Raw genomic sequence first — 144179 nt, 5'->3', positions numbered from 1 at the left:
TGACCCCAGATATATCCCACATCATCATCTGTAACTGCTTCATTAAGACACAGATTAAGATTTTTAATTGATGTGAGTTCATCTTGATCATCTTCAGCCTCGGATTCTGAGTCTTCTTCATCTTTCTCTTTTTTTGACCGTTTTTCATCCACATTATCTTTCTCTACAGTGGGACGATGTCTTTTCTTACTGCTTGGAACCGTGGCTCTTGCAGTACTAGCCTTTTGCATTTCACGTCGTGGCTTGCTAGCAAGAGCTTCTAGCATAACTGCAGTGGATCGACCTTGATCTTCTTCAATTTTTGCTAATTCCCGTGCACTCAAGGCTTGTTTTTCATCATCCTTAGTTACATTCACCATTTCTGGCTCTACAAGTTTGCGCTCATCTTCTACAGGTTTGTGACAGTGTGCCTGTTCTTCTTGTCCCTGCATTGAAGTCTGAGCTTTTTGATCTCCTTCATGTGATGATTCTTGCATATGGAGAGCATATTCTGCATCCTGAAAGTATTCAAGCATTATCTTTGCATGCATCCTTTTTGCCACCACACTAGGAAATTGCTCCCAAGTATATGAAAGAGTCTCCAATGCCCTTTGCAACTCTGGAAACTTTGATGGTTGAGGAGGAGGCATCACAAAGGTCTTTGCGTCTCTCCTTGACACAATAAAATGCATACCGCCAACTTCAGGATCTAAACTCTTTGTTAAAATATCCACAAAGGTGTCTTTTCGCTGAATTATTATGCCTACTACAAGGCTTGAAGTCATATCTTTTTTGAAGAAAGTAGCATCCCATGGATCTTCAACACCATTGAACTCCCTTTTTGACATAAGTAGAAAGAGTCTCTTTTCCTTTTGATGAAGAAACCAGGCTCTTCTACCCATGTGATATCGAGTCCACCTACCAAAGCCATTGGGGCTATATTCCTTTCCTTTGAAATTCAAAGTGACATCAGAAACCCATTCTCTGATCTCAGAGTCATCTAGCATAGCCATCACATTAGCTGATTGCTCCATAATCCTACAAGAAAAGATAATGAAGAATTTAGATACATACAAGTAAAGTACAATATACAACCCTTGATACAATAAATGTGGAAAATAGCCCAAAAGGCTTTACAAGGCTTCATATGGCAATAAATGTGGGAAATAGCCTAAAAGGCTTTACAAGGCTTAAATATTTGTACAAATGTAAAAGAATTAGCCAATAAAGCTTTACAAGTAATATAAAATGTCGTCTAGTGATAAAGCTTCAATCTTCGTGAAGATTCATGTAATCTGTCCATCCATTGATATCTGAGCACTGATACCCAACTGTTGCAATCTATCCACTAAAAACTGTTCCACTGATATCCACTTATGCAGCTCACATGATATCCACTTATGCATCCCACTGATACTCGTTAATTAGTGAATGGTCGGGATGGTCGGGTTTATTACAAGGCGCTTCATATGACAATAAATGTAAAAAATAGCATAAAAGGCTTTACAAGGATTTTTATGACAATAAATGAGCTTAAATATTTATACAAATGCAATAAAAATAACCAATAATCATCAAGCTCCAATATGTCCCATGACATGTAATCTGTCCACTGATATATGCAATCTGTCCACTGATATCTGCTCATGCAATCTGTCCACTGATATTTGCTCATGCAATCTGCCCACTGATAAACTTCTTGGTAAATGGTAAAAGGTCTTATTTAATAGCATGTTATGAGTGTTAAACCGCATGTGAGCGAAGGGACTGACAACGAATAGGAACTAGTTAGAAAAATTTGAGCATGGCTTCGATTGGCAACTTGGAGAATTGTCTCTCCTCTAAGGCAATCTAATCTATGCTAAACTATGCTAAACCAACCGTCGAAGCGAAGAAAAGCAATAAATAATTTCTTTTTCTGTGTTCATTTTAATGTGCTGGGGTTTAAGAGGCTTAAATATGCAAAAGAAGGGGTTGTGATGTAGAGGCTAAACCTGCATGTGATATAAATAAAGAACAAGTATCTAAAGAAAAGTTAACATTTTTCAATTTAAAAGATGAATATATATAAAAACATTATCTCACTTTCAAAATAAACCATAAATTCACTCTTTTATAATTTTTTAAAAGTATAATATAAAGTATGTAAATATATAAAACTCTCTTTACTTTCTCTCTCTCTCTCTCTCTCTCTCTCTCTCTCTACTCCTAAATCTCTTTGCAGCCATAGTCAAGACACCTCATTCTCTCTCTTAATCTCTCTCTCTCTCTCTATAACTCTTAAGTATTTTTCATTCCTCTCTCTCTCTCCCTCTCTCTCCCTCTCTCTCTTTCTCTCTCCCTCTCTCTCTTTCTCTCTCTCTCCCTCTCTCTCCCTACTCTCTCCCTCCCTCAAGGAGCCACGGTCCCCAAGAGAAGCCAAGGTCCCCAAGAGACCGGCTTCTCTCTCTTAATCTCTCTCCCTCTCTCTCCTCTCTCTTTCTTTCTCTCCCTACTCTTCTCTCTCATTTAAAAATATAATATAAAAGATGTAAATATATAAAACTCTCTTTACTTTCTCTCTCTCTCTCTCTCTCCTCCTAAATCTCCTTGTAGTCATAGTCAAGACACCTCATTCTCTCTCTTAATCTCTCTCTCTCTCTCTTTGACAACTCTTAAGTATTTTTCTCTCTATCCTCATCCCACTTATTCTCTCTCTCCCTCTCTCTCCCTCTAGCACAGAAGTTTCATTCCTCTCTCTCTCTCTCTCTCTCTCTCTCTCTCTCTCTCTCTCTCTCCCTAAGTCTCCCTCTTCTCTTCTCTCTCTCTCTCTCTTTTCCTCTCTCCTCTCGCCACGTTTCATTCCCATAAACTTTCTCTCTCTCTCCCTCTCTCTCTTTCTCTCTCTCCCTCTCTCTCTTTCTCTCTCCCTCTCTCTCCCTACTCTCTCCCTCCCTCAAGTAGCCACGGCCCCCAAGAGACCCGCTTCTCTCTCTTAATCTCTCTCCCCCTCTCTCCTCTCTCCTTACCAGCTTCTCTCTCTTAATCTCTCTCCGCCTCTCTCCTCTCTCTTTCTTTCCCTCCCTACTCTTCTCTCTCTTAATCTCTCTCCGCCTCTCTCCTCTCTCTTTCTTTCCCTCCCTACTCTTCTCTCTCATTTAAGGAGCCCCTATTCTCTGTGTGAATCTCTCTCTCTCTCTCTCCCTCTCTTAAGGAGCCCCTCTTCTCTCTCTTAATTTCTCTCTTTCCCTCCCTCCCTATTCTCCCATTTCTCAAATTTACAAACTCGAATATAAATAAAAAACTAATTAAAATAGAACTCAAAAACTCAAATAAGAAACTAATTTAAAAAGAATTGTAATGCCTTCTAAAAGACCACCCTCCTCAAAAACTTTAAGAATAAACTAATTGAAAAAGAATTATAAGTAAAGAAAAAGAATTACAATACGAATTTTAAGAAATAGAACTCAAAAACCTTAACAAGAAACTAATTGAAAAGAATTGTAAGTAAAGAAATAGAATTACAAGACGAATAAAAAAGAATGCAAGTACCTGGAAAAAGTGAAAAAAGTAAGGCTCGGCTTATCCTTTCTCTTCCGCTCTTGGTTGCTTCAATGAAACGAGGAGAGAGTTAAAACTAGTCCACTCCTACACATAAATTTGAATTTTCAAAAAAGAGAGGGAAATTTGAATTCATTATAAATTTGAATTCAAATTTGTGTTCAACATTCTTCTTATACTTTCTTCTTATACGTTCCTTTTGAATTCAAATTTATGTTCAACATTCTTCTTGATACTTTCTTCAACATTCTTCTCGATTCTTGTAAGTCCTTTTCATTCTCGTAAGTCCTTTTCATGTAAGTCCTTTTCATTCTCGTACGTCCTTTTCATTCTTCTCGTAAGTCAAATCTTATTTTTCGTTCTTGCTCATGATAGTAAGTCAAATCCTCCTCTCCCATCTCTCTCTCTCCTTCTCTATCTCTCCTCTCTCTCCTCTCCTTCCCTCCATCCATCCCTCGACCCAATCCTCTCCTCCAACCTCCTTCCCTCCCCTCCCCTTCCTCCGCCGCCAAAACTCCTCCCTTCCCTCCGCTCTCCCTCCTTCCCCAAAATCCCTCTCCCCTCTTGCTACCCTTCCCCTCTCCCGTCGCCTAATCTCTTCCTCCCCTACCCCTTTTTCCCCCTACCCCTTTTAACCTTCCTAAATTTTCCCCACCCCCCTTGGCGACCCCCCCAACCTTTCCACCCTCTTCCCCACTCTCCCTTTGGCCCCCCCTCCCTCCTTCCTTGGCGACCCCCCCCTCCTCTCACCCAGCTCCCCCTCCGCCCTCCCTGGGGCTGGCCGCCAGCCCCCCCCTCTCCTCACTCCCTGGGCTGGCGGCCGCGGCCGCCAGCCCCCCCCCCCTCCTCTCACCCACCCCCCCCCCCCTTCGCAACCCACCCATCCCCCCCTTCACCCTCCCAGCTGGCGGCCGCGGCCGCCAGCCCCCCCCCCCTCTCCTCTCTCCCCCCTCCTCTCACCCAGCCCCCCCCCTCTCCCTGGGCTGGCGGCCGCGGCCGCCAGCCCCCCCCCCTCCTCTGACCCAGCCCCTCCCCCTCTTCACCCTCCCCCCCTCTTCCCAACCCACCCATCCCGCTCCCTGGCTGGCGGCCGCGGCCGCCAGCCCCCCCCCCCCTCCTCTCACCCACCCCCCACCCCTCCCCCCCCTTCACCCTCCCTGGTTGGCGGCCGCGGCCGCCAGCCCCCCCCCCCTCTCCTCTCTCCCCCCTCCTCTCACCCAGCCCCCCCCCCCTCTCCTCTCTCCCTGGGCTGGCGGCCGCGGCCGCCAGCCCCCCCCCCCCTTCTCACCCACCCCCCACCCCTCCCCCCCCTCCTCTCACCCAGCCCCTCCCCCTCTTCACCCTCCCCCCCCCCTTCCCAACCCACCCCCCCCCTTCACGCTCCCTGGCTGGCGGCCGCGGCCGCCAGCCCCCCCCGTCTCACCCAGCCCCCCCCCCCTCTCCTTCCTCTCTCCCTAGGCTGGCGGCCGCGGCCGCCAGCCCCCCCCTCCTCTCACCCACCCCCCCCCTCACACTCCCGCCCCCCCTTCGCAACCCACCCATCCCCCCCCTTGACCCTCCCTGGCTGGCGACCGCGGCCGCCAGCCCCCTCCCCCCCTCTCACCCAGGGGGGGTCTTCACCCCCCCCCCCCCCTTCGCGACCCACCCGTCCTCTCACCCAGCCCCCCCCCCCTCTCCTCTCACCCAACCCCTTCGCAACCCCCTCTCCTCTCTCCCTGGGCTGGCGGCCGCGGCCGCCAGCCCCCCCCCTCCTCTCACCCAGTCCCCCTCTCTTCGCTCTCCCCCTCCTCTCACCCAGTCCCCCCCTCTTCACCCGCCCCCCCCCCCTTTCGCAACCCCTCCCCCACCCCCCCTTCCCCCCCTCAGCCGCTCCCCCACCCTCCCGGGCTGGCGGCCGCGGCCGCCAGCCCCCCCTCTTCACCGCGCCCCCCCCCTCCCCCTCTCAGCCGCGCCCCCCCTCCCTCCTCCCCCCCTTCAGCCGCTCCCTCACCCTCCCTGGCTGGCGGCCGCGGCCGCCAGCCCCCCCCCTCCCCCCCTCAGCCGCGCCCCTCTCCCTCCCCCTCTCCCCCCCTCTTCACCCGCCCCCCCCCTTTCGCAACCCCTCCCCCACCCCCCCTTCCCCCCCTCAGCCGCTCCCCCACCCTCCCGGGCTGGCGGCCGCGGCCGCCAGCCCCCCCTCTTCACCGCGCCCCCCCCCCCCACCCTCCCGGGCTGGCGGCTGCGGCCGCCAGCCCCCCCCTCTTCACCGCGCCCCCCCCCTCCCCCTCTCAGCCGCGCCCCCCCTCCCTCCTCCCCCCCTTCAGCCGCTCCCTCACCCTCCCTGGCTGGCGGCCGCGGCCGCCAGCCCCCCCCCTCCCCCCCTCAGCCGCGCCCCTCTCCCTCCCCCTCTCCCCCCCTCTTCACCCGCCCCCCCCCTTTCGCAACCCCTCCCCCACCCCCCCTTCCCCCCCTCAGCCGCTCCCCCACCCTCCCGGGCTGGCGGCCGCGGCCGCCAGCCCCCCCTCTTCACCGCGCCCCCCCTCTCCCCCTCCTCCCCCCTCCCCCCCTCCCTCCTCCCCCCCTTCAGCCGCTCCCTCACCCTCCTTGGCTGGCGGCCGCGGCCGCCAGCCCCCCCTCTTCACCCTCCCCCCCCCTCCCCCCCTCAGCCGCGGCCCCCTCCCTCCCCCTCTCAGCCGCTCCCCCCTCCTCTCGCTGCGCCCCCCCCTCCCCCTCTCAGCCGCTCCCCCCTCCTCCTCCCAGCCTCCCCTCTGCACCCACCCGCCGCGCCAGCCTCCCCTCCCACCCTCACACCCACCTCCCTCTTCGCCCCTTCTTCCCCTCCCTTCCTCCTCCCTCCCGTCCCACCCTCTTCCTCCCCTCCCTTCCTCCTCCCTCCCCTCCCCTGAACCTTTCTCTCTCTAATTTCTCTCTCTTCAAATTTTAAAAAAGAAACTAGAAAAAAAAGTTTGCAAGTACCTAGAAACAGTTTGTAAGTTTGCTCTTTCTTGCTTTCTTGCTCTTTCTTGCTTTCTTGCTCTTCCTTCCTTGCTCTCTTGATCGTCCTTGCTTTCTTGCTTGAATGAAATGAGGGGAGAAAGAATGAATGAAGGAAGACTATATATAAGAAAAATTAGGTTTTCCTCCTCCTCTCCTATTGGCTTTCCATTCCTCCCCTCTCTCCTATTGGCTTTTCATTTATCTCCTCTCCCATTGGCTCCCATTACTCCCCCTCTCCTATTGAACCCCCATCCCTCATCCATTAGCCCTCCTCCCATCCATCCATTTCTTCTTCCTCCCCATTGCCACCACTCCCATCCCACATTTCCACCACGTCCCATTTTCCAAAATCCCATATTTCCCCATCTCACCCTTCTCTTTTTCATCCCCTATTAACTTCCTCACTCATTTCACTCCCTTATTAGCCTACTCCCCTATTACTTTCCCCTCTCCCATTCCATTCTTCCCTCCCCACTCTCACTTCCACTTCCCATTACTCACTTGCCATTTAAAAACTATTAATATATTATTATACTATTTTTTATACTAATTATCATACACCCTTATTACTTCCCTATCCTATTCCACTCCTCCCTCCTCATTCCCACTTCCACTTCCCATTACTCACTTGCTATACACATTTGCAAACTATTAATATATTATTACATGATTTTTTATACTATTTGTAAACTTACATATGGGCAAAATCACAGGTGTCAAAGCGATCCTATTGTGGTCATACAACAACTGTGCTTTTATTCAAGGGTATATTTATCCTCATCAACAAGCTTATTTACTCAAGGTATGAAGTGCATAATTTGTGCACTAGGTGTTTACTTTGTGCCAAAATTGTTTGCCACACACACACACACATATACATATACCGAGAATTTTCTAATATTATCGCATCTACATTTCTCCAATGGGCATAAAACTTTGTACACTCCTCAACCTAGGTCTTATTGACTTGCATTCAAAGTGGTGCACCCATCTCATAAGTACTTGTTCAGATAACACACCTCCTATGTATTTTATGACGATTGTGCATAACACTAGGAACAAAATGGTGTATCATGTGAGACAGACTATGCAAAGCATATCCAATGGACACAAGACTTTACACGTTCCTCAACCTAGGCAGTATTGACTTGTGTGCAAAGTGGCATCCCCATCCGATAAGTACTTGTTCGAAAAATACACCTACGATCGTGTTTTTTGACGATTATGCATGACACTAAGGCAATAATGGTGTTTTATGCTTGATCGACAATGCAAAGCATATCCGATGGGCACAATACTTTGCACACACCTTCAACTAGGTAGAATCGACTTACATGCAAAGTGGCATGCCCATCCCATAAGTGCTTGATCCTATAACATACCTAGAAACGTGTTTTTTGACGGATGTGCATGACACTAGAGTAAAAATAGTATTTAATGCTCGATAGACCATGCAAAGGATATCCGATGGGCACAAAACTTTTCGTACGCCTCAACCTAGGTGGTATTGAAATGTTCTCAATGAGGCACACCCATCCGATAAGTACTTGGTCAGATAACACACCTAATGGCGTGTTTTTTTGTGAATGTGCATGTCATTAGGAAAAAAATGATGTATAATGCGTGATCGACCATGCAAATCATATCCGATGGTGACAATACTTTGCACGCACCTCAACCTAGTGGAAACGGACTTGCATGCAAAGTGGAGCCCCCATATGATAAATATTTATTTGAATAACACACCTATGGCCGTGTTTTTATATGGTTGTGCATGACACTAAGGCAAAAACGGTGTGTTATGCTTGATCGACAATGCAAAGCATATCCGATGGGCACGATACTTTGCACACACCTTCAACTAGGTGTAATTGACTTACATGCAAAGTGGCACGCTCATCGCATAAGTGCTTGATCAGATAACACACCTAGCAGTGTGTTTTTTTATGAATGTGCATGGCACTAAGGCAAAAATGGAATTTAATGCTCGATCGACCATGCAAAGCATATCCGATGGGCACGATACTTTGCACACACCTTCAACTAGGTGGAATTGACTTACATGCAAAGTGGCATTCCCATCGCATAAGTGCTTGATCGGATAACACACCTAGCAGCGTGTTTTTTTACGGATGTGCATGGCACTAAGGCAAAAATGGTATTTAATGCTCGATCGACCATGCAAAGCATATCCGATGGGCATAATACTTTTCCTATACCTCAACCTAATTGTTATTAAAATGTTGTCAAAGAGGCACATCCATCCGATAAGTACTTGGTCAGATAACATACCCAAGGGCGTGTTTTTTTGCGGATGTGCATACCACTAGGGAAAAAATGGTGTATAATGCGTGATCGACCATGCAAATCATATCCGATGGTGACAATACTTTGCACGCACCTCAATGTACTTAAAACGGACTTGCGTTCAAAGTGGAGCCCCCATCTGATAAGTACTTATTTGAATAACACACCTATGGCCGTGTTTTTATATGATTGTGCATGACACTAAGGCAAAAACGGTGTGTTATGCTTGATCAACCATGCAAATCATATCCGAAGGTGACAATACTTTGCACACACCTCAAACTAGTTGAAACGGACTTGCGTGCAAACTAGAGCCCCCATCCGATAAGTACTAGTTTGAATAACACATCTAGGACTGCGTTTTTTTACGAATGTGCATGACACTAAGATAAAAACGGTGTTTTATGCTTGATCGACAATGCAAATCATATCCGATGGGCACAATACTTTGCACACACCTTCAACTAGGTAGAATCGACTTACATGCAAAGTGGCATGCCCGTCCCATAAGTGCTTGATCCTATAACATACCTAGAAACGTGTTTTTTGACGGATGTGCATGACACTAGAGTAAAAATAGAATTTAATGCTCGATAGACCATGCAAAGGATATCCGATGGACACAAAACTTTTCGTACGCCTCAACCTAGGTGGTATTGAAATGTTCTCAATGAGGCACACCCATCCGATAAGTACTTGGTCAGATAACACACCTAATGGCGTGTTTTTTTGTGAATGTGCATGTCATTAGGAAAAAAATGATGTATAATGCGTGATCGACCATGCAAATCATATCTGATGGTGACAATACTTTGCACGCACCTCAACGTAGTTAAAACGGACTTGCGTGCAAAGTGGAGGCCCCATCTGATAAGTATTTATTTGAATAACACACCTATGGCCGTGTTTTTATATGGTTGTGCATGACACTAAGGCAAAAACAGTGTGTTATGCTCGATCGACAATGCAAAGCATATCCGATGGGCACAATACTTTGCACATACCTTTAACTAGGTGGAATTGACTTACATGCAAAGTGGCACGCCCATCGCATAAGTGCTTGATCAGATAACACACCTAGCAGCGTGTTTTTTTACGGATGTGCATGGCACTAAGGCAAAAATGGAATTTAATGCTCGATCGACCATGCAAAGCATATCCGATGGGCACGATACTTTGCACACACCTTCAACTAAGTGGAATTGACTTACATGCAAAGTGGCATTCCCATCGCATAAGTGCTTGATCAGATAACACACCTAGCAGCGTGTTTTTTTACGGATGTGCATGACACTAAGGCAAAAATTGAATTTAATGCTCGATCGACCATGCAAAGCATATCCGATGGGCACGATACTTTGCACACACCTTCAACTAAGTGGAATTGACTTACATGCAAAGTGGCATTCCCATCGCATAAGTGTTGATCGGATAACACACCTAGCAGCGTGTTTTTTTACGGATGTGCATGGCACTAAGGCAAAAATGGAATTTAATGCTCGATCGACCATGCAAAGCATATCCGATGGGCACGATACTTTGCACACACCTTCAACTAAGTGGAATTGACTTACATGCAAAGTGGCATTCCCATCGCATAAGTGCTTGATCGGATAACACACCTAGCAGCGTGTTTTTTTACGGATGTGCATGGCACTAAGGCAAAAATGGAATTTAATGCTCGATCGACCATGCAAAGCATATCCGATGGGCATAATACTTTACCTATACCTCAACTTAGGTTGTATTAAAATGTTGTCAAAGAGGCACACCCATCCGATAAGTACTTGGTCAGATAACATACCTAAGGGCGTGTTTTTTTGCGAATGTGCATACCACTAGGGAAAAAACGGTGTATAATGCGTGATCGACCATGTAAATCATATCCGATGGTGACAATACTTTGCACGCACCTCAACATAGTTAAAACGGACTTGCGTGCAAAGTGGAGGCCCCATCTGATAAGTATTTATTTGAATAACACACCTATGGCCGTGTTTTTATATGGTTGTGCATGACACTAAGGCAAAAACAGTGTGTTATGCTTGATCGACAATGCAAATCATATCCGATGGGCACAATACTTTGCACACACCTTCAACTAGGTGGAATTAACTTACATGCAAAGTGGCACGCCCATCGCATAAGTGCTTGATCAGATAACACACCTAGCAGCGTGTTTTTTTACGGATGTGCATGGCACTAAGGCAAAAATGGTATTTAATGCTTGATCCACCATGCAAAGCATATCCGATGGGCACAATACTTTGCACATACCTTTAACTAGGTGGAATTGACTTACATGCAAAGTGGCACGCCCATCGCATAAGTGCTTGATCAGATAACACACCTAGCAGCGTGTTTTTTTACGGATGTGCATGGCACTAAGGCAAAAATGGAATTTAATGCTCGATCGACCATGCAAAGCATATTAGATGGGCACGATACTTTGCACACACCTTCAACTAAGTGGAATTGACTTACATGCAAAGTGGCATTCCCATCGCATAAGTGCTTGATCGGATAACACACCTAGCAGCGTGTTTTTTTACGGATGTGCATGGCACTAAGGCAAAAATGGAATTTAATGCTCGATCGACCATGCAAAGCATATCTGATGGGCATAATACTTTACCTATACCTCAACTTAGGTTGTATTAAAATGTTGTCAAAGAGGCACACCCATCTGATAAGTACTTGGTCAGATAACATACCTAAGGGCGTGTTTTTTTGCGAATGTGCATGCCACTAGGGAAAAAACGGTGTATAATGCGTGATCGACCATGTAAATCATATCCGATGGTGACAATACTTTGCACGCACCTCAACGTAGTTAAAACGGACTTGCGTGCAAAGTGGAGGCCTCATCTGATAAGTATTTATTTGAATAACACACCTATGGCCGTGTTTTTATATGGTTGTGCATGACACTAAGGCAAAAACAGTGTGTTATGCTTGATCGACAATGCAAAGCATATCCGATGGGCACAATACTTTGCACACACCTTCAACTAGGTGGAATTAACTTACATGCAAAGTGGCACGCCCATCGCATAAGTGCTTGATCAGATAACACACCTAGCATCGTATTTTTTTACGGATGTGCATGGCACTAAGGCAAAAATGGTATTTAATGCTCGATCAACCATGCAAAGCATATCCGATGGGCACAATACTTTGCACATACCTTTAACTAGGTGGAATTGACTTACATGCAAAGTGGCACGCCCATCCCGTAAGTGCTTGATTGGATAACATACCTATCAGCGTGTTTTTTTACGGATGTGCATGAAACTAGAGCAAAAATAGTATTTAATGGTCGATCGACCATGCAAAGCATATCCGATGGGCACAATACTTTGCACACACCTTCAACTAGGTGGAATTGACTTACATGAAAAGTGGCACGCCCATCGCATAAGTGCTTGATCAGATAACAAACGTAGAAGTGTGTTTTTTAACGGATGTGCATGGCACTAAGGCAAAAATGGTATTTAATGCTCGATCGACCATGCAAAGCATATCCGCGATTGGCACGATCCTTCAACTAGGTGGAATTGACTTACATGCAAAGTGGCATTCCCATCGCATAAGTGCTTGATCGGATAACACACCTAGCAGCGTGTTTTTTTACGGATGTGCATGGCACTAAGGCAAAAATGGTATTTAATGCTCGATCGACCATGCAAAGCATATCCAATGGGTAAAATACTTTTCCTATACTTCAACTTAGGTCGTATTAAAATGTTGTCAAAGAGGCACACCCATCCGATAAGCACTTGGTCAGATAACATACCTAAGGGCGTGTTTTTTTGCGGATGTGCATACCACTAGGGAAAAAACAGTGTATAATGCGTGATCAACCATGCAAATCATATCCGATGGTGACAATACTTTACACCTCAACCTAGTGGAAACGGACTTGCATGCAAATTGGAGCCCTTATCCGATAAGTACTAGTTTGAATAATACACCTAGGACCGTGTTTTTTCATGGTTGTGCATGACACCAAGGCAAAAACGGTGTCTTATGCTTGATCGACAATGCAAAGCATATCCGATGGGCACAATACTTTGCACACACCTTCAACTAGGTGGAATCGACTTACATGCAAAGTGGCACACCCATCCCATAAGTGCTTGATTGCATAACATACCTAGCAGCGTGTTTTTTGACGGAAGTGCATGACACTAGAGTAAAAATAGTATTTAATACTCGATTGACCATGCAAAGGATATCTGATGGGCACAATACTTTTCACACACTTTCAACTAGGTGGAATTGACTTACATGCGAAGTGGCATTCCCATCGCATAAGTGCTTGATCGGATAACACACCTAGGAGCGTGTTTTTTTACGGATGTGCATGGCACTAAGGCAAAAATGGTATTTACTGCTCGATCGACCATGCAAAGCATATCCGATGGGCATAATACTTTTCTCATACCTCAACCTAGGTGGTATTAAAATGTTGTCAAAGAGGCACACCCATCCGATAAGTACTTGGTCAGATAACATACCTAAGGGCGTGTTTTTTTGCGGATGTGCATACCACTAGGAAAAAAACGGTGTATAATGCGTGATCAACCATGCAAATCATATCCGATGGTGACAATACTTTGCACACACCTCAACCTAGTGGAAACGGACTTGCATGCAAATTGGAACCCTTATCCGATAAGTACTAGTTTGAATAACACATCTAGGACTGCGTTTTTTTACGAATGTGCATGACACTAAGATAAAAACGGTGTTTTATGCTTGATCGACAATGCAAAGCATATCCGATGGACACAATACTTTGCACACACCTTCAACTAGGTGGAATCGACTTACATGCAAAGTGGCACGCCCATCCCATAAGTTCTTGATCGGATAACATACCTAGAAGCGTGTTTTTTGACGGATGTGCATGACACTAGAGCAAAAATAGTATTTAATGCTCGATCGACCATGCAAAGCATATCCGATGGGCACAAAACTTTTCGTATGCCTCAACCTAGGTGGTATTGAAATGTTTGCAATGAGGCACACCCATCCGATATGTAATTGGTCAGATAACACACCTAGTAGCGTGTTTTTTTACGGATGTGCATGGCACTAAGGCAAAAATGGTATTTAATGCTCGATCCACCATGCAAAGCATATCCGATGGGCACGATACTTTGCACACACCTTCAACTAGGTGGAATAGACTTATATGCAAAGCGGCACGCGCATCCTATAAGTGCTTGATTGGATTACATACCTAGCAACGTGTTTTTTGACGGATGTGCATGACACTAGAGCAAAAATAGTATTTAATGCTCGATCGACCATGCAAAGCATATCCGATGGACACAAAACGTTTCTTACGCCTTAACCTAGGTGGTATTGAAATGTTCTCAATGAGGCACACCCATTCGATAAGTACTTGGTCAGATAACACACCTAATGGCGTGTATTTTTGCGGATGTGCATATCATTAGGAAAAAAATGGTGTATAATGCGTGATCGACCATGCAAATCATATCCGATGGTGACAATACTTTGCACGCACCTCAATGTAGTTAAAACGGACTTGCGTACAAAGTGGAGCCCCCATCTGATAAGTACTTATTTGAATAACACACCTATGGCCGTGTTTTTATATGGTTGTGCATGACACTAAGGCAAAAACGGTGTGTTATGCTTGATCGACAATGCAAAGCATATCCGATGAATACAATACTTTGCACACACCTTCAACTAGGTGTAATTGACTTACATGCAAAGTGGCACGCCCATCGCATAAGTGCTTGATCAGATAACACACCTAGCAGCGTGTTTTTTTACGGATGTGCATGGCACTAAGGCAAAAGTGGTATTTAATGCTCGATCGACCATGCAAAGCATATCCGATGGGCACGATACTTTGCACACACCTTCAACTAGCTAGAATTGACTTACATGCAAAGTGGCATGCCCATCCCATAAGTGCTTGATCCTATAACATACCTAGAAACGTGTTTTTTGACGGATGTGCATGACACTAGAGTAAAAATAGTATTTAATGCTCGATAGACCATGCAAAGGATATCCGATGGGCACAAAACTTTTCGTACGCCTCAACCTAGGTGGTATTGAAATGTTCTCAATGAGGCACACCCATCCGATAAGTACTTGGTCAAATAACACACCTAATGGCGTGTTTTTTTGCGGATGTGCATATCATTAGGAAAAAAATGGTGTATAATGCGTGATCGACCATGCAAATCATATTCGATGGTGACAATACGTTGCATGCACCTCAACGTAGTTGAAACGAACTTGCGTGCAAAGTGGATCCCCCATCTGATAAGTACTTATTTGAATATCACACCTATGGCCGTATTTTTATATGGTTGTGCATGACACTAAGGCAGAAACGGTGTGTTATGCTCGATCGACAATACAAAGCATATCCGATGAACACAATACTTTGCACACACCTTCAACTAGGTGTAATTGACTTACATGCAAAGTGGCACACCCATCGCATAAGTGCTTGATCAGATAACACACCTAGCAGCGTGTTTTTTTACGGATGTGCATGGCACTAAGGCAAAAATGGTATTTAATGCTCAATCAGCCATGCAAATCATATCGGATGGCCACGATAATTTGCACACATCTTCAACTAGGTGTAATTGACTCACATGCAAAGTGGCATTCCCATTGCATAAGTTCTTGATCAGATAACACACCTAGCAGCGTGTTTTTTTACGAATGTGCATGGCACTAAGGCAAAAATGGTATTTAATGCTCGATCAACCATGCAAAGCATATCCGATGGGCATAATACTTTTCTTATACCTCAACCTAGGTGGTATTAAAATGTTGTCAAAGAGGTACACCCATCCGATAAGTACTTGGTCAGATAACATACCTAAGGGCGTGTTTTTTTGCGGATGTGCATACCACTAGGGAAAAACGGTGTATAATGCGTGATCGACCATGCAAATCATATCTGATGGTGACAATACTTTGCACACACCTCAACCTAGTTGAAACAGACTTGCGTGCAAACTGGAGCCCCCATCCGATAAGTACTAGTCTGAATAACACATCTAGGACTGCGTTTTTTGACGAATGTGCATGGCACTAAGGCAAAAATGGTATTTAATGCTCGATCGACCATGCAAAGGATATCCAATGGGCACAAAACTTTTTTTACGCCTCAACCTAGGTGGTATTGAAATGTTCTCAATGAGGCACACCCATCCGATAAGTACTTGGTCAGATAACACACCTAATGGCGTGTTTTTGTGCGAATGTGCATATCATTAGGGAAAAAATGGTGTATAATGCGTGATCGACCATGCAAATCATATCCGATGGTGACAATACTTTTCATGCACCTCAATGTAGTTAAAACGGACTTGCGTGCAAAGTGGAGCCCCCATCTGATAAGTACTTATTTGAATAACACACCTATGGCCATGTTTTTATATGGTTGTGCATGACAGTAAGGCAGAAATAGTGTGTTATGCTTGATCGACAATGCAAAGCATATTGGATGGGCACAATACTTTGCACACACCTTCAACTAGGTGGAATTGACTTACATGCAAAGTGGCATTCCCATCGCATAAGTACTTAATCGGATAACACACCTAGCAGCGTTTTTTTTAATGGATGTGCATGATAGGAGCAAAAATAGTATTTAATGCTCGATGGACCATGCAAAGCATATCCGATGGGCACGACACTTTTTGTACACCTCAACTAGGTGGAATTGACTTACATGCAAAGTGGCACCCGCATCCCATTAGTGTTTGATTGGATAACGTACCTAGTAGGCTCATGTTTTTTTACGGATGTGCATGACACTAGAGCAAAAATAGTATTTAATGCTTGATTGACCATGCAAAGGATAACTTGGCATGTCCATCTGATGAGTATTTGATCGCATAACTTCTCCCACTAATAAATTAAGTACTAATTAAAAATTATAATAAATAAGTAGATTATTAAAAAGAGACTAATATTTATGTAATTGTTGCCACTGCAGCTTGCTTGCGAAGGACTCTCACAAAGGAGATGGCTATAGATTTTGTTCCAGGGATGGATGTGATTTTATGTAGCAAAAGAGAAGTAGTTGCATTTGCTACAATCCATGATAGTGATCCCAATTCTCTTTGCCACTTTCGAAGACTTGGCGAAGATAAGGTAGCAGTTACTGTATCAAAGATTCTTAGCGCACATGTTGAGCTAAAGTATAAATGTGGAGATATGGAAACACTTGGAGATGTTATGCCCTACAATACATCCAACAAATCATTTATAGCATGGGACAAAGATGAGACTTATGCAACAGACATTATCAAGAATACAAAGTGCACCACCTTGGATTTTACTATAGGGGACATTCTACAAATGAGATCATTTGCAAATAAGATTGTAGCAGAAGGTGAAGTATTGGGATTTGAACAAGTGGAGCAATGGTCATTTGCGCAGATGAGGATTCTAAAAGTCACTGATGATGGTATGGTTGATAACATAACATCCTTATGTGATCCCTACTATGAGGTAGGCAAGAATATGAGATGGAGCATGCAATTTTTAAACATGAGAAAGAGGCACGTGGTTTTCAATGATAAAGACAACGCATACTACAATATCAAAGGACCTAAAAAGCGTGCCCATGTGCCATGCTCTATCACTTCAAATGTGGATGATTTCAATATACTCAATTATAGAAGTGACATCTTATCTGGAGTGGATGAGTTCATTGGTTCCAAGAAACAAAATGATTTTAGAAGCGAAGCCTTATCTGGGGTGGATGAATTCTTGCACAGTGAGAAGGGCAAAGGTTTCAATAGCGATGTCTTGTCAAGTGTGGATGAGTTCATGCATATTAACAAACCTGGTGTCAATCAAGGTTGTGGATTTGTGAAAGCCATGCAAGATGTCCCAATGAGTGATGTTCTCTCAGGAGTGGAAGAGTTTCAAGGTTCTCAATACTCTCGTAGAATATTGAATTCATTGAATGGTCCTAAGAGTATGTTAAAAATGAGGATGAGATCAACAGAGGATTATTCAGTATTTAACTTTGATTGTGATATGAACAAGGATGCAACGACCAATCATGGATGCTTGGTTACAAACAAATGTGAGGAGAAGAAGTGCATAAATACAGATAACAATGTGTACGAGGAACGAAAACGGTCATACATATGCATGAAGAGAAAGAGAATCCAGGCAGATCCACAAAAGCAACCAAAGAGGAAGAGAGTAATGAAGGAGGAGAACATGTTAAATGCATTGGGATATCTATGTTGCAAGCGAAGATGTATGCGCTTCATTGATCTTGCAGACATCAGGGAATGTAGAGGACACGTGTGGCAAAGAAGGGGAAGCGAAAGAAATGAATACCTTCTCACAAGTCTCTCTTGCTTTCTTCAGAATGGCAATAAAAGGCTAAGTTCAAGACAAAAGGTAAAACCTCTCGTAAATGGAAAAAGGATTTGCAATAAGGCATATCGCAATATTACTGGATTATCCCATGGTACATATTGGGATTTAGTCACCAAGGCAAAGGGCGGCAACAAATTTAGCATTCACGGTAATAGAGGAAGGTCCAAATCAAGAATCTCAACTGTCAGGGCAGCAGCAATTTTACAAGACTTCATACATGAAAATGCTTTGCCTCAACCCCATATATCTACCAAACTCCCTAACGGTGACGCGATCACTGAAATGCACCTTCCAATGGGCTTGACAAAGCTCGAAGTATTTGACTCTATTGCAGAAAAGCAAAGGCAAAGAGGGGATGCTGTAGCTTCTTCTCATACTTTGTATACTCTTTGGAAGAAGAACTTTGGATATGTTAAAATCCCAAGGAGGCAAAAAATGTCAAAGTGCAATGTCTGTGATGATTTAAAGCGAGCGATTGAGAGTGCAACATGTCCAAATCAAAGGGAATTATACAAAAAAAACCGAAAATCTCGTCATGACCTTATTCGACATTCCAGACAAAAATATGCATTTTGGAAGGAGCAAGCTATTTCGCATCCTGATGACTACATGTGTCTTATTGTAGATGGCATGGATCAGAATACAACAACATTGCCTCGTTTTGTTGCCACTCCACCTAAATTACAAGGAAAGCACTTTCTAAAGACACATCTATGTGGAGTGTTAGTGCATGGAATTAAGTTCTTTGCAGATATATGGATTGATTCCTTGCATCTACATGATAGCAATCAAGTTGTAACATCTATTATGAAGGCAATTCGCAATGTACATGCAGAAAAAGGTCGCCTGCCACCGACTTTGAGAATACAAGCTGATAATTGCTGGCGAGAAAATAAGAATGTACTTATGTTTGCCTTCTGCTCCATGCTAGTTGCTCATCGAATCTTCAATGAGGTCGAATGTGGATTTTTGTATGTTGGGCATACACATGAGGATATCGATCAGGTTTTTAGCACAGTCTCAAGGGAGCTTAAATGCAAGGATGTGGAGACAATAGATGACTTGGTAAGAAGATGTGGCAGGCAAGTTGGTGGTCGTAAGGAAAGTACAGTATGTGAGAGGCTCGAAAGAATGTATGATTGGAAGAGCTTCATTCTACCTTTCATACAAACGGGTGGTGATGCATTGACAGGTCATACCAATCCACACTACTTTCGTTTTTTTTTAAAAGATGAAAAACCCGTAATGCAATGGCAACAGTATTCTCATGATACAAAATGGGAACCTGAAGAACCTTACAGTCTCTTAACTTCAATTCCCAGCAAGGAAAGGTATCCAACATGGGCTCCTATACAAGAATTTAATGAGAGGTCTAATTGTGAAATAGATGGATTAAAAGCATTTATTACATACAAAGAGGAAATGCTCCAGAGATATCCTGATTCGAAGCCTGCTTGGAGAGAACACACTACCACTGTAATTAACAAGACACGAAATTTAATAAAGGACCTTGAGAGAATGCGAGGCTCAAAGGATGTCAAGGAAGAATGCAATATGTTTTGGCCAAATGTTCATAACGATTTGCGCCCAGCTCCAGTCTTTGAAAATGATTTTGTATCATTACTCCCACGTCCATATTGTGGACCGAAGAAGAGAGAGTTTATGCCACAAGTAGATATAGAGGTTGATTGTTTTGTTGTGGTTCGGCCATCGGATGATGAATATGAGAATGTGAAGTTTTGGGTTGCAAAAGTAGTTGATGTGCAAAGAGATGACCAAGGGAGAGCTACAACATTTACAGCGGTATGGTATGAGCCAAAGGGCAGGAAGGAGAATATGGATAACAACACATTATATACTAATTGTATAATGAAGGAGTGGGTCCCAAATGATGAAGCAGTCTCTCAAGTTTCGACAGAGACAATCATAGTGTCTTGGCATTCAAGGGCAAAGAAATCAAAGAAGCACATGGGATATGAGGTAGAAGGAAAAATAAAAATACCACAGCAAACTATTTTGCATATACACGAATTTTTAAGGATGCTCGCCATGGAGGAAGTAGAAGGAGATAGCGCAAATGAAGAATGTCCATGATTAAAGCTTTGTATTGAAGTCCATTGATTCAGAAGGATTTTATTTGGGTACTAGGCAAGGAGCCAATCCAAGACAATTATAATCAGAGTCATCACCTCGTATGTCAAATAAGAGTCAAAATATGCACTGGATGTCACCCAAGGGTCAAGGCTTGCCAAGACAATAGGGAGTTAATGCAGATGGCACCTGGCAAGGGACTATCACATTGAGCAATAAGACAATGGGGAGTCAATGCACCCAAGGGGCAAGGCTTGGCAAGATAACTTGTGGGAGTTAATGCAGATGGCACCTGTATTTTGCACTGGATGTCACCCAAGGGTCAAGGCTTGGCAAGACAACAGGGAGTTAATGCAGATGGCACCTGGCAAGGGACTATCGCATTGAGCAATAAGACAATGGGGAGTCAATGCACCCAAGGGGCAAGGCTTGGCAAGACAAGCCTAGGTCAAATTATGCAGATGGCAACTGGCAAGGGACTGTCGTGACATTGAGCAATAAGACAATGGGGTGTCAAATTATGCAGATGGCACGAATTGAGGCTCTTTAAGAGCAACAATTTAAATTGTAAACATATGTTCAATCTATATCATTTTGGATATAAAGACTGTAGCTAAGAGCAACGTCTCTCAATGTAATCATATACATAATTTAGCTACAATTGCTATTATCCCTCTTTGGTCTTATGGCATCATGTCTTCTTTCTATTTATTAAAAGTATTGTTAAATTTTGTGCATATTGCCGAGTGACAATGTTATTTTCATGAAATATTTAAGTCTCCTTTCATGGATTTATAAATTTATCATGTCAATGAAAAACGTCAAGGAAAAATATTTAAAATAATTAAATTAACAAATAACTTAGATATAGCTAGAATTTCTAATATAGGATTATTTCAAATTCTTGCATGTTGGTGTAAAAGTATAGATTGAAAAAACAATATTTGTATGTGAATATGATAGAGCCACAAAGTGAACTTTTGATTTGGGAAGGAAAAACGTCAAGGAAAAATATTAAAAATAATTAAATTAACAAATAACTTAGATATAGCTAGAATTTCTAATATAGGATTATTTCAAATTCTTGCATGTTGGTGCAAAAGTATAGATTGAAAAAACAATATTTTTATGTGAATATGACAGTGCCACAAAGTGAACTTTTGATTTGGGAAGAAACTTTTTAGAAAGTAAAATTTTGATTTGGAAAGGATATTTTCATAAAGTAAAGTTTTCATTTGGGAAGGATTTTTGGGCTTCGTCCAAAAACAACACAAAAAGTCCAAAATTAATGAAATAGGTGTTATATGCCTGTACTGAACTCGCTAGATAAGCAAGGGACTCCAGAAAACTCACTACAAACAAAATTTCAAAGGTTCTTCCCTTCAATTTTTATATGGCCACAATATGTATTTTTAAGCATCCAACAAAATATTTGATTGAGTCCGAAAGACGGAATTATGATATTTTTGCAAAATGTAAGATAACCTTGACATCAGAAATCCTAATGAAAGCGAGGTATCTATGGATGACACTTGGTTCTCCAGTAATACATTTGAAAAGAATTGCCACAAAAGTAGATGCAAACACATTACTCAATTTTTATACATGTTTAAGTGCAGTTGTACCAAGGGCAAGTCAAGAATGGAAAGAATCTCTCACAAGCTTCAAGGTAGCGAGAGATAGATATGCAGACTACACAAGTATAATTTTTTGACCTGTTGAGGTGTTTGAGCAAGTTGTGGCAGTTTTTCTGCATACGAGAAGGGTTAGATTACTTATAAATGTCCTTTGTTACTATGACAAAAGTCAAAGGTTGAGAAAAAAGAGGTGACAGCAAGAATGTGTAGGCCCGTAAAGTATTTTCCGGATAGCTATGTAACAATGGCAACAGAGAAACTCCTCAAGAAAGAATGGTTTTTTGGCAGGAAGGACAAAGATCATTGCATGGAGGAGTGCATCAACATACAGGTGAAGTGTGATGTAGTGGATAGTGTGATTAGATATTACAGAAAAAGATATCCCTATTGGTGTGGTCAATGCAATATTGACCCTAATATTGTGAAGCATATAGCCACTTTATCCATAGCTAAGGAAAAGGCATGGGCACATAAGTGGATGAAGAATCAAGAAGATGGGGCTGAAGTAGTCACCTCATTCATGAGAGCCATAATCCCACCATAGGTTATAATTTGCATATGTTGAGAAGCTTGTGAATGAGCATAAACTAAGAATAACAAGTGCAATCAACCATGACTTTCAATTCAATGTGAACATCATTTCAGAATATGGAAAGCGTGTAGCGTACAGGGGCATTTTAGATGAGGACTTTTTACTTGATGAAACAAGTTGGGATAAGCCCCAAGTATTCTTTATTGATGAGGTTTCTTCCAATGATATTCACCAATTCGTCAATAGAATACTATATACCACCATTAGTAGAGCTGGAATTTGCACTATTGTCATTGTTGTTAATAAAGAAAACCAAGAAGAGATACATAACACTTTGGAGAAAGTTTATGCTTGTGATTTCAAGATCTACAATGGTGTGTATGCATCCAAGGCAAGAAAGAGAGAATGTGGATTAAAGATCCAATGCCTCGAATCATTCCTCTTATGCATGTGGAGTCCATATCCTAACTAGTCCGTACAACATAACATAAGGGGGAATTCCAAGAGTTTGCATCTCATGCTAGAGGAAAAATAAATCCATAGGTCCTCTCCTCATCATCAAGTGCACTCCAAAATCTACAAATGTCCTGCAAAACGTGGGAGTCTCTTGATTACTATGCTGGAATACTTGCAACCGCATAATTGGGAGGTCACCTTATTACGGATGGGATATCTTTTCAAAGATCTTCTCAGAAAAGGATATTCCACTAATATTATTGAAAGAAAGGCTTGCATGGCACACTTCCACTTGCAAGCTGATCTAATTGTCGGCTACGAGAAAGAGGTGGAACATAAGAGAATTGGAGATGATGACATGGAAGATCTTGGTGACTCCCAAAATAAAGACGAAGGTGATGCACAGATGATTGCAGATGATGACATGGATGATCTTCCTTGCTCACAAGATTACGCAAAGAAATCATGGACATATATCCTGGTATGACCCTTTACTTTTCTTTTACAAGCATTACATTTAACTATAACTTATCAATCTCACAAGCTTTTGTATTTTTTATAGACAGCAGAGGGGAAGGAAGAAGAAATGAGTTCATGTGGATTTGAAGTCAGGAAGACCACAATATTTCCTTCAATTTTAATTGATATGGTGATTGTTGGAAAAACTGAAAGTGAAATATTTAAGACAATAAAAGGATCACCGAAAGACTTTCCTAACATAGAGAGTCAACTACATCGCTTATATGGGAACTCAGAGCATATGATGATGGTGTGGCTCACACAAAGAATTTTGAAGCTTTGTCTAAGCTACAAGAAATAGGAAGCAACTTTGATGTTCAGGTTGTGATTGGACAGCAACCTCAATATCTATCATTTGGTGCAGAAGAGTTTCAAATCCTAAGATATCCAGGGAAAGAGGTTAATGTCACAAAGTTATAATGGCTGCCCTTAGGTTTGATACAAACTTTATCTTGTCTTAGTATCTATATATTGATTAAATTTAATGAGCTAATGTTTGGTTATTTTTTGATGTAGTATAATGATATCTTGGTTTCCTCCAAATTCAGAAAGTGTGTATATGTTGTAAATTCCCTGCTTTCTACATAGCTCAATAATAATAAAAAGCCAATAGAAGATATATGCACCTGGCTGCAATCTCTCAATATGGACAATGTACGAGTTATTGTTTTTCCACATTATGAGGCATAAGTGACCGCAACCTCATATTTACTTTTGCGAGAGGTAAGATGAAGTCAAATAATAAAGATTCTTAATTGGCCATGCAGGAAACATTGGAGGTTGGTAGCTTTGGACCTACAAGCCAAGAAATGCTATTTTGCCAATTCAATGGCAAGATATCATGGCAATGTGTTAGCATAAGTATACTCTTAATGCATTGTAACTTTCATGGTACACTTACTCTTAATGCATTGTAACTTTTATGGTATGTATCTTTGCGATACACTTATTCATTCCCTTGTATGTTATGATGGATAGGTCTACATCAAGGTCAATAAGTGCAATTGAACAAGTCACAAAGGATGATGGTGACTTGCAAGAAGTAATGAACTTACAATGATGTGAGATTGTAGAGAAAAATGATCCATACAGTTGTGGGTGGAGAGTGTGCTATAGCTGCAAGTTGCTCCTCGATGAAATATTTGATGTGAAGGGCTCACAATCCTCAATGTCTACATATTTTGATGCAAAACTATATACATTTTTTGCTCATACCATTCGATACATAATTGCTCAATCTCCAATTAAAGTAATTGAGACACCCAAGTCTGCATCAAAGACTCTTGAGGAAGTAGAGACTCAATATACTCCCAATCCATCACAACCTTTAAAGGAGTCTACTCCCGAAGCATCACAATCGAGTCCAGTTGATACAAAAGTAGAGATTCAACATACGCCTGAGGAGTATAAATCAGAAGGGAGTCCACTCATGGAAGTAGAGACTCAATCTATAGCCAAAGCATCACACCATTTTTGGGAGTCTATGCCCAAAGCATCCCAGCAAAGTCCATGAGTGGAAGTAGAGATTCATTCATGCCGTGGGCATCACAACCTCCTGAGGAGTCTATGCCCAAGGAATCACCATGTACCTTACAATCAAAAGTAGAGATTCAATATATGCCTAGAGAATCACAACCTCCATTGGATTCTATGCCTAAACCATCACAACTGAGTCCACATTTGGAAGTAGACAAATTCTATGCCCGGAGGAAGAGTCCATATACACCTAAAGCATCAAAGCCTCGAGAGTTAGAGTCTACTTCCAAAGCCTGAGGGATGGAGACTTTTGGTTAGGATTTAGGGCTTTACAAGATGCTTTGTAGAATAAGAAATTAAAGGTGTATCTTTCTTTCATTAATATTCTCTCTTTTTCTTGCAAAAAAAGACAATTGATGCAATGTTCGTGTGTGACATGCATGGACCCCAAACACCATTTCTTGTTGCACTGTCCAATCAATTGTAAATCCTATAGACACTCATCCATGTACTATAAGTCCTCTTCCAACCTACAAGCCCAAGCTATTCTTTGTTTGGCACTATAATGGTTTGTGCACACGATGCCTAAAATGTGGCATGGTGGCAATTTGGAGGCTGGCACAAAATTCAAGAGCAATGTTAAGTGCCACTGATGTGCAAAAATTGGCATCGCAATTTTGGAGGATTCCATTTTGAGCACCAAAGAACCATTTCCTCACCAGTAAATAGGAAGCTAGCATCTAGTATTGGCATTGGGTTGAAGTGCCTCCGAACTAGTAAAGACAGAAACCAATAAAAAATGCCAAGCTCTCACAAGGAGCATCTGAGAGAGATCTCACAAGCTCTTAGAAATCTTCTTCTTCTCATCTTATCTTCTTATCTTATCTTACTATATGTAAAGGAGGATGCGATTTTCATGTGTCACATGGAGAGGAGGCTGAGACTGCCACATGTTTTGAGAAGAGGAGTCTGAGATTACCACTTGTAGCAACAAGAGGTGGAGTGGAGGTAGGCTGCTTTTCCACGTGGCATGAGAAGAGGATATTGAGATTTCTATGTGACAAGCGGAGACTTATCTTCTTACTATATATAAAGGAGGATGAGATTGCCATGTGTTACTTGGAGAGGATTTAAGACCACCATGTGTTGTGAGAAGAGGAGCCTAAGATTGGCGCATGGCAGCAAGAGGTGGAGTGGAGCTCCTGCAAAATGTGACGAAATTCAATTTCCTATGCGGATTTCGTGTGTTGGATCTCCATATCTAGGCCACCATTTGTAGTTCAGATACTCCCAGTGGATTCAGACTCCAGAGTGGTTCAAAACTTCTACCTGTGAAGCTGCTTCTGATTCCGTGAAGTTCTGAAGCTGTGGTGAAGCTCTGTCTACTCCAACGTCTTCATTTCATCATTTCCTATGTGAGTAGGATCTCAACATCTAGGCCTCCATTTGCAAAGCTGTCAGTCCTGTTGGATCTGCCTCAAACACATGTCTACAAAGCCACTTGCCATTCCATACAGAATTGAGGAAGCTGTGATTCTATGTTTTTTTTTGTTGTCTCTTTGCAAGAAATTTCTCAAAGTTTCCAAGACCTTCTCATTGATTGCCTAGCGGCAGTGGTAAGTAGAAACTTTTTTCCTCACACAACTATCAAATTGGGAGCTCTATATTTGGAACTCATGCTAGATATGGGAGAGAAAATGCCTCTACCATATCAAAGGCTTGTACTAGCTTGTGCTTAAAGCAAAAGGTGTTGTTCAAGAGGGCGAGCAACTCACCAACTTTGGGTTTGAATCCAACATACACACACATGCATCAGAATCATGGGGAAGGTTTTCAGTGAATGGCATACTTACTTGGGTTTCTTTATGTCAAGAATTATGGAGCTATCTATTGGTGGTGGTGATGGACCTATAATCCCTTACTACTCCTTGGTGTAGCAATGTGAAAGCTTGAAAAAGGAGCCGGGGGTGCACAAGAGGGAGGGATAGAGACATAGGAGGGAAGAAACAAGACCTCAGGCAAAGCCCAGGCACCTAAGCTAATTGAGCACCTTTGACAAAAGATGGGTGAATAGGGATGGATGGAGAATACACTCACACCATTGATTTACTACTATCTATCTATTCTATATATTAAGGAGAGGTTTCCTAGGATGATTGGAGAAATGTGGGCCCTTAGATTTAATTTAATCAATATGGAGTATTAGATGGAAATCGGTTATTTGATGGGGATTTCTATGTGGGAATTTGGGATTTACTTTTGATCATTCATAGGGACATAGATTTGCAACTACTACAATAGTTTGAGAATGCTTACAATGGAGCTTTCTGCCCAAGAATTTGGGATTTTAAAGCAATAATCTTTGATCATTTCTAGAGGCATAGATTTGCAACTACTATGATGGTCTGTAGGAGGGAAGGATGTTGGCATATTATATTGTCCCTCATGGACAAAAAAAAGAACAACCTTTTACAAAGATTTTGCAGCAAACATGTCATCTTTAAAGGGACTACCCATAATGTGAATCCGGTGATGGGGAGCACAAATTCCTAGGTGTTTTGGTCATGCACAAATTCTCAAAATGAGAGGTTCATTTTTTAGGGTGCAAAATGGAGCACTAGAGCACCATTGGTGCTTTAGCCAATCTCAGCTAATACTGCACACTGGTCTATAAACCTATAGCTCCCACTACACACTTGCACAGCACCTGAAACACCTACCAGGGATGCTCAAGAGTCAAACTATCAATGCCAACTAAGGCTTGTCAGAGGCTCTCTTCATCCTTACGTAATACACTCTACATTGAATGAGCTTGAATCTACTCTATTCAAAACAAGTTGAATGATATTCAAGAGGCCTTCTCGTTTAAAGTTTGAGGGTAGGTAGAAATGCTCAATGGCATAGGAGAAGCATTGGTGGTGTACACCAAGGAGTGATCAGACTAGTAGATGAAGCTTAAACCGCTTGTTGTTTTTGTGATGGTGCTTTGGCAAGCCCAAATGTAATCAAGGGTGGAGGCATGGATTGTTGTTGGTTCTCTTATTTAGTTATTGCATGTTATGAGCTTCCATGAAGTGTTTAAGTGTGTTGAGGCTATGGCTAGGTTTATTGTAGAAAATGTTGAAGTCGCCAACATGTAAGTACAAATGTTTTGTTTTACGTGAAGCATTAGTTGGTGTCGTCCTTTCACAAGAACATTAACATTGGCCTTAAGTGATTTGTAAACATTGATTGTTGCAATTTCATTGAAGTGCAAGTTGTTGAATGTAGTTAGAAAAAAGTCAACACCATGTTCATGGATGAATTCTTTTTGTTCAAGGACATTGTGCATTTTGTAGTACGTTCCCATGCCAAGGTTGTTAGAACAACATACATGCTAGAATCCTGCAATGGAAGTCGTGTTTGATGCTTTTTCATGGACCTATTGCAAGTAAAAATGTAGCAAGGATACTCCTACTGCCATTATGTCCACCTTGTGTCCATGGAATGATCTTGTGTTGAGTGACTGCAAGGAAAAGTGCTACTACTTAGTGAGCTGAAGTCTAGTTGTTGCGTAGACCATGAGCACATACTTTGCAAATTCTTGATCTCTTGCAAAATAGAGTGATCGGTTCCTCTACTCCAAATGATGCAAAATGTATAGCTTTGATGGATCACAGATGTGTGAGAGTGCTACATATACAAGACCATGGGTCTTTACTCCTAAAGGGTGAAATGCAAGAGAATCCTTTGAGAGACCTTGCACATGACATATTGTCCTCATTGCGGCTAGCTATATTGGAAATTGGTGCCTACAAACGATGTCCATGTGGTTTTTGCCTATTGAAAATTTGCATGCTATTTGCAAGCTTGGGGTCCATGACATCTGAATACCTTCTTTGTAGAGGAAAGAATGAGACTGGTGTGTGTTTTTTGCCTACTTCACGATTCACAAACTCAATCCATACAATTGGTGGATTGCAATTCATTTGTGCGTCCTTGAAGATAGTGTCCACTCCATTGACAAGTTTGTATGGGATATCTAGGTTTTGAGAACAAATTTCAACAATGGCAGTAGGCTTCAGTTGTAGTTTTGTGTGTAGGTCTCCCATTGATTTTTGATTGAGTGGAATTCGTATTATCTTGCTACAAGTCTTATTTTGTCTTTCACATGTATGTAGTGAGGCTTTGTAGTCAGTTCTTGGAAAACTTCGTAGTTGTTTATGTCTTTTGCTGCATGTGTGTAGAAAAGGTGAGGCACATTTTGCTTATCTCGTGATTGCCATGATGTCCCCCAAGGTGTTTGATCCTATGCACAAATGATTTAGTTGACCAAGTATAGCAATGTTTTATTGCCACATAGGCATCTCCATCTCGTAGTACATGACATTGTTCACCCAAATTGAAGGAGACATTTCCAATGCTGAAGGTTTACATGAAAAAATCAAATTGTCCTTCATTGGTCTTACTTGGCACAAGTCCCCATAGAGGAGCATGTCTAAGCCTCTGAACGAGTACAATTGGTTGTGTTTTATTTCACGCATGTGCATGCCACAATGAATGTGTTTTGCCCTACCAATGAAATCTCATAGAACACAATCAGTTGCATATCTTTGTTTAAGTGTGAAAGTGCTTGGAGCTTATCTGCAAATAGGTTTTTGTAGGTTGATGTTAGCAAAGGCAAATGAAGCACAAAGTGTATAGTTTCCCCACTTATGTTGTATGCGACGTTGCCAGTGTATGCTAGGATCAAAACCTTTTGTAGCTTTGTGCTTGCCCCATGTCCATATGCATAGTGGCATAGAAAGTCTTGCACCAACAGAAGCATGAAGGTTTTCCCTAACCCCACATTGCCAAATAGGAACAAGTAGAGAGGGGCACTCTCACCAAGATGCTTCTTAAGTAGCACGTCCTCAACTAGTAATTGTTGCATGGTGTTCAGTTTCAGGAAGTCATGGTGATACTAATTGTTAGGCATGAATGTGTAGGTGAAATTTATGGCTTCATGCTGTGGTATTAGCTTGCCTTATCTTTCCATTTCCAAGCAAAGGTTGAACTCATTACTATCAATAGGCAAGCTATCTCTTGTGTCCATCTATAGAGAGAGCGTTCTTGCATTGTTGGCATGGTCATGAGGTAGAATGTCTTTGTTGAATTTTCTTCTATTATTATTTATTATTTGGTGCTCATGGTTTCACATGTCATGCCATGTAGGGAAAGTGTCACGTATTATGTGCTCCATACGATGGAAAGGTAGGTACAACAAACACTATTCTTTGAAATGATTTTCAAAGTCCTTCACTTTGTTGTAGTTGTTGAACCACACAATCTTTGACTATTTTTGTTTCTTTGTTTTGTTGTTGAAAAAGTACAAGCTAGCATACTCAACCAAGCATATGTTGTGCAACTCAGTGCTCCTATTCTTGTGCTAGGCAATGATTTTAGAAAAGAAAATTTCAATGCTCTATGGATTCATTTTTTCTAGCTGTGTTCATCGCTTTAGTACTAGTTTCCAATCCTTAGTAGGGCTTGTGTTAATGTAACAAAACTCCCGTGGTGCTTGTCAGTGGCAATGATAGCTACAAGTCCATTGCTTGTTGTGAGTTAATGTGCTGCATGTTCAAGATTGTGTTTCCATTTTACGGACTCGTTTGTTTGCTGGTGCATTTATTAGTAGACAGTATTGTGTTAAAACTTGCGATACTACCTTACTTGTCACTCAATCTACTTTTGTGATGTAGGAAGTGTAGTAGGATGCAACACCACGAGGGTTCATAACAAATTGAACATCATTTTTTTTTCCACATAGCTTCGACATGTAGGAGCTAAAATTATTTGTGAAGATATCCTTGGGGTGTCTCTACAAGAATAGTGTCAGTCGATGAGATGCCACATCATAGTGCGTTGATGTATTCCTATTTGTTTAGTGACAACGCATTAATAAAGTCATCAAAGTCAAGGTTTTTTGCTTGATTTTTATTCCATGAAGTTGTTTATTCTTCTGTAGTCCTTCTTGTGAGTGTCTATGGACATGGGTTCTTTTAATGGCGCCAAATTTTTTGTTGAACACATAAGAGGATGTGGAAAGTGGAAGCATCAAGTCTTGCCTATTTTCTCTCATGTTTTTCTATGTCTAAGTGTTTGAATCTCAATATTCTCCAAGGAAAACATGGAGATGTCTATGCATATGTACTTGTCAGCGTGAATAATTCAATCCCAACGTTGTTGTGATGCCAAAAATTGATATTTTTTATTTGGCACTGGTATTGTTTTCTTCTATGATTGAATAAGAGTTTGAGTATCAAGTGATAGCCTAGCGGCTCTCACTTATTTCTATTTTTGAAGATATTGTATGGAATTGAGAGGATGAGTGGAATGGATCATTGTAAATACCATAGGTATGAATTATAAATACCTTGGTATGGGGTGAGAGTTATTTGTGTATGGAATATTATGGGGTTTTTAGAAAATAGAAAGAGTGAGTCATATAAAGAGGTGATCTCATGTCCATGTGTTCCAATAATATAAGAGAGGCCACATGCCAAGCATGTGGAAGGCATGTGGAGGAGTGTGGAGTCAAGAGGAATCCTTCTAGAATTCCCATGTGGAATAAGGAGGATGTGGACATATGGAAAAGAGAGGGTCCCTATGTTCAACATCTCTTCCACCATTACGCCTCATGTTGTCGTAGCTCTAGTCTCCTCAAGCCTCTTCGATGAGCCTTCTCTCCCTCTTGTAGATATTCTCTTATGTAGACTCTTGAGTCCATCTCTCTCTACTTCATTCTCTCTCTATGAGTAGTCTTGGAGATTCCGCTCCCTCTTGTACATATGAAACCTCTTCTTCTCCCTTGTGTTTGTAGTATTTTGAGTTGCATTGGAGTGGATTCTCACTCTATTGGTAATGAAGGTCACTTCAAGTTCTCCCTCTTGAGTGTCTCTTCCCTTTTTCCATTGTTCTCTCTTCCAAAGTGCTCAAAATTGTTGTCTATTCGGCCGCTCATTGTGCATACATGGTTTATCTATTTCCCAAGTCACAAAGGGAGCTCTTCCTTCCCTCCTAGGTGACATCTATGGGACTTGGATCGTTGATGAATTCTAATCATGGAGGTAGTATTCTCCCAAGTCATCGGCACCAGTAGAATGAGTAGGTGTTTATCATGATAGTTTGACCTCCTGACAGTAATTTGCTCATAACTTTTCGCTCGATGGTCCCATTTGAACAAAACTTATATCAGCGCAAAGCTCTCTTCAAGGAGCATCATCCTTGTGTTTAGTTATTGTATTAAATGCTAAACCAAAAATCTATGACTCTCTGTGTGTGACTATTTCTTTTTCAGACAGTTTCTACCCCTGCCTAGTAAACTACCCATATCTTTCCAACCACTTCTCTGTTTCTTAAAAACTTATATTGAAGCGAAGCCCATCTCAAGCTGTATCTTGATATGGATTTTAATATTTGATATCATGTCTCTACTGAAATTTATAGGCCTCTATGTCTAATGATAGTTTACAAAGTGTTTTGAGCTAATTGTAAAGGTATCTATGAAGGAGGTGCAATGTTTCCCCGAAACCTACCCATCCGCCCCAATCAAACCCTTCAAACTCCTTGATATATATCAGTTCATGTCATGTTGAGCTGCAAGATCTTCTTTCAATAATGTATCACTCTTCTCTTTAGTGCAGACCAGCTTGCTAAGATTATGGCCTCCGCTGATCCTTTCCTTCGCCCTATGCTTGAGTACAACATCACTTGGGATGTTACCATCTTCATTCTCATATAAGGGAGGATATTATGGTGTGGTCTCTTGGTATAAAAGCTTCTTTTTAATGTCTCTTTCCTAGTGATGAGTATCTCTATCACTCAGCTCAAAAGCAGTAGGAAGTGAAGAGGTGCATGAAATTTATTACCCCCCACTTCATGTCACATATTTTGGTGGAGATGCCGGGTACATTGACAAAATATGAAGAGGGGAGAGGAGAAGAGTGGAGATGAGGAGAGAGGGCACAGCAAGAGAGCACTCCACAAATGACTAACTATACACTAGATTTAGTTGAAAAAATAGAATATATACAAACCCTTTTAGGGTTAGGGTTAGGGGATCTAACCCTTTCCTTTATAGCACTCTATAAGGTTAGTGGTATGCACATATAATCACGTGATGGTGCTATGCACACATGATCACATGATGTTGAGTGTGAACTCTCAACACCTTCCCTCAAGATCAACATCATGAGGTAGGCCTTCCGTCAAGATGATGATTCTGGGGAATCGAAGAAGGACTAAGCATTACATTCCATCACACCCCTTTAATGGGAATTCCTTCCTCTGCGTCAAACCAAGAGCTAGTCAGTGTTTCTCGAATAGCTCTTTACTGAATGGTTTGGTTAAGATGTCTGCAACATTTTCTTTGCTATCACAATGCTGTAGTGTGATGTCACCAACACTCTTTCTCTGATGAAGTGCTCTCTGACATCAATGTGCTTTGTCTTGGAGTGATATACTGGACTTTTGGCCAATGCTTGCACCAATTGATTATCACAATATATTGTTGTTGGCTTTCTCATCAAAGTAATCTATTTTTGACAATAGTCTTCTGAGCCATATAGCCTCACATGCACCTATAGTGAGTGCTCTATATTCTACTTCAGTCGAAGACAAAGAAATAGTTGGCTGTTTGTTTGACAACCATGATATAGCACCTTGACCAAGGAAAAATGCATATCCCTATGTTGATCTTCTGGTCTCATGATCTCCGGCATAGTCACTATCACAGTATCCATGCAACTGTGGATGACTTCCTCTGTATTCTATCCCAAACTGTCTTGTTCCTCTGATGTATCGCAAGACACTTTTGGCTGCATTCCAGTGAGCCTGTTTTGGATTTTCCATAAATTGTGCCAGTGAGCTTACTGCATAACAAATATCTGGCCGTGTGATTGTCAGATATATAAGAGATTCGATGAGTTTCCTGTAGTATCTATCATTGATTGTAGGCTTTTCTGAATCTTTAGTAAGTTTCAAACTCTGTTCCATGGGAGTGGCTGCAATCTTGCAATCTGCCATATGAAACTTCTTCAGGAGACTGTCAACATACTTGAGCTAACTCATGAATGTGCTATTTGAATCTCTCCAGCACTCAATTCCAAGACAATAGTGCATAAGTCCAAGATCTTTCATGTCAAACTCTGTAGATAAGTCTTGTTTCAATTTTCTGATGAAGCTATCCTTGCTTCCTGTCACAATCAGATCATCTACATACAAAAGTGCAATGGTAATGTCTTCCCCTTGAACTTTGTAGTAGAGAGTATGATCTGCATTGGACTTCATGTATCCCAAATCAGCAAAATATTTGTCGATTCTGTTGTACTAACTTCTGGGTGCTTGTTTGAAGCCGTAGAACTTTTCTTGAGATGGCAAACCTATTCTCCTTTCCTGGTTCAACATAACCTACAGGTTGTTGCATGTAGATTTCCTCGTCTAGATAACCATTGAGAAATGCATTCTTGACATCGAGCTGATACACATTCCATCTACTGAGTGTCGCTAGTGATATCAAGAACCGTATGGAATCCATCTTTGCTACTGGAGCATAAGTCTCATCATAGTCTTGACCATATTCTTGTGCAAATCCTTTTGCAACTAGTCTGGCTTTATATCTCTGAATACTTCCATCTGGATTGTACTTCACTTTGTATACCCATTTGTTTTCTATGGCCTTCTTTCTTGGTGGAAGGTCGCATAATTCCCAAGTGTTATTTTTATACAAAGCATCCATTTCTTCATTCATAGCAGTTTGCCATTCTGGCTTGTCTACTGCATCTTCGAAGTACACTAGCTCTTCTGTAGCCATGATGGTAGTCATAAGAGCATAGTTGGTGGTTTCCACCTAAATTGCTTTTCCTTTTTGAGCATATGTCAATCTGGCTGGAGGTCTGCTTTCCCTAGTAGACCGTCTGAGCTGCTGTGGCTCTGCTTGGGGTGTTGCTAGCAATTCTTGCTCTTCTTCATCGATCTATTCTATAGATGACTGTGAAGTCGATGCTTCTATCTCCTGTGTATGTGAGGTTTTCCATTCTGATTCCTCATCAAAGATGACATCTCTGGAGATAATGACTTTGTGGTTGATGGGATCATACAATTTGTATGTTTTGCTTTCTTTATTGTAGCCAACCATGATGCATTTGCATGACTTCGCATCCAATTTCCTACGATGATCATCATGTATGTGAGCATATGCTATGCAACCAAATATGCGGAGATCCCAATGCGTGGCTTGTGTCCAGTGAATGCTTCATAAGGAGTCATACCTTGTATCGGTTCGGTAGGAAGCCGATTAAGCAAGTAGTTAGCTGTATCTATTGCTTCTGCCCAATACTGATTCGAAAGATGCTTTTCACTAAGCATTGCTCTAGCACTATCTGCTAAAGTCCCATTCTTCCTTTCAGCTATTGCATTCTACTGAGGAGTATCTGTACATGTGAATTGTCTTCAAATTCCATGACTTTTGCAAAAGTTCATGAATGCTGAAGACATGTATACACCTCCTCTGTCTGATCTCATGACCTTGATCTTTCTGCCTGTTTGGTTTTCTACCATGGCTTTGAATTCTTGAAATCTGGAAAACACTTCAGATTTCTATTTCAAAAAGTAGACCCAACAATATCTGATGTAGTCGTCGATGAACGTCAAGTAGTAAAGTGAACCATTGATGCTGCGGGTTTGGGAATAACCCCATACATCTGTATGTATCAAATCAAGAATACCTCATGCACGAGACGTACTTCTGACAAAGGAAAGAGGAAGAAGAGGAAAAGAGGAAGAAGAGGGAAAGGAAAAGCGATTGGAAGAGGGGAAAGAGAGAAGAAGAGGAAAAGAGGAAGAAGAGGGAAAAGAAGAGGGAAAGAAGAGGAAGAAGAGGGAAAAGAGGAGGAAGAGGAAAAGAGGAAGAAGAGGGAAAGGAAAAGAGATTGGAAGAGGGGAAAGAGAGAAGAAGAGGGAAAGGAAAGAGGGAAAGAAGAGAGAAGAAGAGGGAAAGAAGAGGGAAAGAAGAGGAAGATGGTTCGCTTTTGTTTGCCAAAGCAGCATGCTTCACAAACTTTTCCAAGAAACTGTAGCTTCGGAATCCCAATTGCCATATTCTAATTCCTGAGATCTAACAGGTACTTGAAGTTGACATGACCATATCTCTTGTGCCATTTGGCAGATAGTGGCATCTGTTGCATTTGAGCTGATATGGCATGCTTATCTGGTATTGTAGCTCTCAACGGAAGCAAGTACGGAAGAGGGAGAGAGAGAAACAGAGAGCCACACAAGTTTTGGTGGGTGCAGAACCACCCTAATCTTCTTTTTCATTCATTTATATATGTGTTTGAGTATTGTACATAGCCGGGGTAAAGGCACAATGACCTTTAACCCCCACAACCTCCCACTTAAAGGACAATGTGCCTTTCAGGGAGAACAACCAGTGAGCATACTATCCAACACCCATCAATACACGATAATACTCAAACCACTGACTAGGTAGACTCTTCATCAGCATATCTGCACGGTTATCATTTGTATGAACCTTGATAAGCTCTATGTGCTTGTCCTCAAGATGAAATGGTACCTAACCTCAATGTGTTTGGTCTTTGCATGAAAGATCAGATTTCGTGCTAGCTGAATAGCACTCATGGAATCACTATGCAATGTCGGTACACCTGTATGAATCCCCAAATCTCCCACTAGCCGATCAAGCCATATAGCCTCCTTGCAACCCTCTATGGCTGCAACATACTCAGCCTCTGTGGTAGACAAAGCAACACACTTCTGTGCATGAGACATCCACGACACTGCACCACCTGCAAAGGTGAACACATAACCAGAAGTGGATCTCCTACTATCCACATGCCCTGCATAGTCTGAATCTGTGTACCCAAGTACATGCATGTCTCCTCTACCAAAGAAGATGCACATCTCCTTGGTACCCTTCATGTACCTCATGATGCACTTAACTGCCTCCCAATGCCTCATTCCTAGATTAGCCATATACTGGCTAACAACTCCCACTGCAAATGCAATGTCTGGTCTAGTAGCTATCATAGCATACATAAGACTCCCAACTGCTGACGCATAAGGAACCTTGGCCATCATGGCCCTTTCCTCATCTGATTTGGGACTATCTGTATGACTCAATTTCACATATGGAGGCAATGGAGTACTCACTGCCTTCCCCCCCTCCATATTGAAATGCTACAATACTTTTGTAACATACTCCTTTTGTGAAAGCCAAAGGAGTTTCCTACTCCGATCACGCGTGATGCGCATACCAAGAATATGACCTGCAAGTCCCAAATCCTTCATATCAAAGGCCTCATGCAGCTTGGCCTTTAATGCATCTAGCTCATAAGTATTCTTGCTAGCCAATAGCATATCATCCACATATAGTGCTAGGATTATCAGGCTATTATCCTTAGCCCTTTTAGTGTAGAGGTAGTGATCAATTTCACTCCTTCTAAAACCTTGGGACCGAATGAAAGCATCAAACTTTTGATACCATTCTCTAGGCGCTTGCTTAAGTCCATAGAGACTCTTCTTTAGCTTGTAAATTAAATGCTCTTTGCCCTTTTCTTCAAAGCCTTCCGACTGCACCATGTAAATTTCCTCATGCAGATCCCCGTGCAAGAAAGCTGTCCTGACATCCATTTGCATAAGCTCCATATCCTCGGACGCCACTAGTCCAAGCATGCATCTAAGTGTGGTCATCTTCACAACCGGAGAGAATATCTCATCAAAGTCCACACCCTATTCTTGCTTGAACCCTTTAGCGACCAAACAGGCCTTGTACCTAGGCACATCATCACCTGTGACCTTCATCTTGTAGACCCATTTACATGGCAATGTTTTCTTTCCATGTGGTAAAGAAACCAAGTCCCAAGTCTTATTCTTCATAAGTGAAATCTCTGATTGCATAGCATACTCCCACTTGCGTTGATCCTCATGCATCATAGCCTCTTTGTAGCAAGAAGGCTCCCCGCAATCATTCATGAGGTAGTCAGGCACCACGAGAGGATACATCGATCACAGAGATACGAGCAGACCGCTCTCAAAGCTCTATCACGGAGTTCTTTCAGCCATACCACTTAGACTCCCCCGAGACGAGACCTCGACATGATTGGGGCTCAAAGCTAGTGACTCGACAGCTCAGACAAAGGACGGACATGCATATTACACTTGGGGATATCCCCTCCATGTTTCGCGTCGGAGCCCGGCCGACAAGGGTTACTATAGCCCTTGTTAGGCATAGAGCTATGACCAAGAGATGTCACAGGACTGCACCCTCAAGTGGTCGACAACACTATCGCTGATTTCATGCTTCTAGTGCCTCATTCATCACTGAAGTCTCTCAAGCGCGATAAGGTAGAGGTCTCAACTCTCGCAAAAGCAGTTCAACATGTCAAGAAGACAAGGAGATGTGCTACTTGAAAGTCCTCAACAGGGAGCCAAGGGGTTGCACTTTGGTTGCAACGTAGAGTTAGACAAGGGAGTCGTTGGGTCCTAAGAGAGCCCCAAATGTAAAATGTTTTGATGAATAAATTTAACACTATTTTGAGTGTTGCATTCTTTCCACTAAGACTCATTTGTACTCTACTTTAGGAATTTCATGGAGGACGTGATGGGAACAATGGAAATGGATGATAGTGATCCTTCATATGTTCTAAGAAGTTTAATAAAGCTAAGTGATGTCATGGAAGTGTTGAACGACCTAGACAAAAAAGGCTACGTAAACAAGTTGCTAGAGAAGTAATGAAGGATTTCAAGGGCCTTGTCCAAGCAAAGGAGGTGCTTGGAGCTTGTGATGCTACTAGTGTAAGTCGTGAGGCTTACAACTCTGTTTTTAAAATTTTCAAGTCTGCTATGGAGGAAAAGTGTAAGAGGATGCGTCAATTTTACGAGCAAAAACCTATGAGCAGGTTTATCCGAGCGTGTTTTTCAAGAGATTTTTAAAAATGTTTTTCTTTAGGAAACATGGTTTTTACACTTTTATTTTCACTAGAACTAGATCCCTTTATCATAAAAATATACAGACTAGTCACTCATTCATTTTTACACAACATAATTTTCTTATTTAGAGACATCCCTTTGTACCCCTGTTATTACCTTAAAAAAGTGTTGATTCCTTTAAGAAACATTTCTCATAATCACTCTCAGTGTAATAATACTATGCATATATAATTACTTATTAACACATTTATATCATATGGCAATATCTTTTTAGTGTTTTTATAGCATATTTATGGACATGTTTCTAAAGAAGTTTAAATTACTATAAATAAGTATTAACTTGAGCTTATATATCACTCTCATAAAATACATGTAATATTTAATACTATATATAGAAGATTTTCCAAAATATAACTTCGTAGATGTGCTCAAATGGGGTGTTCCGATCAATTTGAGTGGTTGAATGACTATATTTGGACATTGGATATGAAAGTTATGTCACTTTTAAAAGTGCTGTCCAAGGTAGTTTTGCCAGCGAAACTACCTTGGGAGACTTGCTTCAAAGTGGTTTCGCTGGCGAAACTACTTGGATGGCTTGCTTCAATGAGTTTTCTTTGAAGAAACTCTTTCATGAAGATAGGTTGAGAGAGGGTCTTCAATGTCACCCCCTATTAAGTAAAAGTTGTAAGAAGGATCATAAGGGAATTTTCATAGAGAAGTCTACTCTACATGTGGGTTTCTTCAAAAGCCATCCCATTATGCTCTCACCATTCCTACAGATTCACCTAAAGATTTTTGTATAAAATAGGCATTGCTATAATACTTTGCATATTTCTAAGTGAAACTATGTTTTCTTCTGATCGATTTTTGCCATATTTATGCATAGTTGGAAGCTTTTTTTTTCCTTCGCTCAGACGCTCGGAAGATTTCGCTCAGAAAATGCTCGTCCCCAGTGTAAGATATCTACAATGCCATTGCCAACACCATGGTTTCTAAGGCTTGCATATCAAGAAACAAACCAATGTGCTAGAGAAAAGCTTGGAGGATACCATTGTGTAAGTGGCACAATGACTTGGAAGACTAAAAAGAAATCTGGCATCCAAATGTTTGAGATGAATGCTTTCAATAATGTTTACGTGGATGTAGAGAATTTGCAGAGAGCCATGGTCAAATTCTATGGGATCAGAGAAGAAGGTAAGAGAAATTCCCTCTTCACATTCAACTTTATTTCTTCTAATTTCTATATCCTTACTAAATTTCTCTTTCATTGTACAGATGGCAAGCTAGTATTTGTTACAAAAATGGATGAAGCTCAGTTGGTAAAAGAGCACAAGCTAGAGAGGGTGAGCATTTGTATTATGAATAACGCCTTGCATTTTGCTCAAGGGGATGAGGAAGTTGAGCAGGGTTTCTCAGTCCAATCTGAGAAGGACATATGGTGGCTTGCAGCCTTTGAGACCACAAACGAGTGCCACGAGACATTGAAGTGGATTTTGGAGAGAACCGGCATCCCGTCGATTATTCGAACACAAGAGGCAGGGCAAACATTAATTGTGGATGGGCATGGAACGTTTCATTTTGAATGGCATCTAGCTGGTGATTTGAAGACCCTCAAGTGCTTATATGGTTGTGATAAAGGTGCATATGCAAAATGAACGTGCTTGTATTGCACCCACTCTTAGAAGATGCAAAAGCGAAGCCTACAACAGTGGAAAAATGGCATCCTTTCTTGCAACCAAAGTGCAGCCCCTGATCGTCACAAAAAGGATCCTAAGTGGGACCCCATTCTACCAATTCCATTGGAGCAGGTACATGTGTGTACTTTGCATGCTGAACTACATATACTTGATAAGTTACTCTATCTCCATCTAGTTTATGCTTGGAATTTGAGGCCACAGCAAGTATCTACACAATGCATTGCAAAAGTTGAAGAACTACTCTCACTAATGGCACTTCACGGAGGTAATGTGAAGCTTAAGTAGGACAATAAACAATCAGGAAAGACACAAAATCTTCCTCCTAAAGTATCCATGGATGGAGGAAAGGCAAGGAGGTTCTTGTCCAACCACAATGCTGATAAAGAAAAACATACATTGGCTCAAAGCACCCTAGGTTGGGAGTACTGGAAAGATCTCTGTGAGTGCACCACAAATCAAGCTTCACATCCGTAAATTGCTACTTTGAGAGAAAAACTATGGACAAAGCTTGATGCATTTATAAAGTTGTTTAGACAAGGTCAAACAAATGAGCTTTATTATGAGAGATTCAAGACAGCATTGGGAGAATTCATATCATTGATGGTAGAAGCATGGGGGGAGTCACATATTACACATTACATGGTAATCCTCCTTAGGTTGAAATTTTGTGCTTTAAACTTGAGTCAGTTTATGTTTCTAATACAATGTTTTTCTTTACAGCATATTCTTTATGCACATGCACCATGGTTTGTGGAGCAATGGGGCCCTCTGTCCATTTGGAATACTCAAGGAATGGAGAAATCACACTACAGAGCAAAGGCAGCATACTTCAAGAATACAAGGCATGTGGGAGGTATCGCACGAAGCAATGCACTACACGAAATATTCGAACATACAAAGATAGCACACAAAATAATAATGACTTGCATAGCAAATTTAGAGGCACACTTGACTTTGTAAATCATAAATAAACAATACAAATCACATCAAAATACTACAAACATTGTTAAACTATCAAATGCAAAACATATCAAACACTTAAATGAACAATACCTAATTCTTGAAATAGAGAACTTTGGAGAAAAATGTGATCAAACTTGTTCTCCACTGGACCCTCTTGTATTACAGGTGGTTGAAGTAGATGGATCTTACTCCAGAACATATGATATGCTACCAAACATCTCGAAATATATTTCAAAATAGAAAATTATACATAGTAAGAGTGTAGAGACTGCTCTTTTACTGTTGCACTATTCTTTCTTATAAGAAAGCCTCTATGAGCTCACTTTTCATGAAAATTCAAAAAAACAAAAACTTGTGAATGAATAGTACCTGATTCTTGAAAAAATGTGATCAAAATTGTTCTCCTTAATAGCCCCTCTTGTATTCCAAGAGGCTGAAGTTGATGGATCTTGCTCCAAAACAAATTATATGCTCCCAAACATCTCGAAATCTATTTCAAATAATCTTTTGTAAAAAGCTACACATAGTAAGAGTGCAGTGACTCCTATTATCTCTTGTAAGAAAGCCTCTATGAGCACACTTTTCATGAAATTTTTTTCAAAACAAACAAATCTTTCAGCATTTTCAAACAATGTAGTAAAAGAAAACAACACAACTACACAAAACGGGCTACAAACTAGTTGTTTCTTCAAAACTGCATCATTGAATCTAAAATCTCATCATTTCCATTGTCTTGCATTGTTCCAAAGGATATCTCACCTCAACATCCATGAAAGCTACTTGCATAGACCCCAAACTTCACAAGTTCTTTGAAATCATGCCCCCTTATAGACCAGTGTTGAGAGATGGGCAAAAGAAAGATTGATTTTCATGCACAAGCAAGTGCAATGCCTAAGAATCAATCTTCTTTCATCCTTTCTCAAAGAGTCTCATCCAGTATCTCCTTCTAAGCTCGAAACACATTGCATCATTCATGGTTCATCCAGAACATTAATTGCCTCGAGTTTCTGCATGAAAATGATTTGAGATCACAAGAGAATCTTTGATGAGAGAAGAAGTGGTGGGATTTGAAAGAAAAGCACCCAAGATAGAGCAAGAAGAAGGTAGGGTGAATCTCGTTCAAAAATCTTGAAAGTTTTAAAATAATGAAAGTGAAATGGGAGGGAAATGCAAGGAAAGAAAGGAAATGACGAGATTTTGGCATGAGATTCCATCCCATGATAGGGAGAACAGAGAAAAAGCCTTCCCGCTCAAAAGAAATGAACAGATTTGAAAAAAAGGTTGGAGCAAGAAAAGTTCGAAATGGATCTCAGAAATGAGGGAGAGGGAAGAGAAATGAGAGAGAATGACAGGAGTGTGGTAGTTGGATGGGAGGATTTGGTTTCAGGACAAATGGTGCCAGTTTGGTTAGGAAACTAGGTTTTTCAGTTTGGTTACAGTTCAAAAACGTGATGGGAGAGTTGAGGTAGTAAGTGGGAGGCCTACATCAAACTTTGGTCCATTTGAATAAAGAAATAAGAAAGTCGGGCCCTTTTCAATATTCTATTGCCCTCCACTAGCCCATATTATACTCAGTTTTATTTACCTCATCCTTCCATGTCACTAACCCAAGGGCTCTCTTACAGGGCACCTTTTTGAGTCCAATTTTTTTGTAATGCAAGGCATCTTTGCTATCTGTTCCATCTCTCCTCTATTGTTCCACTCTTGTGTGCCGGAAGTAGCACATGTGTTAATCATATAAGAGCACTAAATAGCGCTTGTGTTATCCTCATGCCTCTGAGTCCTAAGCCATTTGAGGCTCAAAACTTGTATGGTGAGGTTGATCTTGAGCCCCTTATAGCTCGAACCCCATGAGGCAAATAGCTGCTTGGGTTATTTGTGGCAATTTGTGGCTTGAACTTGTAACCACTTGGGCTATTTGTGGCTCAAACCTCCTAAGGCCTATAACTGCTTGAGTTATTTGTAGCTCAAAGCACGTGAAGCTTGCACTATACTCCTTCCATGGCTGCAACCGTTGAAGTAAATCATGAAGCCTAATCACCTCTAACCACTGATTACCCTGCATTCTACGACTGTGCCCTGTGGATGTTAACAGCAGATAGCATCAAGTGGGAAATCGTAGATCCATTTTGGAACTTTCTCCTCATATCCCACATCTCCTAATGTTTCTAGGATTTTATGATTGGCAACTAGCTTCTTAGCTCAAGCCTCTAGAAGTCTATGTCGTAAAGTACTTTGAATGTACTTATAATGACTCTAGTTTCTTTCTGAGCCTGAGTTTGAGCATGTTTGAGAAAGAACCCTCATTGGAATCAGGCATAAAATCTCACATGTGCCACCATTCATCGTCTACCATTTTCAAGTAGATGTAGTTTTTGCCAATGCCTGAACATTGCTCGATGCAAACAACCCCTCCTTGCATCAATACTTGGCTAACTCGTTACAATACTTTGAAAAGTTCAAACTCATGGTTTTGGGATTTCATGCATAACAATTGGGATCTCTTTGGGGTTCATATTCCACCACTCGAGGTCTACCAACACTACACATGGGATTGTGAGCTTGCTCCCATTGAGGCCTAAACAATTGCCACAATTCTTTGCATTTTGTAGCATTAAATGGTCTTCTCTCTCTCTCTCTTGGCCTGGGCGAGTAGGGGTATTCCTCGCAATAAGAGGTTGCTCAATACTCCAAAAGTGCATCCATGCTGTTGAGTCCATAGCCCTAAGTGCATATAATACAAGTTTCATAATATTATTAGCATCCTCAAACCATTTCCATAATGTAGGGGATCCCAATGTTTCTTTCAGGTCATGAATTTTCTCCTTTGTTGCCCCTATTGTTCAACTCTGACATGCATCATTCAAATGCACCACAATGAAATGTCTCTATAAGAAAACTCCTATTCTTTACCATGGATTGCAAAGTGTAGAAGTACATGGCAAATCTCATGGTTGCTGGCAATGGCAACATGGTAGAACCATCGCGAGACATAAATATTGCTTCGAGATGTTCCTTCGATCATATTAACTTCACGATGTCTCGATCCTCACAAACAATCTCTTTGAACCATGGCACTTGTTTATACCAATCTTTCAATGCAAGATTTAAAGTATGCATAGACACGTAGATGCATATAGATTGGTATACTCCCTTTGCAATATTCTACTTGTTTTTTTACAAATCTTGGCATTATCCACGACAACTTGCACAACCTTTTTAGGGCCAACTCTCTTATAACCTTTGATAATACACCATCTATATAGGTCCCCAACTTACATGTGAGGCATCAATTGACATGTGGAAGACCTTCCCATGCAGCAATATAACCATTACATTCAATAAAGCATGGTGTTTTATGCTTGTCCACACGTTTGACACAATTGTGCATCCGCTGTTATGCAGTCGCTAAAAAATGCTATGATTTATGTGATCTTTCTCTTTTGCATATGCCTTGTGTAACAATGTTGTACGCAATGTATGGTATGAACGAGGTTTGAAGCCCAGTCCATAGTTAGTAATGCAATTCCATGCAGCAATGGATTATCCTGACCCCCCCAAGATTGATCTACCAAGGACATACTGTGCATTCTCCAAATCTTGAATCTGGATGCTCTCAACTATCGTGGGTTGCCTGAAATTAGGAGTTGCAGTTGCTGATCTAGCTTCACGAGCCATAGGTGGAGATCTATCTTGCATGTTAGTATCCACACAAGGAGTTTTGGCATGAGAGCCTACAACACTTGTACTTCCGTCATTGTGTATCACCATTGGTAATGTACATATTACCGTCAGTTATGTGAATACCACTGACAGTAGTTTTACTCAGTTTCCCTATGATTTTTTTCTATAAACAACATGATCACGTTGTTTTCACACTACTTTAAAGCTTAATTAACAAATGCTAATAACCCATTAATGCAAATGTGAAAATGTGAATGTAATCCCAGGATTTGCACCACATAGCTAGGGATTTGTGGCGGTATTAAAACGTCAATTTTAAAACACTGTATTAAAATGCTTAAAATGTTTTTAAACTTGCTCTAGGGCATTTTAAAATGCCCTAGTAGTGATTTTTATTTGTAATCGGCTCCAGCCGGTTCCCGGCCGATATACCTATACACCAACCGGTATTCTCATACCATACCGATCGGTATTTTATAAAACTGACCGGTTTAGAATATACCGACCGATATACAATTTTACTGACCGGTATACATCTACACTGACCGATGTTTCTTGATACCAACAGATATAATTAGCAACACCGGCCGGTGTTTAGAGACACCGGCCAGTGTCTTTAATGTTATATATACTTGCACCGTGCTTGTACTATTCACAAAATTTGAGATTCCTAGGATATTGTGGAGTCTTGGGAAAGACAAGAAGCATAAGAAAGAGGATAAACAAAGCTACAAAGAAATTTGTAAGTTTTGTTAGTCCTTCAAGTATGAAAAAGTATCTAGTGCCGATGGTGGGCTCGCTTTTGCCGATCGGAATCCATTCGCAGTTAGATAGTAATTGGAAAATTAGAAATTGCATTACACATACTATTAGGTGAAGAGTAAGTTAGTTGCATGTGACATTGTACTTAGCTTTGAAAAAATAGATGATTTTGATTTTATGCATGAAGTATATAAGTTGTTACTTGTCTAGATTGGAAACTCTTTGAATGACTTGTCGCTTAGGACTAGGTAGTTTCATGGCTTGGAATTTTAGTTTAGTTTCATAACTTATAAATGAAGAGTAAGGTAGTTGCATATTGTACTTAGCTTTGAAAAAATAGGTGATTTTGATTTTATGCATGAAGTATAGAAGTTGTTACTTTTCTAGATTGTAAACTCTTTTGCATGACTTGTCACTTAGGACTAGTTAGTTGCATGGCTTAGAGTTTTAGTTTTGTTTCATAACTTATGATTTCATTCTAGATGCATGAAATATAGTACATAGATACTAGCAAAATTTAGGAAAATGGTAGAGTAGACATTAGTGAATGAAATGATTTACATTTGGAATAGTTTATGTTTGTGTGTATGATTTTCTTACTTTTAGCATATGTATTTATTTATAAGCATGTAACTATAGCTTGTTAACTATACCTAAAGAAAAAGTCAATGGGTCGGTTGGAGGTTCGCTTAAGCTGACCTCTAACAACTCATTCATTGATGAATAATATTATACCACGTGCCGGATGGAGGTTCGCTTAGGCCGACCTGGAACATCTCATATGTGGTTAAAATTCATACTATATATTACTAAAGCTCTACAAACTAGTATTTAAGAGTGATGGGGAAATATTTGTCTTTGAGCCAGTTGTGGGCTTGCTTATGTCAACCATTTTCATCTTGCTCGAAGTCTAGCCAGTTGTGGAGCTTGCAATTGTCGACTCATAGCAACTTGCAAAATTATGTTGCATATGTATGGAAAGATAGTGATATACATAGGTTCAATATCCTTATGTTTTATAGATTATTAGGTAAAACAAATCATGTATGAATATATTATATCTGTTTTAATTTGTAGCTTTTATTAGAATTGAAACTCCATAGTACAATATACATAGAAAAAAACAATATTGAGGACTGAGGATATTAGGTTAACAATTTCTCCTAGCTTAGAAAGTAGCAGTAAAACAATTTCTCATAGCTTAGAAAGTAGTAGTAAAATTATTTATAAGTACTTGTGTAACTGATGCTAGCTACTCACAGTGTGTGTAAAATACCGACATCCATCAATAGAGCATGATGTTGCGGATGATCATGGTGCAGATAGATGCTTACTTGAGAGAGGGTGGAACGTGGGAAAAGGCAATTTGCCGTCCCACGCCTATTTTGAGAGGTAGATTACCACGTTCACAATCATCCAATTACGTCGGGAGGGGACAAGACAGTTCGAGGATTTCTCTCTCTCGAGGTCTAGCAAGCTTGCATGGAGTATTCTAAGTCAGTATTCCAAATAGCCACATTGCTTTTGGATGTTGTACTGCAAATGATTCAAGAGAATGTGATGTGTCATAGATCCTAAATGATATGGTGCTATCCAGAACATGATTACTAATGTGAATATACATAGAACTTATTTAAGTTTTTGTATGTTTCTCTTACAACCTTTATTGAAAGCATGGCTCCAAAAAAACGAGGAAGGAATCCAACAAAGGCTCACGATGATTACGTTATGATGTTGCCTAACAAGAAGTGGAAATGCAACTTTTGTCATGAAGAGTACCTAGGCTCCGGCACAAAAATGCAAAAGAACTTCTTGGGTGATAGTAACAAACAGATTGGAAAATGCAAGGGACCAGGAGTTGAGAGAGTTATAGCCACTCTAGGCGGCCAAACACCTAAAAGTACAGACAACCAGGTAGATGATATAGTTGTACGTCACCAATCCCAACCTCAAGAACATACGCCTGATGATTTACTCACACCTCCAGCTAGTCAATCTGTAGATGTGCCACCTCAAAGTAGTGGTGTGGCCTCATTTACATAGATAGCAAGCTGCTCTATGAAGTGTATGGATAGTGGACAATGTAGTGACATTTCTCGCTCGCAATCGCATGCACATCCACATCAAAGATCTTTGGAATAGTCATTTAGACAACAACATATAGAGAAAGCGCAACAAGATGTTTTTGAGGCCATTTGTCACACTGGTTACCCACTAAGCATGGTTCAAAACCCACATTAGAAGAGAGCTATGGCATCTGTAGCAAAGGCAGGTCCAGGATTTATGTTTCCCAGTTACGATGTTCGCAACAACTACCTAGATGCATACTATGAGAGGATGAAACTAGAGATGGAGCAAGTAGTATACGATGGTATTGAGAGAACGGGATGTACCATTGTTAGTGATGGATGGAAAAATGTCACTAAGAGGCCTCTTACCAATATCATGGTAGTGACATTTAAGGGGGAGGCTTTTCGTCAATCCATCGACACAAGTGGGACATCCAAGATAGGTGAATACATTGCTAAACAATTGGAGGCTGCAATCCTAGATGTTGGGGAGCATAACATTGTTCAAATAATCACCGACAATGCAAAGAACTGTAGGAAAGCTGGAAAATTTATAAATCAGAAATACCCTACCATTTGGGCATCGCCGTGCTCTTGCCATTGCCTTGACCTTGTGCTTGAGGATTGGTGTAAATCAGCAGAAACTGTGTGGTTCAAAGCCACTGTAGAAAAAGATTAGTGTTATACTTCCTCAACCACGAGAGATTGTTGGGCATATTCAAAAACCACCAACCTACAGAACATCTACTAGAGTTTTTTAAAACCTAGCGAAACATGTTTCGGAACAAACTATATAATGTTGGACCATTTGCTCAAGCTACAAGGAGTAGTAATGGAGACATTATTCAGTGTAGAAGCTAGCAAGTGGATAGCTGAGTCAACCGTACAAATGGCTTGCACTGAATTCATAGAGATGATGCAAATGGCTCACACTACTAGCTTTTGGAAGAGAATAGCTGATGCAATGAGGCCGGTATGGTTTGCCATTCCGAAATTAGACATGAAAGGTCCAAGTTTGGGCAATGCTTACATGGTGTGGGTGGTTTGTCAAGTGAGACCTCTTAAAGGAAAATAGAAGATCCATAGGTGACAACGTTGGCTACAGCTCCGTTCATCTTGCCACTTTGCAAAAGATGTTTCGAAAGTGATGGAATCATGCTGACAATGACCTCCACTATGTTGGCCATATTTTAGATCCCCAATGGTGGGAGTATCATCCGGAAACATTGGAACACGTAATGCACCCTTGGCATAATCTCTTGGGATGATTTTTTGAGGATGGATTTGAATATGCTGCTACTCTCAAGGAATTATCCACTTTTCGAAATAGGGAAGGTTTGTTTGCATATACAAGAATACGAGACCTTGCAAAGGAGATGCCTGCATGGAGATGGTGGGAAGAGTGTGGAGCTTCGACACCTCATTTGCAAATGTTAGCATTGAAAGTGCTATCCTAGCCTTGTAGCAATTCGTCAAGTGAACGAAATTGGAGTAATTACAAGTTTGTTCATTCAATCACAAGAAATTGCTTGAAGACAGAAAGAGCAGAGAAATTGGTATATGTTCATGCAAGTGGTAGAGTTTTGAATGATGTTAAGGGAGAGCAATGATGGAGATTTAGCCAAGTGGTTACATTGTGATTCCGCATGATCCTCCCAATGTTGGACAATTGCAAGTCGCAGCAGCAGCCGAAACAAGCTCTAGCGATGAGGAGGATGAGGAAGAGGAAACTTTGTGATCACTCATGAGCAATCATTCCCAAGCTTGAAATACTATATACATTGTTGATCGTGCTTACATTTTGACTCATTAAATATTGTGCTAATTGATTGACATCATACCATGTGGAATTTATTCTAAAGCATTTTTTTGTTTGACTTCCACATAAATTTTGTTACTTGATGTCATATCAATTGGAAATTATGATATAGCATTTAGATGATATTACAATCGTGCTCACATTCTATTTAAAATAAAATTGACATACATTGACGTCATCAATTTTGTTGATGGATATCATACCAATTTGAAGTATTGCGATAGTATTCAGATGGTATTACAATTGTTTTACTTCAATGTTCAAACTTGGAACATATTATCCAATTGCTTGCAACCTTGATGTACTTGTGTAAGTGATGCTAGCTGCTGCTGCTACACTGATGTGTGTAAAATACCAACATCCAACAATAGAGCATGATGTTGCAGATGATCATAGTCCAGATAGATGCTTACTCAGGAGAGAGAAGGACGTGGGAAAAGGTGACTTGCCATCCCATGCCTGTTTTAACAGGTAGATTACCACGTTTATAATCATCAAACCACATCGGGAGGGGGCAAGACAGTTCGATGATTTCTCTCTCTCGAGGTCTAGCAAGCTTGCATGGAGTACTCACATGTTGGAAGTTTGGTTGAAAATGCATTTCAAAGGGATAAATTGTTTTTGATGATTATGAAAGCAATTGAATTAACTGAACTCCTTAATTTGATAGTATACAATGGCTCCAGAGAGGAATGGAGTTTCAACAGCAGCACGCAATTATGTTACAATGTTAGCAGGAAATCGTTGGAGATGTGATATCTGCCATCACGAATTTCGAGGCTCACCAGTGAGGATGTTATGGCACTTTGTGGGAGATGTTAATAAGACAATGCCACAGTGCAAAGGCGATGGTGCACAAAGAGTGGCCACCATCTTACAGCCACCTGCTAGTATTGACGTTGACATAACAACATAGTCTACAGATGCGGGTGAAGTTGTCGCAAACGTGGAGAATAATGTTACGATACTAGACGGTGGACAGTGGAGATGTAATATCTTTCATCAGACATACATTGGCTCTCACTTAAGAAGGAGGTTGCATTTCTTGGGTGATGTGCATGGAAGAATTTCAAAATGCAAGGGACTAAGAGATTAGGCCCTGCAAACTCTTGTTGCTACCGTTTTGGGACTTGTTGTCCAACATTACTATTTTGACACATTGTAAATCATCTTTTTAATTTTGAATTGACGTATGGTAAATTTGATTTTGCAAAGGGTGTATATGGTGAAAGTAACATTGAATTTTTGTTTCACTTCAAATTATGCTGATAATAATTCCTTCAGCAATTGCACTTATGCTGATAATAAGAATTCCTAGTTTTGACTGAAGGATGTTACAAAATTATCATTTGCAATGAAGGATGTAACTGTTACAAAATTATTATTTGTAAATTGTGATCTCGTATTAAAGTTCCTCGAGTGGACCCTCTTTAAGTGGAGTAGACAATGCATTATTTACAATTTCACTTCAAAGTATGACAATAACAATGCATCCACATTAATTACTTCAATAATTTTCAAAAATCAATGCATCTACGGTAATTAATTCAACAATTTTAAACAAACAAAGTATTTTTAACAATTCAAAATGGAGCACTCCAACCTTTTCACAATAATAATTAGACTTGGAGATTACGTGTTCGCCATTCGAAAATATTATTATTACAAAAAATGAGCTAGCAACATGGATATGCATTCATCAAAAAAATAGGCAATAACATGGAAATATTCATACAATAATGAGTATATGGCTATACTAATACAAAATTGCCTCAGCAAAAAACTAAGTCAACAGATGCCTGCACGCATAAAAGATTCTATCAAGATTGGCTATATTCATACATGACTTTATGAGGATCAAAATAAATGAACCAAAAAATGTTCTCTAGCCGACTTGTGCACCAGTGGTGGCTGGTACATGGGTTCCCTGAGCGCCCAATAGAATATGCAACCCGTGCCAATATAGCATGATGAAACAGCCGCAAACAATCATTATTCCGAGCACCATGCTAGCAGTGATAAGCATCAGTATTGCAAGGATGATCGCCATGGATGATGGAGATGATCGACTACTAAAGTATTACACTTATGAGAATAAGATACATTTCAATTATCATCGTAAATAAACTTATGAAAATTTGAGAATACACCGTTGTAACAGGAATATTAAATCAATACACCTTTGAAACAAACCTTCAAAACATTTATTGCAAATAGATAACAGTACATGCCCAAATTTTAATTTTATATTATAAATATGTTTGTATACAAAAATCTTCCTCTCCTTAGCATTTAAATTGAACGTAGCCTTGGATCGGTAGAGTATGTTGATGCCGAGCATGTCATACAACTCACATGCCACAGGAGCGTTGCATGTTGTACATGCACTTCTCACCTTTAAGGTATTTACCAAACAGACAAGGTGAAAGCGATGATCACAAGGGAGGGCATAGTATCTTGTGGCTCTGTCAAAACGATCTTGGCAGATTGGATAACATGGCCTGTCCACAATGTACTGTAATGTTCTAGTTATCGTGGATGGTTTGCGCACGACGAGGCCAACAAAATCACGACTGACTGCAGAGACTACGCCCCCATCTTCAATATGTTGTAAGGCAGCTTGTGCATCACGCGCTTGTTGAGAATAATTGCTTGCTATTATGCACATCTCTACGTATGCATTGTCGATATCAAGCCGCTGACCAATTTGGGATAATAGTGCATGCAATCTTTCATTGTCGCTTCTCACCTGCTCAAGTTCTTGCAGCACTTGTCGTTGCTCTGATGCCGTACAGTGGAAGCCATAAACGTGACATCTCGCTCGACACATGGTCCTTGTCTAGCTCCCTCTTCGACATTCATATAGAGATCTAAACTTGTGACAGAGGCTACACATTCAATAAAGTCACATACAAACTTATCAATTGATATTCGGTTGGAATTCTTCAAAAAAACCCGAAAGTAAATGATCGACATATTTAAATATTATATTTACCTGAGACTGGACTGCCAATGCTTTGTGGAGGTTCGACTACCACGGGTCTGGCGCCACTTGGTGTATGTGTATCCTCGCATGCTCGAGTGTTTGAGGCGAAGTCCACTTCACACCCAAGCACAAACTTTGCATATAGCATCTTTGCAAAGTATTTGGGAATTTTTAAGTGAAATTTCCTAGCAAAAATCATCTCCCAGATGCAGTGCATTGTCTTTCATGGCTTCATTATAACACCGCGTAAGGGACCATTGCCCATGTTTAGAGCATTTTTGCTACAATCCCATATGGTCTCTAAATCGTCATCCGAGACGAGGAGATATATAGCCGCATACTTCATGCCATTAGGGTTGTGGAGGTGGAAAATACTGGCTTGGGCAATCGCCTTTGTTTGCTCTTTTAGTGATAGATGTGTGGTAGCATCAGGCACGTCCATCATGAACTACATCGCTTGACTACCACGAGTGCATTCGTCTTGGGCTTCGTACTCGGCCTGTGTGGATGGTCGAGAGGGTGTTCCTGATAACGATGCCATTGTTTTAGTGAAGTGCTAAACCCTAAACATAATAGCAAATATACGAGTTTAGGACATGATACATACATACATTCAAACACATTTTCTTCTCATCCTATTGCAAAAGATTGTTTTCTCAAAATTTTAAAACATAAATCCTAAACAACCAATGAAAAGACATAAATTCATTTCAAAATACTACAAATTTTATTTTAGGAATATTTAAAAACTACAGGACTTGCAAATGGAAATATGATGAGTGGGAATGGAAATATGATGACTTGCAAATGAAAATTTTATAATAGATAAGTTTTCATATCGTCCATTGGATTCATTGCGTCATTTTCATCAACACAGTGTGCATGAAGTTTAGTTAGCAGCAATTCCATTGTCATCCGTTCCCGAGGCTCATTCTAGCACAAGTGGAGTTTACAATCCCACAACAGCTTGATTACATGCCCCAAGTATAGTTCATCATCTGACAATGCGGACCTGCACCCCACAAGGAAGTTGGCTATTTCGCCAAGTAACGAACAGACAGCATAGAAATCTAACATGTCTAACCATGCGCCATTTGATTGAGAAAAAACATCATTTCTTGCATAAATCTCTGGTGCAAATTAAGGAAATCTTAACTTTGGAGCATGCGCCTGAACCTGTTCGGGCTTGCTCTTAGTTCTGTGGAGACACCTTCCCCAATCAATAATGCTCACCTACATAGATTTCCCATCTAGTGTGAAATCCAGCACATAGTTTTTGGCACTCAAATTAGTGTGTCTGAACCCCCTCTCATGCACTGCATTTATTGCACTAGCAATAGCTGCGCAAATGGCAAGAGCATTCTTAAAAAATAGGCGTGCTTGCATCTGACTCCGTGTATCATGCCGCACATTGCGGGGTTGCTCGCGGGGATTGCCTCGCCTTGCCTAGTTCAAATAATCATGATACATGGAAGGTAGGCTCATGAGCATGTCATGAATACTACCTCCATTGAAGTATGGAGTGATTAACCAAAGATCGCTAACGTGTGTGTAACCAATTGTGTGACACATGGCCCTATGCATTATAGTCATTGCCAGCTCTGTCTTCAACTATCTATGTGCATGTGCAGTATCATGCCTCAACTTCTTGCCAGCATAAGATAGGGTTGGCTTGAAACCTGGCACACCCTCTATCTTAACCCGGTACACTTTTCCTTCCACCCCCCCCGCCTAATTCCTCAAGAATTGTTAATGCAACTAGTGGGAAGTGTACCATTGTAGAGCACATGTCAGCAAACTTCGTGCACAAGTCTATTTGTGCCTTGCCATCTTGACTTCTCGTGTCTATTTTTTCTGATGAGCCACTTGCAACTTGGGTATAATATTTCATGGCGACGTTCAATAGTCTACCGGCCACACCTTTTTCTTTTTTATTTTTCCTATGAATGGCAGTGCGGGATTCCTACCATTCTACAAGCCACCTATCCAACTTCGACCTTGCTGCGTCTATCAAGGGCTCTGACTACTTTACCATTTCCCATTGTGCAACTATATCACCCAGAAAACTTAGCACAGCCTCTTTCTCCTCTATCCACTCCACCTCTTTGTGCCTCCCAATCAAATTGAGCAAGTATGCGCTGATGCATTTCATCCAGCTTAGACTTGGTATGCGGAATGTCTCTTATTTTCTCCTTACTCAATGTTATAATATGTCGAACGCACACCCTACGGACAAGTTGTTGCAACTCAATTCTCCAACTGTCTCTCTCTCTCTTTTAAGGGGTGGCTGCCATGAGAAAGGCAGAGGTACCTATTGATCTAATTCGCACAACAATCATTTTGTAAGCACTCATGAGGTTCTACTACCACGATGAGTCACGACATGTACATGCAAAAACCAAAGAATATGATTTAAGTAATTGAGACATCTAGGTCCAATCGTAATGCATTACGTTAACACTCAACAGTCATTACAAAAACAAATGCGAAAAAATCAAGAAATAAAATTGAGATCTACACACATGCTAACATAAATTTTTAATAGATAATTATAATGTCCGCCCTAAAAGCAATAGTGTGCCTCATAGAAATTACTCCAACAAATCCTATCGGGCTATTGAAGAAGGATGGGCTATAAAAGATGAACAGGAAAACATATAACAGCAATCACAATGTAATGAACCAAGATCTAGATCAACATTGTGTGATCACACATCTTGAGCTCGTTGGGAAGGTCGTCCTCGAGATGAATCCAACCGGCCAAAGCGAGCCATCATCTTGACAATAACCGGCTCTATTGACACCAACATACAATATATATGAATATATGATAATAGACCAAAGCAAGGTGAATCTAGCCGGCTGAAGTGAGCCATCACCCGGCCTTGATCATAATACTACCTAATAGAACGCCACTCAAGGCGAGATGAATCCAACCAACTGAAGCCAGTCATCATCTGGCCCTAAGTGATAAACATCACACATTCAAACACATATAAGCATGCATAAATAAGCATCATACATATTCCTCTCTCTCTATTCCTTTCTCAATTGGGACGAGGTGAATCCAACCGATCGAAGCAAGCCATCACCCGGCCTTAATCTTGATAGTACTAGAACATCACTTGAGGCAAGATGAATCCAACCAACCGAAGCGAGTCATCATCCGGCCCCGAGTGAAACACATCATGCAATCACACACATAGAAGCAAGCAAGCACAATCATATGAAATATTTCTCTCAACTTATAAGGCAAGGGGAATCTAGCCGATCGAAGCGAGCCATCAACTAGTCCTAACTGAGAACAATAGCGAGGTTAGAATCTCAACAAAAGCTTGCAGGAGAGCGAAAAACAGCGAAGATGTGGAAAACTATAGAAAATTCCGGCGAATTTTAGTGAACTATAGAAAAAAATGACATGAAGGGGGCCTTTTATAAAATCCAATTCGACATACCGGCCAGTATGTCCACACACCGGTCGGTTTTCGTGGCCAATGCATGCATGCCATACGTTCAATCCGTGCACACCGATCGGTGTCACACTACACCGACCGGTATTTTCCCAAGTATACCGATCGGTGCGGTGATTCACCATCCGGTTTGTTGTATACCGGTCGGTGTGGTAATTCACTGACCGGTTATTTGCTCGAAAATACCGATTGGTGTTGGGATTTACCGGTCGGTATATAGCCGGTCAACCGATGCACATTGACCGGTTGTAAAAAATGCATTTTTTGCATTTTGAATTACCATATGCGTTTTGAATTCGAAAAACACGTTCTTTTCTTTTAAAAAACGTACTAAAAAAATCCTAGCACACAGCTATCATGAGGCCATTTGTCTTTCGCTATAGTCCTTTTTTCTTGTCGTACTTGAAAAACGTTTGGAACTAGTTCACTCCTAGTCTCAACATAACTAGTAGTCTAGCTAGACTGGGTCTCCTTGTATGTCGTACTCCTTGCTATATTATGCCATCATCCACTCTCGCTCTAGGCCCTCGGTCATCCATTCCCAATTTTGAGTTCACCTCTGGTCTTTGGTTCTACCATTTCATCCCACCTCATCTCAAGTGCTCCTCTCGTTGGACAACATACTTGTAATGGTGCTCAGACCTCACGGCTTCAAGTAGTCTAACAATTATTAGTCTCTACTCATCCACCATCTAGAGACCTATGGTTGCACATATTCTGAGAAGCCACATGTCCTCACTTGGTATCAGTATTACTCATGGCTTCAAGTACTCTGACAATTCCTTGTCTATACTCATTCATTCACATACCTATGGTTGCAAAAAAATTGAGAATCTGCACACCCTCACTTGATATCAATATTACTTTCTCTAACAACTCACCTTGATAGCATGAATTCTTGTACACTCAACTTACAGTTATATTCTTGTGGCTTGAGACTTCTAGTGCTCACTCAATTTACACTGCCCTTTTATAGCAAGCCCCACCATGGTTGCCAAATGTTGACTATGTTTTTTATCAGTCACTTGGGAGTTGGTACTTGGCTGTGTAACCTATTAATGGCTCTACATGCGATCATACTTCTATATCTCATATGACAAGTTTGGCATATTTCTCAGGTTCTTCTTCAATCATACATGGAGCTCCATGTAGGATAAAACGTAGATAGAATAATCACTGCTTATGTAGATGTTTTTTTAGTTGAAAAATTTGCTAGTTATTGACCCCCTTACCTTCCCTTCCCTATTCATATCAAAGGGCTTTAAAAATGTTCACATTTATGGTGTGATTTTTTACAATATAAATGCATATATGATCCTATTGTTATAGGTATCCACCAATAGGTAATTTGTGATAATTCTTCTAGAGTTTTTTTCTCATGGCTTTCTTTATTCTAGATGATGCATTTTATCATCCTCCATCACCTTCTTTTCAATTCACAACAAATGTTTTATTAAAAGTGCAATCCATGCTTATGTTATATTGTGGACACATTCTCCCCATTTGTATCTACACAGTAATAGTTTAAAAGAAACATAAATTCCCATGGGAAAAGTGGAGATGACAAAAGATACATGCATAACTTGAAAGTATGATTGATGTCTAATGAAGATAGGCAATGTCAGATTGAAATGAATGGGGATTGGATGCATCCCTTTGGTTGGACTGTCCAAGGTATAGGTATCCCAAAATATTTGGAACTGCCAAGGATAGGATAAAGGGAAACGAGTTTTGTACATGGACACATACTTACTGACACACCTACTTGCTTGTGCATGTGCATGTGCATGTGCATGTGCATGTGCGTGTGCAGCATGCATGCACGCTTGTGTGAACACACACACAACGAGTTTTGTGCATGGACACATACTTACTCACACACCTACTTGCATGTGCATGTGCATGTGCGTGTGCAACATGCATGCACGCTTGTGTGAACACACACACATAGAAAGATTATGCATGTGATATCTGTGCTAACCTTGACAAGATTGTAGTTATATGAGGCATACAATGACTCCACCAAAGTCTATGCTAGATTGCAACTTGCTAAAAAGATAGGTGTTTGTGTGTCTACGGAGGGAGGGTAAGTAATGAAAAGAAAATGTGATGAGAGGTTTAAGACATTGAGAGTGAAAAGAAGAGACTCTAATGGTCAAAGTGGTTGGGGAAAAGGAAAGCAAAGAGAGACCAAAGGTGAACTTTAAGGGCTCTGCCAACAACATATAATATTCCAAAGGGCACCACATTGTTGGGTGTGTCCTTTGGGCAAGGACGACTAGGACGGGAGAATTAGTCCTAATGAAGAGAGATTAAGCTAATCAGATTAAGAAGTCGGCTAATTTTGGACATTGTATTTCTTTCTTTCTATATATATATTTACCTCTTCTTCCTCGTTGATATCTAGTTTGAGCTTCTGCAGCTATGGCTATGGCTTCTTTTGCTTTCCTCACCTTCTTTCTTCTCTTTGTCTTCTCCTCCTTAACTCCTTCCTCTCATTCTGCTCGCCTTCCCAGCAGCTTCGCTTCACCCGGTAACTCACTGCTATTCTCTTACTTGCCGTCCATCGTTTAATTATCGCCCTCTGCTTGTCTCGTCGGGCTCTTTGGATGGCCAGCTTGGAGCAGTAGTTGTTTTTGGTAGCCCTCGGGGTAACTCTATCGACTGAGTTGGTCATTTGAACGGGCATATATTTCTCTTTTTCACAGTAGAAAGATGAAGCAAATCGAATCACAGACTTTGGATTCAGTTGTGCGAAATGAAGGTGTCGTGGGTTTGTGTTTTCATTGTAATCTGTTTTACGGCTGCTCTAAAATTTCGACCAATGGAACAAGCCAATTCAAGAGGCAGAGAGCGAGAAGATAACGTCTATGCGTCAGCTTGATGCGGAAATTCTAACGCGTTTCATGTCGGCCACATTCCTATGACCATTTTGCATACAATCCAAATTTCCTGAGCTCTGGATTTCTTATTGTGGCAGATCATGCGACCCTTCCAGACGTCTCCCGGTCCAACCCAGCGGTCGAGGAGTTGGGCCTGCCGAATTCCGATGGACAGGTGCTCCTCACGAATGCTAGAATACATTTTTTGTTATCAAGCGTTTACGGAATAAAACTGGCGTTTGTCTCCGCCTTTTTTTAATCGCATGCCTTACAACTATGGTTTTCTGAAGATTCAGGTGCGTCCCACATTTGCTTAAGGAGATAGCTTGGTTGTGCTCTTTGTGCAGAAATTAAGAGCGAATCAAGAGCCAGCTATCACCCATTCTACAACCACAGAAATGACGGACTGCACAGGAGAAGATTGCATGCTTCACCAACGAGAGCTGGTGGCAGAGACGCCCGTCGTTGCGCATCCGGATTATATCTGCGCTGATTCATGCTAGGCTTATATGCTCCTACTACTATGTAACTCGCCGTAGATAGAACAGATTCAAATTTACGGGAAAACGGTAGCGTCCTCGATGGTTAAATTACACCCTCTAGCATGCTTAGCTTGAGCAGATCATGGTAATGATGCAGCTGCTGCAAAAGAGCGAGCTAGATCTTGTAACATATATAGCTTACATTTTGATAAATAGCAACAGTTCTTTTAAGAAAAGCTTGTCGGCCGCGTTTGACTCGCACAAATTTTGTTTCTGTACATTGGTGAAAAGAATTGCCGTCTGAGTGGCACGGGTACACTGTAGCCTACACTTTACCGTAATGTTTCCAACACATGCGAGACAGAAGCGAATTCCCCGATGGTTGAGCGAGCCGGCCAATTAGAGGGTGCTGGCTTGCCCTTTGCCGGTTTTGTTTTTTTGAGTGGGAAACAGGGTGCTTGCAGGAGGATATGGTTTTTGTTGGGTCTCTCCACAAGCCTTGTCTCGGTAGAAAAGACCCCTTGACAGGCCGGTGCGTTCTGGAGTCAAATCTCAGCCGATCGAGGCTGGCAGAGGAAAAAAGCATGCGCCGTCCTGCGTCTGGACTCTGAAATCATGATTCCCAGCATCGGCACAACGCCTTGTATTAGCCTGCTCCAACGTTGAATATGGGAGATCGATTTTTATTTGGGCGCCGGCCAAGAGAGAACTGTGGATAGCAGTGTTTGGATGAGGGCGTGTCGGGGCAGAGCGTTGACTAGAGGAGGAGGTGGGGTGGGGAGAATGGGGAGGCCGTATTCTTACAACTTACAAGCTCGTAGCAGAAGGTGACAGCCTACAGTCCATGCAGTTCTCGAAATATCCCTCCCGTTTTGCACTACTGTGCAGCATCAGAAGAGAATCAGAAGGGGGTAAGGGGGACTCTGGAGAGATACTTTAAACGTGTGGGGAAAGCATAATTTATGTAGTGCCTATGCTGACAGCTCCTCTGAGATAAGTTGACCAAAACGATTGAGCTCCGAGTCTGGGTCATATCGCATCAGACGTTTGATTTTTGATCAGATCTACCTCTGCACGAGCTTTTGATTAACGTTGATTGCGAAAGTGTGAGTCTATGTGGTATTTACTATGTACAGTATATTGAGATATGTACATACTACAGTATATGGAGAGTGTGAATGTGTAGAAAGACCAGCAACGTGCCTGATGTATCCATAATCGATAGCTTTGATCACCAGCAGGATTCTACCCTATTCTTCAACGTTACACACTTATTATCCTACCCTTCACGCGCTCTTTCATGCTAAGGGCCGCATTAAGTACACTTATTATCCTACCCTGCACGAGCTCTTTCATGTTAATGACCATTGACCCTCATTATGTGCTTGTGTATGTACAGAAAGAGAGAGGCCCAGAGAGCTTCTTTCCCCATTTTTTGTTCTCTAGGTTGACATACTAGTCTTCACCTCCATATATATTAAGCAATTTGAGTTGCTTCTTTCCACCTGTGTCACCTATGGTACCCACATTTCCACGTCACTGAATCCCAGCTGAATTGAAGGTTGCCTTTAATTTTAAGGGAGGATTTACATATTTTAGTTATAAATCCCGGTATTAGTATAATCCTCCATATACGTATTGATCAATTTGAGCTGCCTTCTCCCAGTCAATTTTCAACCCATTCACACCCTTGTCACTGATTTTCCACAACTTCCGATCGTCACAATCCACTCAGAGTGCAATCAGGACTGCAATTTTGTCCAAAGGCCACGAGGCTCTTTTCCCACTCATTACCACACGGTCTTCCTTGCTCGTGAGTGTGGGCGAATGTACAAGAACGAAAAAGCTATCATTTGAAATTTTGGGGCTATTATTATCTATACTGTTGAGTGACTGTACAAGAACGAAAAAGGTATCATTTGATACCCTGCATATATGCGTAGTTGAAGTCGTTCGAGACGTTCTCCATCCACAACAGTAATGTTCCAAGCTTCAAAGTTCAAACTTCGAAAACTTTGAGCTTCAAATTCCAAATTCCACACTGCACGAGCTCGTGAATGCTAACCGCCAGGGTGTTTGCGCCCCCGCAGAATATGAGGAAAGCGAAGGCTTGGACTATTCTCTATAACGTCGACCCAGATCCTCATCTGAGATCTGCCGCTGCACGGGTCCTTGCCTTATTGATGGCCTTGGCCCTTCCCGAATCCCGTGTGCGAGTTTGTGCACACCAATAACCATCAATGGATCCGGTTGACAGTGAATTCGCCATGTGTGTGTACCTATGTGTAGAAGCTTGGAAGTTAGATACTCGACTATATCATCATGATTCATTGCTAACGCGAGAGTTTTCAGTGTGCGCTTCAAAGTTCATATCTTTCTGTTTGCAGTTCCTTGCACGAGGCAATTCTATCGTCTTCCTTACCTCTGCATCGATTACCGCGTACACCCATTTCAATTTTATTCACGGCAGCTGGGGCGCTTCTGGCGAATGACGGACGTCGGAAGGCTCGGAACAGTTTTGCGTGGTTGTTCCTCACCCAGGACAACTTGATTTCCCCTTGTTCGTCCCTCATCTTGATTTCCCCTTGTTCTCTCACATAGACGGTGGTCCGTCTCCATTACATTTTGCCTATTATCTTGCATCGATTTAGCGCGTAAACGATCATTGCGAGGCTCCAACGAATGGACTCTTATTCGTACAGTCTCCATTACCAGTACCACAATCTTCGATCTTGAGTGATTCTTGACGTGTTGATTCTCATGGCGCACTTTGATACCCCTAGTCTATATGAGTTGCCCTTTTCTCACCGATCCCGGCATACAAACCGCAACGAAACAATGATTCAGCCTCGATTTCGGACTCTGGGAGTATGATTCGGGCACATTTCGATGCCTGGAGACTACGAATTTTCCTCTTTGTCACCGATCCCAACATACATCGCCAACCTATGATCAATCGTACCAGCATCTCAACAGCGCACATCTTTCATTCTGCAACATTGAAAATGAATTTCACCTTTCTCAAGGATCCCAGCACAAACCCAATACCACTCTCCGAGTCAAACCCCGGACTCGTCGACAAAGGGCAATGACAGGGCATTTCGAATTTGGGCCTAATGTGTAGAGTCTTGGAAAACTTCAGTTAGAGCCTATTCACTCGTTTACAATTTTTGGAGATTCACGGGTAGTGGAATTTTTGTAGTGATTGGATTTGATTAGAAAATAGCTTTTTTTACGGACCCACCTAGGGTGAAATTTCGGCCATCGGATGCGCCACCCTTCATAATGGTGATCTGAGATAGAGGTGTTAATCGGATAAATTCTCAAAAGAACAGTTCACGGCAACGGGGCAACATGTCTAGCATGGCAGCATAAGGCGGCAATTGCTAAGAGTAATAAAGGCCCCCTTTAATGTTCCAGCTAGGGAGCCACATGGACCGCGGACTATGACATTGTCTTGGCTGTGCAGTTTGCCTAGTTACCACGTGCACGAGACTATGACAAGTGGGACGGTCAAACTGTCACCTTCGCTTGAAGCGCCACCATTTCCACAAATCTTGCATTGACACATGTCTCATTGGGCACCGCCTCCGCCATCTGTTGAGGGCCGATAATTTTCAGTCAACAATTCCAATCGAAAACTGGCTGAACCGGCTTCCAGCCTATCGGCCAATCACCAGTCCAACCAGTTTCCTCCCGGGAGCGATTCCCTACTTCAAAGGAGAGGCTCAAAGAAAAACCGGGTTTCCCTATTGACAAATTGAATTTTTTGAGCTGCATAGTCTAAATAACTGCGAAGAACTTCATCTAAATTCCTCTGCATGAGCCAAAATCCTTATTTTTGGCTGGTTTGCTCTTTAAAATACGTAACCAAAAAAAAAAAGAAACCCATAGGATGTAGGTTCACCATAAGGGGGGCAGAGAAAGTGTTTCTCAATTCACGAAATCGCGAATTTACATCACATGGAAGTAGCATTTCAAATAGTAGAAATCATGTTTTCCTCGTGACAAATGGCCAAATGAGTTTTCGACCACAAACTATGAGCAGGGATCATTTCTCAGATGCGTTTACTAAGTCATGTATGAGGTCTTTTTTCTGTTGTTGATCCACCCTCGAGTCAGCTGTGCTAGAGGAGGTGTGTGGTGAGGACTGCTGTCTATAGGACTGCATAGCGGTCCAACTGTCGTGGAGTGAGGTGAGTGAGGTACGAGAGATACTTCCAAAAATGGGTGGTGTGCATATCCTCATACGTGCGGATGTGATGTCCGTGGAGATTGCAGGGACGCGAAGGTAGGCGGAGGTCCTAGAATTGTGTAGGACCGAGATCGGGATTGAAGACAATCTATTGTGTCAGATTGTGCAAGCGATCATCAATGGGGCGACTGTGGGGGGAGAGATCGCGGAGGAGTAAGAGGAGGAAGCGCACTGTCCAGAAGCTCTTGAAATGACAAGAAGTCGGGGCACCATTGGACATCTTTAGGGGGGAGCCAGGAGGAGCTAGTGGAGCCTCGTCATCTGCAATGGGATGGGTTCCAGCTCTACTGTGCCTATTGGCATTGTCTCTTTGGCTTCCTGGACAAAATTGGATGCTTTGCGCAGCATGTTTAAGGCCTTGTTAGGAAGGTCGACCGAAGCTGTAGAGGAGATGGAAGGGGAGGTCCCGTGCTGTGCGGTGGTGGTGTTAGAGGCATTAAAAGAATACTCAGGCAGTGTTGTTCGAGGGAGGGGAGGTTGGCTAGCTTGTTGGGTGGGATCCAGAGGAGGTGGTGGTCGATTTTTGGCAGGAGGGGCAGTAGAATTAAAGAGGGCGATGGCTTCTTGGCCTTCTTCCTCGGTGAATTCCTTGAGGTATGCTACATGAATTGTTTCAAAATTGCTCACCAAGGACTCAAGTGAGTCTTGGAGAGCTTGTAGCACCTTGTTGAAGAGGATTACTATGCCAAGGGGGTTGTAGGTGGTGGACATGAATGCCGCAAGGTGCCCTTGAGATTGGATTGCAGAGGCTCAGCCGTAGGTCTGCATCCAATTAATGTCTACTTGCAAACTTTTGGGGGTGCAGACCCACGGCGTGAGTTCCTTGAGCTTTGCGATTTGCATCACTTCATCGTCCATTGGGACTCCGTGATGATAGGCCCCATGCCTGGAAATTGAGAAGGATAGGATGGGCGACTAGAGTCTGGAGGTCAGAGGGGCGAAGGAGAGAGAGAGAGAAGTGGGTTGGAGATCTAACGAAAATAATGACATGGCTAGGATGGGATGACAGTGGTCGGGGTTACAGTAGAGGATGGTTTGGAGGGCGTTAGGAGGAAGTGGAGCTATGAGGTCTAAGTGGAAGATGAATTTTTGTGGGCGGAGTGCGTCAAAGTGCATTTGGAGTGTTTGGGGGATCGTGCATGGTGCAAGTGTGTATGTGGCAAACTGCGCGGAGACCTCCCTGTACATAGGAAAATCCTGTTGCTCCCGATCTTCCAAACCTGAGTCTTGTAATTGGCCGGAGGTGTGTTGTCATTCATTCTCTACTTGGAGGGACACTGTAAGTGCCCTTTCCTGTGCTAGGAAATCTTGTAGAGATTGGATCTATCGTTCTTGGTGCTCCTATGTTCTGGCGTACTGTGCCTCTGCTTACGCCTTTTGCTCCAATGTGGTTCGCAGGCCAGATTCCGCCTTATCCTCGGGGAGGTCACTATGTCAAAACACTATATATCATGTGTGTTCAATGCCTATTTATAAAACCCCTTATCTGTGAATGTTTCATTAATAAAATGCACCCTTTACCTATTCAATCTGTAAATGTTTTTGCAAAATCCATTTTACAACACCCTTCTGTTTGTGAAAATGTGAGAAAGAATGAAATTAAGTATGCCCTTATGCTGAACTCACGTGATAGTCACATATATTATTGAGTGAACCCCCTGAGGCCTTATCGACCTGGTCCATGAGGGTTTGGACCAGGGATTTGCTTGTGGTGGCAAGGTCATCTTTGAGCTTCGTTAGGGCCAGCTCGAGCTCTTCAGCTTTTGCATGGTACTCCTCTGCTCTATCTATGGCTGCTTGGCCCATGGCTTGGTCGACAACCATTATCATGTGACTATCGTGTGTAGAGAGCTGTGCTTGAAGGAGACTTGTTGAGAGCTATGAGGCATGTTCTTGCCTCCTCTGCAAGATTGTTCGTGCGACGTGTGGAAGCTGTGCCATGGCTTCAAATAGGTGTTGTTCCATTAGGTCCGCACTCAATAGTTACTCGGCCAACATGTGGCTATAGCCACCTGGTGCCCTGTATTAGAGCGCGTTGCAAAATTATAGAGCCTTTACTAGGCTTTCCCATGGAGAGGAGGAGTTGCCATTGCTCTATACTAGGCTTTCCCATGGAGAGGAGGAGGTGCCAATGGCAACGGATGTGGTCTCCTAGGCTGTTGTGGAGATTAAGACATAGGGTGCAGCGGGAGTGGCCGGTGTGGCTTTGGCTCCTAGATGGAGGCCAATGGTGACTGTTTCATCACCTGGGAGGTCTTCAATTAGGATGGGCTCCTACTAAACCCATTTTCCCCTATTCAAAGGTTTCGCCTGTTGGAGTCACAGTTATCGACTCATGATTTCTTGCATCTTGTGGTCCTCGTATTGCGCAAGCAATTGGCTTGGGTCTAGTTGTGCATGGCTGGTTGGAGTGGCACTGGGCATTGTCCTTGCTCCCTTGGGCTCACCTTTGTCTCTTCTGGCTCTATCTGCACTGGCCTTGTGGTAGAGAATCGGCATGTAGAGCATTGGGTTGCTGATTACTTCCCCGTGCGTCTTGAGGTCATCCCTCATCTCGCTACATAAATAGTTTGCCGAATTTGTAGGCTGGGGCTCCACCAAGCACAGCAAGATATTGGGCATGACGGATTGATGGTGGTCCGTGTGCTTGACTTGTGTTAGCCATTGCAAGGCTCTTGCTGGTCTTTCCACCTTGGGCTTGTGAATGGCGGCGAAGTGGATTCGGCCCTTGCTCTTCTGTCTATCATAGTGACAAACCTTGCTGAGGGCTTCCAAGTTCTTCTTTGTGGAGTACTTTTTGCCGATGACTGGCAAGCCAAAGGTGGCATGTACCACGTCCTGATTGATTTGGTAGTGGTGGGGAGTGCCTGTTGCATCTCGCAAGATGCCAACGTTGGTGTTGCTACTGCTGTTGATGTTGCTGTTGTACGCCTAGAGGAACTTTGCCAAAAGTTTCACGTCTAGGTGGCATGGGAGGTAGTCTGCCACTCTGCTCAAGCCAGCAACTCGGAGTGCATCTGGCTCCTTAAGTGATGTATAGGCTGCCATTGTATGGTAATGGAGGGTGTAGTCATGACCCTTGTAGGCGAAGCACGAGTGCACGACGCATGCATCCGATTCCTAGAGCCAGGCTTCTCCAAGTGGTGAGTGCGATTGGGAGCACACAATCTTATATTCGCCTCTTGTGGGAGCCGGGGTGTGCTTTATTGATCTTGAGGGGGTTGTACCAGCTGCTATTGTACCCTCCTGGGTGGCTTGTCTGTTGGACACTTCTTCCTCCCCTTGCAACTCTTCTATGGGGAACTCGTAAGGCATACGACTTGTCGCAGAAGGGGTGCTTTGGGAATCTGAGGGGCCAGTGGCTTGTGGAATAGGGCAGGGGTGGAGTCACAACTCAGTTTTGAATTCAAAGAATTTGTGTTCAAGATCCATAGGGAAGAGTGATGGCAGTTGAGTGATGAGGGAGTCGATGGATGAGGAAGAGTGAGGACATAAACAGGCTGTTATGGATGGCAATGGAAGAGGGCAGGAGGCTGTAAGAATTTTGAGGAAATTTTGCAAGAGTCTACGGGAAACTGCTATGGCAACGACCCGATGGGATAAGGCCTATTTATATAGATTTTGCATCCCCACAGTCGACAGGGTCTTATGATGGCAATGGTCGGTGGGGTAAGTCGATGGTGACAGTCGATGGGGTACCGTTTTGACGATGGCCGATGTGATATGAAAAGGGCCATGACCAACGTGATCCTTGATGGTGCTACCCAGCGGGATACAGGATGGTGACGATCGGCGTGATCCGACAATGGTGACGATCGGTGTGATTTGACGATGGCAACAGCCTATGTGATCCAGTGATCCGGGATCGCGACGGTCAGCGTGATACTTTTATAGCAACGATCAATGGAATACTGACTGTGTAGAGAAGTAAAAGAGGGGAAGTGTGAAGGAGTGGGAAGGTGAGTGGGAGAGAGAGCGGGTGAAGTGCATTTGTGCGGTGTAAGATTGATTGTGAGGCCAGCATGCAAGATGGTGAAAAAATGCAAAAATGGATGTACTGACCCTAATCACCTAATGCTGACCATGGATGTGTGTGTGTGTGTGTGTGTTTGGTAGTGACTTGTGGACGGCGGGTGCATCGGGTGAGATGCCTACCATACTGACTCACCTAGACCTGGACTTGATGATTATGAGGAATGCAGTGTGGACGGATGCCGAGCTGCTGCATAGTGTTAAAAACCACGTAGAGTAAGTGTCCAGCTTGTGTTTTACCTCGGATGCCAAAGGCACATTGGCGTTGGGCCTAGTTGTTGCAGCATGGTCCATTTTCTTGGGGGAAGCGGGTTCTTGTGTGATCACCCTTGGTGCAGACCCTTGCTTTTGGGAGTAGGTCGGTCCCGTCAAAGATTGTACGATCGCAATTACTTTCAAGGGTTTGCCTTCGAAATTGGAGGTCAGTTCTTGTGTAACTCCCTATAGTGGAGGGGTCAATCCTTGTGTTGCTTCTTGGCTACCCTTGGTGATATTTGTATCGAGTTGGACTATTCATGGCAAGAGAGCATATTCGGGACTTTGAGGCTGGTCTGCCGCATTTGGTTCATCGGTAAGTTCTTGTGGTTCTGCATCTCGGGTTGACACAGGTTCTTGTGTTATGCCTTCGGAACCTTTGTAACTTGTACCATCATCTTCGGCACCCAGGCGACCTTCTTGCCTCAGCCACCCAAGTGTTTGGTGCTGACATGGCTATTGGGGGTTGTGGTGGTGGAGGAGGTGGAGGTGGATTGGAGCTTGAAGCTCATGAGCTGGCGGTGTGGTCTCCTTCTTATGGTTTCGGAAGAGACGTTCCTAGGGCGACTGGGGTCTTCTGTGCTACTTGGACTTCCTCTGGGCATTGGGTCGATTGAAGTGACGTTGGGCATAAGTCCAAGATCTTTCATGCCGAACTCTGTAGATAAGTCTTGTTTTAGTTTTTTGATGAAGCTATCCTTGCTTCCTATCACAATCAGATCATCTACATACAAAAGTGCAATAGTAATATCTTCCCCTTGAACTTTGTAGTAGAGAGCATGATCTGCATTGGATTTCATGTAACCCAGATCAGCAAAATACTTGTCAATTCTCTTGTACCAACTTCTGGGTGCTTGCTTTAAGCCGTAGAGACTTTTCTTGAGATGGCAAACCTTATTCTCCTTTCCTGGTTCAACATAACCTACTAGTTGTTGCATGTAGACTTCCTCGTCTAGGTAACCATTGAGAAATGCATTCTTCACATCGAGCTGGTACACATTTCATCTACTGAGTGTCACTAGTGATATCAAGAACCGTATGGAATCCATCTGTGCTACTGGAGCATAAGTCTCATCATAGTCCTGACCATATTGCTATGCAAATCCTTTTGCAACTAGTCTAGCTTTGTATCTTTGAATACTGCCATCTGGATTATACTTCACTTTGTATACCCATTTGTTTGCTATGGCCTTCTTTCCTAGTGGAAGGTCGCATAATTCCCAAGTATTATTCTTATACAAAGCATCCATTTCTTCATTCATAGCAGTTTGCCATTTTGGCTTGTCTACTACATCTTCGAAGTACACTGGCTCTTTTGTAGCCATGATGGTAGTCATAAGAGCATAGTTGGTCGTTTCAACCTAAATTGCTTTGCCTTTTTTAGCATATCTCAATCTAGCTGGTGGTCTGCTTTTCCTAGTAGACCATCTGAGCTACTGTGGCTCTGCCTGGGGGTGCTTCTAGCAATTCTTGCTCTTCTTCATCAACCTGTTCTGTAGATGACTGTGAAGTCGATGCTTCCATCTCCTGTGTATTTGAGGTTTTCCATTGTGATTCCCCATCACATATTACATCTCTGGAGATAATGACCTTGTAGTTGATGGGATCATACAACTTGTATGCTTTGCTTTCTTCACTGTAGCCAACCATGATGCATTTGCATGACTTCGCATCCAATTTCCTGCAATGATCATCATGTATGTGGGCACATGCTATGCAACCAAATATGCGGAGATGCCCAATGTGTGGCTTATGTCCAGTGAATGCTTCATAAGGAGTCATACCCTATATCGGCTCGGTCAGAAGTCGATTAAGCAAGTAGTTTGCTAAGTGGCTATTTCTTCTGCCAAATACTGATTCGAAAGATGCTTTTCACTAAGCATTGCTCTAGCACTGTCTGCTAAAGTCCCATTCTTCCTTTCAGATCTTGCATTCTGCTAAGGAGTATCTGCACAAGTGAATTGTCTTCGAATGCCGTGATTTCTGCAAAAGTTCATGAATGCTAAAGACATGTATTCACCTCCTCTGTTTGATCTTATGACTTTGATCTTTCCGCCTGTCTAGTTTTCTACCATGGCTTTGAATTCTTGAAATCTGAAAAACACTGCAGATTTCTCTTTCGAAAAGTAGACTGGGCAACAATATCTGCTATAGTCATCGATGAAAGTCAAGTAGTAAAGTGAACCATTGATGTTGCAGGTCTAGGCATAACCCCATACATCTGTATGAATCAAATCAAGAATACCTCATGCACAAGAGGTACTTCTACCAAAGTTGTTTTGCTTTTGTTTGCCGAAGCAGCATGCTTCGCAAACTTTTCCAAGAAACTGTAGCTTCGGAATCCCAATTGCCATACTTTGATTCTTGAGATCTAACAAGTACTTGAAATTGACATGACCATATCTCTTATGGCATTTTGCAGATAGTGTCATCTATTATGGTTGAACTAACATGGCATGCTTATCTGGTATTGTGGCTAGCATTCTGTACAAGCATCCTTCCTTGACACCTTTTGCTACTAGTTGACATCTTTTGGATTTATCTCTGATAGTGACATCTTTTGGATTTATCTCTGATAGTGCATTCATCTCCGTCAAAGATGACTTGATAATTGTGTTCAGTCATTTGACCTACTGACAAAAGGTTCTTGCTGAGCTTCAGAACATAGAGCACATCTTTCACCAATCCTTTCGTACCAGTGAAATTGTTCATAGGGATAACACCTGTCCCTTGAACTAGATTTGGTGTATTGTCTACTGTGTAGATGGCATTTTTCTGACCTTCTAATGGTTTCATCTCTATGAACCATTCCTGATGATTTGTCGTGTGAGATGATGCACCACTATCGAAATACCAAGGATCCTATTCCGCTTGGTCAACTTGATAGCTGAAATCCTCTTTGGGATTGCAATGAGTGTCTAGGTACACTGTATCAGTTTACTGCATTTCCTCGCTTGCAAGAAACATATTCCCATGTTCATTTGCAAAATGACTATGACTAGAATGTCCACCACGATGATTTCCTCTACCTCAAAAATTTCCTTGATTATTGTTGGATTGACCGCCTTGGTCGTATTGCTTCTTGCGGCAATCTCTTTCATAGTGTCCAAACTTATGACAGTAGTTGCACTGGATGTTTGACATGGTGGATGCATTCCCTCGTCCTTAGAATCTTCCTCGGTTGGAATGATTTCCTCTTGCTGATTCTGATGTTGCTGATGCTGATGCTGATGCTGATGCTGACTTTGCTAATGATGACCTTGTTGTTGCTAATGATTACCACTTCGTTGGAATGATCTGCCTCTACCTTTGCTTTTGTCTGAAGCTATGAATGCCTGATCATTAGAATGACCTTTTTGTGCTTGTATGGCTTGAGTCTTGAGTTCTTCACCAAGTAACACTGACTGAAGTTCTTCCAGTGTTGGAATTTGCCATTGGATGGCAATACTCTAGACTAGATTCTTGTATCCCTCTCCTAGTCCATTCAGGATGACTTTAACCATTTCTGCAAGGTTCATAGTCTCTCCTATTGCTGCAAGTTGATTGTTGTAGTCTTTTATCCGGAGTACATAAGCATGACCAGTTTCATTACTGTTGCAAAAACTCTGGTTGATCTAGTTTCTTAGTGTGAGAATCCTAGATATGTTCTTGGACTCGTAGAGAGCTGCAAACATATCCCATGCTTCTTTCGATGTCTTGACTGTGTTGAGCTCTCCTAGCATGACATCTTGCACATTCTACTTGATCAAATGATAGGCATACTTGTCTTTCTTATCCCATTCTGGCAATGGTAGGATCTGCTACAGGTCCAAAATTTGTTTGTGTAGCTATAGATCCCACTGTTGGTGTTGTGACAATAGGTGGAGTAGAGCTACTGGTGGCTGGATCATCCAATGGTCTAGGTGTAGACCCATCAACATACTCCCATTTGTCTTGAAGTACAAGAATGGTCTCCATTCGGTATTTCCATGTACCGTAATTGGAGTTGTCTAGCTTGGAAGATTCCTCCATATTGAGGTTGGTAGTCGTAGACATGGTGCAACAAATGTACTCAAAGTGTCATGAAAATCACTGTATAAATCAACTGCAAAGACACTACTTGTGGCAAGTGAAATCTCTAAACTATCGGTGAAGAATTGCACAATATATAAAATCTAATCTGTGTTACAAGGCTTGAGGAAAATGATGTTGGGAATAGCCAAGTGGCTTTACAAGGCTAAAATGATGTGCACAATACCGTCAAATAGCCGTATAGGATTTACAATGGTGGCATGTGTGTGTGAAATTAAATCTGGTGCTATCTACCCACTGAACAATCGGCAATGCCTCTCAAAAACTCTAAAGTCGGCTCACTGAATTGATGAATGTCAAGTTTTAGGTAATGTGATGATGTGAAACTATATGTGAGCATGTGGACTGACTCTAAGTAGGTACTAGTCGGGGGCATGGCTTAGATTGGAAACTTGGGGAAATTCAAAGTGTCCCCTCTATGGTGATGTAGTCTACTCTGATCTAGATCTATACCAACCATCGATCAAAGAAAGAACAGCAAATAATTCCTTTTCTTTTGTTCTTTTTAAGTGCTGGGTCATATGCGTCGATCTAGAGGCAAATGTGCATGTAGGAAGTGGATTTGTCGCAAATAGGCTCAAAAGTGAGTGTAACTTGCGCCAAAATGTATGCTTGATGTGACGAATGCATAGAGCATGAAAAATTGAGCGACTTTCCTTTTCAGAGCGCCCTCAAATTCTTCCTGGATCAAGAGATACGACTTGATCTAGGTAGAGGGGCAAAAGGAGTGCAAATGGTGCTCAATGATGATGTGTCACTGTGGGTCACATGCAGTGATGATGTGGCATTGTGCCTAGTAAGAGGTGTGCCTGTGGATCCGTGTGCTAAGGTGGCAGGAGAGATCACATGTAGTGACTATGGAGCACTGTGTGTGCCTGCAAAGGGTCAGTGTGCCACGTGGCACTGATGAGGTGGCACAAGTGACGTGGTAAATGACATGGCACTGATGATGTGTCACTGATGATGTGGTAGATGATATGGCACAAATGATGTTGCATATGATGTGGCATAGATGACATGGCAAGGGTGACATGGTAGTAGCTGAGGTGGCCTAGTGATGTGGACTGCCACTGTGGTAGATGATGTGGCAGATGCTATAAGATAGGTACACGTGGTACATCTGAGGTGCCTGATGATGTGGCGATTGGATAAGACTCCATGTGGGAGCCTGTGATGGAATCTTAACAAGATGCACCAAAATTTTTACAAGATTTTGTTCGTGCTAGTTGTTTGCAGCGAGGCTGAGTCATCGTTTTTGCTGATGGGTGCTGGTCGCTAGGCACTAGAGTGTTGACGGGAGCTCTCGGAGCTCGTTGGTCCCGATAGTTATGCAGAGTTGGCTGTCAGGTGGCCTTACCTTTGGAGGTGCTTAGAGGCTAGGTTGTCATGGATGTTGCATGCCGAGAGCTGCTGTTGGGATGAGGCTAGATAGCGAAGCTTTGGATCAAAGACTTAGTTGGAGCCTTTCGTCATGGACTCTATCGAGGAGGTCTGCTAGTTGCGTAGGCTTTTATTGTAGGGGCTTCGTGCATTGCGAGTCACTTGGGCCCTGGAGGCAGTGTAGAGTTGAGGCAGGCGCTAGCCGTGAGTCTGGTTGGAGTAGCCGCGATCATGTGTAGCATTGGATGACTTGGAGAGGCCCATGAGCCTTTTCGATGTGGCTGAGTGTTGGAAACGGTTGCAGCAGGGGATGTTGGCTTGGGTTTTGGAGTCTATCGAGTTGTTAGGCGAAGGAGCTATCGTGTGGCTCAGAAGAGCTACGTAGAAGGCTGGCGAGTCATAGCCTCGATTGGAGACTTCCGGGGCTTCTACTATAGGAGCCGCTTGTTGGAAGGAGGCCCGTCTCAACCGCCGTAGCTGCTATTTTGCCCAAGCTGGAGTCACATTGTAGGAGTGCTATTAATGAGCCGAGACCTTAGAAGCTTTGGCTAGGAGGTCAAGCTAAGAGCTGTTGAAGCTTTCCAACCTTGACCTTGAGTCACAGGTGTCCCAAAAGCCAAGTGCCTGTTGATGTCATCTGGAAGGGCTTGTGTGCTTGCTGGAGAGGAGGCTAAGCATGCACCATGCTAGGATGTGCTGGATCTACAATCAGCTGAAGCATTGGACTGCTTGCCTGTTGCTAACCTCAGAGAGCTTAGTCGTTGGAGGGCTTGCCTATGCTCAGAGGCCACAAAGAGTTTGCCTTAGAGCCTTGTAGATGGTAGTAGAAGCCATTCTCTCCAAAGGCATTGTAGGAGCCTACATTGCTTGTGCATCAGAGATAGGAGTCGACTCCTTATCTCTCTGTTTCTCACTTGAAACTATCATAAGCACTCAAGCAATGAACGAAATATGGACGGAAACTTTTCCTCACAGTGAATGGAAATTTTATCTCAACCGAAGAGAATGGAACACTCAATCTCTCTCGATCTCTCAATCTCTCAATCACTCTCACAAGAAGGATGGCGCCTCAGCGGAAGGCAAAACCATGCTCTGATACCATGACAAAATATGAAGAGGGGAGAGGAGAAGAGTGGAGATGAGGAGAGAGGGCACAACTAAAGAGCACACCACAAATGACTAACTGTACATTAGATTTAGTTGAAAAAATAGAATATATACAAACCCATTTAGGGTTAGGGTTAGGGGATCTAACCCTTTCCTTTATAGCACTCTGTTGGGTTAGTGCTATTCACATATGATCACGGTGCTATGCACACATGATCACATGATGTTGAGCATGAACTCTCAACAACACATTCTCTGTAAGTCTTTCCTTAACGGTAAGATGAAGGCTAGGCACGACATACTCCATCGGCATCACTGCCTCCACCCTGAAAGGCTAGGCTGAAGGGGGTACAGTGTGTGGTCACTTTGTAGGAGGTATTCTAGGCCCATAACGGCGGCTATGAGCTTATGCTCCCAGTCGGTACGACTAGCTTCCACTATACAAGTGATGATCTTACAGCACGTTTTATTGGAGCTCTTAGCCAAGCCATTTGCCCTAGGGTAGTATGGTGTTGACTTCTGATGTATGATCATAAACTCACTAGTCAGGATTGCTATCGTTTGTTGAGGAAGTGAGTCCCTCGGCCACTGACTAACTCCAAGGGACATCTGAACCACGTGATGGCTTCTTCAGATAAGAATTTGGTAGTGGATCTCGGATCGGCTTTCACGGTGGCTCTCCCTTCTACTTGGTGAAGTAATCGGTGGCGAGGATGATGTATCTGGCCTTGATTCCCTTGGCTGCTAGGCTTATGGGTCCAATTCCTAAAGGGTTGATTGGTCAGGATTCCGGTCAAGGGCATCATGCCCACCTTGTGTGGGATTTGGATACACTGGCAGGGGTTGCATTGTTTGATGAATTCGGCTGCATCTGCGAAGAGAGTCGGCCACCAAAGACCATCTTGCAGCACCTTACGTGCTATAACATCAATGGCAAAATTACCTCCTGCGATGCCCGAGTGGGCTTCTTCAAGCACATTGATGTATTCGTGTTCGCACACACATCTTCGTAGGTTGCCATCCTTGCCCTTGTGGTATAGCTGGCCTACTATCAGTTGATATGGCATTGCATCCTTAGTGAGTTTTGCAGGCTCTATCCTTTAAAAGGGCTTGGCCCAGGGGGAATCCTTTTGTCAGGTAGTGGCCGATCTCGGTGGCCCATTTAGGGATGATGTCAAGGAAGAATAGAGAAGCGTCTAGGAGATCATTTTTGACCCCATTGGGGCTTCACCATTTGGGATTCTCGATAGGTGGTCGGCCAGGACATGGGTTTTTCCCTTACGTACAACTACTGTGAAGTCAAACTCCTTTGATGCCATTTGCCAAACCAATTTAATAACAAAGGTACATGATTATGCTAATCAAAGCTGATCTAGATTAACTTCTTTGCATGAGATTCATTTATGCTATTGACCACAATGATTGGTTATTTACATTGTGGCGGTGCCAAAGAAAAATGGTAAAGTCTAAGTATGTGTGGACTACTGGAAGCTGAATGCACAAAGTGTTTCTGACCCATTTCCAATACCTATCATATATGGAAATCTTGGGTCAAGTTGTAGGACATGAAATGTATTCATTTATGGATGGTTGCAATGGCTACAATCAAATCACTGTCACTTCAGAAGATCAACCTGAAATTGCCTTCATTATAGAATGGGGTGCTTATACAGCCCAAGTGATGCCTTTGGTTTGAGAAATACACCCTCACCTTTTCATAAGTTTATGGTAGACTTTCGGAGACTATCTAACTGAATTCATACCATTTATTTGGATGATTTTCATGTATTCTACACACACTAATCATCTCTACTTTCTCAAAAATGTCTTATAGATATATAGGCAAGTAGGAATTTCCTTAAATCCCACCAAGAGTGTATTTTGTGCCTGATTTGGTATCTTGCTCAGGCATGTCCTTTCGCAAGATGGTATTTGCACCGAGCCATGTAAGATTCATGCTATTTAGTGTATACATTAGAATAGTGGTTTCAATGTGGGGTTCTTTTCACTCAATTTATAGATGGCGGCACAAAAAATCTCAGTTCAGAGGATTCAGTGGAATTTTGACAATATCATTTGCTAATACACAACTCAAGTTATTCAAGAGAGAAGGAAGGCTTGGGTGGACTGAAACATTAAGTTTAAAATCATAAGGAAGAAAATTTGGCTTGATGTATAATTCTAGACTAGAAATATTTTCATGCACACTAAATCTTTGATACAAAGAGCTATTTTGGATAACCCAAGATTTGGGACTGGTAACATTTTAGATCATGGATCTTCATGGAAATGTGTTAGAGGCACTAAAATCATATGTCAAGATCCGAAGAGAGATGATCCAGTTAATTATAATAGTTAGATGTGTGTTCGAATTAACCAGGGTGATTCTCACCAAATTTTGATGAACCACCACTCACAGGTGTCGATATTCCAATAAGACACATTAGTTTGCATGTCACTCAAAACTATCACCAGCTTTGATTTTTTGAACATCCTTGCCTTGAATGTCCTTGCCTCTGAAGTTCCTACGGGATCTTTTGCTTCTACTTTCCTCCAATCCAACATGAGTGGAGTGATCAAACTAGTAGTCAAGGAGAACTTTGGAGAGGGGACTGGTAAAAGCACTTGTCCTAGTCTCCAAGTTGATTCTGACTCCACAACACAGTCTATCGACATGGGAAAGTGAAAGAGAAATATCTCCTTATCTATTTGCAAGAGTCTCCATAATCTAATTGATTACGTGTAGAAAAATGATGCTAAACCAGTGGAGTGATCATCTAAAAGGTAAACATATCAAATTTCTACTCAATTTTAAGACTTTCAACATCACTCGGATGAGTCTGTACACGGAACATTTTTGGCCTAGAAAGATTGGGTCTTTACGAGTACAACAAGTTGCCTTGGTGGACATGGGCTATGAAATATGCATGCAATGGAATAATTCTATTATTTGCAAGTGAACAAAGGTTTTTTTATATCAAAGATGCTATTATAATTCAACTAGTATTGCAAGTGTTTAAACTACCTTTACTATCTAATTCTCCAATTAGAGCCCTAGCCGATTGCCCTAATGAGCTCATGCTTCGGGAGTTTGGAAATCCACTGCACATAAAATGGCATTTTATGATAAAAAACATTGCAAGAAGGAAATTGCCATAATCAGTTTCTTTGGTTTTTGGAGAGAGTATTATTCTTAATGAAATCTGACTATATGTCCAAAGGTAGTTATTCACTCTTGTATTTTGTAGAGCAAACGGGGAAGTGAATTAGGCAAGTGTTATACATGACAAAATCATGGGTGAAATTTTAGGCAAAGATAAAATAGTACTGACCATTTAGAAGACATCTATTGTCTCTGTCTTATTTTCTTTAGTACAAACTGTCCATCGACCAAAGAAAGGGTACACAGCCAAAAAGTTGGACATGCTCATTTCCTTTATTGAGCATATTAAAAGCAGCCAAGAAGACCCTCATGAACGTGGTCAAATATGGTATAAACAGATATTGAATTCACAATTGAAACATAGGGGGTGTGTTCTTCAATCTGAATGTCATTACGTTCCTTTCAAAAACTCCCCACTCCGTGACAAAGGCTATCTTGTCTTTCATTATCTTTAACATCTTGATCCTCTAAAATTATCAACAAGTATAGCAAAGTTGAAACTGTAAAAGCACTTATGGAATACAGTGACTCTAAAGAAAATATTTTTTTTTATTTACAAGAGAGTAAGAAGGGTGTCAATGAACCATTACCAATGGAAACAGATGCACAACATACCAAGTCTACTCCTAAGAACACTAAAAAGGTAAAGATTACAATGCATGTCACATTGAAACAAAGGTTGATTTGGAATATTACGCAAATCCTATGCAGGCTCAGAAACAATAAAAGTATATCGTGAACATGAACTACACATTAAGATAGAGAAACTTGAAACAAAGCAGGCTAAAACACAGCATGTATCATAGTCAATGAAACTGAGAGGATATTTATTTCTCAAATGTTGCTAGAGCTATATAGTTACTTAGAAAATTTAAGGATCATCAAAAGTTTAGGCAGTCAGCATTGCAACAAATTTATAAGGAGTGGCAAGTATTGAGATAGGACATTTTTTTCTCAGCTATTGCTAGAGCTATACAATCACTCAGAAAAAGGATCATCAAAAGGTTAGGTAGTCAGCAATGCAACAAATTTGTATGGAGTGGCAAGTATTGAAATGGGAGAATAAGCAAGTGCTAGCTGAAAAATAATCACTTAAGCAAGAGTTAGAATTAAAGATGCAGGAAGTCGGAGTTATAGTAAAACAATTGGAAGCGTAAAAGCAAGAAATAGGATCCCATGTCTTGAAACAAAAGAGATACTTAAACAAAGGACAAGTATGAAATCATAGATTATTGCATGGTTGTATGCAATGAAGATAAAGTTCTTTAGTGAACTGGAAGAGATTGCACTGACAAACCAAAAAATATTTGTGAAAAATGCTTTGTTAAAAGAGAAAGTGGAAACTTTTCAAAAGTTGAAGAGTATATTAGATCCATGGAGGATGAGGGTATAGTTGACATTGTTGGAAGTTTTGTCAACTACAGAGTTAGTTGAGATGCACAATCAATTGTCTAAAAATATGCAGGAACTGTGGCATAAATTACAGGCCAAGCTCTTACATTTAGAAAACAATCCCATGTGAGAGAGGAGGAAAATTCACAAAAGCATTTACTAAAAAATCATGTGGAATAGCTTCAGAAGGAACTTATGAATTGAGATCTTGTATCTAGGTTATGTCTAAATTTAATACTTTGAAGTAGACAGATTCTCCCAGTGAAGAACCTAGTGGTTCCCACCATACAATTTTTTTTAAGTGAGAGAATAACAATGGGAGGAACTCAGTTTTGAGCAAAATATTTGTTCAAAGTATGTTCTTTAGTGTGTAAAACTTAGGCTCTAATTGGATACATTTGGGCTTGATGTGGCTATATTATGACATTTTAAAATAAAGGTAAAAAGCAGAGAAAAATGACTTTTGGCATTTAAGGACATGTGTGAATGGCCCTTTGCTTCAAGGAATATTCTAATGGCATATTCCTTATCGAGTTGGCAACTTGACCATTGGTATTTTTAATTGTGGTTGAAGTATGACTAAAGATTATGGTACTGCCACATGTTAAGATGATATGACTTATTTGCCACATGGCATGTCTACGTGGATTACCTTATCTACCAGCTGGATGGTTGCAAAAATAAGTGATGTAGCAAGACATGTTTTAGAGAGAATCTATATCTTTAGGTTTACAAGAGAAAAGGGAGAATATCCTTGTGTGACCTCTCCTCTTAGAGTATGGATTCTCAATAATAACTCAGATGATGTAGCAAGATGCAAGAAGCTTCGTGCGCTCTATTTTCTAGTTGTCAAGCCTCTGGACCCAATTTTAATCACCTTTCATTGATTCATGCTCATATTGATCTTTGTAAACAACCTTGTGAATGTTCTCATCCTTCATCATGGCTCAAAATGTAGAGCTTCTACAACCAAAAATGTTCAATGCGACTCCCTCTATAGCTTGGGTGCAAATAACTTTGCATGGTCAATGAAACATGAAGCTGTAGGTCAGGTAACATCAATGGAATAAATATGGAAAATGGTGCACATGCATGTGTCATGTAGGCAAATACATAGCAAGATGGAGGGGAAAACAAACCTCCTATGGATGGCAACACATACATTGGCTTAACACCTTTGAAAGTCATCAACAATACCATAGGAATCTACAATCTACAACTCTATAAAAAATGAAGGAATACACACTTGATACAATAAGGGAATAGGGTTAGGGTTGCTCCCTATATGTTTTAATATGGTCCTTAGCCTATACCACTCTACCCTTGCACATACACCTGCGCCCCCCCCCCCTCCTTTGAAAAAACCCAAACCTAAGCACTAAAACCAACAAAATGGCCCTTGACTTAATGTTCATCCATCACTTTGTTGTAAGAAAGGTCATCATTAAGCTCCCTTGTGGCTTGATTCCAATGCCCCCAAACCATTCTTACCTTCCTTTAATCCTCCTTTATTTCCTTATGTGCAATCGTAATAATAAGGTTCAATTTAATCAAGTTCGAGAGAAGCAAAAAGTTGCATCATCAATGGGTGGGAAAGGTGCACATTTAATGTGTCAATTAGCAATATTTAACATGTCAAGGGGTTGTTTTAGGGGTTGTAGGTGCCCAATGTCTTGATTTCTCCTCAATTCACTACAAGCCTAAACTGCTAACTGATTCTCTTGTCCTCAACTAAGCATAAGGGTTATAAAGTTAAGAAACTCAATTAAATATTGTCACCTTAGTGCTCTCATAACAAGTAGTTTATGTATTAATGTACAAAATCAATGAGTACAATCTCGATGACCAATGTGTAAGCTCATCCAATCATACTGTGGAGCCATCCTATGCATCATCCTCTAATTTTCATGTTTTGCATCTTTCGCTAACTTTCATGCTGTGCCACCTCTTAAATTTCCAAACCTCCAACCCTTGGTGTTTTGTTGTCTCATCCATGTCACTACTTATCCTCTTTTTTGCTCTTGCCATGTCATTGGACCTGAATTCTTTTTCATGGAATGATGTTTAGCACTCAATTTAATGGCTGCATTTGCAAAACCTATTTGTATTTTTGTGTAGAATGGAAAATAATCACATTTCCACAAAGTAGAAACCATCAAGGGATGGGACCAACTGCAAAAATGACACTAATATCACATTAGCTCCACAATAGATTAGTGGATGCTTACAAATAAAGTGAGGGGAGTCCTTTTTTATGACATACTCCTAACCAATTGTTCAAAAGGCCTAATGGGCTTCCCTTACAATCAAAGGGGGCACCAAATGCCAAAGTTTTGTGTTTTGCACCAATCTCAATACAAGCAGCACCAAACATGTCACGGGCTACAAATATTAACCAACCTAGATGACTAACACACCAACGTTAAGTACATCAATGTTTGCATTAATGCCCTACTGTGTGCCTACAACAACCTTATGGTTTCATACTACCCTTGACAAGATTCTAGATTTCCACAAATGGAATTCCATTATAAGGCACCACAAGACTTATATAACTGAAGTAAAATGATCCCACAAGATCAGCGTCATATAAAGGCCTTGGCAATTAGAGTCTGAATATGTCACAAGCAACTAGCCATGAGTCATGAGTTACGAGTCACACAAATAATGTATCAAACAGAAAAATAAATAGTGGATGCTGGCAAGTATCAACATGACGCAAAAAGTCATGACTTATGACTCAAGGCTAATCCTTATCCTCATCAGATGAGCCACTAGCTTTGAAATCCCCATATGTGATAGTTTACCTTCACTATCATATTGTGGCTCCAATGCAAGCACCCTCAGTGTCCTCTTTCTTTGAGTCGACATGTTTGGTGGATTAGTCATCTAGGTTAGTCATGTGTCCTCCAATGCAAGCACCAATCTCCTTCTCATGTGACACAAGCAGTATGCAATACTATCCCTCTGGTCCTACCTACACAAAAATAATCATCAATCCTCCTTGTGATCGTCTAAATTCGCATCATATAAAATATCCACATCTCTATCCATGACCTTTTCCTTTGCCTTTACTCTTAATGCTAAAACTGCATTTCTTTGACGTGAACCAATGATGAGCGTACCAATGGTTTCAAGCTCAGTCTAAAGCTCCTTATTTATCCCTTTGAAGTGAACCAATGATGACACTATCAAAGGTTTCAAGCTCCTCATTTATCTTGCAATGAGATGTACATATATCCACTCATCATCATCTTGTAATGGAACATAAGTATAATCAAGACTTGGCAATTGCATGGATGTCCCTTCGCATCTATGTCCATTTAATCTCCACAAGGTCCCTTGCTTCTTGCAACATTCATTTATCATCGAGCATTGACAGATCAATATGATAAAATTATCATGATTCACATCTGTTAACACTAGTTCGATAGCATAACAAGACATAAAAGTGTCCTTTTGATTTTTTGGCAAAAAATTCACAACTTATAAATGCATTTTTTGGTGATTTCATCTCTTGAGCTTAAGGTAGACTCATAGGACTACTTTTTAAAAATATAAGGAGCACAAAAAACTATTATGATTACAAAATGCTCACAAATGCATCGTAACACAGCATTTCACCAAGAGAGTACTCAGATTTGAAACTTTATCTAGCATGCTTGAAGATAAAAATGATTTCAATGAGCTAGTATTTTTTACAAAGTGTTTATAAGTATATGAAACACCTGAGAGTGACAAAACTTTGTTAAAAGTTTGATTTTGCAATTAACAAGAATGGTTAGCCTGGCGATTAGCATTGTAAGTTACAGTTCACAAATAAGCATCTTTATATACTACACATAATAGCCACAAAGTGTCATATCTTAACTATAACAATATTATATCATAAGGGAAAGTCACCAAAACACAATAAAGGCTAAAACTAAAAGAGATTAAATGATCCTAATCTCAACCTACCAAAATAGGTTCTGCATTAAATCTCACTTTTCTATTTTTGAATTATCCCGTGTATAGGTATTTTGCATATTAATTGTTTTAATTGTATCAATTAGAGGCACTCGATAAGTATGATTTAAATGTTTTAAGGCTCTTATGATATCCTTTAACCCTTGTATCTTGAATTTAGCATGAATTACAACATAATGGACAATCAAAATACCGTTTGAATTTGGTGTTCTGCACTATATTAGGACCCCTAAAAACTCATGCTACCCCATAATATCGTATTTAAGACATATACAAAGTATTCTCTTTTTCTTTTTTTGTCAGTACTAATCTCTTAAACCTCTATTAAAAACAGTTCAAGGCTTGATCAACATCAACATTTTAATACAGTTCTTCCTTGATACAACACATTTATCTACACCATTCAAGAACAATGCACTCCCTTAGCTAAACATTGTTTCCTTCATTAAGGGACTATTTTCTGCCATCAAAGCCACTCTAGAATCAATTATCCTATATACGTTTAGCATTAATGCCACATCATGAACACGTCAGCTCAGTCTTGACTCTTGCCTGTATGACGTTTTTGCTGGGATCTTATAGTTGTATAAGACATGTTGCATGCCAGAACTCTTCATTTGTTGAATGCAGTGGTTTTTTTTCATAAAGGCACCTTTTTCATGATTATATGTATTGATAGAGGAAAGTGCAGAATCATTAGGCCCAAAAGACACTCCCTTTCTTTCATTAAACTGACAATTAATACTCACAGGAAAAGAGCACAATGTTCCGAACTCTATCTGCACATGAATCACACGATAATGTCTGCCTAGCATACAACAGGCTTTCTTCATGGTTTTTTTTTTTTTTTAAATGAATCTTTATGTCAACTCAAGCATACAATCGTAGCAGCAAGCCAACTTTAATCCCTCGCTGGACACAAAACACACACTAGATAGGCCAAGAAGAGTCACTCAAGTATATTTAATAATACACAAAGCAGAAAACAAATGCAAAATGCTACATAGAGACGGACCTGAACAAAACAATCAAGTCATCCACCAAGAAATAGCATAATTAGCATTGCCATTTTACTAAGATTAATTGTATGAGTTCTGCATATTTTTGACGACTCAGCTTCCAGTTGATTTGCATAAACTTGACATTCTACTTCATACCAAGAAATTCCAAGCCACTAGCAGTTGGAGTGAGATTCAGCCTGTCAAGATACTCCATATTATAGAACTTGCTCAGGTACCTAATTCCACTATCACAAAGTATTGTCACAATCGTGTGCCCTGGTCCAAGCATCTCAGCAACACGTACTGCACCAACACAATTCATTGCAGAAGAGCTCCCAAGAAACAGCCCTTCCTTTCTCACTAAATACCTGAAATTTTCGGCAAAAAATGTCAATTCACAGCGATCAACTAAAAGGAGCAGTTATAGATGGTAAAATAATTATCTTCTGTAAAGGGAAAATTAACCATCCTTTCTTAGCCAGGCCCTTCAAGACTACTCCCTGATTCTAGAGGAACTTTTGGTCTCCTGCTCATTGTGCGTTTCCAACAGTATAAAGAAATCAATGGGAACAGGAGTGACGTTAGAATATCTAAACATAAACTTTGCCTGTTGACCTGAATTTAGTGTACAACCATGTCAACTTCCCTAAGATTCAGTAAAAGCTTGGAATCAATAAATTATTGAGCATAGTGGATGCCAATACACTACCCGGATGATAAAAAGACAACCTTCTTGTCAACCTCTGAATACAATAGATAGGTGCCCAAATCATCATTTTAAAAGGCCTGTGAACACACTCCATGGTCCAGCAAAGCACTCTTCCAAGAAATAGAACTTATCTTATAAGCATGCGGAAAATGAAAAACAATAGCAGAAAAAGAAAAGGGGAAGCGATACATTTTGAGAAAGGGATAGAACAGAAAAAGGAAGAAATTAAATAAATATCGTCCATGGGACCATGCAATCTATACAAAACAATAACAGAGACTCTCTCCTTTCTCAAGGGAAAAAGGTACTAGTACAAGATGCAATAACATCAACGATGATGCAGCACTATGATTGAAGTCTCATCTAGATGAGGACCATGATGCATCCTGAGCTGCTGATAGTTGTCAGAAGTGGTGGCGATGAGAGAGAGAGAGAGAGAGAGAGAGAGAACAGATGAGAGTGGAAGGAGGGAGCTTTAGGTTAGATAGAAGAGGTCAACATCTAAATGTGTCTATACTAGTGGGGAGGTGAGATTTGTATAGTCCTCCCACTTTCTCCTTTAGAGCCTTCTCAAAGTCTTCTTTACAGTAGGCAGCCTGGTTTTCTTTTTGTGAGCTCTCCCTGAACCACGTGTACAATTGTTAACCTTTGATCTTCGATTGATCTGACAGAAGATTTCTATGACGAGGAGACTTGATAATTTGCAGATTTGCGACAGCTGGGCTACATCTACGTCAACATCTTGCTTTAGGATCTATCCGAAAAAATTGCAATTTGATTCAAAGACACCATCAGATGTCCTCTGGCCAGGTTAAGAATTTTGGGGTCGTTCTTGTTTATTGTTTCGTAGCTCCCAAACTATGATTCTTGCTTCTACTATTGATTTGGATTGGTTGGGAGTGGTTTCCTGTAGCATGTTGATGCTACTGATGCTATCGATAGTAGGTGACTGTGGCAGTGCCTATATTGCAGTTGACGCTTTTTCATATCAGTCCCTACTATTGGCTGTTTTTTGGCAATTAGGTCATGATTTTGAGGAGACATTCATTCTTAGACATCAGCAGGTTCATACCAGAGGATTCTACAGAGTTCTCAGAGTCCTACTATTGTAAATAGCAAGCTGTTATAAGTTTAGAATAGAATTCTCATTGTAGGGGTTGGCCCTCGCTCATATCCCAACACAACATCAATGCTTCTTAATTTCCTTTTCTTTCTTTCGCGAGAGCCTGAACTAAAATACTCTGGTCTTCATAGCGTTGTCGTAGCTTGAAGGAAGAGAAAGTGGGGTATCACATGATTGGCCTTCTCCTTTAGAGCTAGCCTTCATCAAGGCCCTTCACATATGGAGTGCTAGCAGAATCTCAGTATGAGAACTTTGTATACATGAATGATACAAGTGTTTGTGAGTATGTGGATACATATGTGTGAGAAAATGTGTTTATACTATGGTCTACTCCGCACCATTCTACACCGATGACATCAGTCGGGGTATTGCCTTGCCCTATGTGTGATCAAGTTTATCGGTTTCAACATTGTACTTGACTACCATGAGATTTAAATACACTATTTGCTTGGTTGTTATTGGATGAGTCTCAGCATGTTCCTTGATTCATACAGTTGTATATAATGTCTCGCTCTCTCTTTATCTATCTATAGGCCCAAGGTGTTTGATAGTGCATTTAGGTTTGATTTCATGTTCGTATATCAGACCCGTTAACTCAAATCACGAGCTGATTTGTACTCGTACCTTTAGTGGTAGCCTTTCTCACGGTTTAGGCAGGCCTTTAGCTCTGGAGGTTGATATGAACTCAATACAAAGGCCTTTGCATGGATGGACGGTCAAGTTTGTGGGGGGTACATGGATGCATGTGTGTGAGAGCATATGTCTATAACTATGCTCTACACCCAAGCTTTGGCACTGATGATGTTAGTGGCGATGTTGTAGTAACTAGCCATGCATGATGGAGTTTATGGTTTTCAACCTTGGGCATGTTGTTGGATTCACTAGATATATGTTTTGGCAGACACCCAAATTCATCCATACAAGAAGTTCCTTATCATCTCTTAGCAAGCATTTCTACAGAAACAACTAAGAAATGATAGTGGATTTGGCAATACAACCAAGTCAAATGGAAACAATTTATCAAAATATCAATAGGCCCCAGCATGGAAGAAAACTTGACAAGGTGAAATTTTCATGTATGTTGATATAGCCAAAACATATATTTAGATGTATCCATAAACATGCCTAAACTCGTATTGTAAAAAACCAACAAATCCTGTAGTCTCAATCTCATGAAAGTCACCCACAAGGTTGCAAACTCCATTACGCATAGCAAAGACTAGTTAATATGACATCTCCACCGACTTCATCAACACCCAACAATGAGTGTAGACCATAGATAAACATACATTCTCAAACATATGTATCCATGCACGCTCGCGCGCACACTCTTTTAAATAAAGGCATTTTTCTCTGCAATAATCCTAACTTTCTTCATTCAAGCTACAACCACTAGGACTAGATTATTTCATTTTAGTATCCCCAAACAAGCACTTCTAAGCAAAAAGATAGGTGATAGGACACTACTCTGCCATCCCAACATGGATTATTAAACTTTCACAAGATGAAAGTATGCCTTCTGATTTGCGGCGAAAATGTATGACATGCCCAAACACATCCTATGAAAACACAATAGACTTGCTGCTACTAGATGAATCTAAGAACATGCCCAAATACATCCTCTGAAAACACAACAGATTTGCTACTACGACATTACCACAGATGTCATCAACATCCAACAGTGGGTGTAGATTATAGTATGAGCATGTGCTCTCAGCACTCCAGGGAAGACCCAACTATAAGAAAGGCTAGCACTGAAAGAGAAGGCTAATCAAAAGGTAGTCAACCTTGTCTTCATTCAAGCTACGAAGTCCTATGAAGATGAGTGTTTTATTTTAGTCTCTCCCAAACAAGCATGTCCAAACAAAAAGCTGGAAATCTCACACGGTAAAATTTGCATGCCAACACTCCAAAGTGGAATGGCAGACCCAGAGGCTAGCACTACAAGAAAAAGATTATCAAAAAGCAGCAAAGACGAGTGTTTTATTTTAATCTCTCCCGAACAAGCATTTCCAAGCAAAAAATCTTAGAAAAGATAGCTGATAGGGCAAGGTACCGCTTCAAATAAAAGGAATCTGTCAAAAAATCAACAAGCCACAACATGGATTAGAATTTAGCACTAAAGGAAAAGGCTAATAAAAAAGAAGTCCACATTGTCTTCAGTCAAGCTAAGACACCTATTAAGACTAGTGTTTTATTTCAGTCTCTCTCAAACAAGCATTTCTAAGCAAAAAAGCTTAGAAAGATAGCTGATAGGGTAACGTACCGGTTCAAATAAAAGGAATTTATCACAATATCAGCAAGCCTCAACACATGGATGAAAACTTCATAAGGTGAAATATGCATGTCTGCTAATGCTATAAAAAACATATATCTAGATTAATCCAAGAACATGCCCAAACTCTTCCCATGAGATCCCAAATTTGCATGTCTGCTAATGCTATAAAAAACATATATCTAGATTAATCCAAGAACATACCCAAACTCTTCCCATGAGATCCCAACCAACAGTATAGTTTCAAACTCATGACAACACTTCATCACGCATGACAGGGACTAGCTACTATGATATTTCCACTGATGTCATCAGTGCCCAACGGTCAACTTTTCTTAAATGTTCTCCATGCTCAGCAATACTTCTGCTGTAAACAAGAATGTCGTCAATAAAATGTACTACAAACTTCCCGATGAACATGCATAGTACGTCATTCATAAGCATGATGAATGTAGCTGGAGCATTGGTAAGCACAAATGGCATAACCAAAAACTCATAATGTCCAAATCTGCTTCAGACATGGACCATAGTATAAAAATATACTCTCACACATGTGTATCCACACAACCACACACTTGAGCATCCATTCATAAAAGGTCTTTGTATTGAGTTTCAATTAGCACTTTAAAGGTGCACTTTGCAGGTGAAGGGAAGACTCATCCATGCTCAGAGCTCCGAAGATGAAGGGTAGACTCATCCGTGACAAAGGCTAGCACTAAGGGAGAAGACTAATCATTCTCTCCAACCAAGCTATGACAACCCAATCAAGACTAGGATATTTCATTTCAGTCCCTCCCAACCTTACACAAGACTAAATATTACGATCACTATCTTCAACTCGCTTCACATCATCAGTTTTAACAGTCTCTCACGGGGCAGACGCACAGAATTTCCTCCCAGCCAACCTTGGTGGTAGCAAAACTCTTAGAATCGCCCACATACGTGAAGGCTCCAGCTTGTAGATTCCACCAAGCCCCAATTCCCTAGATGGATCTAGTATGCGACATGTCTACAATTGAGGGCATCTCCTCAATGCATCATTTACCCCTCTTGGGATAGCATTGAAATCATTTGCCCCTTGGCACATTTAATGCATTTAGGCCCCTTAGCCTTAGATCCACCTAGTCTTGTGCCATGTCACCCTCACCAAGGACCTTGACCTTGATTCCTTTCTTTATCATTTACGTGAAGCCCAAATAAATATAATACAAACCTTGATCCTTTAAAGGAAAATGTCGACTGACCCTTTCGAGGTCATGTTGCCTCAACTTGCGCGTACCATTTCTTCCCTCTTCAGGCATCAACGTCCTCGATGATAAAGTCTGAAAACACTCTCCATAACTGGTATACGGATTCCCAAGTAGCTTCTGATAGAGGTAAACCATGCCATGCAACCAACACCGTGGGTATCTTCCGATTGTGTACTTGCATTGTTCCTCGGTCCAAGGTTCTTGTTGGTTTGCATCCTGCATTATCCCCTATCTCCTGAAACAAAACAACACCCTCGATTAGTGAGTCACCTGTATGCAAAAATTTCTTTAAACAAGAAACATGAAACACTGGGTGCACCTTACAACCCTGTGGTAATTCGAATTTATAGGCTACCTTGCCTATTCTTTTTAGAATTAACCACGGCCCACAATATCGGGGTGATAACTTAGCACACTCTCCTGCAGTCAAAGACTTAGAGTGCCAAGGAACTCTGAGAAAAACTTTTTCTCCTTCCTTAAATTCTCTAACGGATCTCTTTTCATCCGCATATGCCTTAGCTCTATCCATAGCTTGGCGGATGTTAGCTCTCGCAAGTGCTAGCATCTACCGCATCTGAACCACAAAGTTGGCGGCACTATGCACTTTCTGAGATACTTCAACTGTAGTTGGATTTGCTAGTCTATAACCATAGTTCAGCTCAAAAGGACTGAACCCTGTAGAGGAATGTTTTCTATCATTGTAGGCAGATTCTAACAATGGCAACCACTTGCCCCCTGTATGTTGCCTCAATGACACATATGCTCTAAGCATATCCTCTAAAATTTGGTTGATTGTTTCCGTCTGACCATCCGTTTCTAGATGATTCCCACTACTCATTCCCAACTCAGTCCTTAGTGTCTCAAACACTGCAATCCAAAATTGACTGGTAAATTTGACATCCATGTCTAACACTATAGATTTGGTTAATCCATGCAAACAAAATATATGTTTAATAAACAAATCCGCCACTTGCGGGCACTAACAGACTCTCTAGTTGGAATGAAGTGAGCCATCTTGGTAAGACGATCAACTACCACAAGGATAGAATCATATCCACCTTGTGTCGTAGGCAGACCTACAATAAAGTCCATGGAAATGCTCTCTCACCTACCTAGTGGTATTTTCAAAGGTTGTAGAAGTCCAAGTGGCTTCACCCGCTCTGCCTTACTTACCTGGTAAAAACAACGTGTCACATATTCATGAATATGTTTTTTCATTTTTGGCCAAAAGAAATCTCACTTCACGAGATCATACGTTTTCTCGACTCCTGGATGTCCCGCATGGGCTATCATGGCATTGTTGAATGACTCTCTGCCTGAGATCATTCTGATTAGGTACTACTATCTTGTCATTTCTTTTCAGCATACCATCTCTTATGGTATATCTTGCATAAGTTTTGCCTTTTCTGGATGCCAGTTCACCTTTTTTCCTGGGTTTGAATACATGAGCCTTGGGCCAAAGGCTCTGAACGAACTCGTCTACCTTTTATGTTTCTCTAATCTCGGTCATTAGAGCACTCTCTAATACTGTGAAGCTCATATTATGCATAATGCGTGACAACGCATCTGCAACTTTATTATCCTTCCCTCTTCGGTACCGAACCGTCAAGTTAAACTCCTACATGACTTCTGCCTACCTAGCTTGGCGGTCTCTCAAGTCAGGTTGTTTACAAAAATGTTTCAAAGTATCATGATCAACATCAACATAAAACTCTGATCCATATAAATAATGTCTCCATGTTTTCAGAGCATGGACAACAACATACAACTCTAATTCATGAGCTGGCCAATTTCGTTGGGAGGTTTCCAGGAAAAACGGTTTCTGGGGATCAACTATTTTTAATACCGGTCCTAAGACCACAGCTTGTTTTATGGTATTAAAACTCTCCTATTGATTTTGTCCCCATATAAAAGGTACTTTATCTGAGGTCAGATCAGTCAATGGCGATACTATTTCGGAATATCCTTTGATATGCCTTCGATAAAATTGGACAAATCCCAAGAATAATCGCAAAGCGGTCAAACTCTGAGGGATAGGCCAAGTCAGTCGCAGCCACTTTCTTTGGATCCATTTCTATCCCCCTCGGGAGTAATAATGAATCCTAAATATTGAAGTCTTACCATATACAGTATAGTTTTCTTTTTATTTACATAAAGACTGGCTTTCCTCAAAGAATTGAACACTATTCTTAAGTGTTCATGATGCTTAGCAATACTTTTGCTAAACACAAGAATATCGTCAATAAAATGCACTACAAACTTCCCGATATACGGACGTAAATCATTCATAAGCATGACGAATGTCGCTGGAGCATTGATAAGTCCAAACGGCATTACCAAAAACTCATAATGTCCAAACCTGCTTCTAAAAGCGGTTTTATGCACATCCTCGGCTCTAATACGGATCTGATGGTAGCCACATTTAAGATCTATCTTACTGAAAATTACGGCCCCATGTAACACATCTAGCAAATCATCGATCCGAGCCATTGGATACCTGTGCTTAGTAGTGATATTATTCAATGCTCGGTAATCTATACAGAGGCAAAAAGTATCATCTTTCTTTTTTTTTAATATCACTGGCGAAGCAAAAGGTGAGAAACTGGGTTGAATCTGCCTCAGCTTTAGGTATTCTTCCAGTTGTCTTTGCACCTCCGTTTCTTCGATAAAACTTAATCTATAGGAAGGTCTATTTACAGGTTCTGCCCCCGGGATTCGTTCAATCTTATGTTGAACATTCCGCTCTAAAGGTAACCCATAAGGTAACTCATCCCTAAAATAATCAGAGAACTCCTCTGCTATTTGATCAGCCAACTTGGCCATCTCTCCATTTTGGGTAACATTAGTGCTAGCTGAAGGACCATCAATCGGTTGTACAAAGAAACAAAAACTCTTCTTGAGCTTTTCGATCTTCCATTACGGAAACCAGCAGTCCTTGAGGTATATCTTTTTCACCTCGTACGACATACAACACATCCTTCATCTTGAATTGATAAATGTGCTTTTTCCAATCTATGGCTAGATTCTTCCTAGAATGCCACGCCTTACCTAAGACTATATCTACGTGAGCAAGCTTTGTCATTTCAAAATCAAGCTTCTCTGTATAGTCCTGAATTCGAAGTTCCAACTAGGTAACCCTATGGTCCCATACTTCAGTTGAACTTCCGTTTGCCATTCTGACTGTATATGCATAGTCAGATGGGCTAATCTCTAATTTCAGCCTCTTTACAAGCTTGGAGTTAATTACATTGTGTGTTGGCACTGAGTCAAACAACACAATGACATCATGATTAGCTACTTGCCCCTTCATCTTAATTAACTCCGTATCATTAAAGGCTGTATACCCCGTTCCTGCGGGCTTTGATCGGACATTATCAGGTGCACTAGTTACTAGCTTAGCAACAGACACACATAACAAAACAGGTGCTGACCTTTGAGAAGATCCCGCTAGCTGAACCTACATCTGTTCTGCTTTGGGACTTCCCTCCATTTCCATGTCGCATTCTGAGATCACCATCTCAGCCATCCGACGACCTTTGTTTCGTGGACAATCTTTCCACTGATGAGGCTGAAGGCATCCAAAACACAAGCCTTCTCTCCTCGCTTTTTCTCTTTGCTCTGGGTTCAAAGAAGATTTCGACCAAGCCCGGGCTGCCATTGGTGTTACTTTTCTTTTCATTCCAATGGTGGTACTTGGTTTAGGAGTCTCAACTGGCTTCGCCTGCTAGGCTGTGAGACACTTCCTTTACTAATCCACTTCTTCTTAAACCCAGTTTTCTTCGGATACTCATACCGACCTGCACAAACCCACTTGGTCTATTCCCTTCGGCATCCTCATAGTTTAGGGCTATGACAATTGCTTCATCTAGCGTGTTCGCATACTTAACCCGAACTTCCATTTTGATCCGATCATTCAATCCAAAGATAAAATCTTTTACCTGGATTGACTGAGGTAGAGATTCATAAACTTCCGAATAAAAAGAACTTGTCATAATATCTGTAGGCCACAACATGGACAACTTCACAACATGGAATTTGCATGTTCACTAAAATGAGGAAAACACATATCTAGATGAATCCAAAAGCATGCCCAAAACCATCTTGTAAAACGGTAAACCCAACAGATAGTGCAGTTTTCAATGTCATAATAACCACCCACAAGGTTGAAACCATAAAGTCCATCATGTACAGCACAGTTTTGCTACTATGACACGCCCATCAACATCATAAGGCCAAACGGTGGGTGTAGAGATAATATAAACATATGCTCTCGCATATCTGTATTCACATACCCACACACACACTTGAGCATTCATTTATGTAAAGGTATTCATATTGAGTTTCGGTTAGCACTTCAGAGCTAAAGGGTCTAGTCGGCTGTGACAAAGGCTAGCACTAAAGGAGAAGGTGGACCAAAAGTAGTCCATATTCTCTTCATTAAAGCTATAATTGTATATGAAGACTAGAGTATTTCATTTTAGTCTCTTCCAAATAAGCATTTCTAAGCAAAAAGCTTAGAAGAGACAGCTGACAGGGCAATACACTGCTTCAAAGAGAAAACTATTAATAACTAAGCTGACCACTTTAGACACAATTTTTTATTTTTTTAGAATTCCGAATCCATGCACACATGAAAGAAGGAAGAGTTCATAATCCCCAAAAAACTGTTCACACAGCCTCCTTGTTCCACCCCAAGATCTCCCTCGTCAAAACAACCCATCCATCCAAAAACTCCCCTATCTACATCCACCCTTCTTTCTTTCACGACTCTCCTGCCCCTCTCTCTAGAACTCTCCCTCCCAACTTCAGCTCTAGAAGTCTCCTTTTTTTTCCCTTTACACTCCACCTTAGCCTTTTAAAATTTCCTGATGCTTCTCATACTACTTATCTTGTGCATAGATGTAGATTCTCATCAAAGTGTATAGTGTAAAGCCTTTGCATATGTCCGGCAACCATGCTAAAAATCCTTACTTGCCAATTCAGCAAAACAAAGCATCCATATTGAAGCCAATCATGCACCGCATCCAATATAGCCAATCATGCACCGCATCCACACTATCAGGCATTGCGGTAGGAGCAGTTCTCCTCCAAGAGGGAAGGCCAGTAGTCTTTGAAAGCAATCATGCACCGCATCCACACTATCAAAGAGGTTAGCATAGTCAAACCAAGCATCTCTATATCTCAACTGAAAGTCAGCTATCAATCCCCTATCTCATTGTCTGATATCCATAAGCTTTTCCAAAGCTTCCTATCTCCTTTCATCCATGAAAAATCTTCAAATCAAGGCTCTAGGCAGCAACCTCCAATTATCCTGCACATCATCCAGCAAAGTGCGGAACCAAAGAGCTACAAAACTTGTGAGTTCTTGTGCAAGAAAGACTCCTTAAGCATATCATCTATGATCCCTGCACGTCTCCTTCCCCGCCTAGCATGGCGAACAAATGAATGAACATCCTCAAATTTATATCCATAAAAGAATTGTGGCTCCTCCATCAGTATAGCAAGACACACACTGAGGGTGCCCCTTTTCTGCTTCACACCAATGCACCGCCCAAACACCTCAGGAGAACACACAGTTAGCATGTTGTCTACGCAGTCAATTTTGAATAGAGCATTCCATCACCAAACATCTCTGTCCCCCTATGAACGCCTTGCAAAACTCATCGCCAAAGCAATCCATCAAGGTACATAACAGAAAAAAAAAACCACGCGATTCCCGTGTCGCTGAACAACCCACTGCCTCCATCCCATGTTCCATTCATCCTCCCGACACAAACCTGGCCATCAACTAAAGGGTTGGGACAATCTTCACGCCAAGCTTGAACATGGAGCCTACATAAGTATCTATGCTTGTCACACCTCCTGCGCCGCCGACTCGAATATTATTTCCCAAAGAACCCAGGCATCACCTATTTCACCCCCCCCTTGCTCTCAGCCATTCTTCTTCCTTTACATTGTAGTCCACCGTCTTTCGACATGACCAATTTGCCATCCGGGCAAAGACACCAAAATGTAGATGTAAATTTTCTATTTTTCAGAACTCTGGATCCAAGCATAGGTGAGTGAAGGAAGAGAGTGACTGAAATTGAGCTTCATAAACCCAAAAAAAAAGTCCACACGCAAGATCTTCCTGGTCAAAACAAAAACTCCCCTGTCTACGTCCACACCTCCTTTGTTTCACGACATCCTTTGTCTCTGTCCCACCTTTTCTCTAGATGTTTCCTTTTTTTCCCTTTTACACTACACCTTATCCTTTTTTTAAATCTACCACTTTATCCACACACAAGACCTCCTTGGTCAAAAAAGAAATTCCCTTGTCTATGTCCACACCTCCTTTGTTTCACGACATCCTCTCTCTATCCCACCTTTTCTCTAGATGTTTCCTTTTTTTTCCCTTTTACACTACACCTTATCCTTTTTTAAATCTACCACTTTACCCCCCTTCAAGGGAACACAACCACACCTAACTGCTTAATCACATATCTTGGGTCCCAGTGACCCGATTGGCATGGAAAGAGTCACAACCAAAAGCCCCCACCAATCCCCACCCAAATATGGACTCCATAATGGAGGTGGCATGGAAAGAGTCACAACCAGAAGCCCCCACCAATCCCCACCCAAATATGGACTCCATAATGGAGGTGGTCTTTTTTTTTTTTTACTAGTACAACCTCCGCACTAGTGCCCCTCAAACCCACAAAATGCCTCATATGGCCCTCATATGGCCATTAACTAATCATGACACCACAAAATTTGCATCTTTGCTAACATGGCAAGAAGCATATATCAAGATGAACCACAGGCAGGCCAAAACTCATCCACTTCAGCATCCAAACTTTCCATCAGCATTATGTAGGTGAAGGGAAAACTCAGTAGAGACGAGGGCTAGCACTAAAGGAGAAGGCTAACGAAAAAGCAGTCCACATACTCTTCATTCAAGTTATGACAAGAATCTAGAAAGCCATGACAAATCATCTAATTGAAGAGAGAGGATTTTACTACCATGGATGCCAAAGATTCAGCTTTTAGCCTTTTGCACCTTTCTTAAGTCCTTCAAGCTTTTTATGCTCTGGTGCAATTTGATAGCATGGAAAATGAAACATGACAGAGGGATGATGGGTTGAAATTAGGAGGGATTCTTCAATATGCAGGTTTCCCCTTGGCTAGGGGGCAACTTGCCTTGATCCTCCCTAGGATGTGCATTATGTTCTAAATCCCTTACTTTCTAGTTTATTCCCTACAAGGGTAAGGGAGAATTAACGGGAGTCACAAAAGGCTGCTGAGATGTCATAACTTAGCCTTATGCTTTTTCTCTTTATCTTCCTCTTGAATTCTTCCCCTTTCTCATGGCCATTTTGGGGTTGGGATTTTGGCCAAAGCAGAGCAAGCCAAGGGGAGTGATGCTTTGCTATCATTCTCGTGTCTCTATTAATCTTTCCTCCCATGGGTTGTTTTGCCTTTAGGATTTCAAGAGGAAGGCAAAACGAGGTAAGGGGAAATTTTCGGAGAAGGGGGTTAGCAGAGTGCCTAGGGGATGATTCCTACACCATCCTCATGTGCATAGTCATTCTACCTCTCTTAGGTTGTTTTGTCGGTAGTGTCTTAGGAGGAGGAAGGGGGATGGAGGAAATGGGGTTTTTTTCCTTGAAGGGAGAGGGGAGAAGAAGGAAGCGCATGAGGTGGGGTTTGGGGGGGCAGGGGTGAGAGGTAGTCTGACTATACTCAACTGAGCAATTGTTGCCATGTGGATGACACATTAGTTGGGCACAGAGCCCATAGCAACCTAATAGAGGAAATACAAAGACCAAAGACTTGATCTACTGGTTGCACAAGTTTTGGTTTGAAGACCAAAGCAACCTAGTAGAAGACAAAATTTTGGACAATAAAATGGAAAAGATAGCATCCTAGAAGCATGTGAAAAGCATTGTGTAAAAAAGATCCTCAACAAGTTCTTTCAAAGTGTGGGAGCTGCTTTGTGTCTCTTGAACTCTATGGATCTTGTTCTTGCCTTCTCATGAATTAGTAAGAGAGCTGCTGTAAAAAAACCTAAAATGGCTGCTCACAGCATCTTCATCACCACTGTAACATGTGCTCTATCAAGAGCTATGTTGCATCACATCAGCAAGCGCATCAGCAAGCAACAGAATGATGACGAAGCATCAAATTATAATTTAGAGGTAACCTTGCCATCTCCACAGCCTCCCTGTCCGTGCCTCGAAATGCTCCATCAAGTCGTACCAGCTTAAAATTTTGTGTTAGACGGTTGATTCCAATGCCCTCTGTTATTGTGTCGAATGGGTTCTTCAGTCTTCTCCCCTCTGCCTCTTCGCGTGTATACATAACACCTCTTGTAACCCAGTTGAACAATGCAGAGCCAGGTACATCAATCAAGAAACATTTTACATCATTATTTTGTTCCTGTACAAACAGAGTCACTTGAACTTTAGATGCCTTTGAAATTCAACTGTCGGAGAACATAGTGATACGTAATGGCAGGAGAATGACGAATGTGACTACCTTCAAAAACTGTGAGATGCCTGCAATCGTACCCCCTGTACCGGCAGCAGCAACAAATGCATGCAATCTGCCACCTATCTGAGCCCAAATTTCGGGACCAGTACCATGATAGTGTGCTCTGAAATTTGCAAGATTCTCAAACTGATCAGCAAAAAAACCCCCTTTGCATTCATCTTCACATGCTGTAGGCACGATATTATCACCCCTTTGATAAATATCTGCCTGTTTCCTGTACAATTTGGTTTGTCCCACATGTTTATAGGTGCTTTCCATTCCAATAGCCTGCTCACAACCATTGCCTTCAATAGAAGTCCACACATTTACAGCAGCAGAGCCTGGAAAAAAGGAAACCTCTTCGTTTATTTGTCCATTTCTAGACTTTCCATCAAAACTGTCAAGCAACACTGTTCTTTCTATGTAGGAAGCTTCAGCTGCTGCTGCTTTGCGTCTTGCAATGTTCACAAAATGATCTTTATGAGATATGGAAACAGGTCGAACTCTTTCTACAGTTGCACCAAGAGCCTCCAGCATCTGTGCCTAAGTGGCCATGTGAGCAAACAGCAATTAGTAGTCTAAGAAAAGAATTAAGGAAAGCACTATATACCATCAAATACATGGTCAACTTGAGACAAACTCTACTATCAATGCTCCAAATTATCAACAGAAGTTTCTATTTTTTAAATGTCCTGCACAGTCAAAAGCTCAAAATTATCAACCCACGTTACTAATCTCATTGAGATAGTCAGCCACAACTAGGCTTCAAATTCATTTTTATGGAAGAGGGGAAGGAGGGTATCAACGTGTATTTTTATATAAACAGAAGCTTGAAACCAGTTCACAGCAACCTAAGCAAAGACCAGGAGACAATCACTCAAGAAATTTATCGTCTTAGTTACTCAGAAGCCCATTTAGTAGTTCTAAGACACACTTATGAAACAAGACTAAAAACGAAGCTATGAGCAACCTTAAGACATCTTATACATTTGACATGCAGTACTTAACATGTGCTTGTTTGATGCCCAGGAGATGATGAATCCACTGCTATACATACCTTCATAAAACTAGTTGCAAATTGGAATAAGCTAAAGAACAAAGGGAAGAAGGGAGTTCGTAAGCGACTTTAGACAAAATTATGAGTAAATGAGAGAAGATTGGGCTGCTATGGTTGCAAATGAGAAAAGATTGGGCATACTAAACTGTGTTAATTGCACCAGGTGGCCAATCAGTTAGTGAGAAGCACAATTTGACACAATCAGCTGCCCAATGAACCAGAGACAGGAACCATTGGCTGCTGTCCAACCAGGACACTGGCCAACCAGTCTGAGCGCCAAAAGGCAGGGGGCAGACATCAGATATCAGAAGATGAGAGGATATGATGGTTGCAGCGATATGACTGGGTCAGTGCATGGCTGAGCCTCTGTGAAAGGACTGAATCCAGCCTTGGAGAATTATCTTGGTAGCAAGAAAAGGTTGTACATACTTCATGCCTAGACAAATGGATTTATTCTGGAAGAAAGGAAAGAGTAAATGAAACACATATCCCAAATTTCCAGGACTGAATATACCTTGTCATCAAGTTTTCCTTTCCTCAAATTACTCCCAGCATGGGCCAGGCCTTCATTCAATACATGGAGCAGGAAGCTTCAGACCAACTTACCAAACTGACACTTGATCAAAGGAGAGGATTCAGATTGGAAGGAAGAACTTTCAGTAACACAGACGGTCAATGGCGGTCTAACACTCGGGTGTACGCCTATCATTAATATCATGATCTCATGCATTTTTGGCTCAGCCTTCTTTAAGTCTGTGGATACTAGTGGGCAGTACAAATCAGGGAGTAAATTTTTGGGATATCGAAAGATGCCATTCTTGATGTTGGGCCTAATAATGTGGTGCAAGTGTGCATGGACAATGCATCTAAGCGGGTGCGAGCAGGAGAATTGATAGAGGAAGAGTGGCCCCATATTTTCTATACTAGATGCACATAGCTCCTTCTTCGACCAACAGTATGCCACCTTTATTTGGAATTGCACCTTTGGACTGCATGAACCCACTCCTACAACCTTATTGCCCATAGTCTTGTCATCACTACAAGGTCTCCTTCTATAATCCAGTAATAGGTATGGGATTCCTACAATGAGCTGAGCATACACTATGACCTTCAAGCCATTACATGGAACTATTCACATACGACACTCTCTTCATTCAAGGACCCACAAAGTCAAAGCCTCTCCACCTTCATCCTTGTAGATTACTCTGTGCTCATATGAAGACTAACCAGCCTAGCACGTTGTTGCACTCCCTTTATCTGATATTGGCCTTCACGCAATGATCCTCCTACTCACACGGAGCTCCTATTGAAATCCTATCGCCCAAGGTTCACCCCGCTAATTCATTGCACTGCCCTCTCGGAAACTCCCAGCATTTGGCTCTTTCTTGCTCGTGGAGCACTCACGGACCCCTGGCCTTCACAGTTCTCCTCCCCTCCACTACGACACCCAAGGTATTCTTCCCAAGCCTCCATAGTGGCAACGCTATGCCACATCAAAGTTACAACCAAGTCATTGCCTTGACCTCTTGTTTGAGGACATTGGACAGCCTGGATAGGTGAAGCCAGTATTAACACATGCCAACGTGATTAAGATGGATGTCATAGAGCGGTACACAAAGTATGATGTTGAGAGGCAGGGCATCTTAATTGATGAGTTAGATATTTAAAAGTCCATGTCAGGCACACTTGCTCGGGCAATTGTGAAGGATGATAAGAGAATACATCAAGGGGTGAAGTGGTGGGAGACATTTGGGGCTCACACTCCAAATTTGCAGCAGTTGGCTATTCGAGTGCTCTCGCAAGGCACACGTGCTTCTCCTTGTCAGAGGAATTGGAGCACGTTCACTCTTATCCATACCAAAAGAAGGAATAGGCTGCTTCCAAAGAATACAGGAAAATTTGTATACATCCATACTAATTTGCGACTCATCTCCAAAATGAAGGAAAGAGGATTTGAGAAGATAGAAGTGACCTTGGAAATGATCAACAAGGAGAAGGATGATGAGAGGCTGCTTGCTTTGCAAGAGACTACAGAGGGAGAAGAGGAGATTCCAGCCCCTCTTGCTACAGGAAGGATGGATGTTGCTAGAGCTTCAACCAGCTCTAGTATTTTGGAGTCCCATGGCGAGGCAGATGAGAATGATAGTGATGAGGAGGAGGATGAGAAGGAGGAGGATGGCACTGATGCTGATGAGGATGAGGATGAGGATGCAACTTGAGGCTTGAGCCTCAACAGTTGTGATGCATTTCCAAGATGTAGAAGCTTGGCAGGCTTTTCTTATATGATGTTTTGCAGCCTGCCTTTGATGTTTTGGTGTAGTACCTACAGGCTACTTTAAATTTTCTAGTATCTACTACCTGCTACCTTTGATCATGATGTTTTGGTGTAGTATCGATCTATCACTATGTATCAAAATCCACATGACTCTGTCCCTGGACTCTTCCATGAATCACGACTTTAAATTAATGCAAGTTTGAAGTTGAAAGTTTTGTAGCTCTCTATCAATTCAATGTGTGCAATGTATATTTTCCTAGCTTTTTTTTTAAAAAAATTAGGGTCGCTATACTCCAATCATCCTTCCATACCCGTATGATGTATGCGTATAGTAACATATGGAAAAAACTATGGTGCCAACCTCAGTAGTCTCCAACTAGGCAAAGCCCAAACCCTGATTTTGCATTCAACTCTTGGGCTGCCTAGGAGCACAGAGGATTTGATGGGTGCCCTCCGGATTGTGGTGGACACGTAGGGATGCAACGGGACTTCAATTGGGGGATGGTTGCATGGCTGATGGAGGTAGGTCATGCCTTCGCCACTAATCCAGTCTCTCCGACGTACAGGATCCAAGGCAAGGAGGTATTCAAGATAGAGACACAAGATGCGATGACACCTTCCTAGTCACGGCCTTTGCCTTTGCCACAAGATAGTGTTTCGAAGACAATGTCCAGCAACACTACCTAGAACATCTGGGTTACCAGATGCAATTTTTTGTGATAGGAGGCCTTCAGGTTTCCCTAGCAACAACCCTTGTCGCCATCTAGTAGGATATCATTTACTCCCTACATGCCATCTAGGAGTGCGAGACATCAAGTTCTGAGAGTGTTTCTACAAAGATTCCCTAGGCACTGAATTGGGTTCTCTAGAAACAGACTGGGGCTTATCTAATAGCCAATAGTTTCTCCTTTTCCCCACAATTAACGCCTTTCAAATCATAGTTACTAGGGAACGTGAACGGCAACGGAACGTCGACCCCCTGGGGAACGGGAACGCCCAAATCCTAGGGAACGTGAACGGGAAGGGAATGCCACATCACCATACCCATAAACAAACATACTATTCTATACATTGGAAAGCTTAAACTTAGAATCCAAGACTCAAAAACGTTGCAATTGCTTTTGGAGTAAGGACTCAAGACTCGGGACATAAAGTCGAATCTTATAATGAATCATGATTCATGCATAATCATTGATAATAGAATCTAGATAAACCTGTTGAAAATGGGGAGAGGGTGAGAGACACTCATCACATGATTGGAGACAAGAGCTGAGGCACAATAGCCGATGTTGATAGATGGTTGAATCGTAGCAAGTACATGGCCTCATTTATAGGCTGGGCAAGCCTTATCTTCCCACACTGACACCTCATAGATGAGGTCACACACAAGAGATCCGATAGTTCCAACAAACCCCCCTTCGGAGCTAGGGTGAGAAACTATGACATCATCCAGACTATGCATCCCAGGCAATCTCAGAGGCTAACAGCTGAGCATAATTCAGAGGTTGAACCAAGCACTCTCATGGCTTAGGTGTCAACGTGATCAGAGACTCAAATCTGAGCATGAATGCATGACCAACTCATAGGTCTAGGGAGTACACCAACATCCTGGAACTCGGCCAAGCCTGATAAAGGAAAGACATCACAACCCCCCTGTCTCCTAACTGGGTACATGGAAATAAGTGGAGCCTTTTATAGGACAAGGCACACAAAATGACAAATTATTACATCATTTTAGGGGGACTACCCAAGGCAGAGTACCTAACACACACACGATTCTAGAAAGCCCACTCTTCATCTATCACCTCATGGAGGGAAAGACCAGAAACAACAACAGTGCAAGCTTGTTCCTCAGGTCCAGAAGGTGTAGCTTCATTGTCTTCATCCTCGCTCTGCTCCGCAACCAGATTGGCATGTTCGTTGGCTTGTACCTTTGCCATCTTCTTGAAGCAACGATCCTCTGGATGACCAAGCTTCTGACAGTAATTACATTTAAGAGGTTTTCCTTTCTTCTTGGGCTTATTCTTGAGAAAGAATGCTTTGTCAGGTTCAAAAGAAGATTCTGCTTTCTCTATAAGCCTACGGTCCTCATCAATGAGATGAGCTACCATATCCTTAAAGCTCACATTGCGGCTGACTCTTAGGACAACAAGGATCTCACTGTACTTCGAAATGTCTTCAATACTTGAGAGAAGTACAGCAACTTGATCATCATCTTCAACAATGGCTCGGATGGCAGATAATTGTTGGAGAATTGACCCAAGATTGCTCAAGTGTTCATTGAGGGTTTCAGTTTCCTTCATCTTGAGCTTGAAGAGTTTTTGTTTGAGAAAGACTTTGGAATTATTGATCTTATTTCCAAACAAATTCTCTAATTTTTCCCAAACGTCATTTGCAGTCTTATCAAAATCCACATGGTGGATAAGGTTGTCAGCTAAAGCTAGGCCAATGATAGCCATTGCTTTATCATTTTGGTTCTCCCACCAACTCATTCTAGCATCATCACTTTGGGTTTTTGGCTCCTTGCCATTGGTGATATTCCATATGCCTTCTCGCATAAGAAGAAGCCGGAGTTTCGTCTGCCAAGTTGGGAAATTGTTCCCTGAGAATTTCTCGATGAACGAGGAGATTTTTATGCTATCCATTGGTGGGAAGGTCTTAGCTGTTATTACAGCCAGTGTCTAAATCCCTTACAATGTTTACTCAAAAAAAAAAGGCACAGAGGAGACCTCAGATTATCAAGAAAGAATGCTGATTTCAGCCTTCAGAAGCATAACTTCAGGAATGGAATTGGAAGACATGGAGCTATACTAGATACATGCTTCGACAGTAGCTTAAAAACAGCAATTTTCATGTCATACCATGTGAGCCATCTTGTCCGGACTGAAACTTGCAGCAGCACCTTCTTCAATTCACGGTCAGCTGTTGGAAACAGTGCGCCCCTTTGCTGAATTAAAGGCGATGAAGAGGGCTGGAGAAGACGAACAGGAGCAGATTTGACCGGGTGAGACGGTGACGTGCGAGTCGATGGCCACGGCCCTCACAAGGCCGTCAGTCGCCGGTGCATGCGAGACGCCGCCAAATCATCGCACTTATTACAAGACACGGATCACGACACCTTCGCAGGAGCTGTCGCAGGTCATTACATCCCGCAAGCAGCACACAGTTTGATCTAGACCACGAGTGAACCCACGAACTGAAAGAACAAATCTGCAATTTCTGCCTTCGTGCTGTTGCCTGAGAGAGATCTCAGATCGTGGACATAGATCCCAAAAGAATAAGCAAAATGTTGTTGGCGAACTGGTGGCAAGTCACATCACGATCATCCTGGCGAGTTTGCATAGTGAGGGGGCATCCGCTCGTCAAGCAGCAAACAGCATCAGACCATCACGCCATCCTCTTCGAGTATGGTGTCCAGATTAGTTCAGGTCGGCAAGGAATGGCAGGCTGTATTGCTGATCATGAGCAAAAAATTGAGGACGGGTAGAGCAAAGGCTTTCAGGCGATTCCTTATACGATGTTGATAGTAGAGATTAGTGCAGGTAAGTTCTGACGAATGGGTAGCGGCAAACAGGGCAGCGCAGATGATCAGTGCAGGACCATATCAACACACAGCGCAGGTAGAGTTTCGGGCAGCAGCAAAGTCACGATCAGCATCAGGTCGTCAGTCGAACAGTAGATGTCGAGTAGCAAATGGCAGACATCTTAGATTGTCAAAGTAGCGCTTGTTGATGACGACCCAAAGACAGCAACTGTAGGTGATGGTGGCAGCTACAGCTCAAGGAGAGGGAATGGAGGAGCTAGCCTCTCCATAGCTCTGATACCATTTGTTGAAAATGGGGAGAGGGTGAGAGACACTCATCACATGATTGGAGACAAGAGCTGAGGCACAATAGCCGATGTTGATAGATGGTTGAATCGTAGCAAGTACATGGCCTCATTTATAGGCTGGGCAAGCCTTATCTTCCCACACTAACACCTCATAGATGAGGTCACACACAAGAGAATCTAGATCCTATAATCTAGGGGAGGAATCACACCTACCACATGAGGTGGCACAAGTGGCCTCAAGACTCTTCACACTCACACAACTGTAGGACACTCCTAGGACTCTAGGACCACACACACTAGGACTCCGATAGTTCCAACAAAATCATTGTAGCTTACCAATGGCATACAAAAGCAAAGTCCATCAGAGACAAGGCACAAGCATATGAGATTATGTTGAGTCTTGGAATCTTGAATCTGGATACAAGAAAAGGAGAGAGAGACCTCCTACTACCTAGAACTTAAAAAACTAGCTGCTACATGCATGATCCACTCAACACTGTCAACATCAATGATCAATCTAAATCTGCAGCATTGTGGTTGGTGCCCTCTTCATCCTCTTCATCATCTCCATCATCTGGATGATCTGCATGCAGGGAACGGCTTAGGGAACGTTCCCTAGACGTTCCACAAGGGATGTGGAACGTTCCATAGCCGTTCCATAGACCAGACGTTCCATGCCCAAGTATCTGTATGGACGAACTACCTCCCATTCTACCCTTTAAATGGGATGGAGTTTTGTTCACCTAGAGTGCCAGTGTCTTAGGGATGTGTACATGCATGCTAGAGAGTCCACAAAATCTACCTAAGACATCTACTTGTCTACTACATCGTTGGAGGGATCCCGCCCTCTCGAGTGTAAAAGGAATCACTCTTTCCCAAAGAAAAGAACCATCTTTTTTTTTTTTTGAAAAAATGATACAGATCGGCAATCCATGGGACCCAGGAACAGATGTCAACAACGAGGGTGGAGGGTTATACAACCAACGGATTCCTTGATCCCTGAGAGAATTAAAAATGGCTTGTAGAACTGCTCAGCCTTTTGGCAATCTTCCGAGATCCCTTAGTACCCTGCTCTGAAGTGGCCCGCACGGTATAAACGATATCATGCCATATGTTCACAAGAGTGGCTTGTTGTCAAACATATGAACACAGCAGGGAGAAGTATAGTGTCCATGCCTTGATACCTTAGTCATTTTACACATGTAGCCAAACCAGTAGGCACCTATCTAAAGTAGTTGTGGACCATCAAAAACAGGTCCTTGGCACGGCACACAATCTGGTTGACTAAAAACACATATCCATGTCCATTTCTCTAGTAGATATCCTAGATAGATCCTATACAACTGCATTTTGTGAGATGATGATGTTGGATCATGACTTCTCTACCATACATCTGCTGGGTCTCCGGACTTTAGTAAACCTGCAAATTTTCTACATAACATATGGCTTAATCCGATGTCAACTTATCGAAGACAGCAGTCTTCCACAAAACGTAGCTTAATCCGATGTCAACTTATGGAAGACAATAGTGTCTTCATGGCAACACCTTAGTCTTCAAATATGCAAACCAAGAACCAGCTCTCGTAAGCTTGAAGTGGAAACAAGAAGATGGAAGGATGTACAGAGAGAAATTATTGTTTGTAATACTACCAATCCCACTTTGGTGCCTAATGCATATGCATGCAATCTTTACCAATGGTTCAATTATCCACTAGGACCATAAGGTACAATGCCAATCTAAATCTCCTAAGAATACATTATAACCTAAATGCTCACCACACCGGTGTTTCAGTGATCCATCAAGACCATAAGGTCTCCATCAAAAAAAACCTTAGTCAAGATATGACTTTAAAATAGTCCCTCTTGACAATGTCGATCTACATGTCTTAAACATACAAAAAATAACAATTGATGGTTAAAACTCGGTGGTTCAGTGATCCATCGGGACCATAAGGTCTTTATTTTGCAAAAATAGTAGTCAAGATATGGACGCAATATGCCATCTTGACAATGTCAATAATCTATATGTCTCTACTCATCACATTGGTGGTTCAGTGATCCCAACAAGACCATAAGGTCTCCATCAAAAAACTTTGTCAAGATATAGACATAAGATAGGCCATCTTGACGATATCAATCTATATGTCCTAAAAATACAAATAATAACAACTAACGGTTATAGCCTAACAGTTTACAATTCTCCTATGCTCCATTTGAGCCAAAAAACGAGGGGGCTGAAGACCATTATTATATGAGAGTTTTAGTGAATATGATTTCCAAGACGCTTGACAAAGTGAATCATAGACTCATGCCACACTAGGCCCACATTTATGGTCTAGAACAATAACACGCAAGGAAATTTTGGTTAACTCTAAGACTTGTAGAATATCATTTGAGTCTTAGAAAATCTAGGTCAACCCTACAATTTACTTTTAAAAATAACGATAGAGGGGTCATGGATCAAAATTTTGGCTAATTTAACTCAACCCCAAGCTAAGAGCTTAGATTTAGAAATAAAATCTCACCTCACCACAACAAAACTAGATTGCCACATGTCAACATGTGCAGAGTTTGCTTTCTATATCTTTCAGCTTTCTAAACTTATTTTATGTGAACTTGCAAGTGCCGCCTACTTTTGCCAATCTTCCTGCTACTCTCCTACTCCCACACTTGCACCCTTGGACAGCCAGACAAATGAAAACGTTTTTGCTCATAGCTCCCACTCTAGGAATCCAAATCCCAATATGTCAGCTTCCACATATGCACCACATCTTTCTAGTTCTCCCAACTACTCAATTGCTGCAAATATTCTTATCCTTGTCCGAATCATCAAACTTCTTCTATTGCTGCCCCCTTCTACAAACTCTTTGCTCCTTCCGGATACTTCCTTACACGCAATTTATGATTTCATTCCTAGAGCTCCTGTTAGAAATGACCCAACAGAGGGTATGCACAATGGAAGACTGATAGTAATGCCCAGGAGCTCACATAGTGCGCATGTGGGGTGTGGAATCACAGACTTCTTAACTTAATGTGCAAAGATGTGCAAGCCAGTAAATAGACAATGCTCAGAAACAAATATAGAAGCAACTCTTTATATTTCCGTCCATCCACAAAGTAGGACAGGATACAATACCAAGAGGTTCTCCTACTAGATGTCAAGCACTTCCAGATCTCTGAGCCCACGTGCTCCACCTCGAGCATATGTAGATTCTCTATCCAGAGTGTTCTTCTCTACCTTGCTGCCCTGAGTGTCAGCCTAGGTAGGCAGCCCCTGCCAAGCTTTGTCTGCAGCACACAGGTCCTCTTGGTCCTTCTGAATGTAGGCCCCAAGATAGCTGTTCCACTGCTCCAACCTGCTTGTGAATGGCTGCTCCAGAAGATGATGATCTCAGCAACCTTCTGCCCTAGAAGACAGTCTAGGTTCAGCCTCTCCTTGGAGCTAAGTCTGCAGCAACACCTCTCTCCTTCACTTCCTGTGTAGAGGCCCAAGGATGGTGGATATGCTGCTCCTTTCTGCTCCTCCCAAAGCTGCTTGGCTGGATGATAACTGAGGGCTGAATGTCCTCCTTATATAGACCCAGAGGGCTGGTATTTGGACCGACCCAGCATGCCCAAAATGGCCGACTGCTGGTCGGATTTCTGCTCCCTCTTTGGCTGACTTTCCTGGCCCCTCCTGGGCTCCAAACCAGGGCAAGAGCCCTTTGTTTTATTGTGCAGGGCCCAGCCCTTTTGACCACCAGCCTTTCCAAGGCCTGGTTGGCTGGCTCAACCAGCCCCAACCAGCCTTGTCACTTGGCTGATCCAAGGTGATCCCTGCCCCATCATATTGCGCCACGTATAAGGCCTGTTGCAGGCCCATCAGCCTGCCCACGGATCCCACCATGCTGCAGCCCTTTGCCGGCTCCATGTCCTGCCCGTACACGTCCGTACTATTGTTGACGTCATCACGCCCTTTACAGGGCCCTGCTGCAGTCCGTACGCCTGCTCTGCAATTCCATCTTGCCACGTCAGATCCAGGGCTTCATGCCCCTGCCATCTCTCCTGCACAAGGTCTCTTGTGCTGCCCACATGACAGCTCATGTGCTGCGCAGCCCCATTATCTCTAGGTCTACCTCCCCCATGCTCTCCTCATATGGGGGCTTACAGATGGGGAGGTGATCATTCCAACAGCTCCTATAATCATTTGCTCACATTTCCACTTTGCAATGTCTTTCCTACATCCATCCCTTGCCAAATCATAAGCCTTTCCTTATTTCAAGCCTCATTTGCTAATATTCACTGAGATACTCATTATAGATTGAGTTCTTTATTTGCATTTTTATAACCATAGTATCTACAAATTACAAGAGACACCTCTTGTAAGTTGCATAGAGTGCAAATGCGGCCCTCCCTAGGCATTCCCTAAGCTTGTCCGGCCTCAATGCATAATTGGTGAGAAGAGACACGGAACTGCCTGATCAAGATCCTCAAGGAGTTGGGGAGCTGGTGTTACATCTAGTATTTTGTGTGTGATTATGTGACTACAAGTGAGAGTATCCCTCAATTGTGTGGGTGTGAAGTGTCCTACAAATTCACTTGCTCTTGTGTGACATCATCCGTGAAGTTAAGGAGATTCCCTCTAGTGACATCACTCATAATGTGTGTGAGTTGAGAAGAGAAGGTCAGCCGCTCTAAATGGCACATGTGCTTGCCTTTATATCACACAATTCCTTTCGTGTCTTGCCTCCGCATCTCCATGTGCTTGGTGTCTCTCTCACCCTCTCCCCCACCATGACCTCTAACATATGATATCAGAGCAAAGACACTACTTGTGTTGTTTGTGCTGTGTATTCGTCACTTTCAGCCACTACAATGCTTTCCTGCAACGCGTTGAGCCGCTTACATTTCCCGCCTAATGGATCTACTGCCCCGTTTTACAAGTCAGGCTCCTGCTGCTGCCCATCCTTTTTTCTGTCAGCCATTTCTAAATCATGTCAACTTAGTTTCTGGTTGTTACTGTTGCTCTAGCTGCTTTTACAATTCTTCTAAGGTTTATTAAACCTTAATTGGCCAGGCCTCTACTTGCTGTTTCTGTGTGCGACCACCCTTTCGGCAGGCTGCATGCCGTGCCATTGTCTAAAGCTGCCATGATAAAAGGAAGTTTGCCACCCGTTTTTTCCTGCATAAAGGCACACCTCAAATCTGTTGTCATTTATAAGTTGTTGTTCACGTTGCCAGAGCATTGCAACCATCAAGTTGTGCATCAACAGGAGAAGTGAATACTGATTTTGGAAGAATTTTTTTAGGAAATCTTTCATTCAGAACTTGGCTACTAGACGGAAAAATGTATCCTCTAATCTCGTGAAAGATTGCTCATCTTTTCAACAAACAGTGAAGGTGGTTGACTGTTCAATGCAATCATCATATCATCAAACATCTTCTTGCCGGGTTCATGCACAAACATCATGTTGCTCCCCATCTGTAAGCCCCCATATGAGGATAGCATGGGGGAAGTGGACTCGGGAATGTTGGGGCTGCCACATGGGCAGCATATTGGCTACCATGTGGGTAGCATAGAAACAAAGAAAAGACAGAGAAAGAGGCTGCCCCATGGCCAGCACATTGAAAACAAGACTGGCTGCCTAGAATAGTCTGCCACAGAGTCGGAGCAGATCTGACAAAGTGGGGTGACTGGAGCACTTGTCTATTTACTTGCTTGCACATGTATGTTGTAGCACTTTAAGGAAAGAAGTTTTGGATTCCACATCTAACATCACGATGTGAGTTCTTGGGCCACACAATATCTATCTTCTACTGGAGGGTTCGAGTGATTCCTACCTCGGTTTTCTAACATGGTATTAGACCCCCGACGGATGTTCACAAGTGGTGGAGCTTGAAGGAAACGACCTTGGTGAAGGATAACTTGATTCAAATCATCTTCTTTGCCTGAAGGATTGCGGCCTTGCGAGAACAACAATGACTCAAGTTTAGGCAGGTGTATGCAAAGTCTGTTTGGTTGCTAAAGAAGGTTTCTTGTTAATTAATTGGTGATTTCCAGAAGCTATGTTTGCGAAGAGGGGTTGTGGTGGTGGAGGTTCCAGAGTAGGTGGTTCAAAGACTTCCGGGTGGGGCCGGGGGGGGATAGTGGAGGTGCTCTCGCATCTACAGTTACGGATAATACAACAATGACGCCCTCTACAACAATTCTAAATTTCGGAGAGGCCGGGAAGCTTGATAGAACAAATTATCCTATCTGGAAGGGAAAGAACCATAGCCACCTAGTGGCCAAGAAGCTGTGGAAGACCACGACGAGAGTGGATCCAATAACCATGGACAATAAGAATGCATAGTGAAAAGTTATATTTGATGTGGATCCAGACGAGCTCAAAGCATGGGAGGACAAAGATGCCCAAGCCCTTGCATTGATCATAGGGATGATGGCAGATGTGGTGATTCCTCATATCCAGACAGCGGATGCATCGGTGGAGGCATGGACCCCTTTGAAGGATTTGTACGAGATGGACAATACGTCCCGGATCCTAGCTGTTGTTCAATATGAAGCATGGATGAATGAGCATATTTTGTTTGTACAGGGTCCACGTTTCGGACTCGTTTTTGTATTGTGTCCATCTCCTGGACGGAAATATATACTACTGGTTCTACATCTCTCTCATGAACATTGTCTATTTACTTGCTTGCACATGTATGTTGTAGCACTTTAAGGAAAGAAGTTTTGGATTCCACATCTAACATCACGATGTGAGTTCCTGGGCCACACAATATCTATCTTCTGTTGCGTGTCAAGTTCGAGTGATTCCTAACTCGGTTTTCTAACATGGTATTAGACCCCAGACGGTGGATTGACAAAAGCAATAGAGCCTAATCTACCTTTACAGCCACCCTCATCCACGTTTAAAACAACTGAACGACACCATTAGAAGGCAAAAGGCATTCATTGAAACTCCTGGCCTCTACACACCTCTATATACAAACTCATACTCTGGCCATATTTCCTCCCAAATCAAACAACCTAGCAACCCAGTGGGTTATGCAGCTCAACACAAGCTCTCCTACTAACTGGACTTCCCTCAATAACTCACAAACATTCAGATTCATGATGCATCCATTGTCGCAATTCACAAGACAACCACCCACAAAGTGACCATGGTCAGAAAACTTATTATATCTTCCCCAAGTTCATCAACAAGCACCAGAAATGATGTAACCCATTCTTTTAGATTCTCAAAGCCAAGGTCTCCTCAGCAACACCGAGTACCTGCCTGGCCAAAGCCTCTCTGCTCAACATTAGAGTATTTGTGTGCATTCAACAACTAGACAGCCATAAGCATCCTGTACCTCCTTCCAAAATCCATCCAGCCTACAAAATGACGACGCCTCCTTCACATGATCATAGAAGCCTCCCGATTCCTCTCCTACAAGAAACTCCAGAGCCCACAATCCTCCAAGCTTGCATAGTAGAGATGGCCATGGTTCTCTAGCCTCCTAGTAGAGATTTCACCCCCATCCATCATCAACTTCACGTGATCAGAACACTGCAGCTAGTCTCCTTTCAGAGAGCAAAGCTCACAGACTCCCGGTTCCAAGGTCCTTCCAAACCCCCCAAGAGATTCTTCCATGATCGACTACTTGCAGTCCTCTCTCTGAATTCTGATCTCGTGTAACACCTGCATCTCAATGGTCTTCAAGCTTCCTGCAGAGACTCTATCTCCGTCTCAAAGCTTTCAAACCCACAGCGTGCCTTTGCTCACATCTCTCCTCCTCACCATAACGATGACTACCCTCAATAAAAAAGCCTCCAGCCACACAGTAGCCGGATTCCAGAGCTCCCTTCGGCTCCCAAGCCTTTGGAACCTCCAAGCGATTCCCCACCACCCTGAGTTCTCGTCTCCCTCCTGCGAGCTCACACGCCTTCTAGCTCCTCTGAGGCCCCCGGTCCTCCCTCTGCGCAATCCTGGCTCCCTCTTCCACCACGAGCTCACATCCCTTTCTGCGCCCCCCGATCCTTCCAGCCATGTCCAAGCTTTCGACTCCCTCCTTCTCTCTGCGCACCGGTTTGTCTCTAGAGCTTCCCCAACCGCTTCATAACCTCCCTTCGTCTCTAATCCTCCACACAACAACCGCACTTCGAGCTAGCAGCCTCCTCCTCCCAGTCCTGAAGCTCCCGGACTCTGGCTTCTCTCCCCACACATTAGTCACACTACAATCAAGACCCTCCCCAGTTTTCAGCTCACGATCTTCTTCAAGCAGCTCGCAGTTGCGCTCCTCTTTCATGGGATGATCGTAAGTGTTGCTACTCCTCTTTTGCTCACGGTGCCTGCTCTCTGTCACCCTCGGTATTCTTCCCAAGCCTCCATAGTGGCATATGTCGACCTCTTCAACGAGAGGTCCCGTTCTCTTATTGCCTACTCTCCTCCCAACCTGCAGTCGCGATGCACCACCTTCCCTCACGACTCCATCACGTATATTCTCGGCCTCCCCTTCTCTGTGTAATCCTCCTCCGCTTCATAGCCTCACCTCGTCACGAAATCCTCCACCCAAGCAGCCCCTCTCTTCCAAGACTCTCCAGTAGCCCTTCTTCACATGATGATCCTCTGCGTGTGTCCCCAGTAGCAACGCGCACTCCCTTCAGGATCATTCTTTAGCCACCCTTGGTTGCTGTCCACTTGCGTATCTGCCAGTTCATCGACGAGGAGCTTCGCTTCCAGCCTTACATAGCATGCATGGCTTCTTTCCTTGTAAATTAGCCACGTCATGCATTTCATTTTTCACCACTCTCTCAATCCTTCACAAAAACTATACCATGGCCTCTACCCACATTTCAAACTTAGGCACACCAATGCATGCCACAAGCACTAGCATCTAATTGCTCAACGACCATCCACATATGATAAACTCCCAATTCAATGGATTTACAAGACAACCACAATCAACACCGTCACACTCTAGATACTATGTGCTCTGGAGTGCCTGCTGCACCCACATTGCATTTTCATCATCTCCCAAAAGTCCCCGTAGAAGTGTCTACCATCTATACATCAGTGTAGAGTCCTTTATGAGAGTGTCCATGGCTCAAAGCCACCATCAACTAGCTATGTACATAGCTATGCACCTACCCATCAACATGCAACAAGTGAAAAACATTTTTACATTTTTATCCACACAGAAGTTCACAAGTGGTGGAGCTTGAAGGAAAGGACCTTAGTGAAGGATGACTTGATTCAAATTATCTTCTTTGCCTGAAGGATTGCGGCCTTGCGAGAACAACAATGACTCAAGTTTAGGCAGGTGTATGCAAAGTCTGTTTGGTTGCTAAAGAAGGTTTCTTGTTAATTAATTGGTGATTTCCAGAAGCTATGTTTGCAAAGAGGGGTTGTGGTGATGGAGGTTCCGGAGTAGGTGGTTCAAAGACTTCCGAGTGGGGCCGGGGGAGGAGATAGTGGAGGTGCTCTCACACCTACGGTTATGGTTAATACAACAATGACGTCCTCTACAACAATTCTAAATTTCGGAGAGGCCGGGAAGCTTGATGGAACAAATTATCCTATCTGGAAGGAAAAGAACCATAGCCACCTAGTGGCCAAGAAGTTGTGGAAGACCACGACAAGAGTGGATCCAATGCTCATGGACAATAAGAATGCGTAGTGAAAAGTTATATTTGCTGTGGATCCAGACGAGCTCAAAGCATGGGAGGACAAAGATGTCCAAGCCCTTGCCCTGATCATAGGGATGATGGCAGATGTGGTGATTCCTCATATCCAGGCAGCGGATGCATCGGTGGAGGCATGGACCACTTTGAAGGATTTGTACGAGATGGACAATACGTCCCGGATCCTAGCTGTTGTTCAATATGAGCATGGATGAATGAGATACGGTCCATGACAATCTTACGGTGGTAAAGGTGGTGAGAGATCAGCTGGCATCAATTGGTCAAAATGGACTCAAGCCAGTTTTGGCATTACTGGTACTTGGGATGCTAGAAAGAAGTTCGAAGGGCTTCGCCACTACCCGTCAGCAAGAGAGAGGAACAAACCTCTTACTTTTAAGGAACTTGGTCCCTTATTACTGCAAAAGGAGACTTGAAAGAAACTTTATAACAAAGACTATGACAAGGCATTGCTGGCAAAAGACACTGTCAGTTCCAATAAAGGGAAGGGTAAGCCTAGCAATGGTAAGCTCAAGAAGAATGATGAGGAGGTGGCCTAGATCATAGGCACCTCTGCTACATCAAAGGAAATCATTCCCTACATCATAGGGACTCCTAAATCAAAGGCACCTCCCCATGTGGAGGCCTTTGCATTACATCATCAATTATGTCATGGTCTAGATACATCATAGCACTTAGTGTGCTTCACACACACACATGATCATAGGACAAGCCTAACATACCCCCCCTCAAGGGTTTGCCTCTTGCTATGTCGAGGATTCATCTAGGCACATAGTTTCACATGCCATCTCATGGTGATCAAGGATAAATCTATGGCTAGGATCTCATGCTAGCAAAGGTGCCCAAGGGTCAAGGTTTACAAAAATGAGATAGACCCCCCCAAATGGTTATTTTCCTTGCATGTACAAGGATTAATCTTAGGCCTTTGTGTGGATCTAGTTTCTCATGTCTGCAAGAGGTACCATGTGATTTACAAAAGACAAAACACATAACACATAACATTCTTTTTAGAGCACTATTCCAAGAAGAGAACCTCAAAATTGACCAAGTGATGATAAAAAAAGCTCAAAAGATAAAGTCTTTATTTTCATCTATCACAGTTTTGTGACTTCATTTGTTGATGGAGTTCTCTCTTCAACCAGATTTGCCATGCTTTCCTTCTTCTCATTGCAAAACTTCTCTGAATGATTGTTCTTGCCACAATAAGTGCAAGGATTGATCTTGTAGCGATCTTTTTCAAGATGATTGGTCTTTCCACAATGCTTGCATGCCTTGTACTTGCTCTTTGATGTAAACTTCACTGCAAGTGCTTGTGTGTGATCTTCACCTTTTCTTGAAGTCTTCTTTCTCTCTTCCTCTTGTAGAGCACTGATGATGCCCTCTAGTGTGAGTTGGGGAAGATTTTTCAAGGTAGTCACAACATAATCATAGTCTTGAGGCATACTCTTCAAGAGCACAGCCATAGCACCATCTTCAGTAACTGGAGAGTTGATTGAGGCCAATTGTGTCATAAGACTCCTCAAAGTATTAACATGAGCTGCAACAGTTCAAAGAACTTAATTTTCAAATTTAACTTAGAAGTATGAGAACTAGAACCAAATAACACATCTAACTTATGCCAGGCCTCGAAGGGGGATTCCAAATAAGAAATGTGATGCACAAAATCATTTCCCAATCCTAAAGCAATGTAAGCCTTCTCTAGCCTTTTAGCATCTGCAGGTGTAGTTGAAGAAGAGTCACTTGCCTTCCCTTTACCTTTGGTTGTGGTGGATTCTCCTTCTTGAGATGATTGATTCCCTAGCTTGACAAGTCCCGCAAATGCTCTTTCATAAGCACAAATTTGATTTTCATTTGCCAAGTGTGAAAACCTTGGCCATTGAACTTATTTATCTTAAAGGTGGCCATGGAGAGGGTCTTACCTTTATAATCAGGCAGTGTCTACTCTCTTACAAATGGTCAATCTTTCTTAATAAAGAAGTCTCCCTCACCATACAAATGCAAATTATTTGCTATGTACTCAGAAAATCCCAAATTCTTGGCATAGAAATATCCAATAGGCTTTTCCCAAAGTCTCTTGGAAGGAGTTTTCTTTAATCTTTTCCCTTCTTGCGAACTTGAACTTTTTCACATAGTTCTCATTAGAAGAACCACAATAGCTAGTCATGGTTACAACTCAAATGCTCATCAATAATCATAGTGCATGTGTATCATCTTCAAATCAAAGAAGATACTTACAATGGAATAAAATACTATAAGAAAGTATTTGAACCAAAACTCCAGCATTAACTGAGAATATTCTGTCAATGAATCATCCCTATGCTTGATGCATATTCTGTCAATGAATCATCCCTAAGCTTGCATCAAGCATTCAACAACCAAAAAAGCCCAAAATTGTACAGTAAAAACAGAGTGATTTAGACGGCTTGATTCAAGCTCTATGAAGCATAACTGAAGGGGCTTTTTATGCGCAATCAACACTCTTATACTAGAGAATGTTCACCTAGGAGGCCTGCCAAGGGGCTGCTGGAGGAAGTTGGCAACTAGATTGCTCGAGATCGATGCCGGGAATGTGACTGAAGGAGGTGGTGCCATTTGGTGCTACCTAGGATGGACTTGTGTGCCTAAACAAGACCGGACCTGGAGAAACATGAGCCACTCGTTGGAAAGAACATGACTGGACAGGGCCAGAACAGAGGTGATCTGACAGGCGGCCATTTGACAAGGCATATGGGCTCGAAACAGTTAGATAAGACCCCCACTCGGGCAGGGAAAGGCCTGGGCCAGTGGCTGTGTGCCACATGGCCAGGTGGGGCCCTGCAGGCCAGATTGGGCTGGTCAAAGCCAGCCAACCTGCATAGACTGTGGGGTCAGCGAGATCTGTTTGGGTATTTTGGGGGCTCTTTGCCCCTATAACTGCAGCCCCTACAGGGCTCATACTTCATCCATTGGAGGACCATTTTGGGAGCATATTGGAGCAGCAGGCAGCCAGCCTAAAGAACCTATCCAGGAGCAAGAAGGTGGCAGACTGCAGCAGACAAAGAGCTCACAGGAGACTTCACCCTTGGCTGTCTTCCAGGGCAGCAAGAGGTATGGATCAAAGGGCCAAGCACTGCCTTATGTTTTGGCTGTCCGGGAGGGGCAGCATGAAGGTGTGCTTACGGGCACGATAACGAGGCCAACCCAAGCTCTACGGGAGCACACAGGCTGAGTGTTCTAGAAGTACCACAGAGGTAAGGAGGACAGCATATTTTGTTTGTACAAGGGTCCACACTTTGGTGAGACACTGCACTTGCGTTTTGTATTGTGTCCATCTCTTAAAGAAAATATATACTGCCAGTTCTACCTCACTCTCGTGAGCATTGTCTATTTACTTGCTTGTGAAGAGACATGGAAGCTAGCTAGGAACGGAATGGAAATATGAAAAGCAAGATGAAAAGCAGAATGGAAAGGAAAGAAAGTACAAGTGCAAGGCAATAACCAAAATACTCACAAGGTATTGATAGCTTGATGTTGACTGATGTTTTAGACAACAGACAAGTACAACACTATATAGTGTTCCACTAGACTCTAGAAAGTCACAATGTCTATGGGATATCTCCCAATATGACACGTGGAGACTCACTTTGGCTTCATATTCCAACACCCCCCCATGAAGGCAAGGTGAGAGACTACTGGAATGGAACCAAGAACAGAACATGACAATGACAGTCACCAAACTGTGCACCCCATGTAACTCAAAGGCTAAAGTCTGAGCGTGCTCAGAGGTTGTTGATCCAAGCACTCTCATGGCTTGAGACTCAACATGCTCAGAGGCTCACGTTATAGCATGGCTACATGACCAGCTCATAGGTCTGGGAATACACCAACATCTTGGAACTCGGCCAAGCCTGATAACGAGACCTATCAAAGCCAATACATATGGCTCCCACAGTACATCCCCCCTTGGCTTCATAACAGGACATGTCAGGAAGCCACATACCAAAATAGGAAAACCAATACATCTTTTTAGGAGGACTATCCAAGGCAGAGGACCTTTAGACTTAATGAAAACCAAACACTCAATACATATCATTTTAGGGGGACTACCCAGGGCAGAGGACCCCAAAATACATCAAGGTGTAGTTACGAGACGATGATGATGTCGAAGAAGCGCTAGGCAGGAATGCCCGAAAAGATGTGTCGATGAAGTCCATGGGGTAGCTAGACGGAGCACTCACATAGTGACTCTCAAAATGGCTAAGAGAGAGTCACCGATGTCGAAGTAGAGGCTGGAGGTATCACGAGCACTCAGAGAGTCGGTCAAAAGTGGAGCTCGGGCACCAAGGACAATCGGGCGGTAATCAGAGAAGTCGAGAAGTGTTTGGAGCTCACATCAAGCTCGGAGTAGCTCCAATAGAATGTCGGATAGAAGGAGCAAATGGTGGGCTGGAGCAGAGGACAACGATGAAGAGGATGGACAGCTCCACGTTGAGCTGGCTGCATCATGCTTGGGCTGTCAAATCATTGAGCTCCAGAACAAAATGCGCGCGCAGAAACAAATTTCGTCACTTCTTGCAAGGGCTGTAACTTTTCACAGAAAACTCGGATTGTAATGATGTAAAAACAAAATTTGTAGTACTCAAGGTCCTCTAAAACTTTGCTGAAGACACAAAGCCGTGATTCTGCTTCTAGCTCCAGATAGAAGCGTCACATCGTCCGCAGGTCACAGAAAGATGTAGCTGAAGGAAGGAGACGAGAGGTGGAAGATCATGGCGTGGAGAAGAGAGCTCGAGGAAGGAGAGAAGAGGGCAGCCTTCCAAGGAGGAGGAGGTAGAGTAGCTTCATTGGCCTCCCTCACCACAACCTCTTGGAAGGGAAAGGGAAAGAGAGAGCAGGGCTAGGAACATGGCTCTGATACCATATGAAGAGACATGGAAGCTAGCTAGGAATGGAATGGAAATATGGAAAGCATAATGAAGGCAAAATGGAAAGGAAAGAAAGTACAAGTGCAAGGCAATAACCAAAAACTCACAAGGTATTGATAGCTTGATGTTGACTGATGTTTTAGACAATAGACAAGTACAACACTATATAGTGTTCCACTAGATATACCTTTGTAAGACTAGAATAAGTCCAATCATACAAATTTAGATTTTTTGTTGTTCTAAAGATCAAAAATCTACAAAGAAAATAAAAGAGAAAATAAAAGAGAATATGAAAGAGAAGAAAAAAGAGGTAAACAAAAACTTTTAAGAAAAACAAAAGGAAGACATACTTAGCAAGCAAAGCAACACTTATGTCGTCATCAGTGCCCAAGCATAAGCAGCTATACTGGGTTTCTAAAGACCCGCGGAGTCTCTTGGGCAAACCCAGTGCTTACTAAAATACGTCAAATAAACAAAAGAGAAAGAAAACAAGAAATAAAGAAGAAAGGAAGCAGGTGACTAAGCAAAAATAAACAAGCAAGTCAAGAAACAAAATCTTCCAAAAAACTGGAATATCTCTGTCTCTCTCTCTCTCTCTCTCTCTCTCTCTCTCTCTCTCTCACTCTCACTCTTATTTAAAACATAAAAAGCTAAATGGTCCTTTACACTTATGTATTGTTTCCTACAAAGAGTCAAAAATACATTTCTAACTTAGAAAGCACAAGCATACTCACTAGACTCTAGAAAGTCACAATGTCTATGGGATATCTCCCAATATGACACGTGGCATGTCTAGGACTCACTAGACTATAAAACCACACCTAGACCACCTAAAACACTCATTTTAGACTCGCTTCATTCATATTCCAACAGCTTGCACATGTATGTTGTAGCACTTTGAGGAAGTTTTAGATTCCACATCTAACACCACTGTGTGAGTTCCTAGGCTACACACTATTTATCTTCCATTGCTTGTGAGGTTCGAGTGATTCCTACCTTGGTTTTCTAACACATCCCTCCATTGAAATACTTTCTAACACATCCCTCCATTGAAATACTTAGCAGGTGGTTCACCACAGTATTTCGACCCACGTATTCCTCTTGGGGCTTTGTTGGCACCATTTCCCGCTGGACTGTCCAAATTTGTGGTCACATAGGCAATCCATCACTCGGTCTTTTGCTCATAGCACCATTTTCTAAGACCATGACTTCTGGTACAGCCTCATCAATTCTCTGAAGGAGCTACACTTGCATCATCGGAACTGAGTTTGTCTGATCAAAAATCTCATGAAGAATGCATGCGCACTTTGACAGATTCAAGGAAGACAAAAATTCATCATGGTCTGTCCACGCTCGGCGTCCTCAGTATTAGTGACGCTGTTGTCTATATCTTTGCTCGGGCGGCGTCGGACCATCCCTTCTTGAGTCGCTGCTGTTGACGACAATAAAAAACTTCCGTATTACTGCATCTACGCTAATTAACATATTCTGCTGCTTTACAAATGGCATGCAGGCTGCAGCTAGCTACTTCTAGTATTATACAAGTGCTCTATTGATGCAAACCATCCACACAATCTCTTCACGTGTAGAGGCCACAGTTCATGTGCTTGAAGGGTAGCTGCTGAAAGCTTCAAAAGCAAACTAAACATTCTTAATGGAGGAACAGTGAGTGCATATCGCATGTATTTGACTTTGTAACAAGCTCGCTACTCACGTTCAGCCTGTACTATAAATACTTGTAGAGAAAAAAGAATGAAGCAGAGATCGAGAGGCTGCGGATCAAAGAAGCATATAGAACATTTGGTAACAAACCATTTCCAATTCTTGCTGCAGATAGGGACATGAACACAATAGATACGTCAAGAGCAAGAGAGCTTAAACTAAGAAAATTCTTTGCCAAAGGATTCCCATTGTGGCATGAACAACTATAAGGCTCTGACAAAGACAAATACGCCTACCTTTTTTCTGCAAGACTACTAGAATGAAAACATCATGGTCTGGAAAAAGACAAACACAGGATTATAGTGAGTAAAATTGTAAAATATAAGCTCTAAGATCCTTTTCCTCTGAAATTCGGGTTTTTCAAATGTTACTTTCACTCACAGAATATGAGGGCAGTAAAACTGGCAAACTTAAATTTCAATACCAAGAAACGATACCTTTTCAATTGCTGCATCATCTGGAATGATGACGTGGCATTTGCAGCCATAAGCTGGAGCAACTGTGGCAAGACTAATTGCAGTGCTTCCAGCACTTCCCTCAATCACCAGGCCTCCAACCCGAAGCCTTCCAGATCGCAAAGCCTGTAATTGAAGTACAAATGCTCCTTATCTCTGCTTTAAAACTAATAAATGTTCACTCAATTACTTCACACCGAGCTAAAATGACACATATTCACCTACAAGCAGGAATAAGAAACATTATTTCACCATGAAAGATACTAACTACGAAACGCCACTGTCATGGTGAGATAGGGTTATTATACTTACAAATGCACTCAGCATGCAAACATCTTGCACAAACACATGATTGTGCATTTGTGTGTTATGATGAATTTTAATTTATGAAAAAGGGTTTTCTAATGTGTAAAGATGTAACCCACTTCACCAAGGAGTTGAAAGGAAAATGGGGAACTCCATAAGCTTCAGGATGTGACAAGAATCCTGAAGATCAGAGATGTATAGTGGGAGATGTGTAATTAAAGGTGTTCTGTGGAAAGTGGAAAGTTCTAGAGAGAGAGTGAGCATGAAGGGGATCTCAGGATGTGGACATCAAGAAGCACGTTGGTTTAAGAGGTGTGAATTTCAGAGAGGGGGATACCATACGGTTTCTCATGGTAAAGGAATGGAAAAGCTGGTTTTTTAAAGAATTTGCTCTCCTTCCATCACCCTACTTGTATCATGCCAATGAATAACTAAACTCTGCATTTGATATAAATTCCGCTGTCATTTCTTGTGGAGACGCCGGAAAGCACAAGGTCACATGGGACAAAAGGAAACCTATTGTAACTCTTAAACGTATGGTTGCTGCTCATGCCATAAAAGAGCATGTTCATGTTGGAAAGAAATATCTTCAATTAAGAATGGGTGACTCTGTGTACTAGTGTACAATGGTATACAAAGGATCAATTGGTTATGAGCAAATTAGCAAACGAGGGAAAGAGAAAGGCTTAAAAAGCGTCATTATAGACAATATGCCAAAGCTGTAGAAAGCAGAGACGACACGCAATTGAAATTTTATTTGGTAGTGCCTCACTTAATCAAGAATACAAAATATCGACAAGCACAGACTTTTGTTACAGACTTTTATGCATCTGAGTCAGCTGCCGGTGAGGCTGAGAGAGAGGAGCTTGAGGAGCGTCATGGATTAGCAATAGGAGAGTCCACCAAGATGCTGCCAGACGAGGGACACACACTCCACGTGCGACACGGATAGGGACCAAAGCAGCACGATCAAGGTTCGGTCTACCTCAGCCCTTCTTAGAGGCGACCGCCCAAGAGGCGAGGCATCACCCTTGACGTAGCCCACCAGATCCAGAGATCGAGGAGACCATGCCCTCCCCCACACCGCGAGACAACTTGACAGACATAAATACGAGAGCTCCTCACATCTCATCAGAGAGCCACTAGAGGTTACCTGGATATACTGAACCTGAGCAGAAAAGAGGAGTTTTAAAGAGTGGAGGATCAGAAGATGCACCTTCATCAGAGTATGATGACTGTGATTCCGCCTCAAGGGAGTCTACAGCTTAACTACAAGATTCTTTGGCCTGACTCTGTATACAGCCAAGACACTTCGAGAAGAAGAGAATGCTACTAAAAGAGCTCAGAGGAGAGCAAAATGGCATATATGCAATGTGACAATGGTGAAACACGGATACTAGTTAGGGGTGATACAAGCAGAAGAGCCAAAGCATGAGATAAATAGGCTCTTATCTGCAAACTTTATCTTTCCCGTGGAGAATACGGGATGGGTGTCAACCATAGTAGTCACACCAAAGAAAGAGGCAAACTGGTGGATTTGTGTGGATATGCCTCCATTGAATGCCTACACAAAGAGGGATTTTTGTCCCCTTCTATTCCATCATAAGATTTTAGCTCAGTGGCTGGACATGAAAGGTGTACAATATGTCATGGTGGGTACTCAAGGTATTACTGTTAGAAATCGACCAACAGAGGGTACGCACAGCAGAAGATTGATAGAATAGCCCAGTGTGAGGGAAAGAGAGAGGGGTGGAACGTTAGGAGAGGGAGACACAAGAAGTGTGGGTGTGTAAAATGTGTTGAGCCACACCACAAACTCAAAGGTTTTATTAGGATTAGGGATTCACCCTATGACTGTCTTAAGACAGTCATAGGAGTCATAACTTTTAAAGGGTGGCAATGTGCCTTTACCCCAACAACCTCCCACCTAAAGGCCAATGTGCCTAAAGGGGAGAAAAGAATAAAAAATTACAGCAATATACAGTTACTGTATACAAGACCATAAAATAAGAATGGTCTCATCCTAATCCCATGATGTGGCGACAATGTGCAAACCGCTCTGTAGGCAAGCTCTTAGTGAGCAAATCTGCAGGATTATCATCAGTATGCACCTTCACAAGCTCAAGCCGCTTGTCTTCCAGTACCTCCCTGATGAAATGGTATTTCACATCTATGTGCTTGGTCTTCTGATGAAAGACCGGATTCTTTGCCAACATGATAGCACTCTGACTATCACAATGCAAAACTGGCATATCTCCTGTAATGCCCAAATCTCCCACCAGCCGAGTAAGCCATATTGCTTCCTTGCAAGCCTCAGTGGCTGCAACATATTCAGCTTCAGTGGTTGACAGTGCAATGCATTTCTGCAACCGAGACACCCATGATATAGCACCTCCTGCAAATGTGAAAATATAACCGGTAGTAGACTTCCGGTTATCCGCATTCCCTGCATAGTCTGAATCTGTAAAACCATGCACCAATGCATCCTGCCTACCATAGCATATGCACAAGTCTTTGGTACCCTTGAGATACCTCAAGACGCCTTTCACTGCTTCCCAGTGCCGCTTGCCTGGATTTGCCATATACCTGCTGATGACTCCCACCGCAAAAGCAATATCCGGACGAGTGGCAACCATGGCATACATCAAAGAACCAACTGCAGATGCATACGGAACCTTGGCCATCTCAGCCTTATCATCATCTAATCTGGGGCTGTCCTTACTGCTGAGTTTTAAATGAGGAGGCAACGGGGTACTAATAGACTTCCCCCCCTCCATTTTAAACCTCTGCAGTACTTTGTCAATGTACTCCTTCTGTGACAGAAACAAAAGTCCCTTGGACCTGTCACGAATAATCCGCATACCAAGAATATGGTTTGCATCACCCAAGTCTTTCATGTCAAAAGACTTATGCAGTTGCTTCTTCAAAGCACTAATCTCCTGCTAAGATTTGCTAGCAATCAGCATGTCATCCACATATAGAATGAGTAGCATCAAACTGCCATCCTTTGCGCGTTTGGTGTACAAGCAGTGATCGGTCTCACACCTATGATACTTTTGGGACTGCATGAAGGCATCAAACTTCTTGTACCATTCTCTTGGCGCCTGCTTGAGTCCATACAAGCTCCTCTTGAGCTTACATACAAGCTGCTCTTTCCCTTTAACAGCATATCCCTCTGGCTGACTCATGTAGATCTCATCATGGAGATCTCCGTGAAGAAAAGCAGTCTTCACATCCATCTGACATAAATCCATGTCCTCATGAGCAACAAGAGCTAACACTGCTCTCAAGGTAGTCATCTTGACTACACGGGAAAAGATCTCATCAAAGTCAATGCCCTTCTCCTGCTTAAATCCCTTGGCAACCAATCTGGCCTTATACCTCGGTAAAGCATTTGAATCCACTTTGACTTTGTAAACCCACTTGCATGGCAAAACCTTTCTGCCTGCAGGTAGCTGCACCAAGTCCCATGTATCATTATGAAGTAAGGAGTCCATTTCTGACTGCATGGCTTTCTCCCACTTCCTTTTCTCTGTTCTTCCCATAGCTTCCTTGAAGCTGGAAGGCTCACCACAATCTGTCAGCATGATAAAATCAGCCACATTATTGGCTCCTGGAACAAACCTGTCAGGAGGCCGTTGTACACGGGTGCTCCTCCTAACAAAATGCTCCGCATTAGGCTGCTGTCTAGCCTGTTCATCATGCATGACGGGTGGCTGTACCACCATATTTGGCTGTCCTACAGCGCCATTTGCTGGCATATCCAGTGGTGCATCATTGGCAAAATTGTCTGGCTGATTTTCAGCCTGTATACCCTCTTGAACAGGGTTATTTACAGCAGCCTGCTACTGCATATTAATGGGCATTCTTTGCTGTCCGACATCATCATAAACAACCCTCCTGTATTCCACAAGTTGCACGGGTTCTCTGTGTACACAATCCTCTTTAAAGATGACGTCATTGCTGCGTATAATCTTCTGTTTGACAGGATCCCATAACCGGTACCCCATTTCACCTTCGTCACCGTAACCCATGAAGATGCATCTGAAAGACTTTGGCTCCAGTTTGGTGCGCAGTTCTTTGCGTACATGAGCAAAGCACTCGCAGCCAAACACACGTAAGTGCTTATATGAAGGTGGCTTGCCAGACCACACCTCCTCTGGCACTTTCAACTCCAAAGCCTTGTTCGGCGACCTGTTAATTATATGAACTGCTGTTTGCACGGCTTCTGCCCAAAAGCCATGGGGCAATGCAGCATAAGACAACATACATCGAACTTTCTCCTGAATAGTTCGATTCATCCGCTCACTCACACCATTTTGAGATGCATTATGAGGGGCTGTGAGTTCCTGTTTAATGCCCTTAGCTTCGCATAACTGTACAAAAGCATGTGACACATACTCACCCCCATTATCGGATCTGAGGCATTTCAGCCTGCGTCCTGTCCGATTCTCAACCTGAGCGACAAACTTCTTGAAAGCATCCAAGGCATCGCTCTTATGCTTCAAGAAATAGACCCACACTTTGCGTGTGGCATCATCAATAAAAGTAATGAAATACTTTGCACCCCCTAGTGATAGCTCTGGCATCTCACACAAATCAGTGTGCACTAGATCAAGCGGTGCTCTATTCTGGGGAGTTCTCCTCTTATGAGGAGTCATAGAATGCTTTCCAAAAATGCAATGATCACAAGTAGGCAAATCTGAAAATGAAAGAGACGGCAGATAACCCAAACGTGACAGTTCTTGCATTCCTTTAACGGACATGTGTCCCAACCGGCTATGCCACAATGAAACCTTTGGCAGCTCTTATGGCAACAACATAATTACCTACACTGGAAACATAAAGAGGGTACAAGGTATCACTCTTATAACCCTCAGCCACTACAACCTGGCCATCAGTAATCACCCATTTGGAATCCCCAAATGTGGTGTGATAACCACTGTCATCCAACAAGCCAGTGCTAATCAGATTTTTCTTGATTTGCGGCACATGGCGAACACCATATGGCGAACACCATCAAGCATAAATATGCGTCCGTCAGGGAATACTATCTGTATACTGTCAATCCCTGCAATCTGACATGCATAGTTGTTCCCAAGGTGAACAACTCCATGAGTACCTGTGTAGGAAGTAAACCACTCCCTATGAGGCGTAACATGAAAAGAAGCACCTGAATCCAAGAGCCAGGTGTGCATGTCATGGCCATCAACAACCAATGTATGTGCAATTACAGCAGGAGAACATAATACATTGTGTCTGTCACTGTCACTGTCCTCTGCTGCAACATTCACTGCATCCAAGTCATCTGTCTTGGCCTTGCCTTTGCCTTTGCTTCCACTGCCTGCATCCTTTGTCTCAGCCTTCTTGGCTTTCTGATCCCGTATAAACTTGAAGCACTTAGACTTCACATGTCCCTTCTTGCCACAGTAAAAGCATTCAATATCCTTTTTGCCACGGGAATGACTGCGGGATTTGGACTTGCTAGCAGATCTCTCTTTCTGCTGAGTCCTACCTCTTTCCTGTACCTGCAAAGCATTGGAAGACTTGCTGCCCATATTATTCTTCCTGCTCATCTCCTCCATGAGAAGAGAGCTCTCCACATCAGCATACATAAGAGTGACATTTGAATTTGACAGAGTGGTCTTGAAAGTGTCCCAACTCTCAGGGAGGGTACACAACAAGAAAGTAGCCTTGAACTCCTCATCAAGGTTCAATCCCTGTGCAATAAGCTGTGTAAAGATGGCATTGAACTCACTCAAGTGTGAGGTCATAGCTGTACCTTCCTTCATGCGAAGGTCGACAAGCTTCTTCAACCAATAAACCTTACTGGCTGAGCTCTTTTGGGCATACAACTCTTCTAGCCTCTGCCATAGGCCATAAGAGGTCTTTTCTGCCTGAACATTTAACACAAGAGAATCAGTGAGAGTAAGCATGATAGCCGCCCTTGCGGACAAATCAAGCTCCTCCCACTCATCATCTGCCATCCCAGATGGCTTGACACTCTTCACCCTTATGGGCTTAGAAATCTTCTTTAGCAGAAGTACATTCAAACACTGTTCTGCCCATAATGCATAATTGTGTGCCCCTTCCAATTTCTTTATGTTCAGTATTGAGGATTCACTTCCCCCTCATGCCATATCAAACAAGGAAAGTGCCTGACTCCCTGTAAGTCAAAAAATGACTAAATAAAATTCTGATTTCTCAGAAAACCTGCTCTATCAAGAGCCAAGAGCACTCACAATAGCGCTGTTTTTTACTGTCAAAAAATCCTGCAGCAAAACAGAAAATTTTCCCTCCAGTCACTGTACCTTCTGACACACTGTACCGTGCTCAAATAGGCATAAATGTTCCACAAGTGCTTTACAAGTGCATCATCATCTGACGAAACACAAAACACTGATGTCCTGATCACTTCTCCCACCTCAGATGAGGTATTGCACTGATTTTATATGCATAAACCACTTGTCATACACTGTATTGTCAACTGAAAAAGGCTCCAAACACCTCAGCCTGTCACAAACCTGCAACAAAGTATGGGACAAATCCCAAGCAATCACCCTTCTGCCAAGGGGATAAAAGGCATCTGAAGTTCTCAAACAGTAACTCAAGTGCTCACAAGCAAAATCTGGGCAAAAGCCCCTTGATTTGATACTTGTACCAAGTGATAAACACCCTCAACACTGAGGTAGCATACAAAATACAGCGCTCTCCTGGCACTTTCACCTGACAAAGTAATGCATAAACTGCCCTGTGTACACAGTAACAACACAGATCCCAACCTACAAACACTGAAGAGAAAATCTTTTGAGCACTATCAACGATGGACAGTTAGGGACCGAGTAAACTCGATGCGCCCTGGCCAAGCGTGGCTCAGCTGAGATTTTCAAAGTGTCGTACACAAATTGTGACCTGCAAAGAAATGTCACTGATACACTGCGGAAAACGAGACCAATGTGGGCACCCTGGCTCCACACTGCCTCAAGGCATACACTGCATACACTTCCAGGCAAAAGCCCTATGAAATTGTCACCCGAAAATTGAGATTTGCACTCAGCAAAAGCATAAAAGCCCTCTGCAAATTAAGGCATCTTACCTTCCCGAAACAAAATAACTGTGCAACCACCACACACTGTGGCACTAGTCACCTCAAGCACGAGGGACACGAGTGTACTTGCTGTACCTCAAACACACAGTTTTAGAACTGAAAAATTCTGGGAATGCATTAAAAAAAACCTCGTTGTACTTGTGTACCTGCGTGTACTTGCAAGTACCACGCAAAAGGGCAGAGTGCTCTCACTCTTTTCCTTCTTCCACAAAAAAAAATATGTGCCTGCTGTACCTTCTGTACCTGCGCAGGGTACCTGCTGTACCCTGTACCTGCGAGGGCACGGATCCCCAAAAAAAAATGTCGAAGGTCTGGCTGAGGGTACAGCCGGTACGGCTGTACCTGTACTTGCACGCGTCCTCGCCCGCTGATGGAGGTCGGCTGCCTGTGTGCAGCCGGCTGCTGCTGCCCGACAGCTAACAGCTACACGGCCGGCTGTACCTGTCGCGGCATCCGTACAGCCGGTACGGCTGGCTGTACGACTAGTCGCGGCTGCTGCCTTGCAGCCGGTCGACTGGCTGCGGCCACCTGGTAGGCTGCGGCCGCCTGGCTGCTGGTAGCAGCTAGCAGCAGCTAGCTACTGCTGCAGCTATGGCTGCTTGCGCGCCTGCTGCGCGTGGCTGCGCCCTGCTGCCCTGCTCGCTGCTGCCGCGCCCTGATCGCTGCTGAGGGCACGAGGCCCGAGGGGAGAGGGAGGGGTAGAGGGAGGGGTAGACCGGAGTGAGAGGGAGAGGGTGGCTCTGATACCACTTGTGAGGGAAAGAGAGAGGGGTGGAACGTTAGGAGAGGGAGACACAAGAAGTGTGGGTGTGTAAAATGTGTTGAGCCACACCACAAACTCAAAGGTTTTATTAGGATTAGGGATTCACCCTATGACTGTCTTAAGACAATCATAGGGGTCATAACTTTTAAAGGGTGGCAATGTGCCTTTACCCCAACACCCAGGAGCTCACACACTGTGTGGGGAGTGGAATCACAAACTTCTTTAACTTATCTGCATCAAATAGATGTGCAGACTAATCGATAGACAATAATCCAGCCAGATATAGAAGCTAACAAAACAAGATATTTCCGTCCAAAACTATGGACACAACAAAAGAGAGATAGATCCAAAGTCCCACCAAAGCGTGGTCCTTTCAAATCTTACCACCACGTACTTCTACTATCTGCCGGATATCTCTAGACTTGATCCCATGTGCTCCACCTCGAGCGTATGTAGACTCTCCATCCAAATATCAGCTCCTTGCTGCCCTGATAGACAGCCTAAGCTGTGAACTCAGTCCGCAGCACACCTCTAGCTCACCTTCACCTCTAGTGTTGAGGCCCAAGGGAGAGGTTGGCTGCTCCTGTCTGCCCACTCTTGCTGACTGCTGGATGATTGAATGACCCCCAAGGGGGCCCTTTTATAGGCCTCTAGGGGCCTCTAAATAGCCGACTGGTCAGCCCTATTTTGGCCGACTCAGTCTGGCTGAAAACCAACCTGGTTGGCTGCCCCTACCAGCCCAACCAGGGCCCTATATAAGGGTCTTTACTAGGCCCTTTGCAGCCTTTGTTCCAGGCAGGGGCCCAGCCCTTTTGACCAGCCTAACCAAGGCCTGGTTGGCTGGCTCAACCAGCCCCAACCAGCCCTACTGTTGGCCAACCTCTTTGTGGATCTGTCCTGCCATATTCCTGCGCCATCTTTAGGGTATGTTCCAGGCCATGTACCTACCCACACGCCTCACCAGATAGCTCACCATGTAGGCGCCTGTACCCCGGGATACCCTGCCATCTTACGCTGCTCCAGATCTGCCTCTTCCAGGCCAGATCCATGCCATGTATGCATCGCCATCTGCCATGGTCTTGATGCCATGTGTTGCAGCCACTTTGATGAGTCCAGGTACTTTCCTTTTTCTCTCTGATCTCCGGCTCCATGGCAGCCATAGTGCTGCCTATGTGGCCTTCCATCAGTTCCCAGGTCCATCGCCCCCATGCTCTCCTCATATGGGGACTTACAGATGGGGAGGTGACCTTTCCAACAATTACCCGATTCTGCAGAGGAAGATCAGAAGAAAATGCTCTTGGTTCAGTTAATGCGCCAGCCACCTTTCATGTGAGGTGTTCGAACCTTATTTGGGGAGGCTCATATGGATCCTTATAGATGCCTTTTGCATCTACAGTTCCGTTGGAGAACAACTGGAAAAAGAGAAGATGATGGTCAAGGAAAATAAAACCCCAGTAAAAGTCATATAGCAGAAAATAGGGTACATAATTTCAGTCAAAGGGGATTGAGATGGACCCCGAGGAGGTCTCAACAATAAAGGCAAAGCCAGGACCAAAAACAACCAAAGAATTGAAGACTTTTTTGCAGAAGGTCAACATATTATGAAGGTCTTTGTAGAAGCTGGCTCAGGCACTTCATCCCTTGCATCACCTAAACAACAAAGGGGACTGAGTTTGTGTGGACAGCACAGACCCAAAAGACGTCTGAAGAAAGTGAAAGAGATGTTATAGAGAGGGCCCGTCTTGGAAGAAAGATTTCTTCTTCAGTATCATTGTATCTCAGGATGCCATAGCTGTGATCTTATTACAGAAAGGAGAGTAAGGGTATATGCAGCCTATATATTATGCTAGACATCGTATGGTGGCTCCTGAGAGAAGCTATTCAGAAATCAAGAAGCAGGGGCTGTCATTGTTTGCTATACGCAAGTCCAGATTCAGAAAGCCCTTTGTCTTTTCGGCAGATTCAGTAATCATACAGTGTCTCATAATGAAGCCTAACCCCAGGGGAAGATTTGCTAAGTAGTTGGCAAAGTTGCAGGAATTTCAGTTCTCTCTTGTCACTGGGAATGTTGGTTAGGTCACCTCCCCATCTGTAAGCCCCCAAATGAGGAGAGTGTGTAGGAGGGAGACCTAGGGCAGAAGATGCCCAAAGAAGAGAGAGAGGGGGGGCTGCCACATGGGCAGCACCTCACAAAAGAAAAAGACTGCAACAGATGGTGCCAAGTACAAAGCATGGAGCTGGTTTGAAAAGGGGCAGATCTGGAGCAGCAGGTAAGGGCCAGAAGCGCCTGGGATGAGCTGGCCTATGGGCAGGTTAGGGGCCAGGAGGACCTGGCAGCAGCACCAAAGAGGGCATGGCATGAGCCCTTAAATAGGGCAGGAGAGCCAGCCAACCAGACTGACCAGCAGGTCGGCTCGTTAGGGCTGGTCAAGCCTACCGTTAAAGGGGGGACCAGGCACACACAACTAGGCAAGCTCGGCCCCCACTTATAGGAGCTCTGGGGGGCGGTTTGAGGACCTGTTCCAGTCGGCTATGGGCAGACTGAGTCGGCCAGTAAAGGGGCTGCCAGTCAATATTGTTGAGGGGCCTTGGGCCCTATATAAGGGAGGCCATTGTGCCTCAGTTTTGCATCCAGCACTCCAGCAAATCTAGGAGCAGAAGGAGCAGCACAAGCCCCACCTTTGGGCCTACATCCAGGAGGCAAAGCAAGGGCAAGAGTTGCTGCAGACTGAGCTCAAGAGGGCTGGTACCTTGGCTGTCTCCTAGGGCAGTAAGTAGCGGAGGTCAAAGGATGCAGAGTCTACTTACGCTCGAGGTGGGGAGCACGTGGGCTCAAGTTCTAGAGATATTCGGTAGATAGTAGAAGTACGTGGCGGTAAGATCAAAGGACCACGCTTTGGTGGGACTTTGGATCTCTCTCTCTTTGTATTGTGTCCATAGCTTTGGACAGATATATATTCTTTGGTAGCTTCTATATCTGGATGGATCATTGTCTATTGATGAGTCTGCACATCTATTTGAAGCACATAAGTTAAGAAGTTTGTGATTCCACTCCCCACACACACTGTTTGAGCTCCTGGGCTATTCTATCAGTCTTCCGTTGTACCCACTATTGGTCGATTTCTAACATGATATCAGAGCCCAAAAAGGAGGCTCATAAGTGTGGGAGCCTGAAGGCAGGGACCTTGTGTTGGAAAGGTCACCTCCCCATCTGTAAGCCCTCATATGAGGAGAGCATGGGGGGGCTGAACCTAGGGTTTGAGAGACAGACACATGAACAGCAGCATGGCTGCCATGTGGGCAAAGAGATGGAGGGTACCCGGAGCTAGGATGGATCTGCAACAGCAAAAGGCAAAGCAGTAGCCAGCACAAGGAACCCGGAATAAGAGGTGATCACATGGCACTTACATCTACAAGGTGTACATCTTTGTATGGCGCTGAAAAAGGGCCTGGCAGAGGTGCAGTTATGGCGGGATGTGCAGGCGCAGATGTGGAGCAGGTTTTGGGCCTGTTTGGAGGCCCTAGTTAGGGCTGGAGAATGGGCACCCAGCAGAGCAGGAGCAGCAGCAAAGAGGGCTGCAAGGGACTGACCCTCGGAGGGCATATTTATAGCCCATATGGTGTTGGAATGGTCACCTCCCCATCTGTAAGCCCCCATATGAGGAGAGCATTGGGGGGGGTGAACCTAGGCAGAAAAGATAAGGGAGGGGGCTGCCACATGGGCAACACCTCACAGGGAAAGGACAGCACATCAGCCTGTCAAAGGCGCCTCAAGGGCTGTCTGTACGGGCTGGAACAGGCCCCGAATAGTGGCGGACAAGTGGTGCAACTATACGGCTGCAGTACGGCTGCATGGCAGGGGTCTATGGGCAGGCATAAGGCCTGCAAACAGGCATGCAATAGGCGCAGGAATGGGCAAAGGCAGCAGCCCAAAAGGGGCTGCCAAAGGCCCTTATAAAGGGCTGGTTGGACCAGCCAACCAGGTCGGCCAGCAAGCAGACTGTTTGGCCAGGATGAGGCTGGCTGGTCGGTTCATTCAAGGGGGCCTTGTGCCCTATAAAAGGAGGGCTTCCATGCCCTCATTCAATATCACTTGGAGAAGCAGTTGGGGAGCAGACAGCAGCAGCAGCAAGCCCACCCTTGGACCTACACACAGGAGGAGGAGGAGGCTGACATAGGGCTGCAGAATGAGCTCAAGGTGCTGCCCACCTAGGCTGGCTTCCGGACAGCAAGGTGGAAGGGATCTAGATAGAGAGTCTACATATGCTCGAGGTGGAGCACGCAGGCTCAGAGATCTAGAAGTGCTTGGCATCTAGTAGGAGAACCTTTTTGGTATTGTATCCTGTCCTACTTTGTGGACGGACGGAAATATAAAGAGTTGCTTCTATATTTGTTTCTGAGCATTGTCTATTTACTGGCTTGCACATCTATGCACATAAGTTAAGAAGTTTGTGATTCCACCCCACACATCACATTGTGTGAGCTCCTGGGCATTACTATCAGTCTTCTGCTGTGTGTACCCTCTGTTGGGTCATTTCTAACATATGGGACAGCCAGGCAGGTCTGCATAGGGGCTGGGACCCTGCCTTGAAGTGAGGGCCAAAGCCCTAGTTTTGTGGGTCAGGGGCCCTGGTTATGAGAGCCCTTTTAGGGCAGTTTTATAGCAGCCTGGTCGGCCTGTTTGAGTTGGCCAGATGGAGGCTGCTGTTCGGTTTTTTGGGGCAGGCCTTGTGCCCTATAAAAGGAGAGGCCCAAGGTAGGTCCTGCTGCTCCTATCTGCTGGTTGAGGGCTGCTCCAAGTGATGTGTTATGAGGTCAAATGTCTCTACATTCAGGAGGTGAAGGTGACCCAGAACAAGCTGCAGACTAAGCTAAAGGTGCTGCCCACCTAGGCTGGCTTCCGGACAGCAAGGTGGCAGGGATCTAGACAGAGAGTCTACATATGCTCGAGGTGGAGACCATGGGAGAGATCTAGAAGTGCTTGGCATCTAGTAGGAGAACCTATTGGTATTGTGTCCTGTCCTACTTTGAGGACGGACAGAAATATAAAGTGTTGCTTCTATATTTGTCTCTGAGCATTGTCTATTTACTGGCTTGTACATCTATGCACATAAGTTTAAGAAGTCTATGATTCCACACCCCACACCACACTTTGTGAGCTCCTGGGCATTACTCTCAATCTTCCGTTGTGCGTACCCTCTATTGGGTCATTTCTAACATGGTATCAAAGCCCAAGTAGGAGCCTCACAGGTGTAGGAGCCTAAAGGCAGGGACCTTGCTAAAGGAAGAGCTTGATTCAGAAGCTCTTGGGAATCGACTTCCACGACTGGAGGACAATGCCCTTGCGAGAAGGAGGGTGACTCGGGTTCAGTCAAGTGCGTTCACAGTTCTAGTCTACTGAAATTTGAGTTTGGTTGACTTTGCAGTATGGTATAACAGCAGAGATGTCGACCGCTACAGCCTCTTCAGCCCCTGCTCTCCCTTCCTCCTCTCCCAGTTTTCTCTCATTCACTATCCCTAACTTCAGAGAGTCTGAGAAACTGGACGGAAAGTGAAGCAACGGAGTCATTTAGTGGCTCGGAAGCTATGGAAACTGACAACGGGAGTGGAGGCTCTGACGTTAGTTGGGTACAGGAGGAAGCTAGGGACAAGCTCTAAACGACGATAAAGACGACAAGGCGTTGCTGGCAAAGGACTACGCTAGCAAAGGTAAGGGCAAGCCTAACGGTGGCAAGTCCAAGAAAGACGACTCTAATGACAAGGATACTTCCAAGAGGAAGCAGAAGAAGAAGTGCTTCTACTGTGATACGCCAGGACATTTTGCAAAAGACTGCAGAAAGAAGAAGGCGGATCGGAAAAACAAAAGGAAGGAGTCCGACTCAGATTTAGAGGGAGATACAAAGGCCAAAGCAAATGTGGTAATCGAAGAGTTGTTCCACGTGACATCACCGAGTGTTACCGAGGTCAGATATGTTAACCAAGAAACCACAGTGAGGATGTCTGACATAGAGATGTGGGTCGACGAAGAGTCAAATGCCTTTGTGAAGGTGAAGGATAGCATGGAGCGCTTGGTACCTTCCAGGTGTGTGGCTGTTGACACTAACACAAGGGTGGATTCCCATGGAGGGCCCTGGGGTCTCATGGTCAGATGGATGCTGTACTTCAGAAAGGGGACTGTACAGGATAGAGACTCAGCTCTTCATTTGTCTCAGGTGATACGAGATTGGAAGGAATGGGCCTTCTTTGAAGACAGAAGGGGAAGTATTGGTGCTTCTTCAAATCTCGGACGCAGATTGCTAGAAGGTGATGCACAAACAGTACTGAAGCTAGAAGAGTACCTGCTTGAGAACTCAGAGAGAGTTCATGGTCTAGAGATATTCATTCGTTGCAAACCTTGCCAAAGGAAGGACGGGTTGAAACAGACCCTCAAAGCATGGTGCCTGGAAGACTCCACATTGTTCACTCATTATGAGGGGGATAACTGGAAGATCGTGACGGCTGGATTGCTCGAGTTCGAAGGCAGGAACATGACTGAAGGAGGTGGTGCCAGGAGGTGCTACCAAAGATGGACCTGTGTGCCAAGATGGTATGCGGAAGCGGAACCATACCTGGTGTAGCAGGAGCCACTGAATGAAAAGCCAAGAAAAGATTTCGACATCGAAAAGTTCCAAAGGACAACCAGGGAGTTACTGGAGAATCATCATCGATGTGTTGGCATTGGGCCTGGATGTGTCGGTGAGAGGGGGTGTTGGAAAGGTCCCCTCCCCATCTGTAAGCCCCCACATGGGAGGGGTGAACCTAGGGTTTGAGAGACTGACACATGAGCAGCAGCATGGCTGCCATGTGGGCAAGAATCAAAGAGATGGAGGGTACCTAGAGCTAGGATGGATCTGCAGCAGCAAAAGGCGAAGCAGTAGCCAGCACAAGGAACCTGGAATAAGAGGTGATCACATGGCGCTAACATCTATAGGGTGTACGGCTTTGTACGACGTTGAAAAGGGCCTGGCAGAGGTGCAGTTATGGCAGGATGTGCAGGCGCAGATGTGGAGCAGGTTTTGGGCCTGTTTGGAGGCCCTAGTCGGCCTGTTTGGGTCGGCCAGATGTGGCAATCGGAGAACTATTCTTGGTGACACCTCCATGTGTTACTGAGGTAAGATATGCCAACCTAGAAGCCACAATGAAGATGTCTAACATTCAGATGTGGGCCAACGGGGAGTCAGAGACCTTTGTGAAGGTGAAAGACAGCATGGAGTGCTTGGAATCTTCCAGGTGTGTGGTTGTTGATACTGGCACGAGGGTGGATTCCATGGAGTTCCCTAGGGTTTCATGTTCAGATGGCTGCTGTAATTTAGAAGGGGGCAGTACAGGATTACACAAGTTATTGGTATGTGCCTCCATGAGGTACATGGATTGCTTTCAGAGCAAGCGCACAGGTAGTATGATAGTCTCGTATGTACTTGATGTTATTCAATTCAGCCTTTATAGCATGCTGTGGAGAGAATCTGCTCTTCAAATCTCTCAGGTAATGCGAGACTGGAAGGAATGGGCCTTCTTCAAAGGAAAAATGGGAAGACTTGCTTGAGAGCTCAATGAGAGTTCGTGGTCCAGGTTATCTGGAGATATTCTTGGGATTTCATTTCTCGAGATGGTTCTTTTGTTACGGACCTTGCCAAAGGAAGGACGGGTTGAAACAGACCTTGAGAACATGGTGCCTGAAAGACTCCAGGTTGTTCAATCATTATGAGAGGGACAATTGGAAGATCATGGCATCTGGATTGCTCGAGTTCGAAGGCAGGAATGCAACTGACGGTGGTGGTGCCATCTGGTGCTACCGTGGATGGACCTGTGTACCAGGATGATTTGCTTGTGTAGGACCGGACCTGGAGGAGCAAGAGCCACTGGTTGAAAAGCTAGGAACCGGAATCGACACCGGATTGTGCCACAGGATCAGGGGAGATGGAGGGGCAACGTCATTGACATGTTGGCATTGGGCCGAGATGTGTCGGTGAGAGGGGGTGTATGAATTACATCAGCCATCTGAACATGAAACCCTAGGGCACTCCATGGAATCCACCCTCATGTCAGTATCAACAGCCAAACACCTAGGAGCTTCCCAACACTCCATTCTGTCTTCCACCTTCACAAAGGTGTTTGACTCCCAGTCAGCCCACATCTGAATGTCAAGATATCTTCATTGTGGCTTCTAGGTTGGCATATCTTACCTCAATACCACATGGAGTTGTCACCAAGAACAGTTCTCTGATTGCCACATTAGCTTTGGCCTTTGTGTCACCATTTGAATCTATGTCTTTGTGTTCTTCTGATCCGCCTTCTTCTTTCTGCAATCCTTCGCAAATGGCCCGACATGTCAAAATAGAAACACTTTTTATTTTGCTTCCTCTTCTTGGAAATGTCCTCGTCATCTCCAAAGTCATCCTTCCTGGGCTTGCCACCATTAGGCTTGCCCTTTCCTTTGCCAGCAATGCCTTGTCGTTGTTGTCATCGATGAAGAGCTTCTCAACCAAACTTCTTCCTGGAGCAATAACGGACCCAACACCTCAAAAGTCAGAGGTTTGGTCCTCTGTCCTTCTATCACAGTTGTAATGAAGCTTTTAAAACTCCATGGTAGCCTCCAAAGTACCATAAAGACCAACTAGTCAGAGTCTACCTTCTGACCAACCGATGCTAGTTGATCCTTCACCACCTTGACCTTCGTCAAGCGGTCATGTACCGAATCTCCCTCATCCATATCCAAGTTGTAGAGCTGATGCTGAAGAAGCAAGATCCAGGATGTATTATCTGTCTCATACAGATCCTTCAGAATGGCCCACGCCTCTACTGACGTGTCAGTCATCTGGATGTGAGGAAGCACAATGTCCGCCATAGTCCCTATGATCACTGCCAGGGCATGGGCATCTCTATCTTCCCATGCTTTGAGCTCCTCTCCATCTACTGGTATGAGTATCCTCCATTGTTGTCCATCACATCCTCCAGCTTTACTGAGAAGATGAGTAAACAAGAACAGAAAAAAATTACTTGTGAAGCATAGGCTATTGGGGGATACATTGTACAGAATGGGAAGACTGGTGCTGTAAGGAGTGATTGGAAAAGCAAAAGCACAAAGAGTAATAGAGGCCTGTGATGAAGATATGAAAGTCAGCCATTTCGCACATGAGAATAGCTTTTGGCAATAGCTGCTATGCATAAAGATTTTCAAGAATGGTGTACCACCTGCCATATCTACCAGGCTTTTGGCACAAGAAAGCTAAAGATGGGCCCACTACAATTACTCTTGCATTAGGCCCTTTTGAAAAGTGGGGACTGAATTTTGTGGGACCACTATCACACTCCCGTCATGGGAAATAATCATAATAGCTACATATTATGTTACCCGGTGGGCTGAAGCTAAGAGGTGGCAAACTGTAATGCCAAGACAATGGCCAACTTCTTGGATGGTTTGGAAGCCCACTCGAGATTGTAATGGATCATGGCCCGTGTTCAAAGGGAAGATTTTGTAGATCTTGCTGTCCAAACTTTCAATAAGCATAGATACCAGCATACTATACAAGGGAATACTATGCAACATCATTGCAAAATGATTGAGAAGAGTAAAAATGAATGGGAGAAGTGGCTGCCTGCAGCTTTAAGGGCTTGCCAATTGAATTGGAATCACCTTCTTTGAGGATAGCAGTGGCGCCTAACTCAGATGTGGCAAAGCATGTGCAGCAGCATTAGTTATTTTGAAAAAGCTTTATAAGCAAAGACAGGAAGCCTTAATTTCAAGTGAAGAGGAACAAAGGATCATGAAAGCCAAAGTAGATGACAAGGTTTTTTCAGAAAGTTATGAGGAGGGAGATTTGGTTCTAAAGTATGGCATCCGGCTTAATCATTGGCTTGATAAGAAGTTTTTGGTAAAGTGGCAAGAGCTTATGTGATGCTGAAGGCCTATACAAATGGAAGGAGCTTAATGGAAGGAGACTTTAGAGGCAGAAATATGCATAGCCAGTTAAATGCGTGCACGGGGAAGAGCGGGGGAGCGCGGGGATTGCGCATGGAGGTGTGGCTAGCTCAGCAACATTTTCTACTTCCCTCTGCAAAGCATGTCCCCGTACTTGGCAGTCGGGGGGGAATATGTTATGATGAAATTTAATTTATGCAAAACGGTCTTCTAATGTGTGAGGATGTAACCCATACTTCGCCATAGGGTCCACAGGAAAATGGGGAACTCCGTAATCTTCAGGATGCAAAAAAATTCCCGAAGATCGAAGATGTCTACTGGGAGACATGTAATTAAAGGTGTTGAGTGTGGTCATGTGTGTGTGGCGCAGCGTAGTCGGTTTATAAGAATCCAAGTAAGGGTGTAAATGAAAAAAAGAAAATGTTTGAGGATAAGGAACGTGGAGAGAGAGTGAGCCTGAAGGGGACTCTGGGATGTAGACATTGGGGAGCATGTCGGTTGAAGAGAGGCTAGGTGGATTATAGAGGGAGATACTGTATAGTAGTAAGGCATTAGCTCCTAGTTTCTGTTAGAACTCAGAAAATTTGTTGCAATTAACACATACCATAATAAACCAAGAATGGATCCCAATCCCACAAATTTTTTATCTAAAAAACAATGAAAATAAAGATGGGAGAGAGAGAGAGAGAGATGTATTAACGTCCGCAGGAGGCCTCGTGGGCCTATGGGACAAAGTGCACAAAAAAGTAGACTCATACACGCCTCAGTGGGCTGGAGCAAAGGGCACGCTAGGGTCCTACTAATCTATGCTAGCAAAATCATAATCAATCAAGTACAAACTGAATCAAGTCAATCTAGGAGCAGAAACCTACGCTTGGCATAATGATGGCTCTCTAGTGAGCTGTGAAAATATCTCGTATTTGTCTGTCGAGCTGTCGCACGCTGTGGCGAGGGACACGATCTCCTCGATCTCCGAACTCTCTGGGCTGAAATTGTTGTGTAGGATCCCAAGCTAGCTCCTCTACACGCCAAAGCGGCCACCATCTCCTTGCCGTCTAAGAGTCAAACCTAAAGAAAGCAAGCCAAAGGGTAGCAATACAGATCTCAAACACGCTCGAGAGGCACTGGGACTTCAGTTGGGATCCTCGGCAACAGTTGTAGATTTCAGACATCTTTCAGAGATATCAGAGCCCAGTAGATGCTACACACTGTTCAGGGCTAGAATACCAGTGTATTCTCAGTAACTTCAGTGTTTCCAGCATTTCAGCATTATACCTCAGATACTTCAGTTGTTTCATTTATGTTCTTTGCAGTTTAGGGGGTGTACTAGACGCCCTACATGTGGTGTTTTGGTCTCATAGGGCTTTTTGGTCTTTCGTACCTTCCTTTCTTTCTTTATCTTTATCCCTCTCCCCCCACCAAGATTTACCTCTTCAACTATTTGAATGGCTATTGACAAATTCTGCCCACACTTGGTCTCTATAGACCAAACAAAACTTCTCTCTCTCTCTCTCTCTCTCTCTCTCTCTCTCTCTCATACACTTTTATTTTTGGGTGAAAATTCTCTCTCTCTCTCTCTCACACACACACATACATTCATACACAGTTACCTCTTCAATTATTTGAACGGCTACCCTGTCTTTTATGCTTCCTCCAGGATTAAGAAATTCTGCCTTTGCAAAAATCTGTAGACCCATTTAGGATAGCACTTCAATCAGCCTTCGACCAGAAGTGAAAATTCTGGGTGACAAGATAAGAATAAAATAAGTACCTCACAACCCGTAGCCTCAGAAAGACTCTGGATTTTGATAAGGGGCGTATTGCCAATCGCTTCTACAAGTCCTTTTTTATGTTGCGCCGAATTTCTAGCGAGCCCGCGCCGTCGGAATTTTTGGCGGCTCCAGGTAGATACGTAGAAATACGACGCGAAGACCAGGGTCAATGAAGCTGCAGCGGCAGCAAAGACTATCGATGCACGTTTTGGGCTGTGCATGGCTCTTCCCAAGTTCCCTAAAGAATAATATTTGAATTCGTACCGAAGCGTATCATGGGCATCTTGGTGAACTAGTCGTTACTTTCTCTCTCTCTCTCTCTCTATATTGACTAAGGGCCTTAGCACATGGATAGGGCTAGCATAGGTTTAGGATGGGAATCTTTTTGTACTCCCATCCTACACCAAGTGGTCTAGGATGGATTTAGAATGGGAGTAGCCACTTTTTCTCCCATCCTAGACCATGGCCTCTAGACCCTGGCAGCCAGAACAGATTCCCCTTTTTTAAGGATTCAAAAACATGCAAGGATGACATGTATGCTTGTCCCCAAGTGGTCCCCACCTCCTAAACACATGAAATGATGCCATGTGTCCTCTTCCTCCTAAATCCATCCCTAGTTCTTTTTTTGTTAGCACATGGTGGGATGGGAATAGGATAGAAATATGCATGGGACCACTTGGGACCACCTTTTCCCATTCCCATCCTATTTCTTCCCATGTGCTAAGCCCCTAAGATGATGGCTTCTGGCATTGAAAAATGTAGGCTGCCTGAGGAAGTAAAAATCATTTCAATAGGGACCCCCAAATGCTATTAATTAATTTGTTCGTTGGGGGGGAGTGTTTTGCGTGGAGGAGAGGGGGAGGGGGGGATGAGTGACGGGAAGGGATGCATGGAAGGACACTTGTCGTAATTGCATGCCACGTTTAGAGTTATCTGGAGGTGAATGGAGATTTAACCATCATTTGGTGTCGAGCCACGACCAAGGTGATTATGGAGGGAACGAGGTTATGGATGATTGCATGGACGCCTGTATTGAGTGACGACGATGGAACCAGCGCTGGCGATAAATCGGATGTGGAGCTGATAAACCATTGGAGCGAAGATGAAGGCCAAAAAGCTTGCGAGGTGCTATGGCGCAGGCACAGAGGAAGAGGACGACAGACCGAATACTGAAGAAGCTCGAAGGAGACATGAGTCGATGTGGTTTGAGTGTGAGTCAATGTTCTTTGAGAGTGTGTACTTTGATTGCCTGACAACATATGCTGAGCTTTGCAGGACAAAGGGAAGGTCTACGAAGTCTAGCGGCAAGAAAAGCGGGGAGTCTAAAGTTTTCAAGTTGAGTATTACGGTGGGTGTAGGAGGCAATGATGTCGATGTGGGTCTGCTTGTGAGGATAGAGAAAATTCTATAGGAGGCTTGCATGTCTGGCTTATGCGCTGTTGAATGTGGAGGGGCATTGTCTTATCTGCACTTTCAAATGGTTGTCCAAGTTTCCTCGCGAAGCATTCATATGGTAAACAAACTACTTTAGAAGTATCTTGGGCCAGAAGGAGGTTTGATAATGCATCGTGGTTTGAAGCAGCAAAATATTCATACCTATCATGGGATGATAGGATATTGCCTAAAAGACTATGGCCAGCCTCATTTCAAATGTGTGTTGAAAAATGTCAGTCGTGAAGACTTAGAAACAGGAATAGAGTTGTATATCAGGTATGGAGGGGACGCAATAAAAAATGGTGTTTGCCTAAGCAGTGTCAACGTGTTTGATCGTTCATTCCTTTTCTAGAAATTCAAATTGGGTTGTAGGCTTGAAATGCCGCTTAGCAAATGTCTCTTGAAAATGCTTCAATCATGCCTATCCATCTGCAGGTTGGGTAATTCCCTATTAGGGAAAGGGAATGGACGCAAGAAGAGTGCAGTGTGTCTCGAAGGCCGTGGTGTCACCAAATGCCTTAGCACCTGGTGATATCAATTCGATTTTCTTTTGCTCAAAATCTGCAATGACCATGCCGCGACTAAATCACCACATCAACCGATTTAATGCACAGAGATTTTTTGACCTTGGCATAGTCCCCTCTCCTTGTACCGTTTTTCGTACAAATGGACTAGCAGAACCGATTGAAGTTCCCAGTAATGCATTAGGACGTGCAATTGATGTG

At 42.8% G+C, this 144179-nt stretch overlaps 2 protein-coding genes and 1 pseudogene across 2 annotated transcripts; 2 read left to right on the top strand and 1 right to left on the bottom strand.

Annotated features, from left to right (window-relative positions):
* Nucleotides 1-58739: 58739 nt before the first annotated feature.
* Nucleotides 58740-59913, top strand: LOC147901740 (uncharacterized). Its single transcript, XM_087374285.1, has 3 exons — nucleotides 58740-58878; nucleotides 59326-59402; nucleotides 59575-59913. The coding sequence occupies exons 1-3, from the start codon at nucleotides 58770-58772 to the stop codon at nucleotides 59728-59730; spliced, it is 342 nt and encodes a 113-aa protein (XP_087230411.1). The 5' UTR covers nucleotides 58740-58769; the 3' UTR covers nucleotides 59731-59913.
* A 24455-nt stretch (nucleotides 59914-84368) lies between these two features.
* Nucleotides 84369-142338, bottom strand: LOC147901738 (Pyridoxal-5'-phosphate-dependent enzyme family protein). Its single transcript, XM_087374711.1, has 6 exons — nucleotides 142020-142338; nucleotides 141859-141933; nucleotides 122096-122239; nucleotides 98209-98745; nucleotides 97874-98109; nucleotides 84369-84702 (listed from the first exon to the last, which is right to left on the bottom strand). Exons 1-6 carry the CDS (start codon nucleotides 142239-142241, stop codon nucleotides 84480-84482), a joined length of 1437 nt encoding a protein of 478 aa, XP_087230837.1. The 5' UTR covers nucleotides 142242-142338; the 3' UTR covers nucleotides 84369-84479.
* LOC147901739 (uncharacterized) lies at nucleotides 100852-101478 on the top strand (annotated as a pseudogene).
* Nucleotides 142339-144179: the final 1841 nt, after the last annotated feature.

This window comes from Dipteris shenzhenensis, chromosome 5 (genome assembly GCF_047967505.1).
Source record: "Dipteris shenzhenensis isolate YYH24624 ecotype China chromosome 5, Dip_SZ_1.0, whole genome shotgun sequence".
In the NCBI taxonomy this organism is placed as follows: Eukaryota; Viridiplantae; Streptophyta; class Polypodiopsida; order Gleicheniales; family Dipteridaceae; genus Dipteris; species Dipteris shenzhenensis.
Note: the sequence above shows the minus strand (reverse complement) of the source record. Positions and strands in the feature narration are given on the sequence as shown.

Bases quoted from the DNA above. Each gene is read 5' to 3' on its own strand.
- LOC147901740 (XM_087374285.1), top strand. From the start codon at position 58,770: ATGGCTATGGCTTCTTTTGCTTTCCTCACCTTCTTTCTTCTCTTTGTC. The intron at 58,879-59,325 runs GTAACTCACTGC...TTATTGTGGCAG, and splicing joins CAGCAGCTTCGCTTCACCCG to ATCATGCGACCCTTCCAGAC. The intron at 59,403-59,574 runs GTGCTCCTCACG...CTCTTTGTGCAG, and splicing joins TGCCGAATTCCGATGGACAG to AAATTAAGAGCGAATCAAGA.
- LOC147901738 (XM_087374711.1), bottom strand. From the start codon at position 142,241: ATGCACAGCCCAAAACGTGCATCGATAGTCTTTGCTGCCGCTGCAGCT. The intron at 141,934-142,019 runs GTACTTATTTTA...ATGGGTCTACAG, and splicing joins CTGAGGCTACGGGTTGTGAG to ATTTTTGCAAAGGCAGAATT. The intron at 122,240-141,858 runs GTAACTGTGTAT...CTTCAATTACAG, and splicing joins CCGTTCAAATAATTGAAGAG to GCTTTGCGATCTGGAAGGCT.